The sequence below is a fragment of the Mobula birostris genome, chromosome 16 (assembly GCF_030028105.1).
Source record: "Mobula birostris isolate sMobBir1 chromosome 16, sMobBir1.hap1, whole genome shotgun sequence".
NCBI classification, from domain to species: domain Eukaryota; kingdom Metazoa; phylum Chordata; class Chondrichthyes; order Myliobatiformes; family Myliobatidae; genus Mobula; species Mobula birostris.
The window spans coordinates 2,660,194-2,786,742 of NC_092385.1; the positions used below are offsets into that span (position 1 = coordinate 2,660,194).

Here is a 126,549-nt window from a genome sequence, read left to right on the forward strand (position 1 = left end):
CTTCCCTCATGGACAATCCCAGCACTGGCCCACTCCAGGTCTCGAACAGACTGTGGACGCTGATAACATACCTGGGGACAGGTTTGGGTAGTGGGCCACTGCTTGGACGATGCCACAACCAGTTCCTAACACTTGGAGAAGCAGAAAGGCTTTGAAGAGGAGGTTCACCAGCATGCTGCCTGGATTAGAGGGCCTGTGCTATAAGAAGCCGTTGGACAAACCTGGGTTGTGTTCTCTGCAGTGGCAGAAGCTGAGGGGAGGAATCTGATAGAGGTTTATAAGATTACGTGAAGCATAGATGGAGTAGATTTGGTTGAGCAAGCTGAAGCTTTTCCCTTTGGAGTGAAGGAGGGTGAGAGGTGATTTGATAGAGATGTACAAGATGATGAGGCACAGATAGAGGGGACAGTCAGAGACTTTTTCCCAGGGTGCAAATGGCACCATAATTTCTCGGGGATTGGGGGAAAGTATAGGGGGATGTCAGAGGTAGGTCTTTTTACACAGAGAGCGGTGAGTGTGTGGAACTCCCTGCCGGGGTGGTGATAGAGGCAAATACATTAGGGACATTTAGATAGGCACATGGATGATAGAAAACTGGAGGGGTATGTGGGAGGGGTTAGAGTGATCCTCGGGTAGGTTAACAGTCAGCACAACATTGTGGGCTGAAGGGCCTGTACTGTTCTATAGTGTTCCACAAAAGCAAGAGATTCTGCAGATGCTGGAAATCCAGAGCAACACACACAAAATCCTGGAGGAACTCAGCAGGTGAGGCAGCAACTGCCGATGTTTTGGTTCGAGAGGTCGGGGGGGAGGAGGTGTTTGGTATATCGGGTAGTGGGAGCGCTGGAACTGGTCACTGGATCCACCTACTGACACCCCAGCCTCCTAAACTGCTGTGGTCCGCAGATACAACCACTGTCTGCTAAAACCAACCATCACAACGGGCCTGCCCTCCCAATCTCCACGGCAACCTGTTCACTGCCATTTGAAGTCATTAAACTCCTTTTCGGGGCAGACAGTGTTTACAATGGATGATTGGAGAGGTAATGTGTTCACTATCCAAACACTGAATCTTTAATCTGTCCTGGCTGCGACAAAAGGCTGGCTTTCATCGACAGCAAGTTCTACCTGGCCCAGTGGGGAAGATTTTCAAACGCATCAGTCACACAGCACAGAAACAAACCCTTCTTCCCAACTGGCCCATGCTGTTACCCTCTGATATTTAAATCCAAAGTCCTTTCGGAAGTCAGGAAAGAGGCACAAAACGCGTTACTTCACAGTCGTGTCACTGAGCATGAACAGAACAAAGAAAAGAGAAAACAAGACGGGAAGAGGAGCAGGAGGAAGAGAAGAGGCAAAAGATGGAGCTGCCACCTGGTCAGCTCATTTTACGCCCATGGATAAGACATTCCGTTCCCATTTGTAGATGGAGTTCACCAATCAGAGAATTCAAATAATGCAGCACCAGAGAAGCTTCCAGAGCTTTCCAGAATGATACCAAGAACTATATCGTTCTTCACACGAGGAGACACACTGAACAAATGCTTAAACATACTGTGGCCACTAGGAAGCATACTAAACAGTTACATGTAGTTCGTGGCCAAGTGGTTAAGGCATTGGACTAGCGACCTGAAGGTCGTGAGTTCGAGCCCCAGCCAAGGCAATGTGTTATGTCCTTGAGCAAGGCACTTAATCACACATTGCTCTGCGACGACACTGGTGCCAAGCTGTATGGGTCCTAATGACCTTCCCTTGGACAACATCGGTGTCGTGGAGAGGGGAGACTTGCAGCATGGGCAACTGCCGGTCTTCCATACAACCTTGCCCAGGCCTGCGCCCTGGAGAGTGAAGACTTTCCAGGCGCAGATCCATGGTCTCGCAAGACTAACGGATGCCTTTAGTTATAAAAATACTGGCAGGCATAGATTGTTACTCTGCAAAGATAATGATAATTAAACAGTCTAAATTAAGAATCCGGTTGGCAGGGTGGAGATGCGTCTTTACCAAAGGAGGCATGAGGCACTCCTTCCCTCCACTAACCTGCAGGTCACCCTTGGGCAAGGTGTAGCATCTGCTTAGCCCCCAGATCAGGGTCATGTGAAGCATGGGAGCAGGTGGTGGATGGTCGTATGAGCAGCCGGTGCAGATCACAGGTCCTGGTTATGTGACCACTGACGCCAGGCGGTGTTGATAATGGCTGGGGTCACCCATCTTGTACAGACACTGCCTGTGACCATGTGGGTTTCCTCTGGGTGCTCTAGTTTCCTCCAACATCCCACAGATGGACAGGTCAGGGTGAGTGAGTTGTGGATGTGCCAGTTTGGCGCCGGAAGTTCGTGGGCTGCCTCAGCACGTCCTCAGACGGTGTTGGTTGTTGATGCAGACAGCACATTGCACTGTGTGTGTCGATGTTTCAATGTACATGCCACAAATAAAGCTAATCTTTTCTTTTTTCTAGAGGTACAGCATGGAATAGGCCCTTCAAGCTGTGTCACCGAGAAACTCACTGACGTAACCCTAGCCTAATCACGGGACAATTTACAATGGCCAACTAGCCTACTAACTGGTAAGCCTTTGGGCTGTGGAGGAAACCACACACATACAGAAAACCCATGTGCACACAGAAAGGAACATACAAATCTGCCGACGGGGAGACTGGAATTGAACTCGGAACTCCACACCACAAGCTGTAATGGCATCATAGTAACCGTTACACTACCGTGGCCCCCTGATTAACTTTAACCTACCTCCGCAGACAGGGTGCGAGGCAGTTATACAGTGACAGACCCGTCCCCACCAGTACCGTACCCCGGTGTTACACAGTGACAGACCCGTCCCCACAGGTACTGTACCCCGGTGTTACAGAGTGACAGACCCGTCCCCACCGGTACCGTACCCCAGTGTTATACAGTGACAGACCCCTCCCCACTGGTACGGTACCCCGGTGTTATACAGCGACAGACCCGTCCCCACCGGTACTGTACAACTGTGTTATACAGTGACAGACCCGTCCCCACCGGTACCGTACCCCGGTGTTATACAGGGACTGACCCGTCCCCACCGGTACTGTACCCTGGTGTTGTACTGAGACAGACCCATCCCCACTGGTACCGTACCCCGGTGTTACACAGTGACAGACCCGTCCCCACCGGTACCGTACCCCGGTGTTACACAGCGACAGACCTGTCTCCACCGGTACCGTACCCCAGTGTTATACAGGGACTGACCCGTCCCCACCGGTACCGTACCCTGGTGTTGTACTGAGACAGACCCGTCCCTCGTTCTGTACCCCGGTGTAGAAACAGCCACTGGAGAAGCTGTTAGGCTGTGAGACATTGGGACGGTCACCCACTCTCTAGACAACCCTGGCCATTCGGCTGTGAGCACACTCAGTGACAGGGCCACATCAATCCAGCCAGACCAGGGTGAGTGGGGTGGGTGAGTGGAGGAGCTGTCAGCCAGGGACCAGACAGGAACTCTTCCACGCAGGAGCCTGCCCCGGCAGCAGGAGGTTAGATGGGAAATCCGGGGGGAGGTGTCAGCGGTAGGGATCGCCAACGCAGGAATTCCAGGACTTAGTTCAATAGGAGGCCGGCAGCCAAGAAATGTTCGGAAAACAGGACACAGCCCGGCAAACCTACCACTCGATAACTCTGTCCCAGCCATTCCAGATCCTAACTCTCGGTCATCGACAGTGAGTGAGAGAGAGCGAGAGAGACAGCATGTGACAGAGAGAGTGACAGAGAGAGAGTGTGACAGAGAGAGAGAGAGAGAGAGAGAGAGAGAGAGAGAGTGTGTGTGTGTGTGTGTGTGTGTGTGTGTGTGTGTGTGTTTGCTTTTCGGTCGACTTTGGAAAGTATCTGACTGACTGTCAGACCCAGAGCCCAGACAGGTGTGGGGAGAGAGATGGGGTGCAGGAGCTGATGCCGTTTGGGGTGGGGTGCGGTGTGGGAGATAGTTGGGTGTTAAGGGGCAGAGGTAGGTGGGTGGGGGTTGTTTATGGGTGTGGTGGGGAGGAGATGGGGTGTGGTGGTGGAGAAGAATGGGGTGGGGTTTCGTGGGGTAGAGTGTGGGTGATGTTGTCCGGAACGCCGTGTCCCGTCCCCTCCCCTCCCCAGGACCCCGCTGTGACTCCGCGCTGCATTGGCATTGCAGCTGCGAAGTTTGCGCGAAGTTTGCGGACTCCATCTCTCGCTCTCTCACTCACCGCAGACGAACAAGAGCAGGAGGCTCATGGTGCGGAACCCGCTCCGGTATCAAACTTTCCACCGGCTTAGGCTGAGGCACAGGCGCTCCCTCGGGCGGGCGGAGATCCCTCACGGTGCACCTGTCAGCTGGGATCGGTCTGTGCGCGGTCTCTCTCTCCAGGCACCGAGTGACAACGCAGAATTGCGAGAGGAGAGCAGATCTCGCAAACAGCCCCCGGCCCGTCCCACCACGAACACGCGCAAACACCGCCCTGGATCACATTCGCCAGGGATCGGAGTGGCCGCGGAGCGACCCGGGGAGTGGATCCCGGTGACGGGATCGGGAGCCATTCTGCCAGTGGATCCGGGGTGATTCTGGGTGCTGATCCACAGTAAATGCACATTCAGAGTCATTCTCGGAGTGGATCCGGCACTGTCTGTGAGGAGTCTGCACGCTCTCTACGACCAGGTGGGGCGCCAGTTTCCTCGCACGTCCCAATGACATGCTGGGTGGTTGGTTTAATGGACTGTAAATTGTTCCCTGGGTTAGTGTTGGGCGAATTTGATGGGAATAGGGGGAAATGGATAGCAGGGAATGTGGTAATGGGACTGTTGGGAATGCTTTGGGAGATGCCTGGGAGCTGACAAGCTGAATGTGGTAAAGTTTAAGAAGTGTGTGGAAATCGGAAGTGGGAGATGACACTGGTGGAGGTCCAACCCACACTTGACTTCGCCATTTCCTGACCATTGTCCCTCTATGAGCTGTCATGTCTCACTGAGTCACTGAGTCATGCCCCATGGAAACAGACCCTTCACCCATCTGCTCCGTGCCAAGGTGCCCATCCAAATGCCAGTATGTATCGCATTCCTGTCCTTGTACCTTTCAAACATTGTCACTATACTTCTCCCAACCACTTCCTCTGGCAGCTTGTTCCACACATATACCACACTTTGTGTAAAAACTTGCTCCTCGAGCTCCTCAGTTCTTCCCCCTCCACCTTAAGCTGACATTCTCTAGTTTTAGTCAGTGCCTCATCACCAGACTAGAACCAGATTATTGTAGGACCAACTCATGAGATTTCAGCAGCACTGGAGATTCTGCAGATGCTGGAGATGTTGAGCAACAAACACAAAGTGCTGGGGGAACTCAGCAGATCAGGCAGTGTCTACGGAGGGGCAGAAACAGTTACGGTTTCTCCTGGCGCCATCCATGCACACTCCAACATGTTGATCAAGTTCAGCTTCAGGTTAATTGTCATTCAACTGTATACACATATACAGACAAACGAAACAACGTTCCCACAGACCAGAGAGCAAAACGCAGTTCATATACAGTCCTATATCATCATATATTGTCATTTAACCATCCACACGTATACAGACAAATGAAACAATGTTCCCACAGACCAGAGAGCAAAACACAGTTCATATACAGTCCTATATCATCATATATTGTCATTTAACTGTGCACAGGTATACAGACAAACGAAACAACGTTCCCACAGACCAGAGAGCAAAACACAGTTCATATACTGTCCTAAATTGTCATTTAACCGTACACACGTATACAGACAAACGAAACAATGTTCCCACAGACCAGAGAGCAAAACACAGTTGAACCGTATACACATATACAGACAAATGAAACAACATTTCCACAGACCAGGGAGCAAAACGCAGTTCATATACAGTCCTATATCGTCATATATTGTCATTTAACCGTACACACGTATACAGACAAACAAAACAACATTCCCACAGACCAGAGAGCAAAACACAGTTCATATACTGTCCTATATTGTCATATATTGTCATTCAACCGTATACACATATACAGACAAATGAAACAACATTCTTCCGGACCAGAGGGTTCATCGCAGGACATATACTGTAACTCACACACATGACACATAAAGTAATATTACTACAAATAAATTAACAATTAATAAGGCATATTTATGACACGAGTTAAAAAGTAGACAGTATTACATTACCGGCAATTCGTACGTGATGAGACCTGGGTGGTGGCAGGGAGTTCAGTAGACTTATGGCCTGTAGGAAGAAGCTGTTTCCCATCCTAATGGTCCTTGTCCTAATGCTATGGTACCCCCTGCATGATGGTGGGGGGTCAAAGAGAATCTTGGCTGGATGGGAGGGATCATTGACAATGCTAAGGACTTTGTGCACACAGTGCCTCCGACAAATGTCTCGGATGGGTGGCAAAGAGACCCCAATGATCCTCTCGGCAGTCCCCGCAATCCTTTGAGATGCCTCGCAATTCCCGTACCAGATGGAGCGATTGCTGGAGGACGATGCTGCCCGCCATGCTCGACGAGTCCCTGAAGGGGAACGACAAGAATTCTGTGCAAGTGATGCAAATACAAACACGGAACCTTTTCTATTCTGCGCACGAGCTGAAGTCCCCGACCAACATCGGATTCTGAATCAGGTTTATTGTCACTGACTTGCAAAGGTGATATCTCTGGTTTACCGGCTGCAGAACAGTGCAAAGGCATAAGCTACAAAAGACAAGTCCGGAGAAAGGGAAACAAGGTCGTGCCCATGGGTTCAATGTCCATTCAGAATCAGAGGGGAAGAAGCTGTTCCTGAATGGTTGAGTGTGGATCTTCAGGCTCTGGTCCCTCCCCGATGGTATTAATGAGAAAAGAGCTCATCCTGGCTGGTGAGGATCCTTCGTGTCGGACGCCACCTTCTCCAGGCATTGCCTCTTGAAGATGTTCTTTGTGGTGGAGAGGGCTGTGCCTGTGATGGGCCTGGCTGAGTTTACAAACCCCTGCAGCCTCTAGCGATCCTGTGCAGTGGAACCTCCAGACCAGAGGGTGATACAACCAGTCAGAACGCTCCCCATGCTGCATTTGTAGAAACTTGCCAGTCTTTGGTGGCAGACCAAATCAGAGGAAGAGGCCTTCTTTGTAATTGCATCGATATGTTGGGCCCAGGATAGATCTTCAGAGATGTTGACCCCCAGGAACCTGAAACTGCTCACCCTTTCCACTGCTGATCCCTCGATGAGGACTGGAGTGTGTCCTCGTGACGACCCTCTCTTGACGTCCACAATGATTTCTTCGATCTGACTGACGTTAAGTGCAAGGTTGCTGTTGCAGCACCACTCAAACAGCAACCAGCAAGGCAGGGGGCTTTCTGATAAACGAGGGGTATAAGATTATTCGGGGTAGGTGGGGACAGGGAGTCACGGTTTCAATCAGATCAGATGGACCAACGCAGCTCCCCACCTCCCACCTCCCATCCCACCCTCATTCAGTTCACAGTGCGATTGCAGACTCAGCCAGTCCTATCACAGGCCAATGCTCCCCACCGTCACAGGTCACCACACCCCACCGTCACAGGACAACACTCCCCACCATCACAGGCCAATCCTCCCCACCGTCACAGGTCAACCCTCCCCACCGTCACAGGCCAATCCTCCCCACCATCACAGGTCAATCCTCCCCACCATCGCAGGACAACGCTCCCCACCGTCACAGGCCAGTCCTCCCCACCATCACAGGCCAGTCCTCCCCACCGTCACAGGCCAATCCTCCCCACCGTCACAGGCCAGTCCTCCCCACCGTCACAGGACAGTCCTCCCCACCGTCACAGGCCAGTCCTCCCCACCATCACAGGACAACCCTCCCCACCATCGCAGGACAACGCTCCCCACCGTCACAGGCCAACCCTCCCCACCATCACAGGACAATCCTCCCCACCGTCACAGGCCAATCCTCCCCACCATCACAGGTCAATCCTCCCCACCGTCACAGGCCAACCCTCCCCACCATCACAGGACAATCCTCCCCACCGTCACAGGCCAATCCTCCCCACCATCACAGGTCAATCCTCCCCACCATCGCAGGCCAATCCTCCCCACCGTCACAGGACAATCCTCCCCACCGTCACAGGCCAATCCTCCCCACCGTCACAGGTCAATCCTCCCCACCATCGCAGGCCAATCCTCCCCACCGTCACAGGACAATCCTTCCCACCATCACAGGCCAACCCTCCCCACCGTCACAGGCCAGTCCTCCCCACCGTCGCAGGACAATCCTCCCCACCATCGCAGGTCAATCCTCCCCACCGTCACAGGCCAACCCTCCCCACCGTCACAGGCCAATCCTCCCCACCATCACAGGTCAATCCTCCCCACTATCAAGGACATCTTCAAAAGACGATGCTGGAAAAGGCACATCCATCACTATGGACCCCTGTCACCCAGGACGTGCCCTCTCCTCATTGCTACCATCAGGGAGGAGGGACAGGAGTCTGAAGACACTCACTCAGTGTTTCAGGAACAGCTTCTTCCCCTCTACTATCAGATTTCTGAACAGTCCTTGAACCCATAAACACTACCTCATATTTCTCCTTTGCATGATTTATTTTGCAATTTATTGTAATTTTATGCCTTGCACTTTGCTGCTGCCAGAAAACAACAAATTTCCCATCATGTCAGTCGCTGATGATAAACGTGATTGTGATACTAACTCTATGTTCATGGTCAGCGGACATCATCTGGACCGGGGGACGGAGTGGGGTGGTCAGGGTGAAGAGGAACGCACAACCCTCCAAACCCCAGGTTGGTGAGTCTTGGGGTCAGAGGTCCACGCCAGACTGAAGTTCAGGGCCTGGAGATCAAAGTCCCTGTATTGGTAAGCCCTGGGGTTGATTCAGAAGGTTGAAGACCGAAGTTGGTGAGTCTGGAAGCTGAATAACTCTGGTCAAAACCCCTGGGCAGGCCTGGACAGAAGCCTGTGAGTCTGCCACAGAGGTTGGACAGTGGAGGCATGGAGATGGCCTGCCCTGGAGTTGGAGACTTGTGTGTGCATGTGAGAGTGTGTGTGTGTGTGTGTGTGTGTGTGTGTGTGTGTGTGTGTGTGTGTGTGTGTCAGTGTGTGCATGTGAGTGGGTGTGTGTGTGAGTGTGTGTGGGTGTGTCAGTGTGTGTGTGTGAGTGGGTGTGTGTGAGTGTGTGTGTGTCAGTTTGTGCATGTGAGTGGGTGTGTGTGTGAGTGTGCATGGGTGTGGGTGTGTCAGTGTGTGTGTGTGTGTGTGTGTGAGTGTGTATATGTGAGTGGGTGTGTCAGTGTGTGTATGGGGGTGGGTGTGTCAGTGCATGCGTGTGTATGTGTGTATGAGAGAGCGAAGTATGTGTGTGATCTGTGTATGACTGTGTTTTTGTGTTTGTGTGGTGTGCATATGTGTGTCTGTGTGTATAGAAACATAGAAAACCTACAGCACAATACAGGCCCTTCGGCCCACAAAGCTGTGCTGAACATGTCCTTACCTTAGAACTACCTAGGCTTTAGCCATAGCCCTCTACTTTTCTAAGCTCCATGTAGCCACCCAGGAGTCTCTTAAAGACCCTATCATTTCCGCCTTCACCGCCACTGCCGGCAGCCCATTCCACGCACTCACCACTCCCTGCGTAAAAAACTTACCCCTGACATCTCCTCTGTACCTTCTTCCAAGCACCTTAAAACTGTGCCCTCTCGTGTTTGCCATTTCAGCCCTGGGAAAAAGCCTCTGACTATCCACACGATCAATGCCTCTCATCATCTTGTACACCTCTATCAGGTCACCTCTCATCCTCCGTCACTCCAAGGAGAAAAGGCCGAGTTCACTCAACCTATTCTCATAAGGCATGCTCCCCAATCCAGGCAACATCCTTGTAAATCTCCTCTGCACCCTTTCTATGGTTTCCATGTCCTTCCTGTAGTGAGGTGACCAGAACTGAGCACAGTACTCCAAGTGGGGTCTGACCAGGGACCTATATTGCTGCAACATTACCTCTCGGCTCCTAAACTCAATCCCATGATTGATGAAGGCCAATGCACCTTAACCACAGAGTCAACCTGTGCAGCTGCTTTGAGCATCCTATGGACTCGGACCCCAAGATCCCTCTGATCCTCCGCACTACCAAGTGTCTTACCACTAATACTATATTCTGCCATCATATTTGACCCACCAAAATGAACCACCTCACACTTATCTGGGTTGAACTCCATCTGTCACTTCTCAGCCCAGTTTTGCATCCTATCGATGTCCCGCTGTAACCTCTGACAGCCCTCCACACTATCCACAACACCCCCGACCTTTGTGTCAGCAGCAAATTTACTAAACCATCCCTCCACTTCCTCATCCAGGTCATTTATAAAAATCACAAAGAGAAGGGGTCCCAGAACAGATCCCTGAGGCACACCACTGGTCACCAGCTTCCATGCAGAATATGACCCGTCTACAACCACTCTTTGCCTTCTGTGGGCAAGCCAATTCTGGATCCACAAAGCAATGTCCCCTTGGATTCCATGCCTCCTTACCTTCTCAATAAGCCTTGCATGGGGTACCTTATCAAATGCCTTGCTGAAATCCATATACACTACATCTACTGCTCTACCTTCATCAATGTGTTTAGTCACGTCCTCAAAAAATTCAATCAGGCTTGTAAGGCATGACCTGCCCTTGACAAAGCCATGCTGACTATTCCTGATCATATTATGCCTCTCCAAATGTTCATGAATCCTGCATCTCAGGATCTTTTCCATCAACTTACCAACCACTGAAGTAAGACTCACTGGTCTATAATTTCCTGGGCTATCTCTACTCCCTTTCTTGAATAAGGGAACAACATCCGCAACCCTCCAATCCTCTGGTACTCCTCCCGTCCCCATTGATGATGCAAAGATCATCGCCAGAGGCTCAGCAATCTCCTCCCTCACCTCCCACAGTAGCCTGGGGTACATCTCATCTGGTCCCAATGACTTATTTGGGAGGGAGGGAGTGAGAGGGAGGTGTGTGTGTGTGTGTCTGTGTGTGTGAGGGAGGGAGGGAGGGAGGGAGGTATTTGTGTGAGTGTGTACGTATGTGTGTCTGTATGTGTGTGGGAGGGAGGTATGTGTGTATCTGGGAGGGAGGGGGAGGGAGAGAGGGGGGTATGCGTGTGTGTCTGTGTGTGTGGGAGGGAGGGAAGGGGTTTGTGTGTCTGTGTGTGTGTGGGAGGGAGGGATGTGTGTGTGTGTGGCTGTGTGTATCTGGGAGGGAGGGAGGGAGGGAGAGGGGGGTATGTGTGTGTGTCTGTGTGTGTGGGAGGGAGGGAAGGGGTTTGTGTAACTGTGTCTGTGTGTGTGTGGGAGGGAGGAATGTATGTGTGTGTGTCTGTGTGTGTGGGAGGGAGGGAAGGGGTTTGTGTAACTGTGTCTGTGTGTGTGTGGGAGGGAGGGATGTATGTGTGTGTGTCTGTGTGTATCTGGGAGGGAGGGAGGAAAGGGGTTTGTTTTGTTGTTGTTCTGTTCTGTCCTGTGCTGTCTGAGTTGTTGGTCTCTACGTTGTTCTGCTAAACACTTTCGACATGCTGTGTTGGTGCCGAGATGTTTGGCAACACTCGTGAAAATTAATCTGAATCTGACTGTGAATTCCAAATCTGCTCCGATTTCCTTCGGAATCCATCCCTGGATTTAGCTCTCATCCTGCTCATGTAGTTCAGAACATCAGGAATTCCCAGCCCCTGGAGGCAGCCCTCACTCCCTCCCCCCTGCCAGCTACCAGCCGGCTAGACGTCCAGCTGGCTGGCCCAATGCACCTTCCACAGCCAAGAAGGGAAAGTTAGATCTTTCCCTTTCCAGCGGCCCATCTTCTCTGGGAAAGTTTGGAACATGATCCATGCTCAGAACAGGTCCCACATCAGTCTGTCAGGGGCTGCGGGGGCCTCACTTTCCTAACCGTCTGGGCTGCTGTTTCTGTTAGCTCACAGGCTGGGGAGAATTGCCACCGTTTCTTGGCATTCCCAGCACCCAGTAAGGGGGGGTGTTCCCTCTGCTCCATTAGCAAGGATTACACAGCAAAGGACGGTGTGTCTCCGGACTGGAATCAGCCTGGAGGGAACGGCATTTCTGTCACAGTATGGATACGGCCCAGTTCGTCACGGGTAAAGCCCCCCCTCCATTGAGCACATCCATCATCAGGGACCCCCACCGTCCAGGCTCTCTTCTCGCCACTACCATCAAGAGAAAGGTACCCACACCAGGTTCGGGAACAGTTTTATTTATTTAATTGTGCAGATGTACAGCACAACCCTGACAACCCCGATTTAATCCCAGCCTAATCGACAACGTGGCCTAGTATGTCGTTGGACAGTGGGAGAAACCCACACATTCCACAGAGGGGGGAGTGCACAGAGACTCCTTACGGACCATATCGGAGGGGCAGCAGGCTGAGGGTAGCAGACACTAACAGAATCAACAAACTCATTCGTAAGGCCAGTGATGTTGTGGGGATGGAACTGGACTCTCTGACGGTGGTGTCTGAAAAGAGGATGCTGTCCAAGTTGCATGCCATCTTGGACAATGTTTCCCATCCACTACATAATGTACTGGGTGGGCACAGGAGTACATTCAGCCAGAGACTCATTCCACCGAGATGCAACACAGAGCGTCATAGGAAGTCATTCCTGCCTGTGGCCATCAAACTTTACAACTCCTCCCTTGGAGGGTCAGACACCCTGAGCCAATAGGCTGGTCCTGGACTTATTTTCTGGCATAATTTACATACTACTATTTAACTATTTATGGTTTTATTACTATTTATTGTTTATGGTGCAACTGTAACGAAAACCGATTTCCCCCGGGATCAATAAAGTATGACTATGACTATGACTATGAACTCTGAACTCTGACGCCCCGAGCCGTAACAGCCTCACGTTAACTGCTACGCCCGTGTGTTTGTCACCCCCCAACCATCAGGCTCTTCCCTCACCCCATCACAGAACTGTCCTCAAGTCTTCGGACTCACGCTCATCTCATGTTCTCGATATTTATTGCTTATTCATTTATGATCAATATTATTTTGCTTTTTTTAGCCGTTTCTTGTATTTACTGTGCATGTTGGCAAGAGAATGAATCTCAAGTTTGTATATGGCGATGTGTAGGTACTTTGAACTTCGAAATTCATTTGTTAATCATAAACAGAAGTCCTGAAGAAGGGTCTCAGCCCAAATGGAGACTGTTTATTCCCCTCCATAGATGCTGCCTGGCCTGCCCAGGTACATGGAAACAGGTCGTTTGTGTGAGCAATCAACAGAGCAGAGGATGTGCTGGGGGCAGCCGGCATCTCCCAGCACAAACGTGCCCACAGTGCTCGGCAGAACAACAGAACCATCACACCTGAAGCAGCCCCTTTTCATGGCCCCATCAGCACTGAGCTCCCCAGCTCAGACCTTCTCACCGGAAAGACGGTCACAAACAGAGCAGCTGAAAGGGACTGGGCCCAGGAATCTGACCCATCATTGGCAGGAGGCAGGTACAGAGCATCAGAACTAGGACAGACAGACTGGGAAACAGCTTCGTCCCTCAGGCTGGGAGACTGGTGAATACCCTGCCTCCACTGAGGTCTCAGCACCAGGACAGCCAGCTATTTCCTATTTACTCGTGATGCACACTACTTGCATAAAATTATATTTTATTAACTCATTTATAGTATGTTTTGTTTGGTGTACATATGTATTGTGGGCACACCGCGGTCTGGGGGGACGTTGTTTCGTTCAGTGTGTATATGTATTGTGTGTACACCGTGGTCCAGGTGGACGTCGTTTCGTTCGGAGTGTATATGTATTGTGTGTACACTGTGGTCTGGGGGGGACGTTGTTTCGTTCGGTGTGTATATGTATTGTGGGTACACTGTGGTCCGGGGGGACGTTGTTTCGTTCGGTGTGTATATGTATTGTGGGTACACTGTGGTCTGGGGGGGATGTTGTTTCGTTCGGTGTGTATATGTATTGTGTGTACACCGTGGTCCAGGGGGATGTTGTTTCGTTCGGTGTGTATATGTATTGTGGGTACACTGTGGTCCGGGGGGACGTTGTTTCGTTCGGTGTGTATATGTATTGTGGGTACACTGTGGTCTGGGGGGGACGTTGTTTCGTTCGGTGTTTATATGTATTGTGTGTACACCGTGGTCCAGGGGGACGTTGTTTCGTTCGGAGTGTATATGTATTGTGGGTACACTGTGGTCTGGGGGGGACGTTGTTTCGTTCGGTGTGTATATGTATTGTGGGTATACCGCGGTACGGGGGGACGTTGTTTTGTTCGGTGTGTATATGTATTGTGGGTACACTGTGGTCTGGGGGGGACGTTGTTTCGTTCGGTGTGTATATGTATTGTGGGTATACCGCGGTCCGGGGGGAACGTTGTTTCGTTCGGTGTGTATATGTATTGTGGGTACACTGTGGTCCGGGGGGATGTTGTTTCGTTCGGTGTGTATATGTATTGTGGGTACACTGTGGTCTGGGGGGGACGTTGTTTCGTTCGGTGTGTATATGTATTGTGGGTACACTGTGGTCCGGGGGGACGTTGTTTCGTTCGGTGTGTATATGTATTGTGGGTACACTGTGGTCCGGGGGGATGTTGTTTCGTTCGGTGTGTATATGTATTGTGGGTACACTGTGGTCCGGGGGGATGTTGTTTCGTTCGGTGTGTATATGTATTGTGGGTACACTGTGGTCCGGGGAGACGTTGTTTCGTTCGGTGTGTATATGTATTGTGGGTACACTGTGGTCCGGGGGGACGTTGTTTCGTTCGGTGTGTATATGTATTGTGTGTACACTGTGGTCCGGGGGGACGTTGTTTCGTTCGGTGTGTATATGTATTGTGGGTACACTGTGGTCTGGGTGGACGTTGTTTCGTTCGGTGTGTATATGTATTGTGGGTACACCGTGGTCCGGGAGGACGTTGTTTCGTTCGGTGTGTATATGTATTGTGGGTACACTGTGGTCCGGGGGGACGTTGTTTCGTTCGGTGTGTATATGTATTGTGGGTACACTGTGGTCCGGGGGGACGTTGTTTCGTTCGGTGTGTATATGTATTGTGGGTACACTGTGGTCCGGGGGGACGTTGTTTCGTTCGGAGTGTATATGTATTGTGGGTACACTGTGGTCCGGGGGGATGTTGTTTCGTTCGGTGTGTATATGTATTGTGGGTACACCGTGGTCCGGGGGGACGTTGTTTCGTTCGGAGTGTATATGTATTGTGGGTACACTGTGGTCCGGGGGGACGTTGTTTCGTTCGGTGTGTATATGTATTGTGGGTACACTGTGGTCCGGGGGGACGTTGTTTCGTTCGGTGTGTATATGTATTGTGGGTACACTGTGGTCTGGGGGGGATGTTGTTTCATTCGGTGTGTATATGTATTGTGGGTACACTGTGGTCCGGGGGGACGTTGTTTCATTCGGTGTGTATATGTATTGTGGGTACACTGTGGTCCGGGGGGACGTTGTTTCGTTCGGTGTGTATATGTATTGTGGGTACACTGTGGTCCGGGGGGACGTTGTTTCGTTCGGTGTGTATATGTATTGTGGGTACACTGTGGTCTGGGGGGGACGTTGTTTCGTTCGGTGTGTATATGTATTGTGGGTACACTGTGGTCCGGGGGGACATTGTTTTGTTCGGTGTGTATATGTATTGTGGGTACACTGTGGTCCGGGGGGGATGTTGTTTCGTTCGGTGTGTATATGTATTGTGGGTACACCGTGGTCAGGGGGGACGTTGTTTCGTCCGGTGTGTATATGTATTGTGGGTACACTGTGGTCAGGGGGGACGTTGTTTCGTTCGGTGTGTATATGTATTGTGGGTACACTGTGGTCAGGGGGGACGTTGTTTCGTTCGGTGTGTATATGTATTGTGTGTACACCGTGGTCCGGGGGGACGTTGTTTCGTTCGGAGTGTATATGTATTGTGTGTACACTGTGGTCCGGGGGGATGTTGTTTCGTTCGGAGTGTATATGTATTGTGGGTACACCGTGGTCCGGGGGGACGTTGTTTCGTTCGGTGTGTATATGTATTGTAGGTACACTGTGGTCTGGGGGGGATGTTGTTTCGTTCGGTGTGTATATGTATTGTGGGTACACTGTGGTCCGGGGGGACGTTGTTTCGTTCGGTGTGTATATGTATTGTGGGTACACTGTGGTCCGGGGGGATGTTGTTTCGTTCGGTGTGTATATGTATTGTGTGTACACTGTGATCCGGGGGGACGTTGTTTCGTTCGGTGTGTATATGTATTGTGGGTACACTGTGGTCCGGGGGGACGTTGTTTCGTTCGGTGTGTATATGTATTGTGGGTACACTGTGGTCTGGGGGGGATGTTGTTTCGTTCGGTGTGTATATGTATTGTGGGTACACTGTGGTCCAGGGGGACGTTGTTTCATTCGGTGTGTATATGTATTGTGGGTACACTGTGGTCCGGGGGGACGTTGTTTCGTTCGGTGTGTATATGTATTGTGGGTACACTGTGGTCTGGGGGGGATGTTGTTTCGTTCGGTGTGTATATGTATTGTGGGTACACTGTGGTCCGGGGGGACGTTGTTTCGTTCGGTGTGTATATGTATTGTGGGTACACTGTGGTCTGGGGGGGACGTTGTTTCGTTCGGTGTGTATATGTATTGTGGGTACACTGTGGTCTGGGGGGGATGTTGTTTCGTTCGGTGTGTATATGTATTGTGTGTACACTGTGGTCCGGGGGGATGTTGTTTCGTTCGGTGTGTATATGTATTGTGGGTACACTGTGGTCTGGGGGGGACGTTGTTTCGTTCGGTGTGTATATGTATTGTGGGTACACTGTGGTCCGGGGGGACGTTGTTTCATTCGGTGTGTATATGTATTGTGGGTACACTGTGGTCTGGGGGAACGTTGTTTCGTTCGGTGTGTATATGTATTGTGGGTACACTGTGGTCCGGGGGGATGTTGTTTCGTTCGGTGTGTATATGTATTGTGGGTACACCGTGGTCTGGGGGTGACGTTGTTTCGTTCGGTGTGTATATGTATTGTGGGTACACTGTGGTCCGGGGGGATGTTGTTTCGTTCGATGTGTATATGTATTGTGGGTACACTGTGGTCCGGGTGGACGTCGTTTCGTTCGGTGTGTATATGTATTGTGGGTACACTGTGGTCCGGGGAGACGTTGTTTCGTTCGGTGTGTATATGTATTGTGGGTACACTGTGGTCCAGGGGGATGTTGTTTCGTTCGGTGTGTATATGTATTGTGGGTACACTGTGGTCCGGGGGGACGTTGTTTCGTTCGGAGTGTATATGTATTGTGTGTACACTGTGGTCCGGGGGGACGTTGTTTCGTTCGGTGTGTATATGTATTGTGGGTACACTGTGGTCCGGGGGGACGTTGTTTCGTTCGGTGTGTATATGTATTGTGGGTACACTGTGGTCCGGGGGGATGTTGTTTCGTTCGGTGTGTATATGTATTGTGTGTACACTGTGGTCCGGGGGGACGTTGTTTCGTTCGGTGTGTATATGTATTGTGGGTACACCGTGGTCCGGGGGGACGTTGTTTCGTTCGGTGTGTATATGTATTGTGGGTACACTGTGGTCCGGGTGGACGTCGTTTCGTTCGGTGTGTATATGTATTGTGGGTACACTGTGGTCCGGGGGGACGTTGTTTCGTTCGGTGTGTATATGTATTGTGGGTACACTGTGGTCCGGGGGGACGTTGTTTTGTTCGGTGTGTATATGTATTGTAGGTACACTGTGGTCCGGGGGGACGTTGTTTCGTTCGGTGTGTATATGTATTGTGGGTACACTGTGGTCCGGGGGGATGTTGTTTCGTTCGGTGTGTATATGTATTGTGTGTACACTGTGATCCGGGGGGATGTTGTTTCGTTCGGTGTGTATATGTATTGTGGGTACACTGTGGTCCGGGGGGATGTTGTTTTGTTCGGTGTGTATATGTATTGTGGGTACACTGTGGTCCGGGGGAACGTTGTTTCGTTCGGTGTGTATATGTATTGTGGGTACACCGTGGTCCGGGGGGATGTTGTTTTGTTCGGTGTGTATATGTATTGTGGGTACACTGTGGTCCGGGGGGATGTTGTCTCGTTCGGTGTGTATATGTATTGTGGGTACACTGTGGTCCGGGGGGACATTGTTTCGTTCGGTGTGTATATGTATTGTGGGTACACTGTGGTCCGGGGGGATGTTGTTTCGTTCGGTGTGTATATGTATTGTGGGTACACTGTGGTCCGGGGGGGACGTTGTTTCGTTCGGAGTGTATATGTATTGTGGGTACACTGTGGTCCGGGTGGACGTTGTTTCGTTCGGTGTGTATATGTATTGTGGGTACACTGTGGTCCGGGGGGATGTTGTTTCGTTCGGTGTGTATATGTATTGTGGGTACACTGTGGTCCGGGGGGACGTTGTTTTGTTCGGTGTGTATATGTATTGTGGGTACACTGTGGTCCGGGGGGACGTTGTTTCGTTCGGAGTGTATATGTATTGTGGGTACACTGTGGTCCGGGGGGATGTTGTTTCGTTCGGTGTGTATATGTATTGTGGGTACACTGTGGTCCGGGGGAACGTTGTTTCGTTCGGTGTGTATATGTATTTTGGGTACACTGTGGTCCGGGGGGATGTTGTTTTGTTCGGTGTGTATATGTATTGTGGGTACACTGTGGTCCGGGGGGATGTTGTTTCGTTCGGTGTGTATATGTATTGTGGGTACACTGTGGTCAGGGCGGACGTTGTTTCGTTCGGTGTGTATATGTATTGTGGGTACACTGTGGTCCGGGGGGATGTTGTTTTGTTCGGTGTGTATATGTATTGTGGGTACACTGTGGTCCGGGTGGACGTCGTTTCGTTCGGTGTGTATATGTATTGTGGGTACACTGTGGTCTGGGGGGGACGTTGTTTCGTTCGGTGTGTATATGTATTGTGGGTACACTGTGGTCCGGGGGGACGTTGTTTCGTTCGGTGTGTATATGTATTGTGGGTACACTGTGGTCTGGGGGGGACGTTGTTTCGTTCGGTGTGTATATGTATTGTGGGTACACTGCGGCCCGGGGGGACATTGTTTTGTTCGGTGCATATATGTATTTTGGGTACACCGTTATTTGGGGCTTTTGGATCATCTGGAGACGGTAGGAGGTGAATCTTCTGATGGAACATGTGGGTGAAGCATTCAGCCTGGGCCCCACCCTCACTCAGGACAGGGATAATCTGGGACCCCTCTTCTCCCTCGCCAGTTTATTGTCCACTATTTCCTCTTACTGCTTCAACCAGCCATCCCCCAAGAAGCGGGTAATCACAGTCACACACCCGCATTCAGGGCTGTTGGCCACCTGCACCATTTGCTAGGTCTGTAACGTGACCCATGCCAGTGTGCAATATGTAGAGAGCTGGTGTGATTGTAACACAGCAGGTAGCATCTATGGAGGGGAATGAAGAGTTCACGTTTCAGGCCAAGACCCTTCATCTCCTGGAGAAGATGGTGCCTGTGAACATTGTGACCAACGGTGACATCCTTCACACCATTCACATAACTAGTTCCTTTACTTCCTTTACCACTGCTTTGAAACCTGATTCAGCTGCCTGTGATGCACGGTTTAACGCTGTGTTTTCAGGCTGATGCAGCAGTCGGGGTGCTTTGCTGTCCCGGAGGGAGTTCGATGAGGTATTGGCGAAGTGTACAGCACGAAGACAGGGCACAAGCCAATGATGGACTCCATTCCTCACCGATTAAGGCTTTGAGGAAAATTGAAATCAATGAGGAGGAGAGTGGAGGGTGAGTGGGTGTTTAGCGCCATATGCCTGCGTTTCAACGGTCCCTCGCACCCTCTCACTCAACGCTGCCGGAGGGTAGAGACAGAATCTGGTGTCTTGGGCAAGGTTTAATCGATGTGGTTCGTCGCTTGGACTCTGTCGTTCACATTGTGATGTGCTTCTGGTTTTTGGTTGCTGCGGTTTTTTTTGCTAAATTTGTTTGTGTGAACTGACTCTGCAGCCTGTAGTGAACAGGGAGCCTGACTGAACCGAACTACACTGACACTGAACAACTGGGAAAAGACAGGGAGCCTGACTGAACCGAACTACACTGACACTGAACAACTGGGAAAAGACAGGGAGCCTGACTGAACCGAACTACACTGACACTGAACAACTGGGAAAAGACAGGGAGCCTGACTGAACCGAACTACACTGACACTGAACAACTGGGAAAAGACAGGGAGCCTGACTGAACCGAACTACACTGACACTGAACAACTGGGAAAAGACAGGGAGCCTGACTGAACCGAACTACACTGACACTAAACAACTGGGTCATTTCACTGACTTTGTGGTTTGATGTTTTATATTCTGTGTGTTTCTCACTTCTTTTTTTGCCGCTTGAGGATTTCAGTATTTTCTTTGAAAGCGATCCATGGTTTCCTTTCTTTCATTAGTGCCTGTGAGGAGAGAAACCCCATAATTGTATACTGCATCCACACTTTGATAATAAATGTAGTTTGAATCTTTAATCTCTGAATCAGGACGGGAAAGGAAAGGGGAAGAAGCCAGAATAAGAAGGTGGGGGACAAGGGGGGTGTACAGGCTGGCAGGTGATAGATGAGTCCAGGTGAGGGGAATGAGGGTATGTGGGGGGAGGGGGTGAAGTGAGGTCTGGGAGGGAGAGGAGAGACCAGGTGAGGGGAATGTGGGTGTGTGGGGGGAGGGGGTGAAGTGAGGTCTGGGAGGGAGAGGAGAGACCAGGTGAGGGGAATGAGGGTATGTGGGGGGAGGGGGTGAAGTGAGGTCTGGGAGGGAGAGGAGAGACCAGGTGAGGGGAATGTGGGTGTGTGGGGGGAGGGGGTGAAGTGAGAAGCTGGAATTTCCAGTCCTGATGAAGAGTCTCGGACTGAAATGTTGACGGTTTATTTCCCTCTATGGACGCTGCCTGACCTGCTGAGTTCCTCCAGCATTTTGTATGCAGACATCCCACCCTGCAAAAACTCATTTCAAGGAGGTCTCAACCTCATAGCAGTCTGTGTCAATAAATTTGTTAATTTTGCAAGACATGAGATTCACAAGTGTTTTGTGAGACAGCTGATTTCTGAATTCTGTCTTAATGTGCCACGTTCACAATAGCTGCTGTCTTGGTTGATGAGCGGGCATAGTTTTTGCCATTGGTGAACCAGGAAACATTTTCCTGAATAGCTCGCCTGTGTGCTTACACACCTGGAATGGCAGGTTATGCTCATCGATGAAAGATGTAAAGTACACCTCAGCTCTAGTGACCTTCTCTGTCAGACTTTGGTTTTCTGCTGAAAAGAACTGTGAAATACTTGAGCAGCCTTCCCTGCGCTTAGCCTCCCTAATACATTGTGGTCCCTGAAAGAAATAAAAGCATAAGGTGTGTCCTTATTACAGGTGTGCGGCGCTTAATGTCCATTCGGGCAACGTCAGATCGCATATACATCTGCAGTCACACACACACACACACACACACAAACCCTGCAATAATCGGGATCAGAACTTACTTTTTTACATGGAAATGGGGGATTTTAAATGAGTGGTTTAGAAGTTCTGTATCTTCAAGTTTAAGTTTATTGTCATCTGGCTGATTGTCCACAAACGAAACAACCTCTGTCCGGACCACGGTGTAGCCACAATACATACATCACACACACCACATAAAACAATATATTACCACATTATTTAATAAAATGTAATTCAAAATGCATATAAAGTGCGCAGCACAGGTAAACAGTTCGCTGTCCTAATGACGAGACCTCGGTGGGAGCCGGCTATTTATTAAAATCGGTTTTTCTTCTGAAAACGGTTCTGCTTAAACCCAGCCCACTGCGGGCTTCGATGTACCTGTAAGTGGAAGTGTTTCAGCAAAAGAACCCCGAAGAATTTGCTTGCTGCGAGCGTGTTTTTAAAGATATCTTAACGGATGATTTTGGAATTTTGCTCCAATTTAAACCTCGCTCTAATCCCCTTTAAGATGCCCGTATAGGACAGCCTCGCGTAGTCAGGCTGTCACCGCCAGCCTTGGGAATTTCTTTGCCAGGCTTTTGTACTTAACCTCTGACAGTTGTCCGGATGATTTCAGCGTCATTACCGACGGCAGTAGCTGAACTGATGGAATATGGAAGAGAGAGAAAGGTCGATTGTAAAGCCCGCCCACAGAGAAAACTGATAGGTCTACTTAGCACAAAGCGAGATCTAGCAGGATTCATTCATTTTCTTTCCTTCTTTTTTTCCCTCTCCCTCTCTAAAAAATCGACTCCCGGGATATTGTATATAATTTGCGGGCATCAGGGAGCCGCTATCGGTATACGGTAGACTCCCGGAACTCCCGGGAGAGGTGGGATGACTGTGTATGTGTTGCTCTGAATTCCCAGCATCTGCAGATTCTCGTGATGGTGATTATGGATGATATTTTCATTGGTCTTATGAAATACTATGAGAGGCGGAGTGAGGGAGATGGAATTTGACAACAAACCTGGCTAAGCTTCTGAATCAGCATCACCTGAGGTCCTGTTTTACAGGGAATACTGCCAGTGTCTCATGATGGAAACAGAATCTAAAATTGGAAGGTGCAGCCTAGACAAGTGCTGAGGGTTGGGTACAGAGAGATGCGCCAGGCTCTGCTCCTTCCCAAGCTACCAGGCCAGGCCATTAACTTACCGTTTCCAGGCCGGGACATTAACTACCAGCCTGGACAGTAACTTACCATTTCCAGGCCAGGACATTAACTACCAGGCTGGGCCAATAATTTCCTCTGGCTGCTTGTGTGTTGCTCTAGATTCCAGCCTCTGCTGTCCTGTTTCTCGAAGTGTCATTGCCTGGTTGTCTAGTCGACAATGGGACGGTGTAGGGTGACAGGGTGGAGATACGTCTCGCCAAAGGAGGTTCAAGGTGCTCCTCTTCCCTCCGTGAGCCTGCATGTCACCCTTGGGCAAGGTGTAGCACCTGCTTAGCCCCTGATCAGGGTCACGCGAAGCCGTGGGATCAGGTGGTGGATGGTCATATGAGCAGTTGGTGCAGATCACAAGTCCTGGTTATGCGACCACTGACACCAGGCAGACAGTCTCTGAAGAGTATTGATAATGGCTGGGGTCACCCATGTTGCAAAGACACTGCCCAGAAGAAACCAATGGCAAATCACTTCTGTAGAACAGTCATGGTCAACAGGTGGAAGACCATAATCACCCATGTCATATGAAAGGGCACATGATGATGATGGGGCTATGTGGGAGGGAAGGGTTAAGTTGATCCTGGAGTGGGTTAAACAGACAGCACATTGTGGGCCGTTTGATGTCTTACCAAAAGCAAACGTTTCCAGTGCAGACACAGGAAAGGGCAGATGTTATATCTGGAGTAACTCACAATGTGCTGCACCAAGTCAATGGGTTGAGCAGTGTCTGTGGGGGAGAAGGGACCCTGCTTCAGGAGTTGAGAGCAGTAGGAACCACAGTGAGAGTTGGCGTTCCTTAACGAGACTTCGCAACGGAAAGTTGAGAGACTGCAGTCGCTGACGTTCAGCAACGCACCATCCATTGGCAGGTCTCAACCGGAAACACTGGCAATCCCTCTCCACCACAGATGCTGCTACACTCACAGAGTGCCTCCAGAAGGTGGTTCACTGCTATAAACAGTTCCAGGCTTCCTGATCCCGGGAATTCTGACTATCGCTCCCCCTCCAGCCGAGTGTACTTTGCTCTGAACGCCCAGACCTGGCGAAACCTCGTGTGGTGATGAGGTGAGGAGCCCTGTGGCCGAGACTGCCCCTCCCTGCACAGGGAGGGTGGGGTGGATTGTGAATCTCTTTATGCCAGTGAACAGTAACCAACATTGGAAAAGTATTATTTTATTTGTGGTGTTTAATACAGCTACGTGATAATAACTCTCCACTGTAGTGAGAATGAAACAGCTCATCACAAGTAATCTAGAGAGAGTAAATACACAGGGCAGCTTTAGACTGTTAAACAGAATGAGGCCATTCAGCCCACTGAGTCTGCTCCACCATTCCGTCATGGCTGATTTATTATCCCTCTCAACCCCATTCTCCCGTTTTCTCCCTATAACTTCTGACGCTCTGACTAATCAATAACCTATCAATCTCCACTTTAAGTATACAGTATCCAATGCCTTGGCCTCCACAGATTCCCCTCCCTCTGACAAAAGAAATTCCTCCTCATCTCTGTTCTAAAGGGACATCCCTCTATTCTGAGGCTGTACCCTCTGGTCTCAGACCCTCCCACTATAGGAAATATTCTCTCCAAGCCTACTGTATCTTGGACTTTCAGTATTCAGAAGGTTTCAATGAGATTCCCTCGTCATTCTTCCAGTACCAGTCAGCACTGCCTGGGCGAAAGCAGAGAGAGTTTTACTTGCCTAATGCAGGATCACACTGAAGGGGAAAGTAGGGGGAGGGAGCTGGGCGCAGTGGCCTGATCAACTCCCCCAGCAAAACCTCTGCTACTGAATCATCTCAGGATGACCGTGTCCCTGGGTCCCTGAGCACTGGGAGTTAGTGTCAGCAGATGTAATGCATGATAGTGTTCACACTTAGACTACTGTGCTCAGTCCTGGTCACCTCATTACAGGAACGATGTGGAAGCTTCAGAGAGGGTGCAGAGGAGATTCACCAGGATGCTGCCTGGACTAGAGAGCATATCTGTTGAGGATGGGTTGAGAGAGCTGGGGTTTTCTCCTTGGAGTGAAGGAGGATGAAAGGTGATTTGATAGAGGTGTACAAGTTATTAAGAGGCAGAGATCGAGTGGACAGCTGGAGAGGAAATGGCTAATACGAAGGGGCATAATTTTAAGGAGATTGGAGGAACGTGTAGGGGGATGTCAGGGGTAGGGGTTTTTTTTCCACAGAGATTGGTGGGTGTGTGGAACACCCAACCAGGATGCTGGTAGAGGCAGATACATTAGGGGCATTTAAGAAACTCTTAGGCAGGCACAGGGATGATAGAAAACTGGAGGATTATGTGGGAGAGAAGGGCTTCATTGATCTTGGTGTAGGTTAAAAGGTTAAGACACGAGGGATCCAAGGCAGGCTGGCTAACTGGATTAGATATCAATTTTGTGACAGGAGGCAGAGGGCCATGGTGGATGGATGCTTTCCTGTCTGGAGGTTCGTGACCAGTTCTGTATTGTAAGAAACAGTACTGGGAACCTTGTTGCTAGTGATAGATATTAATGGCGAAGGTAGATATAGGGGATGTGATTATAATGACACAGAGGATATTGGCAGTGGGGACAGTAAGGAAGACTGGTCAAGGTTACATCTGGATACAGATCAGAAGGAAAGTTGGGCAGAGTGTTGGCAGATCAAATTTAATCCCAGCAACTGTGAGGTGATTCAGTTTGGGATGTCAATAGGGAGAGGACATGGTACAGTAACAGGTGGGGTTCTAAGGCACGTCGATGAACAGAGAGAGCAAGTTCTCAGGTTCTCAGTTTCCTGACAGTAGGTAGGTAGCGTAGTGGAGAAGACATACAGCGTGTTTGTCTTCACAGAAACTGGGACATTATGTTGCAAACTTTATGAAACACTGGCTAGACCTCACATAGAGAACTGTGTGCATTTCTGGTCACCACATATGTTAAAGGAAGGGTGTGGTCATACTGGAGACAGCACAGAGGCTCACCAGGAAGCTGCTGATATTGCAGGACTTCAGTTATGGGGAAGGATTGGACAGGCCGGGTTTACTTTCCCTGGAGTGAAGAATATTGAGCGGTGACTTGAGAGACAGATAAGTGAGAGGCAGCAGGATTCAAGGGTATCTGAGAGATAAGGTAAGATATTCACACCGAGAGTAGCTGATATCTGGAACTTGCTGCCAGAGGAAGTGATTGTATCAAATAAAATCACTGTGATTAAAAGGCATTTAGACAGACACAGACAATACAATGGGCAAAGCATAGAATGATATTCTGTCGTACAACACAGAAACAGGGCAGTCCGTCCATTGTTCTGTGCTGCTTTGTCAGTGTTTCCCTTTGATATCCACTGACCTCGGGGGGGTGGGTGTGTGTGTGTGTGTGATAGTGTGTGTGAGAGAGAGTGTGTGTGTGTGTGTGTGTGAGAGAGAGTGTGTGTGAGAGAGAGTGTGTGTGTGTGTGTGTGTGTGTGTGTGTGTGAGTGTGTGTGTGTGTGAGAGTGTGTGTGATAGTGTGTGTGTGTGTGAGAGAGAGTGTGTGTGTGTGTGTGTGAGTGTGTGAGAGTGTGTGTGTGTGTGAGAGTGTGTGTGAGAGAGAGTGTGTGTGTGTGTGTGTGAGAGTGTGTGTGTGTGTGTGTGTGAGTGTGTGTGTGTGTGTGTGTAAGAGTGTGAGTGTGTGTGTGTGTGTGAGTGTGAGAGTGTGTGTGTGTGAGTGTGAGAGTGTGTGTGCGTGTGAGAGTGTGTGTGTGTGTGTGAGTGTGAGATAATGTGTGTGTAAGACTGTGTGAGTGTGAGTGTGTGTGTGTGAGTGTGAGATAATGTGTGTGTGAGTGTGAGTGTGTGTGTGAGTGTGTGTATGTGAGTGTGTGCTGGTGTTTCTATCTACAAAAGGAATTCATGTGCACTCTGTGACTCCCCTCAGTTCACCATCTTCCTGCCACAGAGGCCATTGCACCAGGTGGCCCGGGGAACTTCTGAAAGGAGTGAAGGGGAGGGAATGGCAAGGAGAGGAGGAGGGGGATTTGAGGAGGAGCAGGGGGTGGGAGGGAAGGAGGGGGGGGCAATCTTTCACACACTGCCACACTCACCCACATACATGCAGACAGAGGAGGATGTAGGTTGCTGTGCAGGAAAGGGTGGGGAGGAAGGGACAGGCAAACAGCAATCTCGGGCAGAGACACAGGGACTGGGAAAGACAGGACTGCCGTCCCAGGCTCTGCAACGTACAGGCGGGCGGTGGTGGGGAGCAACCACTGCACGGACAGGTGTGGGGTGGGGGTTGTCAGTGAGGGAGACAGGGATTGAGGGTAGGAGAGGGTCAGTGAAGGAGACAGGGACGGACAGGCTTGGGGAGGGTCAGCGACTGTGTGGTAGAGGGAGGGTTGTGGAGTGGGGGAGTGGGACAAGAAGAAGGAATCTGATAGGGAAGGAGAGTGGGCCATGGGAGAAAGAGAATGAGGAGAGGAAGCGGGGGGAGGTGATGGGCAGATGAGGTGAAGAGAGGGGGCAAGAAGGGGACCAAAACGGGGAACAGAAAAAGAGAGAAGGAGGGGGTGGGGAGAAACTGATGTACATATCAGCCGGTTGGACATTAATGTGCAGGTAAGCCTACAGAGGGGAAGGTGAAGAAAAGTTGGTCTGTAATTGCAAGAGGCTCACAGAGGAGCACTGATGGGGTGAATGTGCATCGTATTTTATCCAGCGCCGCTGGAAGAGGAGCCAGAGGGCACAGGTTTCGGGGGAGAGAGGAGAGATTTTAACAGGACCTCTTCATACAGAGAGTGGGAGTGTGTGGGATGAGCTGCCAGAGGAAAGTGAAATGAACGGAACTGAACTGCACGTTCCTCAACTGCCTCAGGGACTTTGTGGTTTGATGATTTATATTCTGTGTGTCTTTTTTTAACTTGTTTTTTGCCATTTACGCGATTTGTTCTTTTTTGTGCGTTGGGTGTTTGATGCTGTCCTTTGCACGAGTATCTCTTTTTTTGGTGGCTGTCTGTGGGGAGACGAATGTACACTGTATATATACTTTGATAACAAATGTACTTTGAATCTTTGAGGAAGTGGTTAAGGCAGGTACATTAACAATATTTAAAACAGGTATATGGAGTGGAAAAGGTTAGAGAGATACATCTGGCCAAAGGGGTTGGCTTAGATGGTAGTGTTGGTCAGCACAGACAAATGGGCCAAATGGCCTGCTCCCACACTGTGGGGCTCTGGCTCCGAGACCACAGGTATCTTGCTCCAATTATCCAGGGCCCTGGTGAGGACATACCTGTCACACAGAGTACAGATCTGGTCCCCTTCCCTGGGGAAGGAGCCACTTACAATAGTAAGGGTCAGCAAAGGTTCACCACATTGATTCCTGCTGCCAAGGGTTTGTCAGAGAGGACAGGTTAACCAGACCACTCCTGTATTCCTCTGAGTTTAGATAAATGAGAAGTGATCTCACAGAAATTCTTTCAGGGCTTGGCAGTGTGGGAGTGGGGCTGATGCCTGTCCCCAGTTGGGAAGGCTGAAGCAGGAGCTCTCTGTCCCAGAACAGGGGCTGGGAGTGTCGGCCGTTCAGGACAGAAAAGAGACCAGGTTCATGCACAGGTACCAGGTGGTGAGTCTTTGCAACTCGCTGTCCGGAGGGCACCCTGAGGCTCCGTCACTGAAGGAACCGAGTTTAATTTGGCATTGTGTTCAACATAGACATGGTGTGAGGGAGCGTGAGTGAGAGAGACAGGGGGAGAGACAGAGAGAGACATTAGATATTGTGATTGAGGGGAGAGGTCTCACTGCAGGAAGCTGATGTTGATGGTGTTGAGATGGATTGCAGAGAGGGCTGAATAGCCACCCACCTCTCCATTTTGTGAAGGGTCAATACGACAACAATAGTATGAGCACGCGGATGGTACGTCACCTGTTAGAGTCATCCAGACAGACAGGATGGACACTGGCCCTCTGGCATACTGACAATGGTGCCCACCCAGGTTAGTCTCAATTCCCTGTGTCCAGCGCGTATCTCTCCAAGCCTCATGCCCGCATGTATCTGTCCGAGTGTTGCTTAAATGATACTATTGACCCTGCCTCAACCACTTCCTCGTTCTGTATACTCACCACCCTCTGTGTGAAAAAGTTATCATTCAGCTCCCTGTTAAATCCTTCCCCTCTCATCATAAACCTATGCCCCCAGTTTTGGTTCCCCTACCCTAGGGAAAAGATTGTTACTGTCCATCATATCTCTGTCTCTTATAATTTTAAACATGTCTGTAAGGTTTCCTCTCACTCTCCTACCTTCCAAGGAATAAAGACCCAGCCTGGACGACCTCTCCCTATCAGAGGTCCTATGTTTCAATAACATCCTCGTAAATCTGGCAATCCTCAAACAGTGACTGAAACTGCAGAGCAAGTGTGGTTCTCTGTCCTGGCAACATCCTGGTAAACATCACAAACTCAAGGGAATATCTAATGTTGAAATTGCTGGCTGGTTGGGATTGCCTGCACTGATGAACGGCTGATTACCGCGCCTTTCTGTTAGCAGGAGCTGAGGGTCCCAGTAACTCGAGAGGAGAAGGCAGAGAAGAGAAGGAGATGGAGATCAGTGTGGCAGCATTGATCAGAGGCCAGGGGTCAGGCGCAGTAGCCGTAGTACTGTGACCGCTCACGGATGTATTCGAGTAGCTCCGACACGTTCTCCTCCAGCGCCTGGAGCTGTTCCACCTTCTGCTCCATCAGTCGTTCGTTTCTTTCAAACTTCTTCTGCAGAGCTGTCGAGGGAGCAGATCCAATGAGGAATGCAGAGTCACAGTGACACTCCTGTCCCCCAATCCAACCAGAGTCACAGTGACACCCCTGTCCCCCAGTCCCACGAGAGTCACAGTGACACCCCTGTCCCCAGTCCCACAACCAGACTCACAGTGACACCCCTGTCCCCCAGTCCCACAACCAGAGTCACAGTGACACCCCTGTCCCCCAGTCCCACAACCAGAGTCACAGTGACACCCCGTCCCCCAGTCCCACGAGAGTTACAGTAACACCCCTGTCCCCCAGTCCCACAACCAGACTCACAGTAACACCCCTGTCCCCCAGTCCCACAACCAGAGTCACAGTAATACCTCTGTCCCCCAGTCCCACAACCAGAGTCACAGTGACACCCCTGTCCACAGTCCCACAACCAGAGTCACAGTGACACTCCTGTCCCCCAGTCCCACAACCGGAGTCACAGTGACACCCCTGTCCCCAGTCCCACAACCGGTGTCACAGGAACACCCCTGTCCCCCAGTCCCACAACCAGAGTCACAGTAACACCCTTGTCCACAGTCCCACAACCAGAGTCACAGTGACACCCCAGTCCCCCAGTCCAACAACCAGAGTCACAGTGACACCCCGTCCCCCAGTCCCACAACCGGAGTCACAGAAACACCCCTGTCCCCCAGTCCCACAACGAGAGTCACAGTGACACCCCTGTTCCCCAGTCCCACAACCAGAGTCACAGTGACACCCGTGTCCCCAGTCCCACAACCAGAGTCACAGTGACACTCCTGTCCCCAGTCCCACAACCAGAGTCACAGTGACACCCCTGTCCCCCAGTCCCACAACCGGAGTCACAGTAACACCCCTGTCCCCCAGTCCCACAACCAGAGTCACAGTGACACCCCTGTCCCCCAGTCCCACGAGAGTCACAGTGACACCCCTGTCCCCCAGTCCAACAACCAGAGTCACAGTGACACCCCTGTCCCCCAGTCCCACAACGAGAGTCACAGTGACACCCCATCCCCAGTCCCACAACCGGAGTCACAGTGACACCCTGTCCCCCAGTCCCACAACCAGAGTCACAGTGACACCCCTCCCCAGTCCAACAACCAGAGTCACAGTGACACCCCTGTCCACAGTCCCACAACGAGAGTCACAGTAACACCCCTGTCCCCCAGTCCAACAACCAGAGTCACAGTGACACCCCTGTCCCCCAGTCCCACAACGAGAGTCACACCTGGTCACCAGTCCCACAACCAGAGTCACAGTGACACCCCTGTCCACAGTCCCACAACGAGAGTCACAGTAACACCCCTGTCCCCCAGTCCAACAACCAGAGTCACAGTGACACCCCATCCCCCAGTCCCACAACGAGAGTCACACCTGGTCACCAGTCCCACAACCAGAGTCACAGTGACACCCCTGTCCCCAGTCCCACAACCAGAGTCACAGTGACACCCCTGTCCCCAGTTCAACAACCAGAGTCACAGTGACACCCTGTCCCCAGTCCCACAACCAGAGTCACAGTGACACCCCTGTCCCCAGTCCCACAACCGAAATGCACAGTGCGATCCCAGTCAGCTGAACAGCCGGTTACCAAGGCCTGCAGCAAATTTCTACAGATGTCTCGTGGACAGCATTGTATCTCCATCTGGTACAGAGAGGCCACTGCGCAGGATCGGAAAAAGCTGCAGAAGTTTGTAAACTCAGCCGCCCCCCCCCCCCATATGTTTAAGGGACGGTCCCTGGTGAAGGTGTTATCTGGCACCAAGGGTGCTCCCCATCCCCTTCCTGTTGGGGAAGAGGTGCAGGAGCCTGAATACGAACTGTCCACAATCCACAATCCACGTACAGCTTCTTCCCCTCCACCACAGATTTCTGAATGGTCTGTGAACCCACAAACTCAACTTCGATATTCAGAATCAGAGTGCAATTTGCTATCACTGACGTAGTTTGTGAAATTTGTTGTTTTGTGGCAGTAGTAGAATTCAATAAATAAATGTACTATAAGTTACTATATGGATATACTATACTATAATATATACACTTATAGGGGTGTATTATAGACCATCAAATGGGGAGTGAGAATTGGAGGAGCAAATTTGTAAGGATATTTGTAGTAAGCACAAGGTTGTGATTGTGGGAGATTTTAATTTTCCACACATAGACTGGGAAGCCCATACTGTAAAAGGGCTGGATGGTTTAGAGTTTGTAAAATGTGTGCAGGATAGTTTTTTGCAGCTATACATAGAGGTACCAACTAGAGAAGGGGCAGTGTTGGATCTCCTGTTAGGGAAAGAGATAGGGCAGGTGACAAAGGTATGTGTTGGGGAACACTTCGGGTCCAGTGATCACAATGCCATTAGTTTCAATATAATTATGGAGAAGGATAGGTCTGGATCCAGGGTTAAGATTTTTGATTGGAGAAGGGCTAACTGTGAGGTGATGCGACAGGATTTAGAAAGAGTGGATTGGCACAATTTGTTTTATGGGAAAGATGTAATCGAGAAATGGAGGTCATTTAAAGGTGAAATTTTGAGGGTACAGAATCCTTATATTCCTGTTAGGTTGAAAGGAAAGGTTAAAAGTTTGAGAGATCTATGGTTTTCAAGGGATATTGGAATCTTGGTTCGGAAAAAGAGAGATATCTACAATAAATATAGGCAGCATGGAGTAAATGAGGTGCTCGAGGAATATAAAGAATGTAAAAAGAATCTTAAGAAAGAAATTAGAAAAGCTAAAAGTAGTTATAGAAAGTATGATGATTAAAGAAGAGGAAGTACTGGCGCTTTTAAGGAATATAAAAGTGGATAAGTCTCTGGGTCCTGACAAGATATTCCCTAGGACCTTGAGGGAATTTAGTGTAGAAATAGCAGGGGCTCTGACAGAAATATTTCAAATGTCATTAGAAACAGGGATGGTGCCGGAGGATTGGCGTATTGCTCATGTTGTTCCGTTGTTTAAAAAGAGTTCTAAGAGTAAACCTAGCAATTATCGGCCTGTGAGTTTGACGTCAGTGGTGGGTAAATTGATGGAAGGTATTCGTAGAGATGGTATATATAATTATCTGGATAGGCAGGGTCTGATTAGGAGCAGTCAACATGGATTTGTGGGTGGAAGGTCATGTTTGACAAATCTTATTGAATTTTTTGAAGAGGTTGAAAGTTGACAAGGGTAAAGCGGTGGATGTTGTCTATATGGACTTCAGTAAGGCCTTTGACAAGGTTCCACACGGAAGGTTAGTTAGGAAGGTTCAATCGTTAGGTATTAATATTGAAGTAGTAAAATGGATTCAGCAGTGGCTGGATGGGAGATGCCAGAGAGTAGTGGTGGATAACTGTTTGTCAGATTGGAGGTTGGTGACTAGTGGTGTGCCTCTACTCTACAGATCTACTGATCTGTACTGGATCCAATGTTGTTTGTCATATACATTAATGATCTGGATGATGGGGTGGTAAATTGGATTAGTAAGTATGCAGATGATACTAAGATAGATGGAGTTGCGGATAATGAAGTAGGTTTTCAAAGCTTGCAGAGAGATTTAGGCCAGTTAGAAGAGTGGGCTGAAAGATGGCAGATGGAGTTTAATGCTGATAAATGTGAGGTGGTACATTTTGGTAGGACTAATCAAAATAGGACATACATGGTAAATGGTAGGGCATTGAAGAATGCAGTAGAACAGAGGGATCTAGGAATAATGGTGTATAGTTCCCTGAAGGTGGAATCTCATGTGGATAGGGTGGTGAAGAAAGCTTTTGGTTTGCTGGCCTTTATAAATCAGAGCATTGAGTATAGGAGTTGGGATGTAATGTTGAAATTGTACAAGGCATTGGTGAGGCCAAATTTGGAGTATTATGTACAGTTCTGGTCATCGAATTATAGGAGATGTCAACAAAATAGAGAGAGTACACAGAAGCTTTACTAGAATATTACCTGGGTTTCATCTCCTAAGTTACAGAGAAAGGTTGAACAAGTTGGGTCTTTATTCTTTGGAGCGTAGAAGGTTGAGTGGGGGCTTGATAGAGGTATTTAATATTATGAGAGGGACAGATAGAGTTGACATGGATAGGCTTTTTCCATTGAGAGTGGGGGAGATTCAAACAAGAGGACATGAGTTGAGAGTTAAAGGGCAAAAGTTTAGGGGTAACATGAGGGGGAACTTCTTTACTCAGAGAGTGGTAGCTGTGTGGAACGAGCTTCCAGCAGAAGTGGTTGAGGCAGGTTCGATGTTGTCATTTAAAGTTAAATTGGATAGGTATATGGACAGGAAAGGAACGGAGGATTATGGGCTGAATGCAGGTCGGTGGGACTGGGTGAGAGTAAGAGTTCGGCACGGACTAGAGGGGCCGAGATGGGCTGTTTCTGTGCTGTAATTGTTATATGGTTATATGGAATATATATATATCTCTATCTACAGTATATATGTGTGTGTAAATAATAATTACAATCAGAAACATACAGACATTAAATTAAATAATCTGTGCAAAAGGAGAGTGTAAAAAGTGAGGTAGTGTTTTCATGGGTTCAATGTCCATTCAGAAATTGGATGGCGGAAGGGAAGAAGCTGTCCTGAATCGTTGAGTGTGTGTCTCAGACTCCTGAACCTCCTACCTGATGGTAGCAGTGAGGAGAGGCCATTATTTACACTATTTATTTGTAAATACGCACTGGCATTTGTGTATTTATATCCACACTTTAGCCTCTAACTTTATTCCCTATATATTTCTTTATAATTGTTGAATGTTGTTCTTTGTTGTTGAACATCAGGGCAAATTCCCCACCCACGTCTACGTACATGGAATGGTGAATAAAGTTGATCGATCCTCATTTTGTCATTGATGGTATTTTTATGTCTTTGAACAGTACTGCTGCCACAAAACAACAAATTCTGATTCGGACCAGCCTCCTCAGGTGGGCTTCAGGTTCCAGCCTCTCTGCAGGAGGACAATGTTTTAACGGGCAGCAATCGACATATCGACATCCTCTGGGCGCTCGAGGGCAGCGCTAACACAAGTGAGCCAACCCCTCGTTCATACTCAAAGCAAATCAGAGCCCAAAGGGAACTCATTGACTGAAGGGCTGACCACTGGACATTGGTCCCTGGTGCTCCCTCTGTATGGCCACTCGTGCAAAGAGAGAGACACCATCAGGTAGAGTGCTGGTTACTGTGTGGCTTGGAGGGAGCCATCCATCCCTCCTACCCTACAATCCTCAATCTCCTCCAGCACAGCATCCCTGAACATCATCGCTCTTCCTCAGCTCTCTCCTCCTGACCCCGGAACTCCCTTTCCGATTCCCTCCACTTCCCACCTCCCCTTCCTCAAAGGGTCATTGAGTACCTCACGGAATCAAGCTCATGTTATCCATCGACTACCCATCTACACTGATCCTACAGAAACCTGTCTATTTCTCCGTTTTGTGCCTAGTGTTACACTGTGACCCGGGTTCAATTCCTGCCACCAACTTGTTGTAAGGACGTTCTCCCCGTGACTGCGTAGGCTTCCTCCGGATATCCCGGCTTCCGCCCACATTCCGGAGACGCAGGGCTCAGTAAGTTGTGGGTTTGCGATGGTGGCACCGGAAGTGTGGAGACAACCCTTGGACTGAGCTGCTTGTTGATGCAAATGACACGTTTCACTGGATGTTTCAATATTCTGATGTGCAGGAGATACAGATAAAACTGATCTAACCCAGTCCGTACCGTCTAATCTGTCTAGGCTGCTGGCCGCTTGCTTCCCCAGCTTCTCCGCCTCCTCCTGGATCTTCCTGATCCGCTCGCCCCCTCCAGCGTCGGCGTTCCCCAGTGCCTTCACTTTGTCCTTCAGCTCCTGGTAACGCCTCTCTGCCTCCTGCAGGTCGTTCTGCAGGCGGAAGGAAGGGGTGAGAGGGAAGCTCCCGCGATGAATGGCTGGTGATGGAGAAGTGGCAAGGAGGCAGGCCAGTGCCAGTGCCTGATTCTGTTGCAGGGACAGTCCCACCCCAGGGTGGCAGGGAAACAGCTCCCCACCTAGCGTTCCCAGCAGGCACACAGCAGGAACTGGACCGAGTTGGGCTGGGAGGCTGCCAAGCTTGCATGACCTGCCCTGCCAGCAGTCACCAGGTGAGTCATGGCCTTTGATCGGTGGGTACTGGTTGAAAGGTTTCAAGGAATATTGGCCAAACATGGGCAAATGGGCATGTTGTTGGCAGGGATGAATTGGGCTGATTGGACTCTATCCATGGGTTATAATTGTACGATTCTCCCAGGAGCTCATCTGGCTCACTGGTGGGATGGTGCTAAGCAGTTGGAGCAGTGTAGAGGGTTGGGTCTGAGCAAAGAGACACTGTTCAGACCACAGGGTCTGGAGGGAACCCACGGGGGGGGGTGTTTGGTGCCAGAGGGTTCCTGACCACAATCCCAGTGTACCTGTACCCATTGGGAACTCCGGCGGGGCGAGGGATGGGAGTGCAATGGGCTGTACTCACGGCTTCCAGCTGCTCTGTGCGGTTCCGGGCGTCCAGCGCCGCTCTCTTCGCCTCCTCCGCCTGCTCCCTGTTGGCGACGGTTTTATTCTGTAGCGCCTCGACCCCCATGAACAGGTTGGCCAGTCTCTCTGCTGCGGCCATCAGCTGCAACTCGAGGACAGTCAGCAGCTTGTTCACCTGAAACACACACATCTGTGGTGAGGGGGCAGGCAGCCTGTAAACCCCTCACTCAGGTGATACGATTATGTCTTCTTTAGGAGTTTCAGGAGATTTGGTACGTCACCAAAGACTCTCACAAATCTCTACAGGTGTACCATGGACAGCAGTCTGACAGGCTGCATCACCGTCTGGTATGGGGGCTGGGGGGGTCACTAGGTCGGAAGGAAGCTGCAGGGATTTGAAGATCCAGCGGGGTCCGTCCTGGGCACAGCACTCCCCACCATCGAGGGCATCTCCAAAAGGGAGCGCCTCAGGAAGTAGCGTCCATCTGGGGCGTGCCCTCGTCGGGGAGGGGTACGGGGTCTGAAGACACACACTCACTCAGTGATTCAGGAACAGCTGAGTGTTTGGGGTGACACGGGAGTGTAGTTGTCAGTGAAACATTATTACAGAGCTAGTGACACGGGTTCAGTTCCTGCTTCAGTCTGTAACGACTTTGTACATTTTTCCTGTGTGCGTGGATTTCTTCTGGGTACCCCAGTTTCCTCCCACAGTCCAAGGATGTACCGGTTAGGAGGTTATGGGTCACATGGGGTGTAATGGGGGGCACAGACTCGTTGAGCCTGAAGGGCCCTGTTACCATCTTGTATCTTGAAATAAAAATAGATTCTTCCCCACTGCCTTCAGATTCCTGCTTATACAATGCTCCTGACAGGTTCCCTGACCAGTCCCGATATGATGCCGCCGACCAGTCGCTGTACGATGCCCCTGACCAGTCCCTATACGATGCCCCTGACCAGTCCCTATACGATGCACCTGACCAGTCCTTATACCATGCACCTGACCAGTCCTTATACCATGCCCCTGACCAGTTGCTATACCATGCCCCTGACTAGTCTCTATACCATGCCCCTGACTAGTCTCTATACCATGCCCTGACGTAGATATCCAGGATGATCCCAGTATTTCTCTCCCCAGGTTGAAATGTCTAAGACCAGGGGGTATGCGTTCAGTGTGGGGGGCGGGGGGAGAGAAGGAGATGTGGGGGCAGAGAGTGGTGGGTGTGTGGAACGTGGTGGTAGGGGCAATTGCGATGAGGGTTTTGAAGCGGCACTTGGACAGACACATGGACTGCCAGGAGCGACAAATTGGAGATTGAGGTGTGGGTACTCAGGTTTAAATACTACGTTGATTTTAGTGACAAAACACGGAAATGGGAGGTGCGAGTCTTGTAATCAACAAGAAACGGTTAAGCATGTACTGGCGAGGTATCCAGCTATAATCAACAGGGGGCTTAGTTTATTTTAATGCTATCACAGAACGAAAAACAATTTAACATTAACAATATTTTACAGAAAGGATCGCGGGACTATTGCTTTAAATATAGTGCAGGTCATTAAGAATACAGAACTTTTTATAGGATATGACACAAGTATAAATATACAGGATTTCGATATCCTGACCCACACTCCAGTTCAGAAGGTGACGGTAAAAAGCGGTTTGCCAAACACCATTAAACCTCTGATGAAGAAGGGGAAGAAATGGAGGGATATGGACATTGTGTAGGTAGGGGGGACTAATATCATTGGGTTTTGCTTGCTCATTTAATTTGTGCGGCGCTACATTGTGGGCCGAAGGGCCTGTTCCTGTTTTATACTGTCTGCTGTTCTCAGGAACGTTGTACAATCTGGACAGTTGTTGTAGTCCTGTTGTTTGTCGCCCCCAAGTGGCCAGACAACAACACAACAGCGGAGTGGTGAGTTACCTCCTGGACGCCCCCAAGCGGTCACACAACATATTCAGGGGGAAAGTGAGTAGCCAGAGGGTGTTAGACCACAAGATAAAGGATCTAAATTAGGCCATTTGACCCATCAAGTTCACTCTGCCATTCCATCATGGCTGATTTATTAGTCCTCTCAACCCCAGTTTCCTGCCTTCTCCCTGTATCCTTTGACATCCTGACAAATCAAGAACTTATCAACCTCCACGTTTAATATACCCAATGCCTCGGTCTCCACAACTGCCTGCAGCAATGAATTCTACAGATTCATTGCACTCCGGCTAAAGAAATTCCTCCTCATCTCCATTCTAAAGGGACGTCCCTTATTCTGAGGCAGGGCCCTCTGTCCTAGAAATTCTCCTCATCCACTCCATCTCGGACTTTCAATATTAAAAGTAGGTTTCAATAAGATATCCCCTGTAAACGCCAGCAAGTACAGAGCCAGAGCCATCAAACGCTCTGCGTTTTAGCATTAGTATACATTGGTACTAATGACACAGGTAAAGAAGGATCAAGGTCCTGCAGTGTGAAAGTAGGGAGGTAGGCAGAAGATTAGGGAGCAGGCTCTGGGTTACTGGTAATGATGAGGAACTGGTGCTAATAGAAAGCATTTAGATTCTTGGGTTTGGGATCTATCTGGGGCAGAGGTGACCTGCACTGATGTGATGAAATGCTCTGTATGGACTGCATTCAGGACAAAATCTTTCACTGGACCTCAGTACATAAGACCAGAAGACATGGGAGCAGAATTAGGCCATTTCATCATGTCTGATCCATTTTATTTCCTCCTCAGCCCCATTCCCTGGCCTTCTCCCCGTAACCTTTGATGCCATGGCCAATCAAGAACCTATCAATCTCTGCCTTAATTACACCTAATGACCTGGCCTCCACAGCTGCCCAATCCTCTATCTACCCGCTAATTTTTGCTTTGTTGTATGCCTTTTTTTTTTGCTTTTACATTAGCATTGACTTCCCTTGTCAGCCACTGTTGTACTATTTTATATTTTACCATTTGAGTATTTCTTTGTTTTTTGGAATACATCTATCCTGCACCTTACACATTTTTCCCAGAAACTCACATCAGTGCTGCTCTGCTGTCATCCCTGCCAGCAGCTCCTTCCAATTTACTTTGGCCAACTCCTCTCTCATACCACTGTAATTTCCTTTACTCCACTGAGATACTGCTACGTCAGACTTTACTTTCTCCTTATCAAATTTCAAGATGAACTCAATCCTATTGTGATCACTGCCTCCTAGGAGTTCTTTTACCTTAAGCTCCCTAAATCACCTCTGGTTCATTGGACAACACCCCATCCAGTATAACTGATCCCCTAGTAGGCTCAATGACAAACTGCTCTAAAAAGCCGTCTCATAGGCATTCACTCTCTTGAGATCCATTACCCATTTTGCAATCGACCTGCATGTTGAAATCTCCCATGACTACCATAACATTGCCCTTCTGACTCGCCTTTTCTATTTCCTGTTGTCTACATCCCAGTTACTGTTTGGAGGCCTGTATCTAGCTGCCATCAGGGTCCTTTTACCCTGGCAGTTTCTTAACTCAACCCACAAGGATTCAACATCTTATGATCCTATGTCACACCTCTCTAATTCTCAGTGAGAATGATAAATCTGTTTAGCAATGATATAGTGGAGGGGTTGCAGGTTGCACCTGACCTGCAGGGGGAATCAATATCCCTGTGCAGAAAAGAAGCCCAACTGTATTTGTCATGTGTACATTCAAACATAAAGTGAAACAAATCGTTTGCCTCAAATCAAATCAGTGAGTATCAGACAGGTCAGTGTGGGAATGTGTGTGAATATCAGTGTGGGAATGTGTGTGAATATCAGTGTGGGGACGTGTGCGAATGTCAGTGTGGGGACGTCAGTGTGTGGATGTGTGTGAATATCTGTGTATCAGTTAGTAAAGTAATTGTCATTGTAATTGCCCTGTGGTTAGGCTGGGGTTAAATTGGAGGCGCGGCTCAGAGGGTTGAAATGGCCAGTTCTGTGTTGTATCGGCAAACAAATAAATAATTAAACCCTGACTGGTGGAGCATTCACCGAGAAGATGCTGGACTGTGCGAGGTGCCTCAGTGGTGGATTGTGAGGTCCCAGCAGGAAATGCAGAGTTGGGATTTCTTCTACCTATTGTACAGGGGAAGTGAGGCCAGCTGTTTTTGGCTATCTCGGACTGAATGATTCAGCCCAGCCCAGACACAGCGATGTGGGCCAGTGTCACCTTTGACCCGAGAGCAGGGTCAGAGAAGCCTCTGCAACCTTAGTAATGAGGTATTTGCTCTCAGCGTCCCCAGCCTGTTCAGTTCTGTACCATTGGAATAGTTGAGGTGTGGCGGTCAGCGCAATCGCTTTACAGCGCCAGAGAGGCCTGATTGGGGATCAATTCCCACCGCTGGCCGAACGGGGTTTGTATGTTCTCCCCGTGACTGGGCGAGTTCCCTCTGGGTCTCCCTCTGCAGGCTCCTCTCACAGTCCGGAGGGGTGGGGTGCTGTACCGGTCAGCGTTAGTGAGCTGTGAGTGTGCTCACTGCTGCCGGAAGCGGGGTCACACTTGTGGGCTGCCCCCAGCACATCCTTGTGCCGGTCACTAATGCAAACGATGCAATTCACTCTACGTTTCAATGCTTCAATGTGCTGTTTGACAAATATAATGAATATTTTAAATCTCTCACAGCAAAACGCCACGGGCATTGAGAAACCAAGGATCGGGAAGCAGGTACCTTCCGGACTGACTCTTCCAAACTGGCGGAACTCTTTTTTGCTGCTTCCAGTGATTTCTCAGCTAAATCCAGTTTGGCTTTCACAGCGTTAATGTTGGCAAATGCCTGGGTCACCTTGTTTGAGATATCCACGGCTTGTATCCTGTAAAGGAGCAGGTCAGAATCTGGCAGGACACCAATCACACCCATCATACACTCACACTCACACACACTGACACACTCTCACACTCACACCCATCACACACCCATCATACACTCACACACCCATCACACACTCACACACACACTGACACACTCTCACACTCACACCCATCACACACCCATCATACACTCACACACCCATCACACACTCACACACACACACACACACTGACACACTCTCACACTCACACCCATCACACACTCACACACACACAGACACCAATCACACTCACACACACACCCATCACACAGACACCAATCACACTCACACACACACCCATCACACAGACACCAATCACACTCACACACACACTGACACACACTCTCACACTCACACACACACACAGACACACACTCACACACACACCCATCACACACTCACACACACACACACACACACACACACAGACACCAATCACACTCACACACACACACTCACACACTGACACACACAGACACACTCTCACACTCACACCCATCACACACCCATCATACACTCACACACCCATCACACACTCACACACTCTCACACTCACACCCATCACACCCATCATACACTCACACACCAATCACACACTCACACACACACACAGACACACTCTCACACTCACACCCATCACACAGACACCAATCACACACACACACCAATCACACACTCACACACACACTGACACCAATCACACACACACAGACACACTCTCACACTCACACACACTGACACACTCTCACACTCACACCCATCACACAGACACCAATCACACACACACACACCAATCACACACTCACACACACACACAGACACACTCTCACACTCACACCCATCACACAGACACCAATCACACACACACACACCAATCACACACTCACACACACACTCTCACACTCACACCCATCACACCCATCATACACTCACACTCACACACACTGACACACTCTCACACTCACACCCATCACACAGACACCAATCACACACACACACACCAATCACACACTCACACACACACACAGACACACTCTCACACTCACACCCATCACACAGACACCAATCACACACACACACACACTGACACCAATCACACACACACACACACAGACACACTCTCACACTCACACACACTGACACACTCTCACACCCATCACACAGACACCAATCACACACACACACACCAATCACACACTCACACACACACACTCTCACACTCACACCCATCACACCCATCATACACTCACACTCACACACACTGACACACTCTCACACTCACACCCATCACACAGACACCAATCACACACACACACACCCATCACACACTCACACACACACACTCTCACACTCACACCCATCACACAGACACCAATCACACACACACACACCAATCACACACTCACACACACACACAGACACACTCTCACACTCACACCCATCACACAGACACCAATCACACACACACACACCCATCACACACTCACACACACACTCTCACACCCATCACACCCATCATACACTCACACACCAATCACACACTCACACACACACACAGACACACTCTCACACTCACACCCATCACACAGACACCAATCACACACACACACACCAATCACACACTCACACAGACACACTCTCACACTCACACCCATCACACAGACACCAATCACACACACACACACCAATCACACACTCACACACACACACAGACACACTCTCACACTCACACCCATCACACAGACACCAATCACACACACACACACCAATCACACACTCACACACACACTGACACCAATCACACACACACACACACACACTCTCACACACAATCAGACTAACAGCACAGACACTAGATCCTGAGTGGGAGGCGGGGAGCAGTTGAGGGATTGGGAGGGCAGGAGTTGTAGAATGCACAGAGGAGAGAGTTGAGGGATTAGAAGGGGTTGAGTTCAGGGATTGGGATGGAGGGTATTGAGAGATTGTGACGGAGGGAGTTGAGGGATTGGGGGGGATTTAAGGGATTGGAGTGGAGGGTATTGAGAGATTAAGAGGAGAGGAATTGAGGGATTGGGAAGGAAGGGGTGATTGCAAGGTAGTTGAGGGATTCAGAGGAAAGGAGTTGAAAGATTGGCTTTGTTGGTGTTGAGGGAATGTGAGGGATTGGGAAGAAGAGATTTGAGAGATTGGGAGGGAGCTGAGGGATTGGGAGAAGAGGGACTTGATGGAGAGAGTTGAGGGATTAGGATGTGAGTATCGTGAGGTTTGGTGGGGAGGGAGTTGAGGGAATGGGAGTGAAGGGAGTTAAGGGATTGGGAAAGAGAGAAGTGAGGAATTGGGAGGGGAGGGATTTGGGGGATTGGGAGGGGAGGAGTTCGGGTATTGGGGGGAGTTGAGGGATTGAGAAGAGAGGAGTTAAGGGATCTGGAAGGCAGGAGTTAAGGGATTAGGAGGCGAGGGAGTTGAGGGATTCAGAGGAGAGGAGTTGAGGGATTCAGAGGGGAAGAGTTGAAGGATTAGGAGGGGAAGCAGTTGAGGAAGTTGAGGGATTGGGAGCAGAAGGGGTTGAGCTATTGGGAGAAGAGGGAGTTGAAGGATTGGGAGGGGTGGAATTGAGGAATTGTGATTGGTGAGATTTGAGGGATTGAGAGGGATTGGGACTGGAGGAACTGAGGGATTGCAGGGGAGGGATTTGAGAGATTGAGTGGAGTGGTGTTGAGGGATTGTGCAATGCTGAGGGATTGGGATGACAGGAGGGAATTAAGGAATTGGAAGGCAAGGGAGTTTAGGGATTGAAAAGGGAGTTATTAAGGGATTTGAAAGGGAGGGATTGGGAAGTGAGAAATTGGGAAGTGAGGGAGTTGAGGAATTGGAGAGGAGGGAGATGAGGGTTTGAGAGAGGAAGAGTTGAGTGAGTCAGCAGGGAGGAGTTGAGGGATTAGGAGGGGAGGCAGTTCAGGAATCAGAAGGGGAGGTGTTTAGGGATTGACAGCGGAGGGAGTTGAGAAATTGGGAGGGGAGGAATGGAGGGATTGAGTTGAGGGATAGGGAAGGCAAGAATTGAGATATTGGGAGGGTTTGAGAGACTAGCAAATTAAGAGTAGAGGGATTGGAATGGGGAATTTGAATCAGGAGGGGGTGGATTTGAGGGATTAGGAGGGAAGGCATTTGAGGGATTGGGATGGAGGGAGTTGAGTGATTGGGAAGGAGGGAGTTCAGGGTATGTGTGGGACTTGAGGGATTGGGAGGGGAGGAGTTGAGAGTTGGCTAGGGTTTGAGTCAAGGGATTGAGAGGGTGTTGAGGGATTTGGGAGAGAATTGATGGATTGGGAGGAAGAGAGTTGAGGGATTGTGAGGGAGAGAGTTGAGGTATTGGGAGAGAGAGAGTTGATGGTCTGGGAAGGTGTTGAGAGATTGGGAGGGAGAGAGTTGAAGGATTGGGAGGGAGATATTTAGGGTATTGGGAGGGAGATCGTTGAGGTATTGGGAGGGAGAGAGGATGGTCTGGGAAGGTGTTGAGAGATTGGGAGGAAGAGAGTTGAGGGATAGGGAGGGGAGAGAGTTGAGTGGTAGGGTGGGGAGAGAGTTGATGGATTGGGAGGGACAGAGTTGATGGATTGGGAGGGAGAGAGTTGAATGGTTGGGAGGGAGAGAGTGGATGGATTGGGAGGGAGAGAGTGGATGGATTGGGAGGGAGAGAGTTGAATGATTGGGAGTGGAGGGAGTTGATGAATTGGGAGGGATAGAGTTGAGGGATTGGGAGGGAGGGAGTTGAACAATTGGGAGGGATAGAGTTGAGGGATTGGGAGGGGAGAGAGCTGAGGGATTGGGAGGGGAGAGAGTTGAGGGATTGGGAGGGGAGAGAGTTGAGGGATTGGGAGGGGAGAGAGTTGAGGGATTGGGAGGGAGAGAGTGGATGGATTGGGAGGGAGAGAGTGGATGGATTGGGAGGGAGAGAGTTGAATGATTGGGAGTGGAGGGAGTTGATGAATTGGGAGGGATAGAGTTGAGGGATTGGGAGGGAGGGAGTTGAACAATTGGGAGGGAGGGAGTTGAGGGATTGGGAGGGGAGAGAGCTGAGGGATTGGGAGGGGAGAGAGCTGAGGGATTGGGAGGGAGAGAGTTGATAGATTGGGAAGGAGTTAATGGATTGAGAGCGGAGAGAATTGAGGGATAGGGAAGGGAGGGAGTTGAGGAATTGAGAGGGAGTTGAGGGTTTCGGAGGGAAGGAGTTGAGGGATCGACAAGGGAATTGAGCAATTGGTAGGGAAGCAGTTGTTGGATTGGGCAGCAGAGGGATGAATTGAATGAATGGGAGGAAGTTGAGGGATTGACAGAGGAGGAGTTGACGGATCGGGAAGGAGAAAGTGAGGGACTGGGAAAGAGGAGGTTGAGGTATTGGGATGAGAGGGAGTTGAGGGTTTGGAAGGGGAGTAGTTGAAAGAATGGGAAGAGAGGGAGTTGAGGGATTTGGAGGGGGTCACTCCTGGCCTCCTTAATCCCCTTCATATTCTCCTCTTTTGTTCTCTTCAGCCTCCTCCCCTCAATTCTCTTTTCCTACTCCCAACCATAACAACACTCGCTCTCCATTCCACTCTCCCTTCTCCACATCCCCGCTCTCACCCCTCACCACACCCTCCGTTCCTCGGTCGCTCCCCCGCACTAACTTCACTTTCTCTGCCCGCTTGCTGAGCTTCTGCGCCACCTGGAGGTTCTTCATGGTGCTGTTGAGAACAGCATCCACGTCCGTCACACGTCCCAGCATGTCTCTGATCTGCTGCATGATCTTCTGCAGGTCGAGTGGGGTGGCTGGTATGGAGATACTCAACACCATGTTGGCCACCAACTCAATGCTCTCAGGGTCGGCACCCTCCTCTGAAACATAACCAACCTCCTCCCATGAGTGATCAGACACCCTGGCACTGCCCCCCCCCCCCCACTGCACACCACTCAAACACAACCTATCCCTACTCCACCAGTGATGAGAGACCACGGCTACACTCACCCCCCGAGAGTGTGCGATGGGACGGTGTGGAGTGAGTTTCACCCTGTGTCTGACCCCAGGAGTGAGTGATGGGACGGTGTGGAGGGACCTTCACTCTCTGTCTGACCCCGGGAGTGCGTGACGGGACAGTGTGGAGGGAGCTTCACTCTGTGTCTGACCCCAGGAGTGTGTGATGGGACGGTGTGGAGGGAGTTTCACTCTGTGTCTGACCCCGGGAGTGTGTGATGGGACGGTGTGGAGGGAGTTTCACTCTGTGTCTGACCCCGGGAGTGTGTGATGGGACGGTGTGGAGGGAGTTTCACTCTGTGTCTGACCCCGGGAGTGTGTGATGGGACGGTGTGGAGGGAGTTTCACTCTGTGTCTGACCCCGGGAGTGTGTGATGGGACGGTGTGGAGGAAGATTCACTCTGTGTCTGACCCCGGGAGTGTGTGACGGGACAGTGTGGAGGGAGTGTGTGACGGGACGGTGTGGGGGGAGTGTGTGACGGGTCGGTGTGGAGGGAGTGTGTGACGGGACGGTGTGGGGGGAGTGTGTGATGGGACGGTGTGGGGGAGTGTGTGTGATGGGACGGTGTGGGGGGAGTGTGTGATGGGACGGTGTGGGGGAGTGTGTGTGATGGGACGGTGTGGAGGGAGTGTGTGACGGGACGGTGTGGAGGGAGCGTGTGACGGGACGGTGTGGAGGGAGTGTGTGATCAGTCGGTGTGGGGGGAGTGTGTGATGGGACGGTGTGGAGGGAGATTCACTCTGTGTCTGACCCCGGGAGTGTGTGATGGGACGGTGTGGGGGAGTGTGTGATGGGACGGTGTGGAGGGAGTGTGCGATGGGACGGTGTGGGGGGAGTGTGCGATGGGACGGTGTGGAGGGAGTGTGTGACGGGACTGTGTGGGGGAGTGTGTGATGGGACGGTGTGGAGGGAGTGTGTGATGGGACGGTGTGGAGGGAGTGTGTCATGGGACGGTGCGGAGGGAGTGTGTGATGGGACGGTGTGGAGGGAGTGTGTGATGGGTCGGTGTGGAGGGAGTGTATGATGGGATGGTGCAGGGGGAGTGTGTGATGGGACGGTGTGGGGGAGTGTGTGATGGGTCGGTGTGGAGTGAGTGTGTGATGGGACGGTGTGGAGGGAGTGTGTGATGGAACGGTGTGGGGGGAGATTCACTCTGTGCACTAACAGTTTTAACTTTATTTTGAAGTGAGCTCACCATTGAGAAAATCCTTTATGGACTTGATGAATCTGTGAAGATCGGCCACGGTGCTGTTGATGAGATGTTTTGCGGCTGTGGCCTTGTCTAGCGCCTCTGTTGCTTGGGTCTTGGCTTGTTCTGCACGATGCTGAGCATCCTGGATCTGTGGGATGTGTGTGCACTGCTCTGTCACTGAGGCTGTGAGCAGAAGTCCAGCTCCCAGGTAACGCATGTCCCCCAGCCACACCCAGAAACTCAGCCATGTCCCCCCACCTTCAACCACTCTGGAAACAGAATCCTGACAGTCTTTGTTCCTCTTCTCAACTCTCTGCCCTTCCCTAGACACTCCCCCGTTTCCTTCACTCGCCTTCCTCCCCTACTTCCCCTCCAGTCTCTCCCTGCTCATTTCCCAACATCTCCCTCTTTCCTCTCTCCTCACCATCTCTCCCCTCCCTCCCTTCCACCATCTCCACATCTCTCCCCTCCCTCCCTCCCCTCCATCTCCACGTCTCTCCCCTCCCTCCCTCTCCACATCTCTCCCCTCCCTCCCTCCCCTCCATCTCCACCATCTCTCCCCCCTTCCCTCTCCACATCTCTCCCCTCCCTCCCTCCATCTTCACATCTCTCCCCTCCCTCCCTTCCATCTCCACATCTCTCCCCCCCTTCCATCTCCACGTCTCCCCTCCCTCCCCTCCATCTCCACATGTCTCCCCTCCCTCCCCTCCATCTCCACATCTCTCCCCTCCCTCCCTCCCCTCCATCTCCACCATCTCTCACCTCCCTCCCTCCCCTCCATCTCCACATCTCTCCCCTCCCTCCCTCTCCACATCTCTCCCCTCCCTCCCTCCATCTTCACATCTCTCCCCTCCCTCCCTTCCATCTCCACATCTCTCCCCTCCCTCCCCTCCATCTCCACATGTCTCCCCTCCCTCCCCACCATCTCCACATGTCTCCCCTCCCTCCCCACCATCTCCACATCTCTCCCCTCCCTCCCCACCATCTCCACATCTCTCCTCTCACTCCCTTCCACCATCTCCACATCTCTCCCCTCCCTCCCCTCCATTTCCACATCTCTCCCCTCCCTCCCTCCATCTCCACATCTCTCCCCTCCCTCCCTTCCACCATCTCCACATCTCTCCCCTCCATCTCCACCATCTCCACATCTCTCCCCTCCCTCCCCTCCATCTCCACATCTCTCCCCTCCCTCTCCACCATCTCCACATCTCTCCCCTCCCTCCCTTCCATCTCCACATCTCTCCCCTCCCTCCCTCCCCTTCCCTCCATCCGCTCCACCGTCTCTCCAACAGCAACCTCCCTCCCCTACCTCTTGCGCGAGGGTTCGAAGCTGATGCTCTTGGTTCTGTAGAGCCCGGCTGGTGTTGTCTGATCTCCGCTGCGCCTCATCAGCCCAGGTGAGGACTCCCCCACAGCCCGGACCTCCGCACTTTCGCTCGCCCCAGTCGTTCTGACAGTTGGCGCCTCCGCAGGGGTCTGAGGAGCAGGTCAAGCCAGCGGTCGATCCACACACCTGGAGCAGGTAACAGTGTGTGGTAGCAGGTAGAAAGATAAATACCACCCGACTGGAAAGATACCACCCCGGCTGGAAAGACAGCCCCCCCCCCCCCGAGGGCTCCCCCTCCTCCGGCGGTGGTATTGATATACTGGCTTAGATCAGAGTCCTTTTCGCAGGGTGGAAATGGCTAATACGAAGGGGCATAATTTTTAGGAGACTGGAGCAAAGTATTAGCAGGGGATATCAGAGGCACGTTTTTCACACAGAGAGTAGTGGTGGCTAACATTCGGCCGGGGTTGCTGGTGACAGAGGCAGGTACATTTGGAGCATTTGAGTCTCTCCGGTACAGGCACATGGATGAAAGAGAAATGGAGGGCTGTGTGTGGACTCTCTCCATTGTCAGATGTGGCACAGAAACATGCACACAGACACACAGATACACACACACACACTCACATACACACATACAGAGACAGACAGACACATATGCACTCACAAACACACACACTCACACCCACACAGATATACACACTCATACTGACCCACGCACAGACAGACAGACAGACACACACACACACACACACACACACACAGATACACACACAAAGATCAGTGGATTACACTGACACTGAACGGGAGTTGAATCTCTGACCTTCTTATTGATGTTGTCCACTGACAAATCTTCTACCACCATCGATAGATCCTTCAGCCGTTTGCCCTGAGCTGCCATGGCCTTCCTGAAGTTGCTCTCCCGTTGCTGGAGCAGATCCTCCACCTGTGCGTTTGTCTTTGCCGAGTCCCCCACCAGGCTGCCTCTGCCCCAGACTGTCCTATTCATCTCTTGCTCTGCCTCGCGTGACACCTGGTAGGAGGCCTGGATGGCATCGTACAGCTCTGCAAACACCAGGCATTAGACATTACCACCATCTCATTACTACCATCCGGGAGGAGGAACAGGAACATCAGGACTCACACGCAACCATTCAGGAACAGCTTCTTTCCATCTGGAAAAAAGGAAGGGGCTGGAGGAACAGCAAGGATTTGATGGAGTGAATTATCTTTCCTGGTATTGTTAGAGAGGGTCCACAGGAGGTTCATTAGAATGATCCTGGAAATGAAAGGGTTAACATACAAGGAGCATTTGATCCTCTGGGCCTGTACTCGCTGGATTTCAGAAAGTTGAGGGCCTATCTCATTGAAACCATCAAATACTGAAAGACTTTGTCAGGGTGGATGTGGAAAGGACGTTTCCCATAGCGAGTGAGTCCAAGACCAGAGGACACAGATACAGTGGATGTGGAGAGGATGTTTCCTGTGGTGGGGGAGTCTAAGACCCGAGGACACAGATAGAGTGGATGTGGAGAGGATGTTTCCTGTGGTGGGGGAGTTGAGGACCAGAGGACACAGATAGAGTGGATGCGGAGAGGATGTTTCCATGGTGGGGGAGTCTAAGACCAGAGGACACAGATAGAGTGGATGTGGAGAGGATGTTTCCATGGTGGGGGAGTTGAGGACTAGAGGACACAGATGGAGAGGATGTGGAGAGGATGTTTCCCATAGCGAGTGAGTCCAAGACCCGAGGGCACAGCCTCAAAATGGAGGGACGTCCATTCAGAACAGAGATGAGGGGAAATTCCATCAGCCCGAGGGTGGTGAATCTGTGGAATTCATTGCCACAGGCGGCTGTGGAGGCCAAGTCTTTACCCACGAGGTGTTGCACCAAAGGACAGTGGGATGGGAATTGTGGAATGAGCCAGGGCATAGAGGGAGACCAACCAAACTCTCATAGAGTTGTCTCATACAGTATGGAGACAAGCCCTTCAGTCTGACTGCACCATGCTGTCCAATATTTCGGTCTCCCTAGTCCCATCTTCCCACATGTGGCCCATGTCCCTCTATCCATTTACTGTCCATCTGTACGTTACATGTTGTTATTCCACCTGCCTGAATAACTTCCTCGGGCAGCTGGTTCCATATATTCAAAACCCTCTGTCTGTGTGAAGAAGTTACCTCTCAGGTTCCGATCAAATCTCTCCCCCATCAGCTTGAACCCGCTCACGATTCCCCGGCCCTAGGTAAAAGACTGTCTATATCCCTCATGACCTTGTATGCTCTATATGGTCACCCCTCCAGTCTCCTATGTATATACCAGTGAATAAAGTCCCAACCTGCTCAACTCTCTCCATAACGCAGGCCCCCAAGTCCTGGCAACATCCTTGTAAATCTGCTCTGCTCCCTTTCCATTTTAATGGCATCTTTCCTAAAGCAGGGTGACCAGAACGGAACACAATATTCCAAATGTGCCCTCACCATCGTCTGAATAACTGTAACGTCACACCCCATCCCCTGACTGACGAAGGGCAGCGTGCCAAACGTGATGGGAGGTACACGGCTGGTTGGGTGTTGCAACAACCTGGCACTCAACATCAGTAAGACCGAGGAACGGGTTGTGGGCTTCAGGAGAGGGAAGTTGAGGGAACACACCCCAGTCCTCACTGAAGGATAGGAAGTGGAAGGGGAGAGCAGTTTCAGGTTCCTGGGTGTCAGCATCCCTGAAGACCGATCCTGCGCCCAACATACTAATGGAATTGCAATCAAGGCTTGCCAAGTGCCTCTGTTTCATGAGGAGTCTGGGGAGGTTTGCAATATCACCAAAGAACCTAGCAAATTTCTACCAGCGTACCATGGACAGCATTTTGACCGGCTGTATCATTGACTGGTATGGAGGAGCAGGTTGACACTTCCATTGTATCCTAGATAAGGGCAGACCACAGTTTGTGCAGCTTCAGAGCTGTGTGTCAGACATGGCTATAAACACACTGAGACCCCACAGGGGACTGTATTGGCTCCCTTCCTGTTTACCCTGTACACCTCGGACTTTAGATACAACACTGAATCACGTCATCTGCAGAAATTCTCTAATGACTTAGGATAGTTGGGTGTATAAAGGGAGGATGGGAGGATGGATACAGGGCCCTGGTGGAAGACTTTGTCAAATGGTGCAAGCTGAATCATCTGCAGCTCAACATCAGTCAGACAAAGGAGATGGTGATGGACTTTAGTTAGACTAAGCCTGCACTGCTCCCTGTTACTATTGGTGGTGAAGACGTGGATGTGGTGAGGACCTACAAGTACCTGGGGGTGCACTTGGATGACAGACTTGAGTGGAGCACCAACACAGGGGCTGTGTACACGAAGGGCCAGAGTTGTCTTTACTTCCTGAAGATACTGAGGTCCTTTGGAGTATGCAGGCCTCTCCTTCACATGTTCTACCAGTCTATTGTCTATTTTGTGAGGATGTGACTAAACACATTGATGAAGGTAGAGCCATAGATGTAGTGTATATGGATTTTAGCAAGGCATTTGATAAGGTACCCCATGCAAGGCTTATTGAGAAAGTAAGGAGGCATGGGATCCAGAACTGACTTGCCCACAGAAGGCAAAGAGTGGTTGTAGACGGGTCATATTCTGCATGGTCGGTGACCAGTGGTGTGCCTCAGGGATCTGTTCTGGGACCCCTACTCTTTGTGATGTTTATAAATGACCTGGATGAGGAAGTGCAGGGATGGGTTAGTAAATTTGCTGATGACACAAAGGTTGGGGGTGTTGTGGATAGTGTGGAGGGCTGTTAGAGGTTACACTGGGACATTGATAGGATGCAAAACTGGGCTGAGAAGTGGCAGATGGAGTTCAACCCAGGTAAGTGTAAGGTTGCTCATTTTGGTAATCTAGATATGATGGCAGAATATAGCATTGATGCTAAGACTCTTGGCATTGTGGAGGATCAGAGGGATCTTGGGGTCCAAGTCCATAGGACACTCAAATCTGCTGACTATGTGGTTAAGAAGGCATATGGTGCATTGGCCTTCATCAACCGTGGGATTGAGTTTAAGAGATGAGAGGTAATGTTGCAGCTATATAGGACCCTGGTCAGACTCCACTTGGAGTACTGTGCTCAATTCTGGTCACCTCACTACAGGAAGGATGTGGAAACCATAGAAAGGGTGCAGAGAAGATTTACAAAGATGTTGCTTGGATTGGGGAACATGCCTTATGAGAATAGGTTGAGTGAACTCGGCCTTTTCTCCTTGGAGCGACAGAGGATGAGAGGTGACCTGGTAGAAGTGTATAAGATGATGAGAGGCATTGATCGTGTGGATAGTCAGAGGCTCTTCCCCAGGGCTGAAATGGATTGCACGAGAGGGCATAGTTTTAAGGTGCTTGGAAGCAGGTACAGAGGAGATGTCAGGGGTAAATTTTTTATGCAGAGAGTGGTGAGTGCGTGGAATGGGCTGCCAGTGGCGGTGAAGGCGGAAACGACAGGGTCTTTTAAGAGACTCCTGGGTGGCTACATAGAGCTCAGAAAAATAGAGGGCTATGGCTAAAGCCTAGGTAGTTCTAAGGTAGGAACATGTTCAGCACAGCTTTATGGGCTGAAGGGCCTGTATTGTGCTGTATGTTTTCTATGTTCTCTGTTCTAGAACAATCTTCTATGCGGTGGTGTACTGGAACAATGGTATTAACACGGATAGTACCAACAGGCTCAATAAACTGATTAGAAAGGCCGGCTCTGTTATAGGAGTCAAACTGGACACACTGGAGGCTGTGGTAGAACAATCATCCCGACGGAAAATGCTGGCAATTCTGGACAATGTTTCTTATTCACCTTGGCTGAACAGAGGAGCACTTTTAGTAACAGACTAAGACAACTGTGCTGCTCTAAAGAGCGCTATGTGAGGTCATTCTTACCCTCGGCCATTAGGCTCTATAATGAGTCAACCTGTAGCCGGGGAAATTATGACACCCTCCTGTTAGACTGTTTGAGGTAACTTATTTTTTATTCTTTCTTGCTTCTCTTCTAAAATTTCTATATCTGTGCACATGTAATGCTACTGTGGCTCTGTAATTTCCTTTGGGATCAATAAAGTATCTATCTATCTTAATCTATGACCTCTGGTTGTAGTTCCACTCAACCTCAGAGAATGCTTGTATTAACCCCTATCTATACCCCTCATAATTTTGTATGTCTCTATCAAATCTGCTCTCAATCTTTGACGTTCCAAGGAATAAAGTCCTAGCCTTGCATGGGGAACCTCATCAAATGCCTTACTGAAATCCATACACACTACTCTACCTTTATCTATATGTTTTGTTACTGATGTCAGGCTCAGTGGCCTATAATTTTCTGGTTTATTTTTAGAGCCTTTCATTAGTACCTACATGGACCACAACCTCTGGCTGTTCACCCTCCCACTTAAGGATGCTGAGGACTCGATCAGAGATGTCCCTGACCCTGGCACCCAGGAGGCAACATACCATCAGGGAAACACGTTCTCACCCACAGAACCACATTTCTGTTCCCCTAACTAATGAATCCCCTATCACCACAGCATTCCCCTTCTCCCTCCCTTCCCTTCTGAGTTGCAGGGTCAGACTCAGTCCCAGAGACCTGACCGCTGTGACTTTCCTCTGCTAGGCCATCCTCCCCCCGACAGTATCCAAAGTGATATACCCGTTGTTGAGGGGGATGGCCATAGGGGTACTCAGCACTGGCCCCTTAACCCCTTTCCCCTTCCTGACTGTCACTCAGCTTCCTGTGTCCTGCACCTTGGTGTAACCAGTTATCCCTGTGTCCTGTCTATTACCCCCTCGGCCTCCGGAATGATCTGGAGTTCATCCAGTTCCAGCTCCAACTCCATAACGTGGTGTGTTAGAGGCAGCAGCTGGATGCACCTCTCACATGTGTAGTCATCAGGGACACTGGAGGTCTCCCTGCCCTCCCACGTCCCACAACAGGAGCACTCGACTATCCTGCCTGGCATCCCAACGGTCCAAACTGAGCACGTGTGATGAAGGAAGCACAATGAACTGCGTGAGGGTGGGGTGGGGGCGGTGAGGGTAAAACTCTACCTGCAGCTTTTTTGCCTCCTCTCACTCAAGCCTCATCTTGCTGAAGCCTCAAAGAGCTAAAACCTCAAAACCCCCACTCTAACTCTGTGCAGTCCAATGATGGCCACTCTGCTTGGCCCCGACTTACTTTAATTTGTTCTTGCCACTCAATACCAAACGCTGGTTGGCCGCTGTTCAAGGCTCCAAACTGCCACGAGTCACTGCCTTTCCTACTGATCCGGTGAACCTGAGTGAAATCTGTCCGTCCTCTCAGGCTTCCAGTCTCCAATTGGGCACTGATAACTCATCATAATCTTTTTATGTATTGCACTGTACTGCTGCCGCATAACAACAAATTTCACAACGTAGGTGGGTGATAATAAAGCTGTTACCAATTCATATCTTCACCAGCCTGTCTACCTGTAACACCACTTTCTCAAGGGGTTACAAATGCTCTCAAAGAGCTAGAACAGTCCGTGTAGCTGAATGGCCTTTCTGCTACATCGCTCGTTGGAACTCTCTCCTGAATTCAAGACATTACGCAGAAACTTAATCACCTTTAGTGTTTAACGCTGTATGTTTCTCCAGATCCTTGGTTTTCTGGGCAAGCATTGCACTCAGATTCCTGGTCAGTTCCCCCAGCTCCTCTATGTCCCCTTCCACTTTTCCATTTGATTCCAGAATCCTGGAGTTATCCTTCTCCAGACGATCCAGTGTCTTGGACAGAAGGTCCATTTCCTCCCTGGCAAAGGAGTCAACAGTCTCTTGGTCAGTGTAAATGCCCCAGTGTCAGGGAGGGGAGTAGGGACATGAGCGGTTACATAAATGGGGAGGGGTGTAGGGGCCAGAGGGGGTTACAGAGATGGGGAGGGGTGTAGGGGCCAGAGGGGGTTACAGAGATGGGGGGGTGTAGGGGCCGGAGAGGGTTTCAGAGATGAGGAGGCGTAGGGGCCGGAGAGGGTTTCAGAGATGGGGGGGTGTAGGGGCCGGAGAGTGTTACAGAGATGGGGGGGGGGGGTGTAGGGGCCGGAGAGGGTTTCAGAGATGGGGGGGGGTGTAGGGGCCAGAGGGGGTTACAGAGATGGGGGGGTGTAGGGGCCGGAGAGGGTTTCAGAGATGGGGAGGTGTAGGGGCCGGAGAGGGTTACAGAGATGGGGAGGGGTTGTAAAGGTTGGTGCGAGTCTCAGAGATAGGGAGGAGTGTGGGGTACTTGTGGGAATTGCAAGATTAGTGAGAAGTTTAGGGGCTGCAAGGGGGGGTAATTGAACGTCGAAGTGCACCTGATATCCATTGTGAATTGCTGCAGTGTGTCGAGCTGCCCTGTACTGTCCAAGGGCAGAGCCCGGATCAGATCCTGTACACTTGCCAGTTCCTTCTCCAGCTTCTGCAGACGACGGCTAGTGCCGTCATCCACTCCAGTGTCTGCGATCTGCTGCACCTTCTCCCTGACACCCTGTATCGCCTCCTCCAGCTGGCCGATCACCTCGTCCCAGAGATAGAAGCACGTGTGGCAGCGGACGCAGTTGGGGGAGCGGCCACGGTAACCCCGACTGCACTGGTCACAACGGGACCCGGTGAATCCTTCTTGGCACAGGCAGTGGCCAGTCGAACGGTTACACTGCAGAGACTCTGACCCAACTGGGTCACAGTCACACGCTGCAAAACAACAACATGACTGTTTACTGGGCTCGGATCAATCCTACCGTCACCTACTGCCAACTCTGTACCCATGGACACCATCACACACTCCCCCACACCATCCCATCACACCTCCCCCACATCGTCCCATCACACACTCCCCCACACCGTCCCATCACACCTCCCCCACATCGTCCCATCACACACTCCCCCACACCGTCCCATCACACACTCCCTCTACACCGTCCCATCACACACTCCCCCACACCGTCCCATCACACACTCCCCCACACCGTCCCATCACACACTCCCCACACCGTCCCATCACACACTCCCCCTACACCGTCCCATCACACACTCCCCCACACCGTCCCATCACACCTTCCCCACACCGTCCCATCACACACTCCTTCTACACCGTCCCATCACACACTCCCCCACACCGTCCCATCACACACTCCCCCACACCGTCCCATCACACACTCCCCACACCGTCCCATCACACACTCCCCCACACCGTCCCATCACACACTCCCCCACACCGTCCCATCACACACTCCCTCTACACCGTCCCATCACACACTCCCTCCACACTGACCCATCACACACTCCCTCTACACCGTCCCATCACACACTCCCCCACACCGTCCCATCACACCTTCCCCACACCGTCCCATCACACACTCCCCCACACCGTCCCATCACACACTCCCCCACACCGTCCCATCACACCTTCCCCACACCGTCCCATCACACACTCCCTCTACACCGTCCCATCACACACTCCCCCACACCGTCCCATCACACACTCCCTCTACACCGTCCCATCACACACTCCCCCACACCGTCCCATCACACACTCCCCCACACCGTCCTATCACACCTCCCCCACACCGTCCCATCACACCTTCCCCACACCGTCCCATCACACACTCCCTCTACACCGTCCCATCACACACTCCCCCACACCGTCCCATCACACACTCCCCCACACCGTCCCATCACACCTTCCCCACACCGTCCCATCACACACTCCCTCTACACCGTCCCATCACACACTCCCCCACACCGTCCCATCACACACTCCCTCTACACCGTCCCATCACACACTCCCCCACACCGTCCCATCACACACTCCCTCTACACCGTCCCATCACACACTCCCCCACACTGTCCCATCACACACTCCCGGGGTCAGACACAGAGTGAAACTCCCCCCACACACTCCCATCACACACTCCCACTACACCGTACCATCACACACTCCCCCCACAGACACAGACACACTCCCCGGGGTCAGACACAGTGAAACTCTCTCCACACCGTCCCATCACACACTCCTAGTGTCACCCACAGAGTGAAACTGCCTCCACACTGTACCATCACACACTCCTAGTGTCACCCACAGAGTGAAACTGCCTCCACACTGTACCATCACACACTCCTAGTGTCACCCACAGAGTGAAACTGCCTCCACACTGTACCATCACACACTCCTAGTGTCACCCACAGAGTGAAACTGCCTCCACACTGTACCATCACACACTCCTAGTGTCACCCACAGAGTGAAACTGCCTCCACACTGTACCATCACACACTCCCAAGACTTGTCTGGCTCCTGGATATCCATCAGAGACCTGGGAGTGAGGTTGGAGCCGTTGGGTTGGAATAATTCTGGAATGGGTTTACTGACACATCTGAGAAGAGGCACCCTGTCCTGACCCACTCTGACCATGCGTGTAACTCCAGTCCCACCTCTCCAGTAACCGGTCACTGCCTTCCCTGGTAGTTAGTCATGCTCAGATGCTGTGCCAACATGTTCTCAGGACGTTATGGCCTAGCAATCAGTGTAGGCTGTGCCAGTGCTGAATGAATGTGTGTGACCTCTGGGTGGCAACTGGCACTTGGATGGTACAGGGCGACCACTACCCTCCGACTGGACATGGACTCTGAACACAAATGATTCTGCAGATGCTGGAAATCCAGGGGCAGTTCACGAGAATGATTCTGCAAATGAAAGGGTTAACACAATAGGAATGTTTGATGGCTCAGGGTCTTTACTCCCTGGAGTTTAGAAGAATGAGGGGCGGATCTCATTGAAACCTACCAAATATTGAAAGGCCTAGATAGAGTGGATGTAGAGAGGATGTTTCCTATCGTGGAGGAGTCTAGCACCAGAGGGCACAATCTCAGAACAGAAGGATGTCCATTTATAGACAATAGACAATAGGCGCAGGAGTAGGCCATTCGGCCCTTCGAGCCAGCACCACCATTCACTGTGATCATGGCTGAACATCCACAATCAGTATCCAGTTCCTGCCTTCTCCCCATAACCTTTGATTCCGCTATCTTTAAGAGCTTTATCCATCTCTTTCTTGAAAGCATCCAGAGATTTGGCCTCCACAGCCTTCTGGAGCAGAGCATTCCATATATCCACCACTCTCTGGGTGAAAAAGTTTTTCCTCAACTCCGTTCTAAATGGCCTACCCCTAATTCTTAAACTGTGGCCTCTGGTTCTGGATTCCCCCAACACTGGGAACATGTTTCCTGCCTGCAGCGTGTCCAATCCCTTAATAATCTTATATGTTTCAATAAGATCCCCTCTCAGCCTCCTAAATTCCAGAGTATACAAGCCCTCTGCTTTGGAGCAGAGATGAAGAAGAATTTCTCTAGCCAAGGGGTGGTGAATCTGAGGAAGTAATTGCCACAGACGGCTATGTTGGTCAAGTCACTGGGTATATTTAAGTTGGACATTGATAGGTTCTTGATCAGTCAGGGTGAGAAAGATTTTGGGGAGAAGGCAGGAGAATGGGGTTGAGAGGGAAAATAAATCCAGCAAGGAAGCAGACAGAAACCCTTCTGACCTCTGCCGCTTCCTTGCCAGTCCTGATGAAGGGTCTTGGCCCAAAGCGTCAACAGTTTATTCCCCTCCACAGATGCTGCCTGCCCTGCTGAGTTCCTCCAGCAGCTCGTGTGTGTTTCTGACCCCGAGTTGCTTGCTGACTCAGGATTTAACCCAGTTTACGAGGTTATTTTACAGGTAACTTTAGCCAGTCTGCAAAGGGTTGATGGATAAGGAAGGGCTCCCAGCCTCCAGTTAATGTAAAACATACTACAGCAGAGGTCCTTTGGCCCACAATGTTTTGCCAATCTTTTAATCTACTTTAAGATCAATCTAATAATTCTCTTGAACATAGCCCTCCAGTTTCCTATCATCCATGTGCCTATCAAAGAGTTTCTGAAATGTCCCTAATGTATCTGCTTCGAGCACCACCCCAGCAGCATGTTCCATGCACCCACCATTATTTGTGTAAACAAACCCATCTCTGACATCCCACCTATACTTTTCTCATCACCTTAAAATTATGCCCCTTTATATTAGCTATTTCCATCAGAGGAAAAAGTCTCTGGCTGTCTCCTCAGTCTGTGCCATTCATCATCTTCTACCCTTCCATCAAGTCACTTCTCATCCTCCCGAGTCCCTCCTCTTCCCCAGACTGTGTTGTGTGGTGAGACAGAGAGACCTGTCTCCAAGGGATGGAGCTAGCCTCCTGGATCACTGCCTGTCATCCACGGGCACCCGGGGAACATTTCACAGAGAAGTTTTGTGCCCATGGACACAGGAGCAGCTCCTCCCCATTCCTGCACCTGGAGTACCACACGGTCTCCTGACTTGAGAAGAGAGATACTGGCTTTGGAGATGGTTGATTCCAGAGGTGAGGAGAGATTGAGTCACCTTGGGCTCGACATGCTGAAATTCAGAAGAATGAGAGGGGATCTTACAGAAACGTACTCAAATCATGAAAGGGATGGATAAGATCGAGACAGGAAGGCTGCAGAGAGTTGTAGTCTCAGTCAGCTCCATCATGGGCACTAACCTCCATAGTATCCAGAACATTTTCAAGGAGTGATGCCTCAAAAAGATGGAGTCCATCATTAAGCACCCCCATCTCCTAGACAAGCCCCCTTTTCACTGTTACCATCAGGGAGGAGGTACAGGAGTCTGAAGACACACACTCAACGATTCAGAAACAGCTTCCTCCCCTCTGCCATCAGATCTCTGAATTGACATTGAACCCTGAACACTACCTCCCTACTTCTTTATTTCTAGTTTTCCACTAATGATTTAACTATATATGTAACTTACTGTAATTCACACTTTTCTCTGTTCTTACGTAGTGCACTGTACTGCCACTGCAAGGACAACACATTTCATGACATATGCCAATGATAGTAAACCTGACTGAGTGAGACGAGAATTAGGGGACACAACCTAAACGTTCAGGGGAATTGATTTACAATGGAGATGAGAAGAAACTGCTTTTTCCAGAGAATAGCAAATCTGTGGAATTCTCTGCCCTGGAAAACAGTAGAGGACACAGTACCTCATTAAGTATGTTTGAGACACAGCGAGATGGAATTTTACACTGCACAAGAATTAAGGGTTTGGGGAGAAAGGTGAGGATAACTGACCTGACAATCTACCTCGTTGAGACCTCGCACTTTACTGTCTACTGCACTTTCTCTAACTGAAACACTTTATTCAGCATTCTGTTATTGCTTTCCTTTAGACCACAAGACCATAAGACATAGGAGCAGATTAGGCCATCTGACCCATCGAGTCTGTTCTGCCGTTCAATCATGGCTGAACCTTTTATTCTATCTCCTCCTTGACCCCAGTTCCCAGCCTTCTCCCTGTAACCCTTCAAGAATCAAGAACCTCTGCCCAATCAAGAACCTATCAATCTCTTCCTTAACAACACCCAATGACCTGCCTCCACAGCTGCCTGTGGCAACAGATTCCACAAATTCATCACCTTTTGGCTAAAGAAATTTCTCCGCATCGCTGTTTTGAAAAGGTGCCCCTCTATCCTGAGGCTGTGCCCTCTTGTCCTAGACTTTTCCACCATGGGAAACATCCTTTCCACATCTACTCTGTCTAGGCCTTTCAACATTCGAAAGGTTTCTATGAGATCCCCCTCCTCCCTCATCCTTCTGAATTCCATCGAGTACAGACCCTGTTCTACCTCAATGCATTGATCTGTATGAACAGTGTGGAACCAGTTTTCCAATGTACCTCAGTACGTGTGGGAATAGTGAATTGATTTACCGATTTAGGTCGAGCTCAGTCCACAGCCAGATCATCCATGATCATATTGAATGATAGAGCAGGCTTGATGGGCCAAATGGCCACTCCTGTTCCTAGTCCTCATGTTCTTATTGAATGATACAGCAGGCTCGATGGGCCAAATGGCCACTCCTGTTCCTAGTCCTCATGTTCTTATTGAATGATACAGCAGGCTCGATGGGCCAAATGGTCGACTCCTGCTCTTAGTTCTCATGTTCCTGTTTGTCTCAAGCATTGGCAGCGAGAGATGTCCCTCAGTGTCCTCAGGGCTCTGTTAACGGATCAGACGCACACTGCCTCGTCTGAGACTCTCCCTCAGATCTACCCTTGAGATCCCATATTTCAATGAGATCACTGACCACTCCCCTCCCCACCTCCACCATTCTCGCAAAGCGTAAGGGAGACATGTCTTCGGAAGAAGGGTTGCTGAGCTCAGTCCTTACCCTGACACGACAGCCGCGGATTACCCCAGTAATTTTCCCTGCACTCTGAACAGGACTGCCCTCCGAATCCGGGGCGACACTCACACTGGCCAGTGAACTGTGGGAGAGAAGGACAGGCTGTGGTCAGTAAATGGTACAGCGAAGGGGACCAAGGAATTGGGGACTGGAGGATGCGGTCATCAGGGGAGAGTGGGCTCTCTGGAAGAGAGGGGGGAAAGAACAGAGAAAGAGAGAGTAATTCCACAGTGGGATCAGTAACTCAGCCACCCAGGAGAATCCTCTCCTCATGAGGAGCCAGGTTCAACCACACAGGAAAATGGTGAGTCTGTGGGGAACAGGCAGCTGGAATTAGTTCTGAATCTTGGCAACCGTGCCCAAACCCAGGAATAAATACCAGTGATGCCCCGGGAGTGTGTGATGGGACGGTGTGGAGGGAGATTCACTCTGTGTCTGACCCCGGGAGTGTGTGATGGGATAGAGTGGAGGGAGATTCACTCTGTGTCTGACCCTGGGGGCGTGATGGGACAGTGTGGAGGGAGATTCACTCTGTATCTGACCCCGGGAGTGTGTGATGGGACGGTGTGGAGGGAATTTCACTGTTTTCTACTCTAATTTCATTTTGTTTTGGCAGGAGGAAAGGCATTAAATCTTTACAATCTCACCCAGCACAAGTAGTTGGAGATATTTACCATGTTGCAGTGTTGGCCGTAGGAATGTTCCGGATCGCACTCACATGGTTCACAGCCCTGAGGACTGCCGAAGTTCCAGTAATGAGGAGCACATTGGTCACAGTTCGTTCCAACCACGTTCTCCCTGCAGGGGCACTGCCCTGTCACCCTGTCACACAGACAGGTGTTGTCACGATCACACTGTGAGGCCAGAGTGCCTCGGATGTTACAGGTACAGCCTGGTGTGATGAGAGAGAATAACCCGTTATTCCAGGACCTCGGAGTGATGGCAGGAACAATCCCGGTTCCCTTTGGGCGTGGCTCCACACAACCCTCCCCTCATCGAGGTCATCTTCAAACTGTAGTCGCCCAGGAAGGTGGCATCCATCTGTCTGGACCGCCATCTCCCAGGACAATCCCTCTCGTTGCTACCATCAGGGTGGTGAGGCGAGGGACAGGAGGCTGGAGATACACACTCAATGATCCAGGAACAGTTTCTTCCCCTCCACCCTCAGATTTCTGAGTAGACATGAACACAAGCACTATTTATTCATGTTGAAATTTATAGTAATTTTCTGTCTTTGTACAGAACTGTCTTTACAAACAGCGAATCTCACATCATTTCTCAACAATGACAAACCTGATTCTGATTTCTATAACTTTCACTAACTTCTCCCCCTCCCCCTTTTTCCATTCCCCATTCCAGTTGCCCTCAAACCCGCCCCGGGTGCCCCTCCTCCTTCCCTTTCTCCAATGGTCCACTCTCCTCTCCTATCAGATGCCTTCTTCACTCCTTTACCTTCCCACCAATCACCTCCCAGCTTCTTACATCATCGACCCACCCACCCAGCTTGTACTTCTTCCCTTCCCCACACCTTCTCACTCTGGCTGCTACAATCAGTAGATCTGGCCAGGTCCATCATGGGTTTAGTCTTCCCACCACTGAGCACGAAACGTAGTCACAGGAAAGCAGCATCCACCATCAGGGACCCCCACGACCCAGACCATGCTCTCTTGTCATTGCTACCGTCGGCAAGGAGGTACAGGAGCCTCAGGACTCACACTACCAGGTTCAGGAACAGTTCTCAACCCTCAACCATCAGGATCCTGAACCAGAGGGGATAAATCCTCTTGCCCATCACTGAATTGTTCCCACAACCATGGACTCACTTTCAAGGACTCTTCATCTCATATTCTCGATTTTTATTGCTTTTTAAATTATTATTTATTTATTTTTGTATTTTCACAGTGTAGGGGGGTTTCTTCTTTTATGTTACTGCTCAGGCTAATAAAATGGCTTCTCTGTACTGTTAACTGCTGAGTTAACGGTAGCAGCTTGTTTGGGTTATAATTACTGATAACGAGAAGTGTATTCATTTGCTTACCAATTGGGAAAGATGTTATTCTTTCTTGGGTGTCCTTCTTTCTCTGGTTGAATGTCCAAGTTGATGTGGTCTTTCATTAATTCTATTCTGGTTATTATTCAAGTCATGGATTTATTGAGTACGCCAGCAAGAAAATGATTCTCAGGTTTGTATATGGTGACCTACTTGTACTTTGATAACAAAATTCACTTTGAACTTTGCTCCCTTACTTTCCAGTTCTGATGAAGGGACTCAGCCCGAATGCTGACTGTTTATTCCCCTGCCTAGATGCTGCCTGATTGGCTGAGTTCCTCCAGTATTTTTGTGTGTGTGTGTGTGTGTGTGTGTGTGTGTGTGTGTGTGTGTGTGTGTGTGTGTGTGTGACTCAAGATCTCATTAAGGTTCAGAGGTGGGGGGGAGTTTGGGGGGTAGGGAGGGTCGCTGGGGAGATGGTCAGACTGCAAATTGTAACTGTAATTAATTGGCTTATTAACAGTATGCAAGTTTCCCTTGGTCTGGTCTTCAGCAAAGCTTATCCCGTCAAACTGTTCCGGATTGAGAAGGCCCTCACAGCCCTCTGTCCAATGTTCTCCGCCATTGCCCCAGGGGAGGACAACGCTGAGCCTGGTCTCCACAGGAGTGTACCCCTTGGCGATCACACGTTCTACTTACGTCTGCAGTCCTGCTGGAGAGAGTCGCCGTAGTAACCGCGCCGGCACTCTGCACACTGGTCTCCGTCAGTGTTATAAAGGCAGTTCAGGCACCTGCCGGTGCGGGACTCACAGGATCCAAGGTCTGTCATGTCAATGTTATTGTTACATTGACAAGGCCAACATTTACCTCCCCGAACCATGGGGTCACCATAGTAACCTGCGGCACACTTATCACACCGAGATCCTGTGTTGGCAGAGAAAGTTCCCCAGTGTGAAAACAGTGCTGCAAGTACACACACACACACACACACACTCACTCTCACACTCACACACACTCTCACACACTCTCACACACACACACGTACAGACACTGACACACAGACACACCCACAAACACACCCACACACACTCTCACAAACACACACTCACACACGTACAGACACTGACACACAGACGCACCCACAAACACACCCACACACACACTCTCACACACACACACACGTACAGACACTGACACACAGACACACCCACAAACACACCAACACACACTCTCACACACACACACTCACACACGTACAGACACACCCACAAACACACCCACACACACTCTCACACACACTCTCACACACACGTACAGACTGACACACAGACACACCCACAAACACACCCACACACACTCACACACGTACAGACACACTCACATGTAAAACAGACACTGACACACAGACACACACACAAACACAGCCACACACACACACTCTCACACACACACACACACTCACACACAGATCCCTCCCTCCCACCAATACACAATACACAGTGGTGGTAGTGTGCTCTGTCTACATAACGCACTGTGGTTACTCACCCAGGCTACTCCAACAGCCCCTTCAAAATCCACCCCTTCTCCCCCCAGGGTCTGTGGGTGCAGAGGAACACTGTCACCACAGGGTGTGTGAGTGCAGGTATGTGTTTGTACATGTGTATTCATTTGTGCATGTGAGTATGTTCGAGTGAGTGTGTGTGTGTGTGTATGTATGTATGTGGGCTTGCATTTATGCATGTTTGTCCCGTGTGCATGCGCAGGCATCTATGTCCATGTATGTATGTATGGCCCAACCAGCCCCCCCTCCACCAACACACTCATCGGAGGGCGTTCCCACATTGAACAATGACAAAACTGATGGAAGATTACCTGTGGGCATTGGTTTGGGGGCCCCAGTTTCAGCCCATAATGAACTACGTCTGTCCTGCCCAGTCCTCTGTTCGACAAATCATCTACTGCAGTGCTGCTGTGTTTTTCACTTTCCTCGCTCTTGCAGCCAATTCTCAACTCTCACCCTCACACTGATCATCTCGAACCCTTCCCTCCCCAGCTCTCTCCATCTCCATCATTGGGAAAAGGCTAGATACAACAAGCCGCAGAGATTCCACGTTAGCTCGAGAGCACCTCCTCCTACCTGCCTCCTTCGGCAACCAGACCATTCTCCAGTCACTCCATCGCTATCCAGTTTGACATTCCACACTGAAACAGTTTCCTTTTCCTGAACCACACCTTCCCCTCTACCACATGAACACAGCCCCTGAGCACATCAACGTGTGAGACCTATCAAATATTAAGAGGCCTGGATAGAGAGGATGGGGGTGAGGATGTTTCCAACAGTGGGAGAGTGCATGACCAGAGGACACAGACTCTGAATAGAGAGATGTCCATTTGGAACAGGGATGAGGGGGAATTTGTTTAGCCAGAGGATAGTGAATCTCTGGAATTCTTTGCCACAGATGGCTGTGGAGGCTAAGTCATGGATATATTTGAAGCTGATATTGATAATTTCTTGATTAGTCAGGATGTCAAAGCTTGAGGAGAGAAGGCAGGAGAATGGTTGAGTGGGATAATAAATCAACCATAATGGAATAACTCGACGAGCCGAATGGCATTTCCTGAGTCTCTGCTCTCCCCTCCTCTCCTCTGGGACAGAACAGGGAGAGGGCAGGGCCTTGGTCCTTATCTTCTGCCCGATTGATGTCTACATTCAATCCAACATCCTCCTTCAGCAAGACTTCGCCACCAGAAACATCTGATGATACGAGGTTTGGTGGAGGGGCAGGTAGTGTTGAGGAAACAGATAGGGTGCAGAAGGACTTCGACAGATTAGGAGAATGGGCAAGAGAGTGGCGAATGAGATGCAATGTTAGAAAATGCATGGTAGAAGAAATAAATGTGCAGGGAGAAAATCCAAAAATCTGAGATGCAAATGGACCTGGAAGTCCTCGTGCAGAACACCCTAAAGGTTAACTTCCAGGTGGAGTCGGTGGTGAGGAAGGTAAATGCAATGTTAGCATTCAATTGAGGAGGTCTAGAATACAACAGCAGGGATGTGATGCTGCGGCATTGTAAGGCTCTGGTGAGGCCTCGCCTGGAGTATTGTAAACAATTTTGGGTTCCTCATCGAAGAAACATAGAAACATAGAAAATAGGTGCAGGAGTAGGCCATTCGGCCCTTCGAGCCTGCACCGCCATTTATTATGATCATGGCTGATCATCCAACTCAGAAGCCCGCCCCAGCCTTCCCTCCATACCCCCTGATCCCCGTAGCCACAAGGGCCATATCTAACTCCCTCTTAAATATAGCCAATGAACTGGCCTCAACTGTTTCCTGTGGCAGAGAATTCCACAGATTCACCACTCTCTGAGTGAAGAAGTTTTTCCTAATCTCAGTCCTAAAAGGCTTCCCTTTTATCCTCAAACTGTGACCCCTCATTCTGGACTTCCCCAACATCGGGAACAATCTGGCATCGGAGAGGGTTCAGAGGAGGTTCACCAGGATGATTCCTGGAATGAAAGGGTTATCGTATGAGCAATGTTTGATGGCTGTGGGTTTGTACTCACTGGAACTTAGAAGGATGAGAGGAGATCTCATTGAAACCTTACAAATGTTGAAAGGCCTAGACAGATTAGATGTGGAAATGATGTTTCCCATGGTGGGGGAGTCTAGGACAAGAGGGCAGAGCCTCAGGATAGAGAGGTGTCAATTTAAAATTTCTTTAGCCAGAGGGTGGTGAATTTGTGGAATTTGTTACCACGGGCAGCTGTGGAGGCCAGGTTGTTGGGGTGTATTTAAGGCAGAGATTGATTGGTTCTTAATTGGATGTGGCATCAAAGGTTATGGAGGGAAGGCCAGGGAGTGGGGCTGAGGAGGGGTTAAGAGGATCAGCCATGATTGAATGGTGGAGCAGACTCGATGGGCCAAATGGCCTAATTCTGCTCCTATGTCTAATGATCTTCCCCTCCCCATGATGTATTTCCAAGGATCATTCCCATTGGATTCCCCGATCCACATTTCCAGCCGCAGCAAGCACTCCCCTCCTTGGGGCACTTCCCATGCCATAGCCTCCCATCACCTCTCCCCACTCCACAACCCAGGGAGACAGACACTCCCTCCAGGTGAAGCAGTGATCCACTCCTCCTGCTTCCAATCCTATGTACTGTACAAGGTGTTCACAATCTGCTCTCCTCTGCCCTGATGATTCAGACACAGGTGGCCATGTTGTGGTCAGCCAACAGGAGTGACCCTGAGCTTCCCATTTCTGCCACTGTGACACTCAGTTCCACTCTCACTCCGACTAGTCCGCAGCCTCCCACACTGTTGGTCCAGTGTAGACTTGTGAAACGCCACCTCATCTTCCATCCAGACCACACTGAATTCCCTGTCCACGTCCATGATAGAGGCTCGCATCCCCTTCTCCATCAGCACTGCCCTGCACCTCACAACCTTTGTGTTTCTCTCTCTGTGACCTCCCTTTCCAACAGCCCTCAGATGATAGCTTTCAGAAACAAGACTCCGTGACCTCCTTTCCCAACTGCCTCCAAAACACATAAATCTTACGACCTTATATACGTCTAACTCTGGGAACCATGGTCTCTCCTTGTTACAGGTATTTCTGGTGTTCCTTGCATCCTTCCTCAAGCCTCCCAACAACTCAACACCAACTCCTCCCGACATCTGATGAACCATTTTGACTGCTTCCCTGCCCACAGCTGTTGCCTGACCCTGGGCAGTTTTCTGGCACTTTGTGTGTTTGTTGACTCTGACGGAGATGACCTTACCTATGTAGCCCGTCTCACAGAGGCAGACGATCTGGTTGGAGCTGGGGTCGAGGTGACACGAGATGCCGTGGTAGATCTCACTGCCAGGGTAATTAGGACACGGACACGGGCGACACTGTTGACCTGAGCCCAGGACTGGGTCTCCGTAGTAACCAGCAGAACACCTGCGGAGACCAGTCATTATCAGAAAATGCAGAGGGTTGTAAACTCAGCCAGCTCCAGCACAGCACCACCCTCCCCACCATCGAGGACACATCAAGAGCGATACCTCAGGAAGGCAACATCGATCATTAAGCTCCCTCACCTTGCCCTCTTATCATTACTGTCACTGGGGAGGAGGTACAGGTACTTGAGTTGAGAAAGAGCAAGACGACAGGGTGAAGGACAAACAAGTGTTCAGTTCCAGCTCACTACTTTGTAAGGGTTATTCACCTCAGTGCTAATTGGCTCCATGGCTGTGGCGTACAACCATCGGTACTCGTCTCAGTGCTAATTGGTTCATTGGCTGTGGCCTATAACCATCAGTACTCGTCTCAGTGCTAATTGGTTCATTGGCTGTGGTGTACAACCATCGGTACTTATCTCAGTGCTAATTGGTTCATTGGCTGTGGTGTACAACCATCGGTACTTATCTCAGTGCTAATTGGTTCATTGGCTGTGGTGTACAACCATCGGTACTTATCTCAGTGCTAATTGGTTCATTGGTTGTGGCCTACACCATTGGGCTCCTGGACCAGCTGCCGTGGTGAACTACCTTCTTGGCTGTGGACTGGTTTTGAGGGATTCTGTGTTTCATGTTCTGTGTGTATTTTTTGTTTTTTTAATTGTTTGCTCAATTTGTTCTTTTTTTTTTGCAGGTTGGGTATTTGATGGTCTTTATGGTGTGAGGTTTTTAATGGGTTCTGTTGTGTTTCTTTGCTTTGTGGCTGTCTGCAAGTAGACAAACCTCAAGGTTGTATACATACTTCGAGAATAGATGTACTTTGAACTTTGAAAGCCCCACTCAACACTTCAGGAACAGCTTCTTCTCCTCCGTCATCAGATTTCTGAATGGTCCGTGAACCCACGCACACCACCAAAGGGCTTGTTCCTGTGCTCTGTGATGGTGACACTGAGCACAGCCAGATATCCAGCAGGGCCACTCTTGGTCACCACACCGTTTCCCCACCCAGTCCCCCCCTCCGGGCACTGTCCCAGACTGGAGAATACTCCTCGGGTCCTGGGATCAACGGTCTCAGCCTCAGGCATTGTCTGTTCCTCATCACATGGTAGGAGTTACCAGTGGAGATGGGAGTCACGGTAGCCAGCAACGCAGGTTCAATTCCCACACAGACACAGGCGGTTTGTATACCTTCCCGTGACTGTGCGTGTTTCCTCCGGGTGCTCTGGTTTTCTCCCACAGTCCAACGGTGTACGGGTTAGGGTTAGCGAGTTGAAGACATGCTTTGCTGGCGCTGGAAGCACGCTGACACTTGTGGGCTGCCCCCAGCACATCCTCAGACTGTGTTGGTTCTGATTTACTGGTCATTTCACTCTATGTTTCACTGGTTTGATGTGTGTGTAACAAGTAAAGGATAAAGCTAATCAGTTCGGGCAGAAATCACAGTCAGGTTCAGCGGGAGCCAGTGAATCACAGTGAGGGTCAGTGGGCAGTCAGTGAGGATTGGTACCTTTACCTCGGTGCTGAAAGCAAATACAGAACTGGGCACCAGGGGCTGTGGGCATTTAGTTTGGGCACAGTCTGTCCAACCACCAGCTGTGATGGTCCACTAGACATCTCTAGGGTAATGAACAGAGCTACAAACTGCTGCAGAACCACGTGTGGGTGATCTGGACCTTATTCAAGATTGTTTGAGATTCAAATGTAAAGGAGAAAGAAATAATTGTTACTCCAGATACGATGCAGCACAAAATACACAATAAATACAAATACATAAAATATACATCAGGTAATCATGTCCATAAAGTGATGCCGGGCTGTGTACAAGGTGACTGACAGGAAATGATAAAAGGTGGTGGGGGACGTGTTGATCAGCCTCACTGTTTGGGGCAAGTATCTGTTTTTGAGTCTGGTGGTCCTGGTGTGGATGCTACATAGCCTCCTCCCTGATGGGAGTGGGACAGACAGTTCATGAGCAGGGTGGTTGGGATCCTTTATGAATGGCTGGCTTTTTCCAGCACCTTTCTCTATATACGTCCTTGATGGTGGGCAGGCTGATGAGGCAGTTTTGACAACCTGTTGTGAGTCAGTTCTGTCTGTAGCAGTGCAGTTTCCATACCAAGCCATGACGCAGCCTGCTCGGATGCTCTCCGCTGAGCATCTGTAGAAGGACGGGAGTATGGATGTGAAAAGTCCAGCTCCCTTCAGCCTCCTCAGAGTAAAGGTGTTGGTGAGCTTTCCTGACTGTGATGAATGTGTTCTGGGACCATATGAGGGATTGACTACCCCTGTGGGTAGGAACCAGCGCCTGATCCCAGCGTCCCCCATGCCGAAAGCTAGCATTCTGATCAACAGTTCCACTGTCATTACCCTGGGGTTCGGGGGGGGGGGGGTTGTCAGAGGGCAAGATTCCAAACATACCCCTCACTCAGTACACGCATTGATCCCAGGGTAAGTGCCATACGTTCCTAAGAATCAACACCAGCATGTGATGACTAGCGGGGCCCTGCAGGGTCATGTTGGGACTATTGTTCATTATTTATATGAATAACTTGGACGTCAATACTCAAGGCTTGATCAGTAAGTTTGCAGATGCCATGAATTTCAGAGATGTCATCCATAGTGAAGAAAGTTATCGTTGATTACTGGGCAATAGGGAAGTGGGCTGAGAAGTGGAAAATGGATTTCAATACCAATTTAGTTATTTATTTGTGTGGGCAGAAGAGATCAGTTTAGTTGGCCTTTTGATTGGTCCAGCACAACACTGTGGGCTGAATGGCCTGTTCCTGTGCTGTACTCTTCCATGTTGTGTGTTTATGTAAAAATACAGTGAAGAAATGGCCCTTCCAGCCCACCGCGCATCCCGTCCTTCCGTCCCACTTGTCCTAGTGGCCCATCGCGTATCCTGTCCTTCCGGCCCATCCCACATCCCATCCTTCCGGCCCATCCCACATTCCGTCCTTCCGGCCCATCGAGCATCCCGCCAACTTAACACTGACTTCATCACGGGACAATTTACAATGACCAATTAACCTACTAACTAGTATGTTTTCCAAGGGAGGAAACCAGAGCACCCGGAGAAAACCCATGCGGGCCTTACAGATGGCGCTGGAACTGAACTCTGAACCTCAACGCCCTGCGTTAACCATTACGCTGCCATGGCACCTGGTATAAGTGTGAAGTGATGCATTTTGGAATGTCACACCAGAGTATAACTTATAGAATGAGTGGTCGGGCACTAGGGAGGGGGATGGAACAGAGAGACGAAGGAGTACGGTTACATTGTTTGTTGAAGACAGCAGACAGGATGGTGAAAAAGGCTCACAGGCCCTCATCAGTCAGGACACTGATTAAACGAGTTGAGACACTATGGAGCAGTTGTACAAGTTGGTGAGGCTGCACTTGGAAAAACCAAGATTTTTACTCCTGATGTATGTGGAGAATTTAACAGGGAGCTGAATGATAACTTTTTTCACACAGAGGAAGGTGAGTATATGGAATGAGCTGCCAGAGGAAGTGGTTGAGGCAGACACAATAGTGTCACTTAGAAGCACCTGGATAGGTACACGGAGGGGTGAGGCTTGGAGGGACGCGGGCTGGACGCAGGAGATTGGGACCAGTTGGGTGGGCACAGAATGATTGTGTTACAGTGCCTGTCCCCGCGCTGCACTCTATTGCTCCATGTCTCCACACGGATGAGACGCTCCGACGAGCCGATTGCCCGCGCACCCAATGCCTGGGCCACAGGTGGACTGACCTCTCGCAGTGAAGTCCGGTGGTGCGGTCCCTGCAGTTGAGGCAGGCGCCAGTCCATGGGTCACACTCATCTGCATGGCCGTTACAAAGGCAGGGCCGGCATCTGGGGAACCCCCAGTGCCCAGGGGAGCACAGGTTGCACTTCCGCCCGTGGATTCCTGGCCGACACGGGCACTGGCCGTTGGTCTGCTCGCACACGCTGTGCACTGACCCCTCCTCGCTGCAGTCACAGGCTGCGACAAAGAGAGCAGGAGCAGGTGAGAACTGAGCCTGGTGTGGTTAAACAACCGCCTCCCATTCCAACATGTTGGTCTATCCTACTGTCACAATTCCACCAAGCTCAGGTTGGAGAAGCAACTGGATAGATTTCTCCATCTTGGACCGCCTTTACTTCCTGAGGAAGTTAAGGAAATTTGGCCTGTCCCCTAAAACCCTCACTAATTTTTATAGGTGCACCGTAGAAAGCATTCTTCTACGGTGCATCACAACCTGGTATGGAAGTTGTCCTGTCTAAGACCGGAAAAAGCTGCAGAAGATCGTGAACACAGCGCAGCACATCACACAAACCAATCTTCCGTCCGTGGACTCACTTTACACCGCACGCTGTCGGAGCAGTGTTGCCAGGATAATCAAGGACACAACCTGCCCAGCCAACACACTTTTCATCCCTCTTCCCTCCGGGAGAAGGCTCAGGAGCTTGAAGACTCGTATGGCCAGATTTGGGAACAGCTTCTTTCCAACTGTGATAAGACTGCTGAACGGATCCTGACCCGGATCTGGGCCGTACCCTCCAAATATCCGGGCCTGCCTCTTGGTTTTTTTGCACTACCTTACTTCCCATTTTTCTATTTTCTATTTATGATTTATAATTTAAACTTTTAATATTTACTATCGATTTGTACTCCAGGGAGCACGAACCGCAGAATCAAATATCACTGTGATGATTGTATGTTCTAGTATCAATTGTTTGGCGACAATAAAGTATAAAGTGAAGTATAAATTATAAGACCATAAGATATAGGAGCAGAATTAGGCCATATGGCCCATCGAATCTGCTCTGCTGTTCACTCATGGCTGATCTATTTTCCCCTCTCAGTTCAGTCTCCTGCCTTCTTCCCATGTCTCTCCATGCCCCGACTAATCAAGGATCTACCAACCTCTGCCTTAAATATATCGAATGCCCTGGCCTGTGGCAATGAATTCCACACATTCACCACTCTCTGACTAAATAAATTGTTCTTCACCTCCGTTCTAAAAGGCTGCCTCTCTGTTTTGAGGCCGTGTCCTCTGGTCTTAGACTACCCCACCATAGGAAACATATCCACATCCTCTCTTATCGAGGCCTTTCAACATTTGATAGGTTTCAATGAGGTCACCCCTCATTCTTCTGAATCCCAGTGAGCAGAGGTCCAGAGCCATCAAATGCTCCTCATATTAAAGCCTTTCAATCCTAGAATCCTTTTTGTGAGCCTGTGGATCACCACGAGTCACTGGCAGCCAGCCAGAAATGAGCTCCCTTTACTCCCACTTTTTGCCTCCTGCCAGTCAGCCAGTCTTCTACCCACGCTGGTATCTCCCCTGTAATACCATTCGCTCTTCTCTTGTTGAGCAGCCTCATGTGCAGCACTTTATCAAAGGCCTTCTGAAAATCCAAGTATATGACATCCATTGACTCTCCCTTGTCTATCCTGGCTACTATTTCCTCAAAGAATTCCCACAGATTTGTCAGGCAAGATTTCTCCTTAAGGAAACCTTGCTGACTTACAGTACCAGATCAAGTTCACTCCTCCTGTTGATCACACAGCTAGTTGCTTCTCCCACCACTGCCCCATCCAAGGATTGGCCTGGTTCAGGATCCGCTACCACAACAGCCTGCATTTGTGCAGTGCCTGTATCGTCATCACAAATCCAAAAAGGAGGCAGGGACTTACGAGAGCAGCCATTGGATCCGAAGCCATAATATCCGGGCATACAGCTGTCACAACGTCGGCCGATAATGTTCCTCTTACACTGGCACTGGCCTCCCATCTTCTCACACACAGAGCTGAAGGAGCCCTGTGGGTCACAGTCACAGGCTGGGGGTGGGGGGTGGGGGTACAAACGGGGTCAGAATCAAAAACACTTGACATTCAGACCAACACACACAACGCTGGTGGAACTCAGCATGACCAGAGGCACAGATCGAGTGGGCAGCCTTTTATCAGGTTGGTGTATCCCAAGAGGGGAATTTCTAGAATGCCTACGAGAAAGCATTTTAGAGCAACTTGTGGTTGAACCCACGAGGGGATCAGTTATTCTCCATTCAGTGTTATGTAATGAATCGGAATTGATTAGAGAGTTTAAAGTAAAAGAACCCTTAGGGACAAGTGATCATAATATGATCGAATTCACTCTGGAATTTGAGATTGAGAAGCTAAAGTCAGATGTATTAGTAGTATTGCAGTGGATTACAGAGGCACGAGAGAGGAATTAGTCAGAATTGGAAAAGAACACTGGCAGGGATGATGGCAAAGTAACAATGTCTGGAAGTTCTGGGAGCAATTCGGAAGGTGTAGAATATATAATCCCAAAGATGAAGAAGCATTCTAAAGGAGGTTTTGTTGAGGTTGAGGTGGTCCAGTTGGGGTTGAGGGTTTTTTTTAGGGGTTGAAGTGGTTCGGTTGGGGTTGACGGGGTTCAGTTGGGGTTGAGGGTTTTTTGGGGGTTGAGGGGGTTTGGTTGTGGTTGAGGTGGTTTGGTTGGAGTTGTGGTTTTGGTTGGGGTTGAGGGGTTTGGTTGCGGTTGAGGTGGTATGGTTGGGGTTGAGGGGGTTCGGTTGGGGTTGAGGGGGTTCGGTTGGGGTTGAGGGCGTTTGGTTGGGGTTGTGGTTTTGGTTGGGGTTGAGGAGTTTGGTTGTGGTTGAGGTGGTATGGTTGGGGTTGAGGGGGTTCGGTTGGGGTTGAGGGGGTTCGGTTGGGGTTGTGGGGTTCAGTTGTGGTTCAAGGATGCCATTGTGGGTGGGGGATCTGCTCTTTTGTCACACTTTCCCCCACCTTGCTGCCCTCACACATACCCAGGGAGCCACTGTGAATGATGGCGGAGATACCACAGAGCAGCTGGATGCAAGCGTCTGCCAGCATCGGCTTGCCGGCCATCAGGAAAGACTGGACACACCTGTACCGGACCATCTCATCTTGGTGGAGCTCAGATGCTGGGTTGGAGCCCGCGAACCCCGGCAGCTCCGTGTACTTGGGCAGCAGAACGAGCTGTGGGAGAAGGGAGAGTTCAGCACAGGGTCTGGAGATCCATGACTGCACAGCAGCCCATATTCCCCACTCCCTCTCGCTCCCCACTTCACCCCCGCGCTTCCACTCCCCATCACCTCTCCCATTCCCTGTCCCTCATGTCACGCTTCCCCATACCAACTCACAATACTCCCTCTCACCATCACCCCACACCAGCTCACCACACTTCCATTCCTGCAACCTCTCCGATCCCTCTCACACTTCCTACCTTTCCTACATCTGTTATCTCTTGCCCATCATCCATTCCACTGGCTTCCCCCGGCTCCTCACTCTCAGTTCCTTCCCCACCCCTCCTGCCAAATCTCTCACTCTCTCCCACAGCCTTCCCACCACTCCCCCCACCCCCAGTCAGAGCCTTGACCAGCGACCAATCCAGACATCGGAAATTTGAGATCAGGGGATTTCACTCAGGTCCACGGCCCGAGTAGAAAAGGGAGTAGTGGGTCACAGCAGCATTATAGAGCCTTGACCAGCGACCAATCTGGACATTGGCAGTTTGAGAGGAGGGGACTTCACTCAGGTCCACTGCTCGAGGATAAAAGGGAGCAGTGGGTCACGGCAGCATTATAGAGCTTGACCAGTGATCAATCCATGTTTGACATTGGTTAGCAAGAACAAATTAAAGGAAGACAGGGGCAAATGCACTGGCCGTCGTTGCAGCTGCAGCTGCTGTCGAGTGGACAGTGTTGGAGCGGACAGTGTCTGAGTGGTCAGAGTCGGAGTGGTCAATGTCGGAGTGGACAGTGTCAGAGCGGACAGTGTCGGAGCGGACAGAGTCGGAGCGGACAGTGTCGGAGCGGACAGTGTCGGAGCGGACAGTGTCGGAGCGGTCGGTGTCGGAGCGGTCGGTGTCGGAGCGGACAGTCGGAGCGGACAGTGTCTGAGCGGACAGAGTTGGAGCGGACAGTGTCGGAGTGGTCAGTGTTGGAGCGCAGAGTGTCAGAGTGGACAGTGTCTGAGTGGTCAGAGTCAGAGCTGTTGGTGTCGGAGCGGACGGTGTCGGAGTGGACGGTGTCTGAGTGGACAGAGTTGGAGCGGACAGTGTCGGAGCGGTCAGTGTCGGAGCGCAGAGTGTCGGAGTGGACAGAGTCAGAGCGGACAGTGTCGGAGCGGACAGTGTCGGAGCGGTCAGTGTCGGAGCGGTCAGTGTCAGAGCAGATATAGTCGGAGTGGACAGTGTTGGAGCGGACAGTGTCTGAGTGGACAGAGTCAGAGTGGACAGTGTCAGAGTGGACAGAGTCAGAATGGACAGAGTCTAAGCGGACAGAGTCAGATTGGATGGTGTCGGAGCGGACAGTGTCGGAGCGGACAGAGTCGGAGCGGACAGAGTCTGAATGATCAGTGTCGGAGCGGACAGTGTCTGAGTGGTCAGTGCCGGAGTGGACAGAGTCAGAATGGACAGTGTCTGAGTGGTCAGTGTTGGAGTGGACAGAGTCTGAGTGGACAGTGTCTGAGTGGACAGAGTCTGAGTGGTCAGTGTCGGAGCGGACAGAGTCTGAGTGGACAGAGTCAGAGTGAACAGTGTCTAAGTGGTCAGTGTTGGAGCAGACAGAGTTGGAGTGGACAGTGTCGGAGCGGACGGTGTCCGAGTGGACAGAGTCGGAGCGGACAGTGTCTGAATGGTCAGTGTCGGAGCGGACAGTGTCTGAGTGGTCAGTGTCGGAGTAGACAGAGTCCGAGTGGACAGTGTCAGAGTGGACAGAGACAGAATGGACAGTCAGGAAGGGGAAAAGGTTTAAGGAGCCAGTGCAGAGTATCCCTGTAGCCATCCTCCCCAACAATATAACTTTAGATAATGTTGGGGATGGGTTGTGGATGGGAGGTAAGTTACAGTGGTCAGGTTTCTGGCACTGAGTTTGCCTCTGTGACTCAGAAAGGAAGGGGGGAGAAGAGGCACATCGTAGTGATAGGGGATTTGTTAGTCAGGAGAACCGACAGGAGATTCTGTGGGTGAGAACAAGATCCACAAATGGTACGTAGGCTCCCAGGTGCCAGGGTCCGGGACATCTCAGATCGAGTCCTCAGCATTCTTAAGTGGGAGGGTGAACAGCCAGAAGTCGAGGTCCATGTAGGTACCAATGACATGGGTAGGATGAGTGATGAGGTTCTGCACAGGGAGCTGGGTGCTAAGTTAAAGGGCAGGACCTCCAGGGCTGTTTTCTCAGGATTGCGACCCGTCCCACGTGCTAGTGAGGCCAGAAACAGGAACATTATACAGTTTAACACGTGGCTGAGGAGTTGGGGTAGGAGGGAGGGCATAAGATTTTTGGGTCATTGTGCTCTCGTCCAGGGAAGGTGGGACCTGCACCTGAACTGGAGCGGGGCTAATATCCCAGTGGGAAGGTTTGCTAATACTGCACGGTGGGGTTTAAACTAGAGTTGCAGGGGAATGGGAACCAGAATGACAGAAGAGTTAGTGGAGAGGCTGTGAAGACAGATGTTGGTAAGACATCAGACAAAAGCAGGAATCAAAAGGTTTAGCATAGTGTGACTAATGTCTTGAGCTGTCTATACTTCAATACAAGATGTATTGTAGGAAGGCAGATGAGCTTCGGACATGGATCAACACCAGGAACTACAATATTGCAGCCATTAGTGAGACTTGGTTGCAGGAGGGGCAGGACTGGTAGCTCAGTTTCCTGGGGTTCTGTTGTTTTAGACGCGACAGAGCAGGAGGGATTGGGGGGGGTGGTGTTATTAGTAAACCTAGTAAATGCCACGGCAGTGCTCCATGAGGATAGAGTGGGGAACTCAACTAGTGAGGCGTAATGGGTGGAACTGAGAAATAAGAAAAGTATGACCACATTACTGGGGCTATATTACAGACCACTCAACAGTCTGAGGGATTTAGGGGAACAAATTTGTAGAGAGATCGCAGGCTGTTGAAAGAAATATAAGGTTATGATAGGAGGTGAATTTAACTTTCTCCATATTGACTGGGAATCCCATACTGTAAAAGGACTAGATGGGGTAGAGTTCGTCAAATGTGTTCAGGAAAGTTTCCTTCATCAGTACATAGAAGTCCCAATGAGAGAGTGTGTGGTACTGGATCTGCTGTTAGGGGATGAGACAGGGCAGATGACAGCAGTTCATGCAGGGGAACACTTTGCATCCAGTAACCACAATGTCATTAGAGTCAAAGTAAGTATGCAAAAAGATAGGTCTGGTCCACGTGTTGAGATTCTAAATTGGAGAAAGGCCAGTTTTGATGGTATCAGAAATGATCTGGCAAGTGTGAGTTGGGACAGGTTGCTTTCTGGCAAAGGTGTACTTGGAAAGTGGGAAATTTTTAAGAGTACAAAGTTTGTATGTGCCTATCAGAATAAAAGGTTAAGATAACAGGTGTCGGAACCTTGGTTTTCAAGAGATGTTGAGGCCCTGGTTAAGAGGAAGAAGGAGTTGCATAGCAGGTATAGGCAGGCAGGAACACGAGGTACTTATGGAATATAAGAAATGCAAGAGAACACTTAAGAAAGAAAAAAAAATCAGGAGGGCTAAAAGTAAGGCATGAGGTTGCTCAAGCAGACAAGGTGAAAAAGAATCCTAAGGGATTCTACAGATATATTAAGAGCAAAAGGATTACAAGGGACAAAAATTGGTCCTCTGGTAATCCATGTGTGGAGGCAGAACTGATGGGGGAGATCTTAAATGCGTTCTTTGCATCTATATTTATTTGGGAGATGGACACAAAGTCTATAGAAGTGAGGGAAAGGAGCATCAAATTCACGGACCCTGTACAGATTAGAGAAGAGGAGGTGTTTGCTGCCTGACAAGGTGTTCCCTCGGACCCGATGGGAGGCAAGTGCAGACACTGCTGGAGCCCTAGCAGAGACATTTAAAACATCCTCAGCAAAGGACAACAGCCAATGTTGTTCTGCTATTTCAAAAAAGCTCTAAACAGAAACCAGGAAATTATAGACTGGTGATTCTGATATCAGTTGTGGGAAAGTTATGGAAGGTATTTGAAGGGACCCGGTATACAAGCATTCCAACAGACGTGGACTGATTAAAGATAGTCATCATGGCTTCGTGCATGGTAGGTCATATCTAACCAATCTTTTTTGAGGAAGTTACCATGAAAGTTGATGAAGGCAAGGCAGTAGATGTTGTTCACATGGACTTCAGTAAGGCACTTGACAAGGTCTTGCACAGGAGGCTGGTCAAGATTCAGTCACTCGGCAATCAGGATGAAGTGGTAAATTGGATTAGATATTGGCTTTGCGAGAGAGGCCAGAGAACGGTAGTAGAGGGTTGCCTCTCTGACTGGAGGCCTGTGACTAGTGGTGTGCCGCAGGGATCGGTGCGGACTTTGGAGTTCAATCCTGACGCCGACTGTACGTTTTCCCTGTGACTGTGTGGGTTTCTCCAGGTGCCCCAGGACCCGGGATACCCAGAGGTTTTCCTGGCCATCTGGTCTAGCTGAGCTGCAATTGGAAGGGCATTGGGAAACACTCACAGAGTCCACCAGGATGAAGGAGTTTGTGTTCCACTCTGGAGCAAGGAGCCGCTGGAACCGGACACTAATCTCATATTGGATGTTGGGCTCAAAGCAGAACGGGGAGGAAACCATGGTGTACCTGTGGAAAACCAGAGGGGCATTGTAATTACAAGCAGGCCCGGCCCCTTCCACACGGAGAGAAGCAACAGCAACACCACACAGCACTGACAGGTCAGCACGAATACGCAACCACCCCTGCTCAGGAAGGGCAACACTCAGCAACCAATGGGCTCACCTTCAGAGCCTCTTTGTCCTGTGTACCCAATACATCACTTTTACAGTTATTATTACACTTCTTTTATTTTCTTTCTTTTTGGTTTTGCCAGCCTGTTGTCTTTTGCGCATGGCTGTGCACCTTGGGGAGAGGTCCTTCATTGGTTATTTGTGGCTATAGATTTATTGAGTATGCCCGCAAGGAAATGAATCTCAGGGTTAAATATGGTGACATGTACAGGTTTATAAATTTACTTTAAAGTTTGACAGCATTACTAACATTCCTTTGTGTCACACAGAGTGACCCTGTAATATACACAGGACCAATGTTACCTACATGAACACGACTGTTCTCTGTATTATATACTCAGTGGACACTCTATTAGCTACAGGACTGGAACCCAGTGTGGTCTTCTGCTGCTGTAGCCTGTCCACTTCAAGGTTTGACATGACGTACATTCAGAGACGCTCTTCTGCATACCACTGTTGTAACGTGTGGTTATTTGAGTTACTGTCACCTTCCTGTCAGTTTGAACCGGTTCGGCCATTCTCCCCTGAACTCTCTCATTAACAAGGCAGTTTTGCCCACAGAACTGCTGCTCACTGAATGTTTTTGGTACCATTCTCTGCAAACTCTGGAGACTGGAGATCTCAGGAGATCAGCTGTTTCTGAGATACTCAAAACACCCTGTCTGGCACCAACATGAATTCCACGGTTAAAATCATTTAGATCACATTCTGATGTTTGGTCTGAATGACAACTGAACCTCTTGACCATGCCTGTATGCTTTTATCACATGATTAGCTGATTAGATATTTGCATTAATGAGCGGGTGTACAGGCGTACCTAATAAAGTGGCCACTGTGTGTACATTGTGGTTTTCATTTGCCTCCTATACATTAAGACATTTTTCCATGGTAGTTCCCTGCTCCTGGTTGAATTGGAGGCACTGTTTCTCATTCTGTCTGTACAAACAAGCCTGGATCAGGAGAAGACAGCCGGGCCCCACTAACCTCTCAAGTTTAATTAGCTGGTGTTTAGCTCTGTGCTGTTTAAGGTCCTACAAGAAGCCTATGTACAATCTCAGGAGGCCATTGTGGGAGCAAAGAGGCAATTCCATGTGAAGTTTGAGACACAATCGGATGTGTAGCAGCTGTGGTAGGGTTTACAGCCCAATGCGTCCTACAAGGTGAAACCCAATAGCCTAAATGGTTCACTCCCTGATGAACTCTATGGCTTTTATGCTCACTCTGAAAGGGAGAATGAATCCCCACAGCACTTGGTGACCTTGTGATCCCTGTCTCAGACGCCGATGTCAGAACATCCCTCGAGAGGGTGAACCCTCGCAAGGCGTCAGGCCTCGATGGAGTACCTGGTAGGGCACTGAAAACCTGTGCCAACCAACTGGTGGGAGTGTCTGAGGACATCTTCAATCTCTCACTGCTGCAGTCAGAGATCCCCACCTGCTTCAAACGGGCAACAATCAGACCCGTGTCCAAGAAGAGCAGGGGGAGCTGCCTCAGTGACTCACATCTACTGTGATGAAGAAAGCACTTGGTCACATGCAAGAGAATTTCAGACTCACAACTGTCAGAGACAAAAGAACCATCTTTGACTTTAATAGATGACTTGTTATTTGTAACCAGTGACTCCTGGTTGAAGCTTCTCCCCAAGGAAACATCCTCTCTACACACACCCTGCCAGACCCCTCAGGATCAGACATGTTTCAGTGGTCACCTCTCCTGCTGCTGTCAGAGCACACAGAAGACCATCTTCTCCATTGCTGGAGTAGCTGAACGTGTGGACAGCTCTCAGACCAGCTTCTCCATCACTGGACTAGCTGAACGTGTGGACAGCTCTCAGACCAGCTTCTCCATCGCTGGACTAGCTGAACGTGTGGACAGCTCTCAGACCAGCTTTTCCATCACTGGACTAGCTGAACGTGTGGACAGCTCTCAGACCAGCTTCTCCATCACTGGACTAGCTGAACGTGTGGACAGCTCTCAGACCAGCTTCTCCATCGCTGGACTAGCTGAACGTGTGGACAGCTCTCAGACCAGCTTCTCCATCGCTGGACTAGCTGAATGTGTGGACAGCTCTCAGACCAGCTTCTCCATCACTGGACTAGCTGAACGTGTGGACAGCTCTCAGACCAGCTTCTCCATCACTGGACTAGCTGAACGTGTGGACAGCTCTCAGACCAGCTTCTCCATCGCTGGACTAGCTGAACGTGTGGACAGCTCTCAGACCAGCTTCTCCATCCTTTGACTAGCTGAACGTGTGGACAGCTCTCAGACCAGCTTCTCCATCACTGGACTAGCTGAATGTGTGGGCAGCTCTCAGATAACACCATGGCGTGACCATGAGGTGCACTGAGAGGGATGTCTTGGAAAAGATCATTTGGTTCTGGTCTTGCCTGACTACTCTCCACAGACAAGGACTCTTCACGGAACCAAAATCAGGTTTATAATCACTTACTTTGAGGCAACAGTACAGTGCAAGACATAAAATGACTAAGTTGCAATAACAAATATAACAGCAATTAATAAGTATTGCAAAGAGAGAACAAAATACTGAGGTAGGGTCCATGGACTATTCAGAAATTGGATGCTGGTGGGGAAGAAGCTGTTCCTGAATCATTGAGTGTGTGTCTTCAGGTTCCTGTGCCTCCTCCTTGATGGTAACAATGAGAAGAGGGAGATGGGGGTCCTTCATGATGGATGCCACTACAACTATTTCCAGTTCAGTGCACTGGCGCCTTCATACTGGGCTCTGGGAAATTCAGAGCCACTTCTCCCCTGGAACTTGTTGACAGTTGATTTATTTCAGATGGCCTGAGAGATGAAGGCCCTTTTTAGATATAAAGGTTTATTTGCATATTTGTGTGTAACTCTGGATTTCCGGCATCAGCAGAATCTGCAGATTCCCAAACCAAAATCCGTGGATGAACCAGGAGGTATGTCGTCTGCTGAAGGCTGGATCTGTGGCATTCAAGTCTGACAACCCAGGCCTGTACCAGAAAACCAGGTATGACTTGTGGAGGGCTATTTCAAGGATGAAGAGACAATTTCGTACGAGGTTGGAGGCGACATCAGATACACGGCAACTCTGGCAGGGTCTGTAAGATATTACTTCCTACAAAGCGAAACCCAATAGCATGAATGGCAGCGATGCTTCACTACCAGATGAACTCAACACCTTCTATGCAGGCTTTGAAATGGAGAACACAACTACAGCTGTGAAGATCCCTGCTGCACCTGATGACCCTGTGATCTCTGTCTCAGAGGCCGATGTTAGACTGTCTTTAAAGAGAGTGAACCCTTGCAAGGTGGGAGGTCCCAATGGAGTACCTGGTAAAGCTCTGAAAACCTGTGCCAACCAACTAGCGGGAGTATTCAAGGACATTTTCAACCTCTCACTGCTATGGGCTGAAGTTCCCACTTGCTTCAAAAAGGCAACAATTATACCAGTGCCTAAGAAGAATAATGTGAGCTGCCTCAATGACTATCACCCAGTAGCACTCACATCGACAGTGATGAAATGCTTTGAGAGGTTGGTCATGACTAGACTGAACTCCTGCCTCAGCAAGGACTTGGACCCACTGCAATTTGCCTATCTCCACAATATATCAATGGCAGACGTGATCTCAATGGCTCTCCACACGGCTTTAGACCACGTAGATAACACAAACATCTACATCGGGATGCTGTTCATTGACTGTAGCTCAGCATTTAATACCATCATTCCCACAATCCTGACTGAGAAGTTGCAGAAACTGGACCTCTGTACCTCCCTCTGCAATTGGATCCTCGACTTCCTAACCAGAAGACCACAACCTGTGCGGATTGGTGATAACATATCCTCCTCGCTGACGATCAACACTGGCGCACCTCAGGGGTGTGTGCTTAGCCCACTGCTCTACTCTTTATATTCACATGACTGTGTGGCTAGGCATAGCCCAAATACCATCTATAAATTTGCTGACGATACAACCATTGTTGGTAGAATCTCAGGGCGTACAGGAGTGAGATATGCCAACTAGTGGAGTGGTGCCGCAGCAACAACCTGGCACTCAACGTCAGTAAGACGAAAGAGCTGACTGAGGACTTCAGGAAGGGTAAGATGAAGGAACACGTACCATTCCTCATAGAAGGATCAGAAGTGGAGAGAGTGAGCAGGTTCAAGTTCCTGGGTATCAAGATCTCTGAGGATCTAACCTGGTCCCAACATATCGATGTAGTTATAAAGAAGGCAAGACAGCGGCTATACTTCATTAGGAGTTTGAAGAGATATGTCAACAATACACTCAAAAACTTCCATAGTTGTACGGTGGAGGGCATTCTGACAGGCTGCATCACTGTCTGGTATGGAGGGGCTACTGCACAGGACAGAAAGAAGCTGCAGAGGGTTGTAAATCTAGTCAGCTCCATCTTGGGTACTAACCTACAAAGTACCCAGGACATCTTTAGGGAGTGGTGTCTCAGAAAGGCAGAGTCCATTACTAAGGACCTCCAGCACCCAGGACATGCCCTTTTCTCACTGTTACCATCAGGTAGGAGGTACAGAAGCCTGAAGGCACACACTCAGCGATTCAGGAACAGCTTCTTCCCCTCTGCCATCCGATTCTTAAATGGACTTTGAACCCTTGGACACTACCTCGCTTTTTAAAAAAAATACAGCATTTCTGTTTTTGCACGTTTTGTTTTAATCTATTCAATATATGTAATTGATTTACTTGTTTATTTATTATGTTTAATTTTATATATTTTTTTCTCTCTCTGCTAGATGATGTATTGCATTGAACTGCTGCTGCTAAGTTAACAGATTTCACGTCACATGCCGGTGATAATAAACCTGATTCTGATTCTGATCGCCTGTGTTTATGCTTGCGAGGAGCTTTCACGAGCCGTGGTTAAGAAGCAAATCAAGTGCTATGTTCGGAAGGCTGATGAGAGGATTCAGTGAATTGGCCTGTCACAGTGGACCAGTGGCAGGTTTGTCAGCAGTCTTGGATTTGAGTGGCAATAGAACCGAGGCTGAGCAGGAGGCGTTGAGTCCGAGCCTGAGGAGGAGTCACAAACACTGACAGACAAAGACAAACAACCTGCGGAGGTCCGGAGGCCAATCTATAACAAGGTAAGTAAATTCCAAGGGCTGAAAATTGTTATTGGTGATTCAGCCACAAGGGTGGTGCAATAGTGTGGTGGTTAACGCAGTCACTTTACAGCACCAACAGTCACAGATTACGGTTCAAGTCCTGCTGTTGCTGTAAGGAGTTTGTATCATAGACAGATAGCTGCAGAATTAGACTTTTGACCAGCGACCAATCCGGACATTAGATTTCACTTGAAGTAGAAAAAGGCATCAGTGGGTTGCGGCAGCGTAATTGAGTTTGACCAGACACAAATCTGCATTTGGGGTTGATTAGCAAGAGCAAATTAGGTGACACTTGTGTGCTGAATGACTCACTTCACTGTATGTGTCAATGTACATGTGACAAATAAAGTGCATCTCATTTGGTTCTTGATGCAACTGGTTAAATCCTAATCACTACAGGTTCATAACATGATGGCTACTCTGATCACTTTGCACTACAACGCACTGATTTTTTCATTCTAATTGTGTTCTTGCTTGTAAATACGGTGTATGATTTGATTTTTTGCTGAACAGTGCTGCTTACCTGATGCAGTGTTTCTGTGTGCACTGCCCCAGACCGTTCAGTTCTTCTGTGATACTGTATTGGTTATAATCCAGCACAATGTTCACTCTGGGAGTTTCACATGAGGAATTTCATCGCAGGCTGGTATATATGACAATAAGCTAGCATGGTGACAGACACAAGATGCTGGAGGAAGTTTTCGGATGACTCTGCCATAGTTGGATGCATCAGCAAGGGAGATGAGGCTGAGTACAGGGCTACAGTAGGAAACTTTGTCACATGGTGTGAGCAGAATTATCTGCAGCTTAATGTGAAAAAGACTAAGGAGCAGGTGGTAGACCTGAGGAGAGCTAAGGTACCAGCGACCCCCTGTTTCCATCCAGGGGATCAGTGTGGACATGGTGGAGGATTACAAATACCTGGGGATATGAATTGACAATGAACTGGACTGGTCAAAGAACACTGAGGCTGTCTACAAGAAGGGTCAGAGTCGTCTCTATGTCCCGAAGAGACTGAGGTCCTTTAACATCTGTCGGACGATGCTGAGGATGTTCTACGAGTCTGTGGTGGCCAGTGCTATCATGTTTGCTGTTGTGTGCTGGGGCAGTAGGCTGAGGGTAGCAGACACCAACAGAATCAACAAACTCATTCGTAAGGCCAGTGATGTTGTGGGGATGGAACTGGACTCTCTCACGGTAGTGTCTGAAAAGAGGATGCTGTCCAAGTTGCATGCCATCTTGGACAATGTCTCCCATCCACTACATAATGTGCTGGGTGGGCACAGAAGTACATTCAGCCAGAGACTCATTCCACCGAGATGCAACACAGAGCATCATAGGAAGTCATTCCTGCCTGTGGCCATCAAACTTTACAACTCCTCCCTTGGAGGGTCAGATACCCTGAGCCAATAGGCTGGTCCTGGACTTATTTCCTGGCATAATTTACATATTACTATTTAACTATTTATGGTTTTATTACTATTTATTATTTATGGTGCAACTGTAACGAAAACCAATTTCCCCCGGAATCAATGAAGTATGACTATGACTATGACTAACTCAGCAGGTCAGGCAGCACCTATGCAATGAGTAGACAGCTGACGTCTCGCGCTGAGACCCTTCATCAGGACTTGACCAGGTCTGACCTGCTAAGTTCCTCCAGCATTTTCTGCGTGTAGCTTTGGATTTCCAGCCTCTGCAGATTTTTCTCGTGTTTGTTGTCTAACGTGGTTCTCTGCAGACGGTAGATAGAGCCACTGTCCCGAAGCTCTACAGACTGGGTTTGTTCCTGAGCTTGGACGCTGACTGTGTGCAGTTTGCATGTTCCCCTTCAGCCAGCTTCCTGCCACATGCCAAAGCTGTTTAGGTTGTGTTATTACTTGGGGCTAGTAGTCGTGGTGAGTTACCTCGCCAACAGTTGTGTTCTGTCCCAGTGTCAGACCCACACTCTTCGCCACTCTCAGCCCGTGACTCACACACTCTGAAGCTTGTCCTGTCTCTAACCCCAGTCCTGGGTTCCCTTGGCATGAGCCTCGGTCCCCAACAGCCATCCCTGAAGACCTCCCAGCCGCTGTACTCGTGATATGGAGTTCAGCCAGCGTCCCTGTACATCCCACACCCTGCCCTGACTGACCTCTCCGTGTGGTGTAGGGTCAGTCTGTATGGCTGACCGTGCGGCAACAGGTTACCACAGCGATAGGTAACGGGCAACCCGTCCGTGTGGATCTTGATGATCGCTTCCCAATCTTCGGCAGACTGTGAGAGAGAGAGGAAATGGGAGACACTGTCAGCACCAGACCATTCCCCAGCCAAGGGCAGCAGGCTGGAGTATCGTTCAGCACCAGCCGTCACCCGTTGGGATTTGCTGCCAGTTACAAGTTTGCATGTTCTTCCTGTGACCGCGTGGGATTCCTCCGGTTCCCTCGCACGTTCCACATGTAGACACTAGGGTTATTGAGCTGTTGGCATTGGAAGCATGACAACACTTGTGGGCTGCCCCCAGCACATACTCGGACTGTGTTGGTGGTTGGCACAAACGATGCATCTTACTGTACTTCAACACAACTATGGAAACATCTTTCTTTCATATACCTGTGACCCTGAGAGTTCGGGGCCCAGGACTGGAGGCCTGGAGGCAGCCTGTCTGAGGTTTGGAGGCGGATCTGTGTGTGTGCGTGGGTGGGTAGGAAAAGGGCTCGTTGTGTTGTTGTGTTCTGCTGAACATTGTGGGCACGTTAGGTTGGCACACACTTACAGGCTGTCCCCAGCACATCCTTGCTCACACAAACAACACATTTTACTGTACATGTGACAAATAACTCTGAATTATCCACCCACCAGACCAGCAAAGGAAAGTAACTCAGCAAGTAGGTGTAAGCATAGAGTTTCACGTGCCGTCTCCGTGCATCTGCTTGTGAGTGAGGGGGAGACGAGTGAGTGAGGGTCAGACAGAGTGAGGGGGAGAGTGAGAGGGAAAAGAAAGCATGAGAGAGAGAGAGAGAGAGAGAGAGAGAGAGAGAGAGAGAGAGAGAGAGAGAGTCAGAGAGATACTGAGGAAGATACAAAGGGAGAGAGGGGGAGAGACAGAGAAATATACAGAAGTTGGGGGGGGGGGAGAGATTCCTGCTGCTGCCAGTAACAAGTTTGCATGAGGGAGAGGGGTGGGGAGGAGGGGAGAGGGGGAAGAGAGGGAGAGAGGGAAGAGGGAGAGAGGAGAGGGGAGGTGGGGGAGGGGGAAGAGGGGAGGGGGAGGGGGAGAGGGGGAGGAGGGGGAAGGGAGAGGGAGAAGGGAGGGGGGAGGGGAGAGGGGGAGGAGGGGAGAGGGAGGAAGGGGAGGAGGGGGGAGAGGGGGAGGAGAGGGGGAGGAGAGGGGGAGGAGGAGGGGAGGAGGAGGGGAGGAGGAGGGGAGGAGAGGGGGTAGAGGGAGGGAGGGAGGGAGGGAGAGAGGGGGAGAGAGGGGAAGAGAGGGGAAGAGAGGGGGAGAGGGGGAGAGAGGGGGAGAGAGAGGGGGGAGAGAGAGAGAGAGAGCGAGAGAGAGCGAGAGAGAGAGAGAGAGAGAGAGAGAGAGAGAAAGAAAAGAAAGGAGGAACGTGTGACTGAGAGACAGACAGACAGACAGACACCGTGGTCAGTGCTAACTATAATATATGGATTCTGGTTCCAGCAGACTGAATTTTTTTCCTCTCTCTACCTGCCGTTTTTGGGTCAGTGTGTGCACACCGGTGATTCTTACCTCTGGCTCGTAACGCAGCAGGATGTTGTAGTCCATGGCGTAGGGGATATCACTGACCGTGAACATCAGACCAGCTCCGTCGCGGACACGAGCAAACCCTGGGCCACTCCAGGTGACCATCTCGCCCACTGGCTGCTGCCGTTTCACGATCTCCACATATGGCTGCAAATAAGTGACCAGAGGACGTACAGCAGAGAGAAGGCCATTCGGGCCCACGTGCCCATGCCAGCACTCATTCTCCACCCCGTTTCATCCCGCCATTCCTCATCTGAACCCACCAGCAGACTCCCACTCCCTTCCCCACTCGCACACCAGTCCAACCCACTTCTAAACACCCCTCCCCACGCAGTGAGCTCTCATTCTCTCTGCTCGCTGGAGAAAGGAGTTTCTCTCGATTCAAGTCAGGCTTGTTGTCACGTAGATGGTGAATAGGAATGGGGATGAAAGGGAAAGTAAGTCAGCCAGGATGGAATGGTAGAACAGATACGATGGGCCGAATGGCCAAATTCTACTCCTGTCTCTGATGGTCTGGCACACTGATCCAGGGGGCTGGGGGGGCTGGGGAATATATCTTAGTATTTGAATTTAAATGTGAGCCAGTCAATGGAGCCTCAGTTCTGGACTGAGAGCCAACACTGCATGGAAGAGCTATAGATAATGCCCCATTGACCTCCAGTTCACGGAAAGTGTGGCTTCCAGACCTCATGCTACCACACTCAAGTGTCCCCAACGACACTGACCTTGATCCGCCGTGGCCGGCGGTTGCGGTGCCTCCGTCGCCGAATGCCCAGCTCCTGTTTGTCCAACTCTACACAATCTCCGTTCACCAGCGGCTTCTTTCCGCCCTGAAACACAGAGAGGAGGTTCAGGCAGGGGGAGCGCTGGTCCCCACCCCTGACACCCAGGGGCTGGAGCAATAACAACCTCCACTCTGAGACCAGAAGGAGATAGACAGCCTTTAACATCATCATCCCCACAAGACTAATCAATAAGCTTCAAGACCTTGGGAAAAAACTAATCAAAAAGATTCAAGACCTTAGTCTCAGTACCCCCCCATGCAACTGTATCCTAGATCTCCTTGCTTATAGACCCCAGTCAGCTCGGATTGGCAACAACATCTCTTCCACGATCTCTATCAGCGCAGGTGCACCACAAGGCTGTGTGCGTAGCCCCCTGCTCTACTCACTTCACACTTCTGACTGTGAGGCTAAACACAGCTCCAACGCCATACTCAACTTTGCTGACAACACCACTGTCGTTGGTCAAATCAAAGGTGGTGATGAATCGGCATACAGGAGGGAGATTGAAAATCTGGCTGAGTGGTGCCACAACAACAACCTCTCACTCAATGTCAGCAAGACCAAGGAACCGATTATTGACTTCAGGAGGAGGCAACTGAGGTCCACGAGCCAATCTCATAGAAAGATCACAGGTGGAGAGGGCCAGCAACTTTAACTACCTCGGTGTTACTACTTCAGAGCTCCTGTCCAACAAATATCCTACTGGAAGAAGCTACAGGAGCCTCAGGACACGTACCACCAAGTTGAGGAACAGTAGTCACCCCTCAACCATCAGGATCTGGAACCAAAGGGGATAACTTCACTCAGCTTAACTTGTCCTATCACTGAAATGTTCCCACAACCTAGGGATTCACTTTCAAGGACTCTTCATCTCATATTCTCGATATTTATTGCTTACTTATTCCTATTATTATTTATTTATTTTTGTATTTTCACAATTTGTTGCTTTCTGCATTCTGGTTGAATACTCAAGTTGCTGAGGACTTTCATTGATCCTGTTATGATTATAAGAAATTAAATCTCAGGGTTGTATATGTGACAAGTATGTACTTTGACGTTAAATTTACTTTGAACTTTTGGTGACACAGAGTCATAGGGCACTACAGCACAGAAAGAGGCCCTTTGGCCCATCCAGTCCACACTAGACCGTTACTCTGCCTCGTCCTTTCGACCTGCAGGACATGGCGCTATAACTACAACCATTCCCACAACGTCAGCAAAACATAAGAGCTGGTCACTGACGCCAGGAAAGAGGATGGCCACGCACTCCTGTCTACATCAATGCTGCTGAGGTCAAGAGGGTTGAGAGATTGAAGTTCCTGGGTGTGAACACCAACGATGTCCTATACTGCTCCAACCACGTAGATGCCACATCCAAGAAAGCTTGCAACACCTCAACTTCCTGAGGAAATTATGAGCCTTGCACCTCTTTGTCTGCCTACACTGCACTCTCTCTGTAACTGTAACACATTCTGCAATCTCTTATTGTTTTGATTTGTACTACCACAATGCACATTGACAGTATGACTAAGGAAGCTCCCCTGCATCTCCACGTCCTCAGCAGGCTAAAGAAAATTTGGTATATTCCATGAACCCTCACTAACTTGTACTCTGATGCACCACAGAAAACATCCTGCCTGGATACATCACGGCTCGGTACGGCAGCTGTTCTGCTCGCGACCATCAGGGAGTTGTGGAAACTGCTCGGAAACCAGCCTCCCTCCACCGACTGTCTACACTTCCCACTGGCTCAGTGAAGGAGCCAGCCTAATCAAAGACCCCACCATTTCTTCTGACATACTGTATAGGTAGACACTCCTTATAATCTGATTTTGTTCCCATGTTAACCCACAAACTATTTTAGGCCAAGGTAGAGCAGTAGATGTAGTGTATATGGATTTTAGCAAGGCATTTGATAAGGTACCCCATGCAAGGCTTATTGAGAAAGTAAGGAGGCATGGGATCCAAGGGGACATTGCTTTGTGGATCCAGAACTGGCTTGCCCACAGAAAGCAAAGAGTGGTTGTAGACGGGTCATATTCTGCATGGGGGTCGGTGACCAGTAGTGTGCCTAAGGGATCTGTTCTAGGACCCCTACTCTTCGTGATTTTTGTAAATGACCTGGATGAGGAAGTGGAAGGATGGGTTAGTAATTTACTGATGACACAAAGGTTGGGGGTGTTGTGGATAGTGTGGAGGGCTGTCAGAGGTTACAGTGGGACATTGATAGGATGCAAAACTGGCTGAGAAGTGGCAGATAGAGTTCAACCTGGATCAGTGTGAAGTGGTTCATTTTGGTAGGTCAAGTATGATGGCAGAATATAGTGTTAATGGTAAGACTCTTGGCAGTGTGGAGGATCAGAGGGATCTTGGGGTCCAAGTCCATAGGACACTCAAAGCTGCTACACAGGTTGACTCTGTGGTTAAGAAGGCATACCGTGCATTGGCCTTCATCAACCGTGGGATTGAGATTAAGGGCTGAGAGGTAATGATACAGCTATATAGGACCCTGGTCAGACCCCAGTTGAAGTACTGTGCTCAGTTCTGGTCACCTCACTACAGGAGGGATGTGGAAACCATAGAAAGGGTGCAGAGGAGATCTACAAGGATGTTGCCTGGATTGGGGAGCATGCCTTATGAGAATAGGTTGAGTGAACTCGGCCTTTTCTCCTTGGAGCGACAGAGGATGAGGGGTGACGTGATAGAGGTGTATAAGATGATGAGAGGCATTGATCGTGTCAGTAATCAGAGGCTTTTTCCCCAGGGCTGAAATGTCTAACACGAGAGGGCACAGTTTTAAGGTGCTTGGAAGCAGGTGCAGAGGAGATGTCAGGGGTAAGTTTTTTACGCAGAGAGTGGTGAGTGTGTGGAATGGGCTGCCGACAACTGTGGTGGAGGCGGATACGAGCCTCCTGGATAGGTACATGCAGCTTAGAAAAATAGAGGGCTATGGGTAACCTTAGGTAATTTCTGAAATAAGTACATGTTCGGCACAGCATCATGGGCCGAAGGACCTTTATTGTGCTGTAGGGTTTCTATGTTCCTATGAATCAGTTTCTTGGGCCTTATTGCTGAGACTGGCAATGGCTCCCAGTGTTCAGGCTGAGCGGTGTCTCGGAATTTTATCTGACTGCCCTCTGCATCAAAAGCAACCTGTAACTCGTCTCATCAGCCACAGGTCGCCTTTACTCATGCTGGCAGGAATTCCAGGCCACAGCCTTGCTGATCAGAGTGAGGGGTGGGTTCTGATGATATCATGGCCAGACTCTGCTAGTCCTGAAACATCCAGACTGCAGGTCAGGCTGTCGGGGAGTGGCAGGGTCTGGTGTGTGCAGAGGGAGCAAAGCTATCCCACATCCCGGCATACAGGCCCTACATCTTCTCCTAGCACTTCAGACGATTAAAATCTCTTTCATGGATAACTCATTGCTCTCTGATAACATCAGAGAACAGCAGCCGTCTCCAGCTCTCTCTCTCAACACATACACACACGGTTATGCGCCCAGACACACAGATCAGAATCAGGTTTATTATTCCCGTATGAGGTGATATTTGTTGTTTTGCAACAGCAGCACTGTGCAAAGGCATAAAATTACATTAAATTAGAAAAAAAAGTGGAAAATAAGAACTGTGAGGTAGTATTCATAGTTCATGGTGTTTGTCAAATGGGGTGGCAGAGGAGAAGATGCTGTTCCTGAATGGTTGAGGCTCCTGTACCTCCTCTCCGATGGTGATAACAAGAAGTGGGCATGTCCTAGGTAGTGGGGATGACGCTGCTGCCTTCCCGGGGTAAAGTGATGGAGGTAACAGAGTCCACAACTCCTTTTGTCCTTTTCCGATCCTGTGCATTGGGACCGTCACACCTGGCAGTGATGTAACTAGTTAGAACACTCCCCACCATAGATCTATAGACACTTGCCAGTGTTTTGGTGACGTAGCAGATCTCCTTAGACTGCTGGTGTGCGTTCTTCGTAATCTCATCAACACGTGGGGCCTCAGAGATGTTGACACCCCAGGAACATGAAACTGTCCACTCTTCCCATTGCTGATCCCTTGATGAGGACCAGAGTGTGTTCCCTTGACTTCCCCTTTCGGAAGTCCACAATCAATTCCCTGGTCTTACTGACGTTGAGTGTGAAGCTTTGGTGACACCACTCAGCAGTCTGATCTATCTCGCTCCTGTATGCCTCAACGCCACCTGAAATTCTGCCAACATTGCTACTGCCAGTAAGACTTCCATTGCACCTGTAAACCTCCTCAGGTGCACAAGCATGCACACACAATGCAATTGTAAAGGAAGCTATTCAGCCCATTTAACTCACCTGTCCCATGCGACCCATGTGCTATCCCACCGCACATACTGACCGACGTGAGTGACTCAACGATCTACAGCACCCTGACACCTTGTGACACACTCAACCACTGACCCCAACATCCGGTCACTGAGTGGACAGCTGGCACATAACCACGGCATAATGTGACATGGGCAGTGACTGGACAACCCCCACTCCCTCCCCATTGGCCTGGCATCATGTAACATGGGCAGTGATTGGACAACCCCAATTACCTGGCACCACATAACATGGGCAGTGATTGGACAATTCCGCATAAACCCTGACATCATGTAACATCATCATTGGATGACTCCCCATTACCCTGCTGCAGTGATTGGACAACTGCCTTACCATGGCACTGTGAGGTATGGCCAGTGATTGGATGTTCACTCCTACTCTGACACTGTCTGGTACAGTCAGCAGTCCATGACTGAACAACTTTCTGTTACCTCAGCAACATGCTGCTCAGCTGCCCAGTGATTAGACCATCTTGAAGACCAAGTAACATGGACAGTAATTGCTCTGCCCCCCATTCCCTGGCATAATGTGCTAGGACGTGTGATTGGACGGCTCTCTGTTACCCAGGGGACATGTAGTGTGGCCAGTGATTGGATACGGTACCTCCCCATTACCTGGCACAGTGTGGTAGGAGCCAGTGTTTGGATGGCTCCCTGTTATCTGGACAATGTGTAGCACGGCCTCTCTGTTGCCCTGGTGCTGTGCATTGTAACCAGTGTCTGGGCACCTTCCCGTTACCCTGGCACTGTACACTGTGGCCAGTGATTGGATGACTGTGGCGTGGCCTGTGATTGGGTGCTTCTCTGTTACCTGGGCAACATGCAGCATGGCCAGTGAAACTGTCCTGCTGCTGCTCGCTGTGGTCCTACTACTTACAGGCAGCGGGTCAGTGAGTGAGCGAGGTTCGGCCTCCTCTGCCTCGTACGTATACATATCGAGGTACATGCAGAAGTATCCAGACTGGACCTCGTTGCACTGCCTGCCGGTGATGTGAGGGCGACACTCGCACTGGCCACTTCCCATGGAGCACCTGTGGGCAAGAGACCATCACCGATGAATCTGACACTGCTCCCTTGAATCACTCCCCTGCACCGCACACCAACACTGCACCCCCTCAATCCGCACCCCCTCACTCTGCTCCCCCTCACACCACACACCAACACTGCACCCCCTCAATCCGCACCCCCTCACTCTGCTCCCCCTCTCACCGCACACCAACACTGCACCCCCTCAATCCGCACCCCCTCTCACCACACACCAGCACTGCACCCCCTCAATCCACACACCAACACTGCACCCCCTCAATCCGCACCCCCTCACTCTGCTCCCCTCACCCCGCACACCAACACTGCACCCCCTCAATCCGCACCCCCTCAATCCCGCACCCCCTCTCACCACACACCAACACTGCACCCCCTCAATCCGCACCCCCTCACTCTGCTCCCCCTCTCACCGCACACCAACACTGCACCCCCTCAATCCGCGCCCCCCTCTCACCACACACAACACTGCACCCCCTCAATCCGCACCCCCTCTCACCACACACCAACACTGCACCCCCTCAATCCGCACCCCCTCACTCTGCTCCCCCTCTCACCGCACACCAACACTGCACCCCCTCAATCCGCGCCCCCTCTCACCACACACCAACACTGCACCCCCTCAATCCGCGCCCCCTCTCACCACACACCAACACTGCACCCCCTCAATCCGCACCCCCTCACTCTGCTCCCCCTCTCACCGCACACCAACACTGCACCCCCTCAATCCGCGCCCCCTCTCACCACACACCAACACTGCACCCCCTCAATCCGCGCCCCCTCTCACCACACACCAACACCGCACCCCCTCAATCCGCGCCCCCTCACTCTGCTCCCCCTCACCCCGCACACCAACACTGCTCCCCCTCAATCCGCGCCCCCTCTCACCACACACCAACACTGCACCCCCTCAATCCGCGCCCCCTCTCACCACACACCAACACTGCACCCCCTCACTCTGCTCCCCCTCACCCCGCACACCAACACTGCACCCCCTCAATCCGCACCCCCTCTCACCACACACCAACACTGCACCCCGTCACTCTGCTCCCCCCCACACCGCACACCAACACTGCACCCCCTCAATCCGCACCCCCTCACTCTGCTCCCCCTCTCACCGCACACCAACACTGCACCCCCTCAATCCGCACCCCCTCACTCTGCTCCCCCTCTCACCGCACACCAACACTGCACCCCCTCAATCCGCACCCCCTCACTCTGCTCCCCCTCTCACCACACACCAACACTGCACCCCCTCAATCCGCACCCCCTCACACACACACACCAGCACTGCACCCCCTCATCCACACACACCACTCCCCCTCACACCACACACCAACACTGCACCCCCTCAATCCGCACCCCCTCACTCTGCTCCCCCTCTCACCGCACACCCAACACTGCACCCCCTCAATCCGTGCCCCCTCTCACCACACACCAACACTGCACCCCCTCACTCTGCTCCACCTCACCCCGCACCACCAACACTGCACCCCCTCACTCTGCTCCACCTCACCCCGCACACCAACACTGCACCCCGTCACTCTGCTCCCCCCCGCACCGCACACCAACACTGCACCCCCTCAATCCGCACCCCCTCACACCACACACCAGCACTGCACCCCCTCAATCCACACACCAACACTGAACCCCCTCGCACCGCACACCAGCACTGCACCCCCTCAATCCACACACACCACTCCCCCTCACACCGCACACCAGCACTGCACCCCCTCAATCCACACCCCCTCACTCTGCTCCCCCTCACCCCGCACACCAACACTGCACCCCGTCACTCTGCTCCCCCTCACCCCGCACACCAACACCTGCACCCCGTCACTCTGCTCCCCCTCACCCCGCACACCAACACTGCACCCCCTCAATCCGCACCCCCTCACTCTGCTCCCCCTCTCACTGCACACCAACACTGCACTCCCTCACTCTGCTCCCCCCTCACCCCGCACACCAACACTGCACCCCCTCACTCTGCTCCCCCCCCGCACCGCACACCAACACTGCACCCCCTCAATCCGCACCCCCTCTCACCACACACCAACACTGCACCCCCTCACTCTGCTCCCCCCCGCACCGCACACCAACACTGCACCCCCTCAATCCGCACCCCCTCACTCTGCTCCCCCTCACACCACACACCAACACTGCACCCCCTCACTCTGCTCCCCCTCTCACCGCACACCAACACTGCACCCCCTCAATCCGCACCCCCTCACACCACACACCAGCACCGCACCCCCTCAATCCACACACCAACACTGAACCCCCTCGCACCGCACACCAGCACTGCACCCCCTCAATCCACACACACCACTCCCCCTCACACCACACACCAACACTGCACCCCCTCAATCCACACCCCCTCACTCTGCTCCCCCTCTCACCGCACACCAACACTGCACCCCCTCAATCCACACCCCCTCACTCTGCTCCCCCTCACCCCGCACACCAACACTGCACCCCGTCACTCTGCTCCCCTCACCCCGCACACCAACACTGCACCCCCTCAATCCGCCACCCCCTCTCACTGCACACCAACACTGCACTCCCTCACTCTGCTCCCCCTCACCCCGCACACCAACACTGCACCCCCTCACTCTGCTCCCCCCCGCACCACACACCAACACTGCACCCCCTCAATCCACACACACCACTCCCCCTCACACCACACACCAACACTGCACCCCCTCAATCCACACCTCCTCACTCTGCTCCCCCTCTCACCGCACACCAACACTGCACCCCCTCAATCCACACCCCCTCACTCTGCTCCCCCTCACCCCGCACACCAACACTGCACCCCGTCACTCTGCTCCCCCTCACCCCGCACACCAACACTGCACCCCCTCAATCCGCACCCCCTCTCACTGCACACCAACACTGCACTCCCTCACTCTGCTCCCCCTCACCCCGCACACCAACACTGCACCCCCTCACTCTGCTCCCCCCCGCACCACACACCAACACTGCACCCCCTCAATCCGCACCCCCTCACTCTGCTCCCCCTCACCCCGCACACCAACACTGCACTCCCTCAAACCGCACCCCCTCACTCTGCTCCCCCTCTCACTGCACACCAACACTGCACCCCCTCAATCCGCACCCCCTCACTCTGCTCCCCCTCACTCTGCTCCCCCTCTCACTGCACACCAACACTGCACTCCCTCAATCCACACCCCCTCACACCACACACCAACACTGCACCCCCTCACTCTGCTCCCCCTCACCCCGCACACCAACACTGCACCCCCTCACTCTGCTCCCCCCCGCACCGCACACCAACACTGCACTCCCTCAAACCGCACCCCCTCACTCTGCTCCCCCTCTCACTGCACCCCAACACTGCACCCCCTCAATCCGCACCCCCTCACTCTGCTCCCCCTCACTCTGCTCCCCCTCTCACTGCACACCAACACTGCACTCCCTCAATCCACACCCCCTCACACCACACACCAACACTGCACCCCCTCACTCTGCTCCCCCTCACCCCGCACACCAACACTGCACCCCCTCACTCTGCTCCCCCCCGCACCGCACACCAACACTGCACTCCCTCAAACCGCACCCCCTCACTCTGCTCCCCCTCTCACTGCACACCAACACTGCACCCCCTCAATCCGCACCCCCTCACTCTGCTCCCCCTCACTCTGCTCCCCCTCTCACTGCACACCAACACTGCACTCCCTCAATCCACACCCCCTCACACCACACACCAACACTGCACCCCCTCACTCTGCTCCCCCTCACCCCGCACACCAACACTGCACCCCCTCACTCTGCTCCCCCCCGCACCGCACACCAACACTGCACCCCCTCAATCCGCACCCCCTCACTCTGCTCCCCTCACACCACACACCAACACTGCACCCCCTCAATCCGCACCCCCTCACTCTGCTCCCCCCTCTCACCGCACACCAACACTGCACCCCCTCAATCCGCACCCCCTCACACCACACACCAACACTGCACCCCCTCAATCCGCACCCCCTCACAACACACACCAGCACTGCACCCCCTCAAATCCACACACCAACACTGAACCCCCTCGCACCACACACCAGCACTGCACCCCCTCAATCCACACACACCACTCCCCCTCACACCACACACCAGCACTGCACCCCCTCAATCCACACACACCACTCCCCTCGCACCACACACCAGCACTGCACCCCCTCAATCCACACACCAACACTGAACCCCCTCGCACCGCACACCAGCACTGCACCCCCTCAATCCACACACACCACTCCCCCTCACACCACACACCAACACTGCACCCCCTCAATCCACACCCCCTCACTCTGCTCCCCCTCACCCCGCACACCAACACTGCACCCCGTCACTCTGCTCCCCCCCGCACCGCACACCAACACTGCACTCCCTCAAACCGCACCCCCTCACTCTGCTCCCCCTCTCACTGCACCCCAACACTGCACCCCCTCAATCCGCACCCCCTCACTCTGCTCCCCCTCACTCTGCTCCCCCTCTCACTGCACACCAACACTGCACTCCCTCAATCCACACCCCCTCACACCACACACCAACACTGCACCCCCTCACTCTGCTCCCCCTCACCCCGCACACCAACACTGCACCCCCTCACTCTGCTCCCCCCCGCACCGCACACCAACACTGCACCCCCTCAATCCGCACCCCCTCACTCTGCTCCCCCTCACACCACACACCAACACTGCACCCCCTCAATCCGCACCCCCTCACTCTGCTCCCCCTCTCACCGCACACCAACACTGCACCCCCTCAATCCGCACCCCCTCACACCACACACCAACACTGCACCCCCTCAATCCGCACCCCCTCACACCACACACCAGCACTGCACCCCCTCAATCCACACACCAACACTGAACCCCCTCGCACCGCACACCAGCACTGCACCCCCTCAATCCACACACACCACTCCCCCTCACACCACACACCAACACTGCACCCCCTCAATCCACACCCCCTCACTCTGCTCCCCCTCACCCCGCACACCAACACTGCACTCCCTCACTCTGCTCCCCCTCACCCCGCACACCAACACTGCACCCCCTCACTCTGCACACAAACACCACTCTCCCTCACTCCACACCCCCTCACACTCTCCCTGGCTCCGCACCCCCTCCTGGTTAACAATAAAAAGGAGCTGCGTGGCAGGTGGGAACAAATGAGGTATTGATGGAGTGCGAGAAATGCAAGAGAACACTTAAAGAAATCAGAAGTCATGAGGTTGCTCTACCAGCCAAGGTGAGGAAGAATGCTAAGGGATTCTACAGATATGTAAAGAGCAAAAGGATTGCAAGGGACAAAATTGGTCCTCCAGATGATCAGACTGGTAATCCATGTGTGGAGCCAAAAGAAATGGTAGAATTCTTAAATAAATTCTTAAATCTAAAGCCACAAGGCTACTAAACAGCTTTCTCCCACAGGCAGTCAGACTGTTAAATAGCTGCTCCACCTGACTCTGCTTTGGACACTTTTAACTTGCACTGGACACATAACTTATTTAACTGATATGTGGCTGTTGTGTTTTACTATTTATTGTTATGTTTATTATTTAGTGTTGAGTTTGTTATGTTATGATTGCACTGCCCCTGAGAAACACTGTCTCATTCTGCCCTGCAGAGCTGATGTATGGTTAGAATGACAATGAAGTTTTTTGAATCTTGAATAAATATTTTGCATCTGTAGTTACTCTGAATACAAACTCAGAGTCCATAGAAGTGAGGCAAAGCTGTTTCAACTTCATGGACCCTGTACAGATTACAGAGGGGGAGCTGTTTGCTGTCCTCAGGCAAATCAGGATGGATAAACCCCCAGGGCCTGACAAGGTGTCCCTCGGGCTCTGTGCGAATCTCGTGTGGGAATTTCCAGGGCCCTAGTAGAGATATTTAAATCATCCTTATCAACAGGAGAGGTACCAGAGGATTGGATGACAGCCAATGTTGTTCCGCTGTTTATGAAAAGCTCTAAACAGAAACCAGGAAGTTATAGACCAGTGAGTCTGACATCAGTTGTGGGAAAGTTTTTGGAAGGTATTCTAAGGGACTGGATATATAAGTATTTGGATAGACATGGAATGAGTAAGAATAGTCTGCATGGCTCTGTGCGTTGCAATCATGTCTAACCAGTCTTACAGAGATTTTCGAGGAAGTTACCAGGAAATTTGATGAAGAAAAAGCAGTGGATATTGTCTACGTGGACTTTAGTAAGGCATTGACAAAGGTCCTGCATGTGAGGCTGGTCAAGAAGATTCAGTCACTCGGCATTCAGGGTGTGATAGTAAATTGGATTTGACATTGGCTTTGTGGGAGAAGCCAGGGAGTGGTAGTCGAGATTTGCCTCTCTGACTGGAGGCCTGTGACCAGTGGTGTGCTGCAGGGATCAGTGCTGGGTCCGTTGTTGTTTGTCATCTGTATCAATGACCTGGATGATAAGGTGCCTGTTAGGTTTTTCCTGTGTGGGGAGGAGGGATTTGGCTGTTGACAATCGTGCTGTCTTTCTTTTCTTTCTTGGTTTCATGGCCATCTGGAGAAGAAGAATTTCAGAGATATATACTTTGATAATGTGTTTAACTGGATCGGCAAATTTGCAGATGACACCAAGTTTGGGGGTGTAGTAGACAGTGAGGAAGACTATCGTGGCTTATAGAGGGATCTGCACCAGATGGAAAAATCAGCTGAAAATTGGCAGATGGAATTTAATGGTGGAAGTGCGAGGTTTTGCACTTCCGTAGGACCAACCAGGGTGGGTCTTACACGGTGAACAGTAGAGAAGTGAGATGTGTGGTGGAACAAAGGGATCTGGTCATGGATTAAGGGTGAAAACTGAAATTTTTAAGGGGAACTTGTGGTGAAACTTATTTGCTCAAAGTGTGAGAGTGTGGAACGAGCTGCCAGCACAAGTGGTGCATGCGAGCTCGATTTCAACGTTTAAGAGAAATTTGGATAGGTACATGGATGGTAGGGATATGGAGGGCTATGGTCCCGGTACAGGTCAATGGGAGTAGGCAATTTAAATGTTTTCTGCATGGACTAGATGGGCTGAATGGCTGCTTCTGCACTGCTCTATGAGTCTACGACTCTACGTATATCAAAAGAAGACAGGGAAGTAGGTCATTTGTGTTAATGACCAACAGAGGCCAAAGATGTGCTGGGGGAGGCAGACCACAAGCAGTTCTTCTGTTACTCACCAACGCAACAGAGTCATAGAACTCTCCAGCACAGAAGCAGGCCCTTCGGCCCATCTAGTCCATGCAAAGATATTAATCTGCCCAGTCCCATCAAACTGTACCTGGACCACAGCCCCCGTACCCGGACCATCCATGTATCTATCCAAACTTCTCTTAAATAGTGAAATCAAACCACTTCCACTGGCAGCTCGTTCCACACCCTCACCACCCTCTGAGTGAAGAAATCACCCCTCAGGTTCCTCTTAAATATTTCACGTTTCACCTTTAACCCATTACCTGCAGTTGTAGCCTCACCCAACCTCAGTGGAAGAAGCCTGCTCACATTTAACCCATCTAAACCCTTTATAATTTTGTATGCCTCTTTCAAATCTCTCCTCATTCTCCCGTGCTCCAGAAAATAAAGTCCTGACCTATTCAACCTTTCCCTGTCACTCAGGTCCTTAAGTCACAGCAACATGTTGCAAACTTTGTACATAACTAGGAAGAATATCTTACACTGGCCGATTGACCCACTGACCCACACACCGCTGGGGTGAGGGAGGGAACCAGAGCGCCCGGGGATCCCATGCACTGGAACATCCCACACACCGGAACATCTCACATGATGCTGGGGTGGGGATGGGAACCAGAGCACCCAGGGGATCCCACACAGTCACAGCGAGAACATACAAACTTCACACAGACAGCACTGGAGGTCAGAGTCGAACCGGGGTCACGTCCGATGTCACCACACCTCGGTCAGTAGAATTGTGTCATGTTTGCCCTTCGCCATCGGACACTCTGTGAGGGATCTCCGCTGCAAGCTTGCTCAACATGGGGGAGAGAGCTGTAGCTCTGATTCTGAGCAGGCAGGCTCAGTGTGTGGTTGCTGGGTTACAACACCAACCGTCACTGCAGACACAACGCTCAAACAATGTCCCAGTAAATGCAGACACAGCGCACTGGACACACTGACTGTCTACAACATACACACAGACCAGCATGATAGTCTCGAGGCTGGCGTGACGCCTTACAGCGTCAGTGATCCAGATTCAATTGCCACCGCTGTCTGCAAGGAGTTTGTACGTTCTCCCCGTGACTGCACACGTTTGCCCAGGGGCTCTGCTTTCCTCCCACACTCCAACGGTGTACGGGTGAGGGTTAATGCGAGGTGGGCATGCTACGCTGGCTCCGGAAGCATCACGACTCTGACGGGCTGCCCCCAGCACGTCCTCGCACTGTGGAGGTAGTCGATGCAAATAACGCACTTCACTGTGTGTTCCAGTGCTTCGAGGTGTGTGTGACAGATAAATATGTGCTTGAGCTCAGTTACCATGTGTCGGGCTCTCACTAATACTAGATGGACTGTTAATTGTAAATCACTTATTACCAAAATGGCTTCTCGTACTGTTAACTGCTGAGCAAGGGGTACTCTCTTACAACAGCAATGTTTGGGTTATACAGGGAGATAATGGAAATTGTATTCATTTGCTAGCCAATGGAAGTCATGTTCGGTTATCTTGTGTATGTGTGCTGAGTTGAGGAGCGCAGGCTTTTTCGGGAGGCGAGCGGAGAGGACGGACGTGCAGGGAATGGACAGTGGTTCCAGGGCAGCGGATACCGGACCTCGGGGGTTCAGAGGGTGGCCGGAGTTTCGGAAGGACATTGTGGGTGGAATTGGAGGCGTGAGCTCCAATGTATTAAAATATTATGTGCACAAGACTGAGCAGTTACTTATGTGGCTCCTTTTCTCTTTGTTGTTGCTACTAACCCATCACCAAAATTTGCTATAAAGTATAATTCTTTACTCGCACTTTGTATACTGTTTCATATTTGTGTCGTGGCTGATCATTGGGCGCCTCACACCGTATCTGCGCCAAAGCATTTGCACAGTTTGGCAGGGTCGACAGCTATTCACCCTAGGCAACAGGAGTGAGTGGGGGCAAAGGCCGTTACACACGGGATCGTCAGCAGAGATGGAGGGTGGGGTGACTACCTGTTGTTGTAGGAGCCCCCGGAGTCGCAGTCACAGGGTCGACAACCCGCCAAGTCAGTACTGAGTCCCCAGTACTCCGTCTGTGTGTTAAACAGGGAAGGAGTCATTACACAGGCTACCTCTGAAACAGGCAACAGCACGTGCAAACAGACAGACACACACACACACGCTGCCACGCACACTTCCACTCACATATACACACGGTACTCGCGTATACAGGTAGTACTCCCACAGCACAAGCATTCACGTACATGCACTCACACACAATTACACAAACACAGTGCACTGCTCTTTCTCTGTGACCGACACTTTATTCTGCATTCTGTTGTTGTTTTACCCCAATGCACTGTCTAATGATCTGATCCGTATGAACAGTGTACAAAACAAGTTTTTCACTGTACCTCGGTACATATCACAATAATAAACCAATTCCAATTGCAGCTAACGTGATGTTCTGTAAAATCGCTCAGTCGGACTTAACGCTCAACCCATGGGAGTTTGTAATACAGGACAGGGGCAGTGCCCATGCCAAACTCTCACCCTCCAGTCACACTCTGTGCCAGAACCCTGTGAGGCTTGTTCACTGACTGCCCAACACCCAGCGTTATAATGAAGTTGGATAAGATGCTGGTGAGGCCTAACTTGGAATATCGTGTGCAGGTCTGGTCACCTACCTGCAGAAAAGATACCAGCAAGATAGAAAGAGTACAGAGAAAATTTACAAGGATGTTGCTGGGACTCGTGGGCCTGAGTTATACCTCTTCATCTTTGGGATGAAGGTGCAAGATAGATACCTCCCAAAGGTGAAGGCGAATTCTAAAGAGAGGATCAGGCAACCGTGGCTGACAAGGAAAGTCAAAGACAGCATAAAAGGAAAAGAGAGCATGTAATAGAGCAAAAATAGAGGATTGGGAAGTTTTTAAATACCAACAGAAGGCAAATAAAAAGCCATAAGGAGAGAGAAGATGAAATACGAAGGTAAGCCAGCCAATAAAATCAAAGAGGATTCCAAAGGTTTCTTCAGAGAGGTGAGAGTAGATATCGGACTGCTGGAAAATGATGCTGAAGGGGTTTAATGGGGAATAAGAAATGCCGAGTGAACTTAGCAAGCGTCTTTCTTCAGCCTTTACTGTGGAAGACTCCATGCCAGACATGTGAGAGTGTCAAGGCAGAGGTGCGTGTCATTGCCATCACTAGGGAGGAGGTGCTTGGGAAGCTGAGAAGTCTGAAGGTAGATAAGTCACCTGGACCAGATGGACTACACCACGGGGTTCTGAGAAGAGGAGGCTGGAGAGACCGTGGAGGCATTAGTAATGATCTTTCAACAATCAATTGACTCTGACATGGTTCTGGAGGATTGGAAAACTGAAAATGTCAAGAGAAAACCTGCAGATGCTGGAAATCCAAAACAACACACACAAAATACTCATCAGGCCAGGCAGCATCAATGGAAAAGAATAAACAGTTGACACTCCAGGCCAAGACCCTTCAAGGGGACTGAAATGTCACTCCACTCTTTAAGAACTGGTGGGGGGGGGGGGGAGGCAGAAGAAAGGAAATTATAGGCCTCAATGGTTGGGAAGATGTCAGTCAATTGTTAAGGATGTGTTTCTGGGGTATTTGGAGGCACATGATAAAATAAGGCAAAGTCAGCATGGTTTCCTTCAGAGAAAATCTTACCTGACAAATCTGTTGGAATTCTTTGAAGAAATAATAGGCAGGATGGACAAAGGAGAGTCAGTGGATGTTGCTTATTTAGATTTTCAGAAGCCCTTTGACAAGATGCTACATATGAGGCTACTTAACAAAATAAAGAGCCCATGGTTTTACTGGGAAGATACTAGCATGGATAGAAGATTGGCTGACTGGCAGGAGACAAAGAGTGGGAATTTGCTGGTTGGCTGCTGGTGACTGGTGGTGTTCTGCAGAGGACAGAGTTGGAACTGCTTTTTTTTAAACGTTATGTCAATGATTTGGAGAACGGGATTGATGGCTTTGTGGTCAAGTTTGCGGATGACACAAAGGTAGGTGGAGGGGGAGGTAGAATTGAGGAAGCAGGATTTGGACAGATTAGCAGGAGGACATGGACAGATTGGGAGAATGAGCCAAGAAGCAGCAGATGGAATATAGTGTAGTGAAGTGTATAGTCATGCATTTTCGTGGAAGAAATAAAGGACTAAAGGTGTAGATTATTTTCTAAACGGGAGAAAATTCAAAAATCAGAGGTGCAAAAGAGCTTAGTAGTCCTTGTGCAGGATACCCTGAAGGTTAACTTATAGGTTGAATCAGTGGTGAGGAAGGCAAATGCAATGTTAGCCATCATGGGATGTCAAAGCTTACGAGAGAAGGCAGGAGAATGGGGTTGAGAGGGATAATAAATCAGCCGTGATGGAATGGTGGAGCAGACTCGATAGGCTGAATGGCCTGTCTACTCCTATGTCTTACGGTCTGATGGAAAGGCCAGTTTCTGTGTTGTTGCTCTGACATCTCAGTCTGGTTCCACACTCTCTCACATTTCCCGCCCTCCGAGCATCACAGAACCCATGGGAGACCCCGTGAGAACCCCAGCCCCTGCCCTGACACTCACCAGGCACGTATCACAGTAGCGGCCCGTCACGTGCCTCTTGCAGATACAGTCCCCACTGATGTGGTCACAGGGAGCCCCCATCATCACCACTCCCCGAGGATCACAGAGGCAGGCTGCGGAACACAGCATTGGTGACACATTACAACATCCGTCCACCACCCAGTCCATCCCACAGGACACCCCATCACTGGGAGGGGGAGCTGAGCACTGATCAGTCCCCCCAGTGCCCCACCCTACCATCACCATATCCAATCCTGGGCCTTACATCAGACAGGAGAAGGGGAACACAGGGCTGAAAGGGTTAAACACAGAGCCTGGGTTACACTGGCTGGCACAGTGGGCAGTATCCCCGCCTCAGAAGCTCCAGGGAGCTGGGTTTGATTACCACCCCTGGTACTTTCTGTGTGGAGTTTGCATGTTCTTGCTGATTCCCCCGTCGGCTCCAGTTTCCTCCCATGTCCCAGAGACCTGGGGGCTGCTGAGCTAATCGCCCACGGAGATTGTCCTCTGGGGGTTGTGATGGAAATGTGGGGTGGGGGGATGAAATGGCATCAGTTGTTGGCTAGCATGTACTAGATGGGCTGAACAGGCCGTTTCCATGCTCTATAGGTGGGGATGGATTTTACTGAGCATAAGTTTGAGAGAGATGGGTTTGATGAGGTGCATCTGGAACATTCATTCAGGGATGAGACCTTGAAATCTGATCCCACTGGGTCAGGAAGACATCAGGAATCTATCCTCACTGAGGGCGGGGATACTGGGAAAACTGGACATCAGACGGGAGTGGGACCTGGGCGAGGAGTGGAGCTGCCACTCCAATGTAAAACGAGGCCGTACTCTCTTCCCAAACATTCCCACCTCACCAGCTCTCCTTCCTTGTCCCTACCCCAATACCTCGCCCCACCCTAACACCAGGCTTTCCCTCCTGTTTGCCCACTTAACCTCTCCCTTCACTCCCTCCACATCCTGTCCTCCTCCTCCTCTCCTGCCCATCCCACCTCTTGTTGAGTCACCCCACACCCCCACTCAGTCCCCTGCCTCTCCCTTCATCCACGTGAGGGGCAAGGAAACAATTTGCCGAGAAGGTACATCTTCGATTGCGTGGGGTGGGGGAGAGGCTCAGTGGGACCCGGTGAGGGGGGGAATAGTCGCAGTGACCCATCACACACAGTCCACTGCGTTCCCAAAGCCCTTGCCCGACCGCCAGCCAGTGGGGATCCCTCTCACCGAGCGGCTGGTATCGGGTCGGGTCAGCAGTGTGTACTGCCCTGTCACTGGCCGGTTAAACTCACCCTGCTGGGCACTGGGGATGGATGGGTGCAGGCGAGAGCTACCTACCTGAGCAGCCCTGTGGGTTGTCCAGGCTCAGACCGTAAAAACCATCCTTGCAGCGGTCACAGCGAGCGGCCTGCACATTCTCCTTGCACCGGCACTGCCCAGCGATCACCCCGTAGTCCAGGTCGGTGTCACTGTCGCAGAGCCCTCCCTCCAGGGACCCCACCGGGTCACAGTCGCACGCTGCCAGGCAGACAGAGGAAGGCGATGAGACCCCACAGTCAGGAGGGGAGGGTGACCGCAGAACGCAGCAGGCAATCCCTCTCCCCACAGCACGGGAAGGGAGAAATGCAATCCCCTCACCCCTCACCCCTCACTGAGAGACAAGGCACTGGAGGCACTCAGCAGGTCAGGCAGCATCTGCAGATGCTCTGTCCAACGTACGGGATTTCTTTAGCAACTTGCTTTTTAAATGTTAGCTTCCAGGTAGAGTCGGTGGTGAGGAAGGCAACTACAATGTTAGCATTCATTTCAAGAGGTCTAAAGTACGAGAACAGGGATGTGATGCTGAGGTTTTATAAGGCACTGGTCAGATCGTACTTGGGGCAGTTTTGGGCTCAATATCTAAGAGGAGATGTGCTGGTATTGCAGAGGGGCTAGATGATTCATGAGAATAATTCCAGGAATGAAAGGGTTAATGTTTGATGGCTCTGGGCCAGTACTGACTGGAGTTTAGAGGAATGAGGGGGGTCTCACTGAAACCTGAGATAGAGCGGATATTCCTATGGTGGAGGAGTCTCCGACCGGAAGGTACTGCCTCAGAATAGGAGGGTATCCCTTTACAGCAGAGACGAAAAGGAATTTGTTCATCCAGAAGGTGGTGAATCTGTGGAATTTATTGCGACAGACAGCTGTGGAGGCCAAGTCATTGACTGAGTACGTTTAAAGCAGAGGTTGATAGGTCCTTGATTAGGTAGGGCGTCAAAGGTTATGAAGAAAAGGCAGGAGAATGTGGATGAGAGGGATAATAAATCAGCCATGATGGAATGGCAGAGCAGACTTGATGGGCTGAATGGCCTCATTGGCTCCTACATTTGATGGCTTTTACTCCAGATTCTGGCGTCTGCAGTCTCCTGTGTTTCCATCCCTTTCCAACTTGTTTAGTACCAGGACATGCCAGCATTTATCGCCCATCCCTAACTGCCCCCACCCTGAGAAGGTGGGGGTTAGGGCTACGTCACGGTGCTGGTGGGGACGGCGTTCCAGAGTTCAGATCCACTGGCAGTGGCGAACAGTCACGTTGGGGTGTGACTGAGTGGGGAACCTGTGGGTGATGGAGTTCCTGCTGGTTTGTGACCTAGTGATTACGCAGTAACACATGGAAACCATTCTGCCCCTTAGGACTATACTTGTCGGTCCATTTGGTGGAGATGGTTCTGACCAATATCCATGCTCTTCCCCTGGATTGTGGCATACTGCCGCTGTCGTCTCTCTGTCAGCCGATGGTGATCCGTGGAATCCCACTGGACCTCTGAGGAAGCCCCCTGAAGGTTGGATGTGGGAGATCACTGTCTGCGAGCCTGAGTCCAGGGCTAAGGACTGGAGGCTCGGAGGCAGGTTGCCCTAGAATTAGAGGCCTATGTGTGTGGGGTGGGAAAGGGCTTGCCTTGTATTTGTTGTCTTGTTTTATTCTGTTTTTTCTGTTCGAGTTGTTCTGCTGAACACTGTGGACATGCTGTGTTGGCAAAGGAATGTGTGGCGGTGTTTGCGAGCTGCCCCCAGCACATCCTTAGGCTGTGTGGGTGTGTGTGCAAAGGACCCATCTCACTGAGTGTTTCAAAGCACACATGATACATAAATGAATCTGAATGCCTGGACCTTCTCCTTGGAAAATTGGAATCCCCTCCCTTGGAAGACCGGAATCCTTCCTTGAAACAATGAACAGCCCTCTCCAGAACCCTGACTGCCTCCCCTACACCCTTTCCGGGTGGGACAGTGGATGTCACGAGCCGGGTGCTGAGTCGCAAAGCCCGCAGCCGCGGGGACACACTCACGGATGCAGGTATTCTCAGACCGGATGTCGGCCATCGGGTTGCGGTAGTAGAAAGGTTTGCAGAGCTCACAGTTCCTGCCCATGGTGTCGTGGTAACAGTCGTCACAAACACCGCCACTCACGTTCCCCGTGGCGCGGTACACCGCTATGTCAAAGTGGCACCGGTTGGAGTGGTTATTGCAGTTACAGGCTGGTGGAGAGAGACAGGCAGGAGGTCAGGGGCACTCTGAGCAGATGAAACTGGGCAGGGTGAGGACTGTCTATGGGCACAGGGCAGTGTGAGAACAGTCCACAGGCACAGAGCAGGGTGAGATGGGCACAGGGCAGGGATGGAAGTGCTTGGTGAACAGGCAGACTGGTTTGTGCACATGGGGAAAGGTCCCTGAACATTGGGCAAGAGTTGCGAGTTGTTTGTAAATACAGGGAACAGTTCGTGAGCACAAGGAAGGAGTGAAGTGGTTCATGAACATACAGCAAGGGCAAGGGTGGTTCTTGAACACGGGGAGTGGGGGAGAGACTCGTGAACACGGGGAGTGGGGGGGTGAATCGTGTACACGGGGTGTGGGGGGGTGACTCGTGTACACCGGGAGTGGAGGAGCGACTTGTGTACACAGGGTTTGGGGGAGTGACTCGTGTACACGGGGAGTGGGGGGGTGACTCGTGTACACGGGGAGTGGGGGGGTGAATCGTGTACACGGGGTGTGGGGGGTGACTCGTGTACATGGGGTGTGGGGGGGTGACTCGTGTACACGGGGAGTGGGGGGGTGACTCGTGTACACGGGGAGTGGGGGGGTGAATCGTGTACACGGGGTGTGGGGGGGTGACTCGTGTACATGGGGTGTGGGGGGGTGACTCGTGTACACGGGGAGTGGGGGGGGGTGACTCGTGTACACGGGGAGTGGGGAGGAGAGTGACTCGTGTACACGGGGAGTGGGGGGGTGACTCGTGTACACGGGGAGTGGGGAGGAGAGTGACTCGTGTACACGGGGAGTGGGGAGGAGAGTGACTCGTGTACACGGGGAGTGAGGGGGTGACTCGTGTACAAGGGGAGTGGGGGGGTGACTCATGTACACGGGGAGTGGGGAGGAGAGTGACTCGTGTACACGGGGAGTGGGGGGGTGACTCATGTACACGGGGAGTGGGGGGGGTGACTCGTGTACACGGGGAGTGGGGAGGAGAGTGACTCGTGTACACGGGGTGTGGGGGGGTGACTCGTACATGGGGAGTGGGGGGGTGACTCGTGTACACGGGGTGTGGGGGGGTGACTCGTGTACACGGGGAGTGGGGGGGTGACTCGTGTACACGGGGAGTGGGGGGGAGAGTGACTCGTGTACACGGGGAGTGGGGAGGAGAGTGACTCGTGTACACGGGGAGTGGGGAGCAGAGTGACTCGTGTACGTGGGGAGTGGGGAGCAGAGTGACTCGTGTACACGGGGAGTGGGGAGGAGAGTGACTCGTGTACATGGGGAGTGGTATAAATGGTTGATGAACACGGGGCTGGGTTGGGACTAATTTGTGAAAGTGGGGAATGGTTTGTGAACATGAGACAGGGGTACAAGTGGTCCAGCATGGGACGGGTGTGATCCGAGAACACGGGGAGCATTTCATGAACAGAGGGCAAGGGTGGGACAGTTCAGTACACGGGGCAGGGGTACGAGGGGTTCGTGAAGACAGGGCAGAGGTGGGAGCGGTTTGCGAATTAGACGGGGAGAGCACGCAACAGGCACTGGGTTACAATTATCTCCCGGCTGCTGGAAACGTGCAAACCTTTGCAGGCGTGTGGATTGTCAGCCTTTGCCGGTCTCCAGGGCACCTCGTGGTAGAAATCCATGCACTGCTCACAGTTTAATCCTTTGGTGTTGTGTTTACAGATACATCTGCCGTGAATCTGAACGGAGGAAGAAATGACTTGGATCAGTCATCGCAGAAATCTAATTGCAACACTGCTCTTAAACTTTGGTTGAGGATTATGAATCTTTGACTTCTATTCTTAAACATAGACAATGGAACATTGAACAAACAGTACAGGTTCTTCAGCCTGCACTGTTGTACTGACCTTTGAACCTACCGTAAGATCAACCTAACCCTTCCCTCCCACATACCCCCCCACTTCTCTATCATCCATGTGTCTCTCTAAGAAGCTCTACCTGCCTCTACCACCACCCCTGGCATGTGTTCCACACACCCACCACTCTGTAAAAACCTCCCTCTCACATCCCCCCCCCACTCTGGGAAAAGTCTTTGGAAGTCCATTCTATCTATGCCTCATCATTGTGTACACCGTTACCTCTCATCCTGCTTCCCTCCGCAGGGAAAATCCCTAGCTCGCTCAACCCATCCTCATAACACATGCTCTCTAATCCAGGCAGCATCCTGGTTAATCTCCTCTGCACCATCTCTAACTTCCAAGAGGACCAGAACCTTGTCGAAGGGTTTGGAGGCCGGTGTTCCTCAATGACCTGGAGAGCTACGTTGGCTGGAGTCAGGGCTTCATGCTTAGGCTCTTGGTAGGGTGACCTATGCCAAACAGGTCAAAGGGCAAAGGCCAAACTAAGAGTGGTCCACCAGTCCTCCAGGTTCGGGGGTTCTGCTCAGGGCTAACAACCCTGACCGGTAAAACAAAACTGTTACGGAAGCAGCAACGAAGAATCCTTCTGCATCTGAGTGTGACGTTGCTCCTGAGTCTCCACCCGGGACTTGCACGACTGACAGCAGCGAAAACTGGACTACTGACATGATAAAGGAAGCCCCAAACACCAGCAGAGATGGGGGACCTTCATTGCTGCCCCACACACCAGCAGCAGAACAGGCAGTAGAGAGTGGAGACCTTCTCTAAAGCTTTCACATCCTTCCTATAATGAGGCAGCCAGAACTGAACACAATATTCCCAGTGTGGCCTAACCAGAGTTTTATAGAGCTGCAACTTTACCTCACGGCTCTTGACCTCAATCCCCCGACTAATAAAAGCCATCGCACCATAAGCCTTCTTAACCACCCTATCAACTTGTGTGGCATCTTCGACGGATCTACGATCTTCTTACGAATCGGTGGATAACTGCGATGTCTTGTTTGCCCGAGAAATGTAAACGTAGAGAGAAATTCTGTCTGTATAGTTCTGAGCAGTTGGCAGAGGCTCCTTTACGGACAGATGTCGAGCTGGTCAGGTCAGGTCAGGTCCGGCTGCACTGTATGTACTCTGCTGTGGTTACTCCCCAGTGCAGGGTCATTGCATCAGTTAATGAGAGTGTTCCACAGCCAAGGGACTTCTGAGATGTTTTAAATACAGTCACTGATTCGCTGAATGTGTAAAATCACAAGGGGTATGGTGAACACTCAGTCTTTTTTGCAGATTTGTGGAATCAAGAACCAGAGGGAACAGCTTTAAGGTGAGATGGGGAGATTTAATCATCATCAAAGACCCTCTCCACCCAGGCCATGATCTTTTCTCACCTCTGCCATCAGGTAGAAGGTACAGGAGCCCCAGGACTCACGTCACAGGGTTCAGGAACAGTTACTACCCCTCAACCATCAGGCTCTTGAACAAAGGGGATAACTGCTCACTTGCCCATTCATTGAGATGTTCCCACAGCCAATGATCTCACTTTAAGGGCTCTTTGTCTTCTTATTTCATGTTGTTATTTATTCCTATTTATTTATATTTGCATTTGCACAGTTTGTTGTCTTCTGCACTCTGGTTGATCTTTCACTGATCCTGTAACAGTCACAACTCTATCGATTTGCTGAGTGTGCCCGCAGAAAATGAATCTCAGGGTTGTATTTGGTGACATATATGTACTTTGATAATAAAAATTATATTATATTATATTATATTATTAAATTACCTTGAACTTTAAAAGGAACCTGTGGGACAACACCTTCACCCAGAAGGTGGTCAGTGTATGAAATGAGCTGCCAGCGAAGTGGTTCAGACAAATATGCTAACAACATTTAAAAGACCCTGGGACTGATACGTGACTGAGAAGATTTTGAGGGATATGGGTAAATGAGATGAGCTTTGATGAGAGCGACACGCACAAAAAGCTGGAGGAATTCAGTGTGTCAGGCAGTATCTGTGGAGGGGAATGAACGATCAACATTTCAATCCTCCACTGACTCTGCCTGGCCTGCTGAGTTCCTAGTCATAGTACAGTCATACTTCATTGATCCCGGGGGAAATTGGTTTGCGTTACAATTGCACCATAATAATAAGTAGTAATAGAACCATAAATAGTTAAATAGTAATGTGTGAATTATGCCAGTAAATTATGAAATAAGTCCAGGACCAGCCTATTGGCTCAGGGTGTCTGACCCTCCAAGGGAGGAGTTGTAAAGTTTGATGGCCACAGGCAGGAATGACTTCCTATGACGCTCTGTGTTGCATCTCGGTGGAATGAGTCTCTGGCTGAATGTACTCCTGTGCCCACCCAGTACATTATGTAGTGGATGGGAGACATTGTCCAAGATGGCATGCAACTTGGACAGCATTCTCATTTCAGACACCACCGTCAGAGAGTCCAGTTCCATCCCCACAACATCACTGGCCTTACGAATGAGTTTGTTGATTCTGTTGGTGTCTGCTACCCTCAGCCTGCTGCCCCAGCACACAACAGCAAACATGATAGCACTGGCCACCACAGACTCGTAGAACATCCTCAGCATCGTCCGGCAGATGTTAAAGGACCTCAGTCTTCTCAGGAAATAGAGACGGCTTTGACCCTTCTTGTGGACAGCTTTTAGTCTATGTAGCTCTGGATTTCCAGCATCTTCCGAATCTGGTGTGTCTATTTCAGATGGGCCAAGGGTTCTGCACTGTGTTGACAGTTATCACCTCTCAACCACCTGTCTCCTGAACCGATGTGGCTCTCTTCACTCACCTCAACACTGAACTGATTCCACAAGCTACAGACTCCCGTTCAAGGATTCGACAACTGATAATCTCAGTATGTATTACTTATTTATTAATTACTATTGTTTTCTTTTTCTTTTTTTGTATTTACACAATGTGTTGGTTGTTACACATGGGCTGTGTGTCTTTATTTCATTGATTCTATTGTGTTTCTTTCTATCTACTGTGTACGCCCACAAGAAAGTGAATCTCTGGGTTGTACATGGTGACATAAATGTAGTTGGATAATAAATTTACATTGAACTCTGACTCTGGGAGGTAGACAGTAGAGGCAATGCCAGCGTCTACTATTCATCCACAGGAGCCCCTTAGCAGAGGAGATGCCTAGAGTTGGCCACACTGGGTCTCCAGTGCAGGTAAGGACAGTAGATTCCCTCCAACTCTCCCCTTCTCTTCTCCTCACCTGCACATCACCTCCCTCGGGTTCCTCACCTCCTTCCATTTCTCCCGTGGTCCACTCTCCTCTCCTATCAGAATCCTTCTTCTCCAGCCCTTTACCTTTCCACCCATCACCTCCCAGCTTCTTAATTAATCCCCCTCCTCCACCCACTCACCTCACCCCCTCCCCTGGTCTCACCTATCACCTCCCAGCTTGTACTTCTTCCCCTCTCCCACCTCTTATTCTGGCTTCTTCCTCCCTTCCTTTCCAGTTGTGAAGAAGGGTCTCGGCCTGAAACGTTGACTGTTTATTCATTTCCATAGATGCTGCCCGGCCTGCTGAGTTCCTCCAGCATTTTGTGTGTGTGTTGCTCTGGATTTCCAGCATCTGCAGATTTTCTCTCATTTGTGATTATACCCGAACATCTCATACTGTTAGTACTCCTGTATTTGCCCACCTCCAGCAGCCCTGGTGACACCCTGGGGTGCCAGTCTGGGTGCCATGCTGACGAGGGAGAGCTCAACATCCTGAGCTGTATGAAGACCAAACAGGAGCACAGCAACTGGTCAGTGGGATCTTACCATTCCCAGCACGCCTCGTTGGACCCCTGCCACAGGGGAGCACTCGGAGGCGTGGCCGTAGCAGAAGCAGCTTCCCCGCAGCACCAGCTCGTAGATTGCATAATAATACTTCTGCAAGACCTCCGGCCGCCTGTCCAGCAGGTTGTCACCCAGCGTGTGCAGCTTGGTCAAGTGGATCCTTAAGTTTGTAATCCTCAGCAGATCTGCAGGTGGAGGTGGGGAGATCAGAAGATGGGTGATTGAGGGGAGGGGAGATCAGAGGGTGGGTGTTCGGGGTCTGGGGAGATCAAAGAGTGGGTGATTGGCGGGGGGAGATCAGAAGATGGGTGATTGAGGGGTGGGAGATCAGAGGGTGGGTGATCGGGGGGAGATCAGAGGGTGGGTGATCGGGGGGAGATCAGAGGGTGGGCAATTGGGGGGAGATCAGAAGATGGGCAATGGAGGGGTGGGAGATCATAGGTGGGCAATCAGGGGGGTGGTCGATTGGTGGAGGTGGGGAGATCAGAAGATGGGCGATCGGGGGGTGGGAAATCAGAGGGTGGGCAATCGGGGGGGTCGGTTGGTGGAGGTGGGGAGATCAGAAGATGGGCGATCAGGGGGGTGGGAGATCAGAAGATGGGCGATCGGGGGGGTGGGAGATCAGAGGGTGGGCGATTGAGGGTGGGCGATCTGAGGGGGTGAGATCAGAGGGGGGAGATCAGAGGGGGGAGATCAGAGGGGGGGAGATCAGAGGGGGGAAGATCAGTGGGGGGGTGATTGAGGGGGGAGATCGGGGGGAGATCGGGGGGAGAGATCGGGGGGGAGATCGGGGGGGAGAGATCGGGGGGGAGATCGGGGGGAGAGATCAGAGGGTGGGCGATCGGTGGAGGTGGGGAGATCAGAAGATGGGTGATTGAGGGGTGGGAGATCAGAAGATGGGTGATTGAGGGGTGGGAGATCAGAGGGTGGACGATCAGGGAGGTGGTCGATTGGTGGAGGTGGGGAGATCAGAAGATGGGCGATCGGGGGGGTGGGAGATCAGAGGGTGGGCGATTGAGGGGGGAGATCAGAGGGGGGGCGATTGAGGGGGGAGATCGGGGGGAGATCGGGGGGGAGATCGGGGGGAGATCAGAGGGTGGGCGATCGAGGGTGGGCGATCGAGGGTGGGCGATTGGTGGAGGTGGGGAGATCAGGAGATGGGCGATTGTGGGGTGGGAGATCAGGAGATGGGCGATTGTGGGGTGGGAGATCAGAAGATGGGCGATTGTGGGGTGGGAGATCAGAGACCGGACGATCGGGAGGGGGGGCGATTGGTGGAGGTGGGGACGTGAGCCGTGCACTGCTTCCTGGGCACAATCCTCCCTACTATTGAGGATATCTTCAGAGGTGATGTCTCAGGAAGGGTGGCTTCCATCATTAAGGGCCCTCACCACCCAGGACGTGCCCTCCCCTCATTACTAACATTACAGGGGAAGTACAGGAGCCTAAAGACACACACTCAGTGTGTCAGGGCCAGATTTTCCCCTCCACTATCAAATGTCTGCAGGGACAGTGAACCAGTGGACACTACCTCACCATTTCACTCTGTATTTGCACTCTATTTTTAATATTTCTTATTGTAACTTCCAGTTTTTGATATGTCTTAGACTGTACTGCTTCCACAAAAGAGGAAATGTAACGATATGTCAGTGATAATGAACCCAAACATGGTTCAGTAAACTCCGTGCCCTGTCCCACTCTCTCTACATTTGGGCCATATACAGTGATTATAAACCCAAATATAATTCAGTAAACTCCGTGCCCTGTCCCTCTCTCTCTATGTCTGGGCCATATGCAGGTTCCACCTCTTGGTGGACCCCTCCAGATCCCGGGTGGGTCCCTGAGTCGGTCGGCTAAGCAGGAGCAGGGAGGAGGAGGACGCCCTCCTGCAGCTGGTCACTGTCAGAAAGCTGGACAGCCCAGAGACAGGCCCTGCGTCCTTGCACACCAGTGCTGACCACCGTACTTAGCCATACTGGACCCTTTAACCACACTTTGTCCACAGACTTCCATACCATAGCAATTTAGCTGCTGGACCGGACGTTTCTGAAAGCGTGAGCTGGGGCATGAATGGAAGAAGATCGAAGAAGGGGTTTCATGACAGAATTGGAAAATGTGCTTTGCTCTGGGGATTTCCGGTATTTTCTATTTTGCGGGCATGTTATTCTGGCACCAGAGTGTGTGGTGACACTTGCAGGCTGCCCCAGCATATCCTTGGGTGTGTTGGTTGCAAACACAAATGACACTTCACCGTATGTTTCGATGTACATATGAGAAATCAATCAGAATCCGAATCTGATCAAAACGGTGATAAATGAAGGGTGCTGGTGGGAGTGAGACAGACAGCAAATGAACATCCAACAGGCCTCTGGTGTCATTACCGTGGTGAGGGTCACAAAGGTTAATTGCGCCCATGCAGTGGGGCCAGATCTTGCTGGGAGAGTTGAATATCATTGAGCCCTGCAAGAACTAATCAGCGATAACGCCAGAACTGAGAGGCTGCAAGTTTGAAAAGCTGCAAAGAGTCACATAGACAGAGGGAAAGGTCAAGCAGCCAGAGGGCAAGGTCAATCAGATAGAAGGTCAAACAGCCAGAGGGCAAGGTCAATCAGATAGAAGAGAAGGTCAAACAGCCAGAGGAGGTCAAACAGCTGGAATTCTCCACTTCAGAAACAGAATGACTGAGAGGTGAGGTTTGGACATGATAGGTCATAAAGTACAACCAGATTGTTACGCCCAATCCAAATCCAAACCCGACCCAACGACAGCCAATCTACTTCTCTGCTGATGAGAACCTCATCCAAAGGGTTGGGGCTGATGTCAGTGCAGGGACTTATCCCGGGATCACCTCCTTGTGTACAAGCTGTTACACTGGACTCCTGCCAGTGTGGTTGGGCAGCTGTGAAATGAATGTCACCAAGCCACAGAGCATTGATCTGTCCGGTAGAAAGATCCCTCCGGGTCACCTTGAATTTCCAGGCTGTAGGGATCATCCACTTTGACAGCTGGATCCAGAACTTTATAAATAACCTGCAGCGAGGAGACACAGGATGAATGCACAGACAGTCATACCCCCATCCTGTCCTGACAGTATTGGCAATGAGGGTTACCACTCCTGCATACCTCAACATGTTCACAGTCACACTCCTGGTGTACAGTCAGAGTACTCCGACGCCAATCCCTCCATCAAAAGAACTTGCTAATCAGCAGACAACCTCCCTGTAATATTGGCTGAAGAAGAGTTATTCACTGCCACATGGCAGGGAACCGAAAGTGACTGAATCTCAGGGTAGCATAAGGATAATAACTTTCTTCTTGGACTTTGATGGAGACTGTGTGGAGTGTCACACAGGCAGCTGGGAAGGGACTGAACGAAGCGGGACAAAACGGAGTCAATGTATACGGACACGAGTTCAGTGGGGCAGGAAGGGGCAGAGGTAATGGGCTTATTCAGATGGTCAGGTTCGTGGATCTTGGGCAGTAGGTAGAATCGAGCAGTATGGGGTGAGTTTGGTGGCAGTGCATGGGAGATGTACAGAGTTGAGTTGATACTGGGGTCCTGTTCAAGCGGGAAGCAAGAGGTGGTGTTGCTTGGACTCGGCAGGGCAGAGATTGGTCCACCACACTATGTGTGCGTGTTGTTCAATCTAACCCTTACTGTCAACCCTTCTACTTGGCCCAGAACCAGCTGTTTACTCTGACATACACATTCTCACCCACATTAACAGCTGAAAAGGTCGATGATCTGCTGTGTTATTTTACACTTCTCTTTAATGTCCCCGAGGCGGTAGTAAGTCTGATGTCAATGTTGCGGGTCTGTGTTACACTGCTGCCTGGTTGCCAAGTTCAGGAAAGGTCATTGATAATGTTTGCTGGGGGAGAAGGTGTTAAATAAACACAGCAATCAAAGACTACGCCAGCATTCTTCCACACAGGCCAGCGTGCCAGCTGACGCTCACAGCTAGCAGAATGCCACGGGTAAGCAATGTGTGCACAGCAAGATCCCACAGAAGGCAACAGTTGACTAACTTAACTATTTTTGTACTGAGGGAAGCTCACAACTGGGATAGGTCTGTGTTTCATGTCTTACAGTATGTACTTCTCAGAGATCACTGTACATAGAACAGCCCAACCAGCTGGAGCAACATTACACCTCCCACCACAGTGCGACCCCCCCCTCGGTACCACCCCTCCCACAGTGTGACCCTCCCTCGGTACCACCCCTCCCACCACAGTGCGACCCCCCCCCCCTCGGCACCACCCCTCCCTCAGTGTGGCCCACCCTCAGTACCACCCCTCCCACCATAGTGTGACCCTCCCTCGGTACCGTCCCTCCCACCACAGTGCGACCCTCCCTCGGTACAACCCCCACAGTGTGACCCTCGCTCGGTACCCGCCCCTCCCACAGAGTGACCCCCCCCTCAGTATCGCCCCTCCCACAGTGTGATCCTCCCTCTGTATCGCCCCTCCCACCACAGTGTGACCCTCCCTCGGTACTGCCCCTCCCCCCACAGTGTGATCCTCCCTCGGTACCACCCCTCCCACAGTGTGACTCTCCCTCGGTACCACCCATCCCACAGTGCAACCCTCCCTCAGTACCACCCCTCCCACAGTGTGACTCTCCCTCGGTACCACCCCTCCCACAGTGTGACTCTCCCTCGGTACCATCCCTCCCACAGTGTGACCCTCCCTTGGTACCGTCCCTCCCACCACAGTGCGACCCTCCCTCGGTACCACCCCTCCCATAGTGTGACCCTCCTTCAGTACCACCCCCCCACAGTGTGACCCTCTCTCGGTACCACCCCTCCCACAGTGTGACCCTCCCTCGGTACCACCCTCCCACAGTGTGACCCTCCCTCAGTACCGCCCCTCCCTCAGTGTGACCCTCGGTACCCGCCCCTCCCACAGTGTGACCCTCCCTCAGTACCACCCCTCCCACAGTGTGACCCTCCCTCTGTACCACCCCCCACAGTGTGACCCTGCCTTAGTACCACCCCTCCCCACAGTGTGACCCTCGGTACCACCCTCCCACAGTGTGACCCTCCCTCAGTACCAGCCCTCCCACGGTGGAGATAATCCTCCGGGGAAGGGTCCAATTGCTGATGAACCCACACTCACTGTCATCTCTCTGTCTCTCTGCCCTCATCTTGCCCTCAATTCCCTCTATCCTCAGCACCCACCTGCCCCTTAGCGACCACCTCACCCTCGGCACCCACCTCTCCCTCAGTCGAGGGCTCAATGTCGGAGTAGCGGTGATCACAGATGATGTCATCAATTCTCCTGAGGGGCCCGGTGGGGATGTGGGGGAACGAGACGGTGCAGTTGAAAGCAAAGTAGCGGTAAACGGTCCACGTCCGTCCGAAGTCCGATGACCTCTCGATGAACATGGCAGCTGGCCGGAACGTCTAACCAACAGGAAAAATCATATGGGAGGCAGAATCAGTGATCGCTGATACAAACTCAGCTACAAGATGACTCCAGCACGTCTCGGACTGATACTGGGCCGATGCATTTCAGCGTGTGTTTCAATCTGCATGTGTCTAACAAATTTAATCTCTCTTTAATCTTATCTTCATTTGCCTTGGATCTTTCCCTGCAGGGCCAAGCCAGTGAAATTCACATTCTGCTAGTGAAGCCTGTGTGGATACAGGCGCCATGGTAACCCAGCCGTTAGTGTAATGTTAGTGTTAGTGATCTGGGTTCAATTCCACCGCTGTCTGTCAGGAGTTTGGACGTTCTTGCTGCGATTGTGTTTCCTCTGGAATTCAAAGATTCAAATTACATTTATTACAAAGTATGCATGCAGTGCACAACCCCGAGATTCCTCTTCCCATACACAGGCACGAAACGAAGAGAACCATGGAGCCCATTCAAAGAAAAACATCAACCACCCCCCTCCAATGTGCAAAAGATAGAGCAAATTGTGCAAACAGCAAAAACAGTGAAATCTCAGAATTTAAAACAGCGAACCGTAAATCAACCAACCAGTCCCGTCCCCTCCCACAGTCTCAAAGGTTAATGAGAGCTAGGAAATCAGTGGTGATCTGGTAACTTCAGTAAGTTATCGATGTGCTGTGGGGCCAGTGGAAGTGTGGGGACTCTTGCAGGCTGCCCCCAGCACAACCTCAGACCGTGTTGGTCATTGACGCAAACAACACATTTCACTGGGTGTTTTGAGTTTCAAAGTGCATGTGACAGATAAAGATTATTTTATATCTTTATCAGTACCACAGAGGGATTTATAAACAAGGTTCTAAAAACGGAGGTCCTGCAGGCCTCGGCGGTGAGCTTCTCGCTTTCACCAGCAGCTGCATTTACTAATTGTTGTTAATGAGAGTCTTTAAGCCCTTTGTGCTTTCTGTTTCACCTTGTCAAGTTCTGCTTTTCTGCTTTCGATGATTATTTAATGCAGACTCCCGTCTAGCGCTGATTGCGGGGTTCTTGTGTTGAGAAGGATTTGTCTCACGATGCTGTTCAGTCTTGCCACCAATGTCCTGTTGGAATTCTGATTTTCATCTCTGCATAGGAGCCTGCTGTTCCTCCACACCTGGGTTCAGTCATTGCCAGTGCTCACTGTGACAGAGTCTGTCATTTCTCCACACCTGGGTTCTGCCGTTGCCAGTGCTCTCTGTGATGCTGCGTCAGCACAGCCTTTTCAGCGGCAGGGAAGCTGGGAACGGTGGGGTCCCAGGGAGCAGAGGTTTGCGTGAGCTGAATTTGCCAAAGTCTACTGCTGACCCTAATCTCCTCAACAACCCAGGCTGGGGACCTTGGACTGTGTGTCAGTCAGCTTCAGTGAATTCTTCTTGGCAGAAGAGGGAATTGAGGTGGGGTAGGCAGGGAGGGGCAGAAGGAGGACCCTGGCACTGTGAGGCAAATGATTTCTGCTTCGGAAGTACATCATACACATCAGGGGGAAATTAAAATAGGCACATGGATGATAGGGAAAAAGAAGGCTGTGTGAGAGGGAAGAGTTAGACTGATCGCAGAGCAGGTTAAAGGGGCAACACAACATTGTGGGCTGAAGGGCCTGTACTGTACTAGGCAGCATCTATGGTGGGGACTAAACGAGCAATGAGACCCTTCTTCAGAACTGCTATCACAGGCACTGGCAGACACGGGCAGACAGCTTCTAGTTTCAGGCAAGTGGGAGAGGTGGTGATGCTTTGGTTACTGAGGAAACCGGGGAGCTCCTGTAGCCCACCAGAGTCACCAGGCCAGTAAGTGAGGGGCCGCTCAGGAGGGGAGAGCAGTCCACAATTCCAGAAGCGACAACCATCGCCTGATCCAGCCCTACAGGAGTTGTTCTCCTTACAGGATCTGGCTCTCTGGAAACACAGTGGCCCCTCTACACTACAGTCATCATCCGCGATCAGCTTCATTCTCCGCGGATATTTACATGGAGCAGAAATTCGGTGTGGAGTGTTGGCTAGGGTGTGACATGTAACCAAAAACATTCAACAATGATAAAGAATAAAAAATAATATGAAAATAAAGCATAATACACTCTGTGGTGTGTATGGGGTGCCGAGACTGCGAATTATACACACAGTGGGTACATGGGGTGTCGAAACTGTGAATTATACACACAGTGGGTGTATGGGATTTTCAGACTGTGAATTATACACACAGTTGGTGTATGGGGGTGTCGAGACTGTGAATTATACACTCAATGGGTGTATGGGGTGTCCAGACTGTGAATTATACACACAGTGGGGTGTAAGGGGTTTCCAGACTGTGAATTATACACACAGTTGGTGTATGGGGTGTCGAGACTGTGAATTATACACACAGTGAGGTGTAAGGGGTTTCCAGACTGTGAATTATACACTCAATGGGTGTATGGGGTGTCGAGACTGTGAATTATACACTCAATGGATGTATGGGGTGTCGAGACTGTGAATTATACACACAGTTGGTGTATGGGGTGTCGAGACTGTGAATTATACACTCAATGGGTGTTTGGGGTGTCAAGACTGTGAATTATACACACAGTTGGTGTGTGGGGTGTCGAGACTGTGAATTATACACACAGTGGGGTGTGAGGGGTTTGCAGAGAGTGGTAGTCCCTTTGCTGAGAAGGCAGTCACTTGCATCTGGAGCAGTCCACTTGCTTCACAACAGGAAAGATTCTAACATGGATAGATCATTGGTTGATTGGCAGGAGACAAAGAGTGGGAATGCAAGGACCCTTCTGTCTGGCTGCCGGTGACTAGTGGTGTTCTACAGGGGTCTGTGTTGGGACCGATCCTTTTTACAATATATGTCAATGATTTGGATGATTTGCCAAGTTAGCAGACAACATGAAGATGGGTGGAGGAGCAGGTAGTTTTGAGGAAGTAGAGAGGCTGCAGAAGGACTTGGATGAGGAGAATGGGCAAAGGAATGGCAGATGGAATACAGTCTCGGGAAGTGTATGGTCATGCACTTTGTTAGATGAAATGAAAAGGTTGACTATTTTCTAAATGGAGAGAAAATACAGAAATCTGAGGTGCAAAGAGACTTGGGAGTCCTTGTGCAGGATTCCCTAAAGGTTAATTTGCAAGTTGAGTCTGTGGTAGGGAAGACAAATAAGAACATAAGAAATAGGAGCAGGAGTAGGCCATCCGGCCCATCGAGCCTGCCCCGCCATTCAATAAGATCACGGCTGATCTGTCCGTAAACTCAGCTCCATCTACCTGGCTTTTCCCCATAATCCTTAATTCCCTTACTATGTAAAAATCTATCTAACTGTATCTTAAATATATTTAGTGAAGAAGCCTCAACTGCTTCCCTGGGCAGAGAATTCCACAGATTCACCACTCTCTGGGAAAAACAGTTTCTCCTCATCTCTGTCCTAAATCTACTCCCCCGAATCTCGAGGCAATGTCCCCTAGTTCTAGTCTCACCTACCAATGGAAACAACTTTCCTACTTCTATCTTATCTATCCCTTTCAAAATTGTGTATGTTTCTACAAGATCCCCTCTCATTCTTCTGATCTCCAGAGTGTATAGTCCCAAGCGACTCAATCTCTCCTCATAGGTTAACCCCTTCATCCCTAGAATCAACCTGGTGAACCTCCTCTGCACTGCCTCCAAAGCCAGTATATCCTTCCTCAAGTATGGAGACCAGAACTGCATGCAGTGCTCCAGGTGCAGCCTCACCAGTATCCTGTATAGTTGCAGCATAACCTCCCTGCTCTTGAATTCAATCCCTCCAGCAATGAAGAACAACATTCCATTTGCCTACTTAATAACCTGTTGTACCTGCAAGTCATCTTTTTGCGACTCATGAACAAGCACTCCCAAGTCCCTCTGCACAACAACATGCTGCAATCTTTCACCATTTAAATAATAATCTGCTCTTCTATTATTCCTTCCAAAGTGGATGATCTCGCATTTACAAACATTGTATTCCATCTGCCAGATCTTGGCCCACTCACTAACCTATCTAAATCCCTCTGCAGACTCTCCACATCCTCTGTACATTTTGCTTTTCCACTCAGTTTAGTGTCATCACTAAATGTAATGTTAGCATTAATTTCAAGAGGACTAGAATGGAAAACTCTTTAAAGCACTGGTGAGGCCTTATGGAGTATTGTGAGCTGTTTTGGCCCCTTACCTTAGAAAAGACGTGCCAAAACTGGAGAGGGTTCAAATGAGGTTCATGAAAATGATTCCAGGATTGAATAGCTTGTTGTATGAAAAGCGTTTGATGACTCTGGACTTGTATTCACTCGAAAAATGAGGGGTGACTGCATTGAAACCTATTGAATGCTGAAAGGCCTTGATAGAGTGGATGTGGAGAGGATGGTTCCTATGGTGGGAGAGTCTAAGACCAGAGGACACAGCCTCAGAATAGAGGGGCAGCCTTTTAGCACCGAGATGAGGAGGAATTTCTTTAGCCAGAAAGTGGTGAATCTGTGGAATTCTTTGTCTTAGGCAGCTGTGGAGGCCAAGTCTTTATGTATATTTAAGGCAGAGGCTAATAGATTCTTGGTTGGTCAGGACATGAAGGGATACGGGGAGAAGGCAGGAGATTGGGGCTGAGAGGAAAATTGGATCAGCCATGATGAAATGGTGGAGCAGACTCGATGGGCCAAATTGCCTAATTCTGCTCATATATCTTATGGGCTTATGGGCTTTGGTCCCTACTGAACACACAGCTATCAGCTGTAGCTCCAAGAAGCTGTTTGCATGTGACATTGGTCTCACCCTGGGTCATCGCTTCGACAGTTGGGTTAAACAAAGTCGGGGTAGCTGCTGGGGCTCCTACCCAGGTGAGATAGCGACATGCTTGTCCTAGCACG

General features: G+C 50.7%; 2 protein-coding genes across 2 annotated transcripts in view; both read right to left on the reverse strand.

Annotated features, from left to right (window-relative positions):
* The window catches only part of LOC140211300 (laminin subunit beta-2-like), a 135,532-nt gene extending 131,105 nt beyond the window's left edge, over positions 1–4,427 (reverse strand). Inside the window, exon 1 of the mRNA XM_072281010.1 lies at positions 4,208–4,427. Coding sequence (XP_072137111.1) covers positions 4,208–4,235 — 28 coding nt within the window. The 5' untranslated portion in view covers positions 4,236–4,427. The remainder of the gene's footprint in view (positions 1–4,207) is intronic.
* Positions 4,428–26,408: 21,981 nt separating this feature from the next.
* lamb2l (laminin, beta 2-like) lies at positions 26,409–121,661 on the reverse strand. Its single transcript, XM_072280214.1, has 30 exons — positions 121,477–121,661; positions 119,227–119,290; positions 116,243–116,445; positions 112,144–112,264; positions 110,378–110,566; positions 108,387–108,566; positions 107,049–107,161; positions 104,462–104,541; positions 95,113–95,266; positions 89,825–89,929; positions 89,085–89,246; positions 87,486–87,607; positions 79,939–80,059; positions 75,251–75,443; positions 74,130–74,273; positions 72,200–72,431; positions 68,283–68,446; positions 64,197–64,421; positions 62,182–62,399; positions 61,493–61,589; positions 55,564–55,939; positions 54,841–55,025; positions 49,047–49,288; positions 48,206–48,409; positions 46,900–47,044; positions 45,360–45,567; positions 40,512–40,653; positions 35,832–36,008; positions 35,068–35,227; positions 26,409–29,380 (listed from the first exon to the last, which is right to left on the reverse strand). Exons 1-30 carry the CDS (start codon positions 121,645–121,647, stop codon positions 29,244–29,246), a joined length of 5,034 nt encoding a protein of 1,677 aa, XP_072136315.1. The 5' UTR covers positions 121,648–121,661; the 3' UTR covers positions 26,409–29,243.
* Positions 121,662–126,549: the final 4,888 nt, after the last annotated feature.

Coding starts and splice junctions, on each gene's coding strand:
- lamb2l (XM_072280214.1), bottom strand. CDS start 121,647: ATGTTCATCGAGAGGTCATCGGACTTCGGACGGACGTGGACCGTTTAC. Junction 116,446..119,226: donor CTACAGCCTGGAAATTCAAG/GTGACCCGGAGG, acceptor CTCCACCTGCAG/ATCTGCTGAGGATTACAAAC. Junction 110,567..112,143: donor CAATCCACACGCCTGCAAAG/GTTTGCACGTTT, acceptor TCTCTCCACCAG/CCTGTAACTGCAATAACCAC.